Below are 143882 nucleotides of genomic sequence, written 5' to 3'. Positions count from 1 at the left end.
CTTCTAGGAGGAAATAAAGCTGGAACCCTGAGAGGAAGATTAGTAATTAAAGCGGATGTCGTTTCTTGCAAGAACAAGATTACCAGAGTGAAGAACCATATTGTAGAGACTTTCCGCTTCACCATTACCATCATTCAAAAGAGACAAAAAAAAGACATTTGAGATACATTCGCACAGACATGAAGGTTTCACATGCGGATACCAATTCTTGTGGGAAGAAGAGGCCACGTCGTCTCAACGAAGGCCCTTCCTGGCTGTTTTAATATACATAGATAGACTAGAAAATGATTTATTTATGTTATTTAAGATCAGAAATTGAATTTATTTTCCATCATATGTAGGTTATAGAGCCATTGTATTATATCATCTCAAGCTTCTATTGTATAAGTGGTAAATTCTCTTATTTTATATGGTATATATAGATTAAAAATAGGATAATGTCACTTTCCTATATATATTTAGCCTTTTAATATATCTATATTTAATTTTTTGACAAGTTTATAAAAAGAAAAGAAATAATCTTACGACTCACAATTCGATTCGATTCAACTTTCTTTATAATTTATGATACGATTACAATTTTCAAAACATTGCTCCAGGGATTGGAGGTGTCTTCAGGGATGAGAATGGGGTTGTTTCTGACATGTTTTCAGGCCCAGTTGGAGTGGATGACTCTCTCAGAGCTGAGATTCACACAGTTATGGAAGGTGTCCAAAAATCTAGGGAGATGAATATCAGGAAACTCATAATTGAAGGGGACTTGGAGGTGGTGGTTGGTGACTGAACAAAGAAGATAGTGATTTATGGAGTTGTAGTAATTTGAAGAGGAAATTGATATGGCTAGTTCGAGGAATGGAAGTTAAAGTCAATTGGGTAAAAAGATCAGCTAATTTTTTTGCTGATGGGTTAGCTAAACAAGGAGTGGATAGAGATGTCATGTTCTAGGCAAAGATGTAATTTAATTTTCTTCTCTTTTTGTTTTCTCTTTCTCTCTTGTTTCCTCTCTTGGGGCTCATGATGTAGTTGGTAGATAAGAAAGTTTGTCTTCCTCTTTGTAATTTATTATGATAATTAATGAATTGCATTATTGATTAAAAAAACATTGCTCCAGGGATATGTTCACTCAAATAAATTGGATTAGAAGATTGGCCAACAATTTGGCAGATAGTTTAGCCAAACAAGGGGTATAGATACTCTATGTTTTGGGTTCAATTGGAATTTTGGGGTTTTGGGCTCAATTGTAACCTTCACAACTACTTGTTGTGCCTCTTTAATCAATTTATGAAATCCTTTTTCTGAGTATTGATAAAAAAAATTAAAACAAGTTCAAAGGCAATCAAACCAAAATTACTAGAATGCAAATCTCCTAAAAAACACAAAATAAGAAGATTTTCACTACTGAAAATATTTATTTTCAGAGGAGGTAGCTAACCCACTTCTATTGTAGCCTCCGAACCGTGTTTGATGCCATCATTTGTATCGGGTACAAGGATTGCGGTGGCTAGTCACTGATTCATGACAGGTACTTTCCTTCAGACTTTGATTTTCCATCACACATTGGCTAGACATCTGAGCTCAGTCATTGATGCTAGAAGGAAGACGGAGATAGGTTCAACTAACCTAAAGCTAATGGTGAACTGTAACTGTAGAGCAGGGCTAATGATGTCCAACGATAACTAAGACAATGGAGAGTAAAAAAAGGCAAGGGGTGGTGTGAACATCGGATCGAAGTTCAATTCATGGTTGGGATTTTTAGAGTCACCACCCATCAGCCAAGGTTCAAAGTATCGACATGTATCGGCCCATATCGACCGATATGTATCGTTTTGGGAGCTCCCCGATACATCCCCTGACCGACTCAAGGGGTGGAGGAGCCTTAAGCTAGCTCCCCTGAATTGGTTTTGAAAAAAAAAAGTACCAATATGGCTCGATAAGCCCCTACCTACATATCGAGCATATTGATATTTTGAACCTTGCCATCAACATTGAAGAAGGGGAATGATGGGTCTCCTTGATTAAAATTCGAAAAACATTTGAAAATAGTAGTGACTCCAATGCTTGAACAAGCCTATCCAGGTAAATTGGGGAAGAGAGAGTGAAGGGGTTAGGCACCCCTCTATATTGTCAATGTGAATACTAATTCCCGGCCTAAATTTTAAACTAGAAAGAAGTAGAATAATAGAAAAATAGTCGGGGAGTGATGATAGTGGCCTCTCCGAGCTATGAAGATGCTAGGTTGATGCTCTCTCAGGCGGTTCAACCTTTAACCCTCTATTCGTGTGCAGAAACCCTTAAATAGCAAAGCAGTAGACAACTACACGCATTCATCAACGAGTCTTCATCCAAAAAAACTCAAACTCAAACTTCATGAACATCAGAATATCAATGAAGGAACACACAACATGAAATGCAACACCAAAATCGAAATATCAATTGTCAATAGGTATTCAAACAGAGCTACATGTTAAATTGCAAACATAAGAGCCTTGACTAATCTTAGCAGTGTTATTATTCTTCAACTAATCAAGAAAAAAGAAATTATAAACTAGAAACAAATCAAGAAAAAAATATAAAATGGAAACATGGCATGGGTAATCATTCGCCCCTTCTGAGAAGTCAAAGGAATCTCAAAACATAAAAAAAAGAAAAACATTTTATAACAGAAAAAAACTAGAAACAAATAAAAAAAACTAACCACACTAAAAATTACAGAGGAATCCAAAATCACATAAGTCACTATAGAAGCCATAAGAATTATAGATGAATCTATAAGATTAATGGTTGAACCTAAAGGTCCTATACTAAAAATGGACCAAAATCACAAAGTCCCTATGGAAGCCATAAGAAAATCCGAAAGAAGAAGAAGAAGAAGAGGAAGAAGAAGAAGAAGAAGAAGACTTGGAATCGATTTGCAACTTGTCGATTTTTCTAGGGCTTTCGAGTTTGTCGTAGTGATTTGCAAGTTGCAGCGAGCCAACGACCTAGAAGGTTGGAACCAATTTGGCAATTTGCAGGCTTGTCACAGAGTCGTAGACCATAGGTAATCCTCTTCGGTGTCTTCACTTGATGTACACTTGCATTGCTCAGTGCTCAGTTGCTCTCTGTTCATTTGTGAGACTATGACTTTTCTTTTTCTTAGTTTTCTCACTTCTCGAACCAGTTCGGTAGTTCAAGACTTAAAGTTTCAATCAAATGAGGGTTTTTTATTCCCCTCCCATCCCATATTGGCATATTCCCATTTCACAAAGTAACAGAAAATCTAAGATACAATAGGGACCACAATATAAGTGTATAAATCATATAATTATATATGAATATTATATATAAGTATAAAAATTATATATAGGGCTTGAATAGGCTTGCGAGCCGAACGAACCGAATAGCATAGTATTTGAGATCGACTCGATTAGTAAACGAGCTTGGTACTCAAGCTCGAATTTGGTTCAAAGCTCGGTCTAGACCAATCTGAGTCAAGATTTTCACGAGCCAAGCTTGAATAGCTCATGAAAAGCTCGACTCATATCCACCCCTAGTGGTGAGTTGTCTCAGACATGCTCTAGCCTCCCCTATCTATAAATAGAATGGATTTTGGGCTCTAATAGAGAATTCTGGGAGAGGAAAAACCAGAGGAGAGAACTCTCACTCGATTCCCCTAACCATTTTAGCAAGAAACTTGAGAATGAACTCCTATCTCAAGGTATGGTCCAATAAAATGCCCCATTTCTCCTTGTTTAAGTCTCAACCTTCTAGAAAGACAAAGCCATTTTCAAATCTCCAATGCTACACCTTAAGAATTTGTTGCGCGATCTCCCTCACTCAAAAATCTCAAAAGATGTCATTCTCAAGCTTTGAAAATTGCTACTATAAAGTTTAGTCAAGGCTACATCAAATAGGAAAGTTTCTTAACCTTCATTGTGATTTCTCATCATTGTTGGTAACTTGCTTTGCATTAGTCTCCTTCTAGAAATCACATAGTTTAATTTCAGATTGATGGATACTAGAATTGTAAATTTGTGAAAGCTTTCCTGCTACTTTCATGTAATCTTGGAATTAAAGAGAGAGAAGCGAGGGACTTAGGTAAAATTAGCACTTAAATCCCAACAACATCCCCTTAAAACTGAGATTAAAAGATGCTAGAAGGGATTTTGTTTGCAAATTTTAGATTTTTATCTCTATTAATTTAAAATTTACAAAATTCAAAGCCTAAACAACTCTCACATCAGATTGTCATTTACAACTTAGAGAAAGGGATGCCTAATACGTTTCCTCTCTCAAACGTAGCAGATTTAGAGTTCCTTGTAAGTGCCTTTTCAATGGAGGATGGAGCCGCTATTTTCAAAACAAAATCAACTTTTCAGAATTTACAAAGAACATATTTCCTCTTGAATTAAATGGGTGGTGACTCCTTTTGTTTGAGCCAGCCATGAGCTTCCCAAAGCTCACACCATGGTTACTAGGCATGCCGCACCATATTGGTGGGGGCTAAGTTGGGTTATTCTATCACACTCACCCACCATGATGTGTCATGTTGGAATGCTTTATGTGCACAAACATATCTTGGACAAATCCATAGACTATATTTTCTTTTTGCTTGTTTCCCGTTGTTCCATGTGTAATGATGAATTGTTATTGATTAATGAAAACATTCTTGGCAAATGCTTTTGTAGTGATTCATATTTCATAAATCCAAGAATTTCACCACTATGAAATGTGAATGCCCCCGGTTGTCTCTATTAATCATTACTCCAATCTCAAAGGCCAAATGGATGAATTATTCTTATTGGAACAATTACGAGTTGCGAAATTCTTTATGGATTTTGAGGGTAGTGGACTAATGGCTATGGGTGATATTGATCACCTCTTAGTCTCTCTATATATTATCTTCCTTGAGATGACGCTTAAAAACACTCGAGAAAACACAAAAAGAAAAGGAAATCCCATTGTACTTCCTTATTCTTTAAGTTTTCTCTTAGAGACATATATTGGAGGTTCAACATAGCTCTATGAGAGGTGCTACTACAAACACACACACACACACACGCACGCACACACATACACAAAGAAAAGGAAATCCTATTTGTACTTCCTTATTCTTTAAGTTTTCTCTTAGAGACACATATTGGAGGTTCAACATAGCTCTATGAGAGGTGCTAATACAAACACACACACACACTAAAACATGGCAGCCTAGGATTTTTCTCTTTTTTTTGATTTTTTTTAAATTCATGTCAATTTTTTGAAACAACCAATGAGAGACTCCTTTACCCAAAATAGTTTACTTAAAATCTCTCTCTCTCTCTCTCATTCCCAATAAGGCAGTCTAGGATTTTTCTCCTTTTTATTTTTTAAGTTCACGTCATTTTTGAAACAACCAATGAGAGTCTCTCCTTTACCCATAAAAGTCTACCTAAAATCTCTCTCTCTCTCTTAACAAAAACAGTACTTAGATTGCTCTTTTCAATTTTAATTCCCTCTGTAGTGGCTTTTCCCATGCATCACATGGAGCCCTACTAGTTGTCCTATAGTCTTAACACCAACAAAATTGAGTGTTGTAAATATGATCAAAAAGGGGGCAGAATCAAATTTAAGGCCAGCATTGTTACAATGTACTTCAATCTAAAACGAATAAATTTTCTTTTATAGATTTGCATTATCATTTCAAACATTTGAGTTTGCCCTTGTTTATGCTCGGTTACATTTTTATATTGATATAGATTTATTATTATTTCTTTGATATTTCAGATTTATTTTATGTTGGATTTATTGTTTAAACCAAATTATGTCCCCTATATTTTCAACAAGTTTTAATTTGATTTCCTACAATTTTGGTTTAAATAATGGATACTGTGAACAACCCTTTGCTTGACCTGTCCAAGACCAAACTATACTTCCATATTTGTTTTTTTTTATCATTGACGCACCACATCTTGTTACACCTAATGGAGAATTGAAATTTACACATTTAAGACTTCGAAAACTAATGATAATTTATGCAATATACATAGTTTGAATGCTTTTGTTAGAGAATTATATGATGTGTACTATAATGAAACATACTAAAGACATTTTGGATAGAAAATTCAATATTTATCTCAAGATATTTATGGAATTTTGGTTGGACAAAAATTACTCTTTTATTTAATATTTTCTGAAGTATAAATAAAGGCAAAACAAGTATTTCATGTGTTTAATAAAACATATTTAAAGACTGAAATTAAAGATTATAATTTCTCTTCACATGTTAATTTATTAATAGAAAACAAGTTGAAATTGAAAGAATGATACCTAAGGGCACTGTACAATCTAAGGATTTTAAAACAAAGAAGATTTTTGTTGATGGGGTGCCAACAACTGTCACAAAAGACGAGTTCAAAATGTTCTACAAGTATGGGAAGGTGGTGGATCATTAGATTATTCATGATCATGCAACCAATCATTCTCAAGGGCTTTGGATTCATTATATTTAATAGTGAACAAGTTGTAGATGATATGTTAGCCAAGGGTAATATGATTGATATGGCAGGCACCAAGGTGAGTTTAATGAAATAGTTATTTAAGAAGTCGTTATGTACACCGATATGGTTTTACTTCATATTCAACATGCAACTTCTAATTAAAAAAAGGAAAAAACAAGTATTTTATAATGTGCTTGATAAAACCTAATTAAAGACTAAAATTAATGAAGATAATTTCTCAACATGAATGGCACATTATAAAAACAAGTATTTTATAATGTGCTTGATAAAACCTAATTAATGTGCTTGAAAGTGCCCAAAGATCAAAGCATATTTAATATTTCACTCTTCTATCATTATTAGTGGATGATGTATTACAAGTATCTTTCTATTTCATGTACAATTGTGCTAAATTATCATTGAATCCCGTGTTTTCAACTGGTTGTTGCATTGAATGAATAATGAGTTTTTTATTTAAAGTAAATTGCTGAAACCTCCCATGAAAATTTTGACCATTGCCTCCTTTGAAATTTGGTAATTGCAATCACTTCCTTTGAACTTTCTAGCACAGTTGTAAGTAGTAGATCCCCTGTTTGAATCCTTTAGTAATAGACACAAAAATGTTCAAAATACCCATGTAGTTACTATTGAGGATGATTTCTACAATAAAAAAATAATACAAACTTTATGAACAAAAGAAAATAATAATTATAAGGGTATTTTAGACATTTTCACATCTCTTGTTAGGGGATTCTAATAGAGGGGGTCTACTTGCAATTGTGTTAGAAAATTTAAAGGATCTGATTGCAATTACCAAACAACAATTTACCTCTTCTTTTTAATCGTGTCAAGTTAACATTGAATGATGAAATCTTGGTTATAGTTTAATTGGTCTTCCACCTTCTCAATGGGCCAAAAATATATAAGCGATTGTGCCAAATTGGAAAATGGCCTGCACACTTGTAGAATTATTCCAAACATCCATTTTTGTATCTTTTAAAATAAATCATCCATTTTTTGTATAAGATACATTACAACGACCCATTTAAAAGCTTATTTGTTTCTATGAACCGACACTATTCACTCTAATTTTAGTGATATTCTTAGCTTTACAAACATGGGATTAGGGATATTGATGGCTAGGGATGATCTTTTATGATCTAACTCAACCTGACTCGACCAACTTGACCTGCTCGATTTGCAAATTCTTAGGCCTGGGCAATCAAATTTCTCTCAAGCCTAGTCTAGAATGGACTCACATAAGCTACACATAATGTGGTTTGGGCCCAAGCCAAGCAAGCCCTATGTTTAACAAACCCAACCCATCCCAAAAGTTGTATGTATTATAATACATACTAAAATATTGGTAAAATTCCTTATTTATTTGTATAGTATCTTACATATTTTATGCTAATCATATGGAATCTTTCTTATATGGCATAGCATTTTACCATATATATATATATATACATATAAATACCGTATGCATGACATGTATATATATATATATATATATGGTGTAATATATTAACATACACACAATACATTTTCAAAAATATTTTTTCCAATTTTGTAATCTTATTTTCTATAATTTGATTATAAAGTTAAGTTAAAACTATATTTGTTTTAAAATACAAGTCCTATATATCCATATGGGCCAGCTTGAATGCATGGCCCAGGACCAAACTTGGACATGTATTATTAGGCCTAGGCAGGCCTCAAGGCTATTAACTACTTGTAAAACCTGGCCTAACTCATGATCATCACTATTGATGGATTGGGTAGGCATGGGTTTGGTCCAATCCAAACTTGACCCAAAACCCAATTAAGTCGTTTTGCTTGTTTTATTAGCATACTCAACAAATATCAAAGTAACCCTAGAAAGGATCACAAAAGGGCTTTGAAAAAATCTTGACATAATTATAAAGAACTAAAAACTCCATGTTCATTATAATAGATTTGATACCCTTGGGGTAATTATTATGTATGAGGATTTAAAGTCTATTTGGCATGTCCTTTTAGAAAATATTTTGAATTGTTCAAAGATTGGTAGACCACACAACAATCTTTTTCCATTTGACAATGAAAGATGGGAAACCAGAAAGACCCATGTTCCATAAAGCTTAAGGAAGCCCAACATGGCTGAAAATCAAGGAGCTTCAAATTGAAGCTTCGCATCTTTATGCACTTAAAATCTTTCATTTAATAGCTTGGTAGATTATGATTGATTGGGATATTTATTACAAATAGTCTTGATCTTTAAAGACACATATCTCCAATATTATATATTAGTCATAATAAACAAAGATAAGTGTGATAAACACTAATTATTTTTATCAACGATATAAATGAAATAGAAAAATTAAAATTGATCTAAAAATGAAACCATTTTCTTGTCTTGATGGTGAGTCAACAGTCCAACCTTTTAAACCAATTAGGAAACCTTTTAAATATTTAAAATGACAGGAATACAAAAAATATGAAGTATATGAATTTTGTAAAAAAAAAATTGAGCACATCTTTGTTATTTTTTGAAGGAATTAAAGGATAACAATAAGCTATATTAATTAAGAAAAAGGGAGAATGAACAAACGAAAAGCAGAGCCCTTTAAACTCAAGGAAAAAATGCATAGTTAGACAAAAATGTTTTATTAAAAAGACCAAAATTTGCCAATGAGCGAGCTCTTATGTTAAATTCCCCTGGGATCAATCTCTAGGAAGTCAACATATCTACAACTAGGTCCCTAGCCTGGTTGAGTAGATGCTTGCATGGGACATTGGAAGCTAGCCACGTAATTGTATTTGCAAAATCTCCCTCAATCATAAATGAACTTAACCTTAAATGTTTAGCTATTTGAGGACTAGTGAGCAAGTCTAGGATTTCTCCCTTCGTGGAATTTGTAGTCCCAATAGATCCACTGAAAGCCCAAAAGGTTTTACCTCTAACTGGCCAAAAAAACTCTCCCTACACAAGCCAAACTAGAGTTACCCAAGGGTCTATAATCAAATCGGAGAATGATGCCATCAAGTGAGGGTGGTCTACTAAATACTAAGAGTGTGGGGGGAGAAAGGAAATGTATGCAAGCAGATGACAACTAGGTTCCTTTTTATATCTTCCACACTAATTTCCATGAACTTCTTACTACTAGAAGCCCAAAATTACAACGGCTCACTATGTGATCAAGAATCTCCTCAAAAGATTTACTCTTATTCTCAAAAATGTATAGGTTTTAGTCCTCCCAAATGGTCCACATGGTAGCTTGAGGAACAAAATTCCAATATAATTTCCCTCTCTTTTCTAAGCCTCCATGCCTTCATTGGGAAATCAAATTGCAGACATGATTCAAACCAACCCAACTCAAATTGAAAAGAAGAAATAAAAGCTATACCTTTTTGCTCACACTACAATACACTAACAAATGATTTGTCGAAGTGTGAGTATTCCAACTCCAAATCATGTGATCTAACTGATTAGGTGAGATGCAAACATCAAAAACCAAGGGCTTTAAGTTATAAAGGTCCAAATTTTCATGGTCTCTAAAAGTTCAACACCAATTAAAGGTTCAAGAGACAATTGAGTTGGAATTTGACATAAAGCTTAAAATCATGTTTTCAAGGTTGAAGGAAATATGAAAAAGACAAGGGAATTGCAAGGCTAAAGGACTACTACCCCAGCACAGATCTATCCAAATTTAACTTGGGACCCATTACCTACTGAGTATTTGATGTGGTCAAGAAACAATGGGTAGATGTTAGTTATACCTTTCTAGATTGAATAAGCTCAGACTTTACTGGTAAAGAGGTTGCTATTCCCCCCATTGGGATGTAACCTTAGTGCATAGACTATCTTGCTTAATTGAAAATAAAAATATGTGTGAAAAATAAGATTATAAGATTTATTTATACTAATAATGGTAGTGGAATACACTAAAATTGACCCAAAAGTAAATTGGTTTTCCCATCTATGCAAGTGGTGGGACAATGTTCAAACCACTTAGGTCATATAAGTCATTTTATGATGCTATAATTAAATAATAAAAACTAAAAAAGTAGATAGAAATACAATAAAATATAAAAAAATAGAAATTACATAGAAAAATATGGGCACATATCTAATATTATTATTCATCACATCAAGAATATAAATATGATAAATCAAAAAAAATATGTTTATTGATGATGGAAATAGAATGGAAAATCAATGAAAAAGAAAATTAATATTTGATTTGTAACCCCACCAACTAGGCCAAATAGTTTAATGGTTCATATAGTTGGGTCACCATATTATTAACCAAGTTAATAGCCTTTTATGAGCAAGTAATTTGATGATAAATGGACCCAAAATACTAGTGTGATTGGTTAATTGGTTGATTTGACCATGAGTATTAAACATGTCTTTAATCTTATATATTCATTGTATTAAACAATGTCTAAAATGAGAATTATTGCAATTAATGATGGAAATAGGAAGAATACGAAAAAGAAAGAAAAAAAAATAAATGTATCATCCATAGCCCATTGACTTGCTCAAATATATCATTGGTTTCATCAATACACACTATGTTCTGATTATTTACCTTTCTTACATGTGTTTTGGTAAGAACATTGACTATAATTACTGCTCTTGTTTTTCTTCTTTTTTTTTTTATTATTGTATTGTTATTATTGTTGTCATTTGAAACTATCATGTGCAATGCACGTAGACATTTATTAGTATATAAAAAGGAGTTTCATAGACTTCAAGATGTTTCATGACCAAATCCATGAATTTCAATTGATCCTAAATGAACTAGAAATTGAGGACATAAGGCTATGCAACATGTTTCAAGCTAGGGTGTTAATTGAGAAACTACTTTCTTCTTTAAAAGAGTTATTTTGACATGAGTCATGTACCTATGATGAATAGAGATTAAGCTGGTGTTTTGGAAGAATGCAAATTCGATTCAGTGCAAATATGCACTCTCGTTTAGTTTTCTTAGTGTTTGGAAATAATGCATTTGTATATTGACAATGACAGAAAACACAATTTCTAAGGCATGTTTACACCCAAAATGAGAGGGAATTTTGCATTAAAAAAAAGATGTAATCATTTGCACTCAAAGTGATTAATGTTAAAAAGGTATTTTTCAACATCAAGATTCATATTTGCATCCATTACAACTAAAAATCATTTGGCAAGAAAGTAAAATTATCAATGCAAAATTATACCAACTTTGCATTTGTATGGACCAGAATGCACTCAATATATTTGCATTAACACTCTATTTGCACTCTTCCCAAATACAACCTTAACACCTTATTTTGGCTGCTTCTTTCCATTACTAGGATGCCATTGTTGGATTTTAATCTTGTTAGAGATTAAATGCAATGGGTGTTTGATTAATTAATTACATGGAAAGACGCACATTCACATGCACTTTGAAAATGGTTTTAAAGTCCCACGAAGAATTTTTGTTTTAACTTATTTTCTTTCCTTTTTAAAAATTGTCTTATATTGGAAATTTACCTAACTTGTTTTGAGCTTTTAAGTAGGAGTTTGATTGCATTCCTTAGAATTATAGAGATGAGAGTATACAGACTTGCTACCATGCAACACGCACACACACATGTGCGGTGCAATGAGGTGCTTTAAATGTGCACTTTGTTCGCACTTCGCATGAAGTGAATATAACTTTAGTGCGATGACACCTAATGTGATGAGATAATTTGTGATCATAGTATGAAATTATGAAATTGAAAAATTGCAAGTTGTAAGCCATTTCTGAAATTGCAAAATCACATACCGCTATTTTGTAAAATTGCGAATCGCAAGTTGTGACTTGCCATTCGCAAATAGCAACTTAGGAAAATCGCATTTGATATGAATCGTACATAAGGGTGTGTTTGAGTCTTGGAAGTTGAACAATGACTATTGATGCTTTAAGTTAATCCAATAGTCATGGCTTGATTGGGTGTGACCAAGAAACATTATTCAAACATTAAAAACTATTAACTTTTAACTAACTGTACGCGAATAACAGCATAATTTGAATTTGTGACTGTACAAAGAGCCTCTTCAGATGAACACACCCCTCTTCATGATGACTCTCCGGAATCTATTAAAAGGATGTAAACCAAGTCAGTTTTACATAAGTTTTGATCACTTCTCACTGCAAAACACTATTGTTTCTCAATTCAATCAATTACTGACTCATAGAAGGTTTCATTAGAGAATCTTCAACTTTGTTGGTTGCAGTTTTTGATCACCCAAGACTCCGTTATATCATAGGAAAGAATTTTATTGTAACTTAACAGCAAACTCAATGAAATTGAGTGGGGGAAAATAATATTCTAAACATAGTGACTCTTTAGGATCTATAAAAATGATGTAGGTCAATTCAGTTTTACACAAGTTTTGATCACCTCCCTCTGCAAATCACTCATGTCACTCTTAGCCCGATATGCTATTGTCTCACAAAAGGTTTTGTTGGAGAATGTTCAACTTTGTTAGTTGCAATTTCTCACCCAAGGCTATGTTGTATCTTGGGAACAAATTTGCTTGTAACCCAACAACAAACTCAGTGAAATTGAATGGGAGCAAATATCGTTCTAAAAACAATGTCTTTAGCTATGCCTTAGACCTTCTCCTCCAAATTGTATAACCCCACTTCCCAACAGTCATTGTCCATGTCTTTGTTTCTATTAGGAAGGGTTATGTCCAACTATAGAAGAAATTTGTAGTCTGTTGTATATGTTGGTTCCTTCACGCTTATTTCTCTTGGCATTCCATTGTGATCATCAAAGGCTATTGGGTGAGTTTTTGGGAAGTTCCATCGTTGAGGTAGGGTGGCAGTTTGAGCATGCTAGGTGGCCAAGATTTTCTATCAGACGAAGGACAAGTGATTTTTTCATTGGCTGAATGCTTTCATGTTGTTTGCTTGCTCATTTCTTCTTTGAAGTTGGAATACAGGGTTCCTAGCTATCTCTAGCTGATTGACCTAACCGTGTTTGTCTACTCCACTTTTTTGTTCCAACTTCACTTGCCCAGACCTTGGTAGAGCTAGATGCTATGAGAGAGGATTCTACAGTGTCATTGAGTGGTAGCGCATACCTTCTGCAAATTTGGTTACTAGACCCCAACTCCCAAAGTTAAGAGGTTAAATCACCTCTGCTTTTGTCAGTTATATCATCATTGCTTGATTGTTGAGGAGTGGACCAAGTGGATGAATTAGATGGACTAGAGCAAAATCCTGTAGGTGTGCCCTTTGTAGCCATCTTCTTCTAGCATTCTTGGAGGTTGTAAAGGTCTTACAACCTTTTCTTGTCCAATAGATGAAATTGGTATCTTTGAAGCTAAGGTGGCCGTGTGTTTGCTTGCCAATAAATTTTTCGCTACAGTAGATAAGAGAAGCTAAGGTTTTAGAACTTTTGAATTAAGCCCTTAATGTGATTATAATAAGGAATCAAGTTTTCATTTTTGTCCTCCACCTTCCTTGGATCTGGTTGATAATTAGGATGAAATCACCAAAAACATCTAGATCTTCAACCCCTAGTTCTGTAGTTGCCTCAAGGCTGCTGGTTATAACTGCTTCGTACTTGGCCAAATTGTTAATGCAAGGGAATCTCAGCTTGATAGAGATTGGTGTATGTAGTCATTTTGGAGAGACTTAGGCCTGTTCATTTGCTTTGACGTCCGACCTCTAAAAGTACAATAATTACATTAAGAGGTATATTGGTATTGGTGAACGTTTCTTTCCTCTGAACTCTTAAAGTAGAGAATATTGTTTTGAATTCTGAAAAATGTCAAATGTTTAATTTAACCCCATATAAGAGAATTTTTATTTATCTATATAATTCAATAAAGAAATAATATTAAAAATTATTATAATAAATGCTACCTAAAAATAATTATTAATAGTAATTAATTAATAATAAATTAATGATTAATTCATTAATTATTAATCACTAATTAATAATTAATTATTTTTATGATCAATTAATGCTTATTATTAATAATTAATATTTATTACTAACAATTAATTAACTTTTAATAATAATTAATTATTACTTAATTATGAATTATTATTATTAATTAATTAATGAAATATTATTAATAATTAACAATTAACAATTAATACTTAATATTAATAATTAATAATTTATAATCAATTAATAATTAATTCAATAATTATCTATTTTTATGATTAAAAAATACCTATTTTTATTAATAATAATTAATTAATTATTAATAAGTAATAATAATTAATTAATAACTATTATTTTTAATTAATTAACTACTATTAATAATGATTTATTAATTAATTATTACTTAATTATGAAATATTATTATTAATTAATGAAATATTATTAATAATTAATTATTAATGAAAATGTACGATGATAATTAATTTCTATTAGAATATTACAGTAACATATTATAATGAATATTATAATATTAATCATTAATTTTTATTGTTAGTAATATTATATGATTATTTTATAATATTAGTGTTATGAATATTATATTATTATTCATAATTAATAATATTATTTAATATAAATAATTATTGGTTTCATTATAATATTATAATTGATAAACAATATTCTAAATAATTAGTTATAATAGTTAATATAAGTAATTATTAATAGCACTATAAGAGAATAATGAATAATATAGTTAATGAACTATTATTATAATAATAATATAATATGAATATTATAGTATATTATAATAATATTATGGGGAAAATAAAATGTTGGTGGTGGATCCGATGGGTCTTTATATGAGATGTTATAAGTTAATTGAGCATTAGAGGGGCCATATGGGTAAGACCTATTAAAATAAATGGCTTGAGTCACTTGTACTTTTAGCTATAATTAGGCTTCGGTGTTAAGAGCCACGGAACACCGCTTTTAGGAAACCACTTCAGCGTTAAGAGATCAGAGGCACCAAACGGGGCCTTAGAGTGCCCCTACTCTAAAACCTTTATTATAATTGTTTACCGTTCCATTAGATTACAACTTCCAACCTTGGCTTGTCCTCATTTGAGAATAGTGCTTCAACTTCTTTAGTTTTAGAGGAGTGAGTTATAACATGCAATTGTGTTCCTTTTAACCAACTTTTAAGTTACATGGGAGATGTCAAACATAAATAGCATCAAGCCACCTAGTAGCATGCCTTGACAAGACTGGTTTTTCCAAAAGGTACTTTAGTGGGTCCATCCTAGAGATCAAAATGACTCTATATGCTAACAAGTAGCATCTAGATGCTTAGTTGCTCAAACTAAAGCAAGACGAATCTTCTCTAAAGGCGTATATACTTCAGCACACTAATATAATAATTGATAGGTTATTTCTTCTTGTCCTTTATGCGCTAGGTCAACATTCCTCCAAGAGAGCTTTCTAAAACTATTAAGCAAGGTTTTTAAAACCGAATTGGACAATGAACCGGTTAGGGGTCTGGTCCTTGGGTCGAACGGTCTAACCATTCGAATTGAATGGATGGCCTGTTCTGACAAAAAAACCACTGGGCGATTCAAATGGTTCGAACAGTTTGACTGCCTGAGTCAATGGTTTGCTGACTAAATCAACGGTTTTTGGCAAAATAATGGTTTTGGGGTAAAATAGAATCGGTCACCGGTTCCCGGTTTTTCCAGTCCGACCATCTGGTCTGCCCCGGTTTTGAAAACCATGCTATTAAGTACATACTACAAAAGTGGGTCTTCGAGCACTAGTGGCTTTAGTACCAAAGTGCTGGCCATATACTCTTTTATCTTATCAAAAGTTTCTTAACAATGGGGGTTTCAAGTGCCCTTGGCGTCCTTCTTGAGTAGTTAGAAGATGGGGGGCAACGTGTGTGTTAGTTATGAAACAACTGATGTATTGCACCCGAGCTAGGAATTCTCTGACTTGTGCTTTAGTTTTAAGTGGGTTCATCTCTAGGATAGCCTCTACTTTGCTCAAATCAACTTATACCCCCTCTGGCTTACCACAAACCCTAACAAAATTTTCAATGTTACTCTGAAGGCACACTTGTTTGGATTTAGCCTCAAGTTGAACTCACAAATACGGTCAAAGAACCCTCTTAGGACTTGGAAATGGTTGCTTCTTTCTTTAGATTTCACAATCACATGATCCATGTAGACCTCCACATTCTTGTGTATCATGTCATGAAATAAGGCAGCGGCCATCCTTTAATAAGTTGCCTCTATATTCAAGTCAAAAGGGCATTATAATATACTAATAGCTAGGTATTTTCTACAGCTACTTTTTCCTTTTAAGTACTATCTCGTAGGCAACATTGTAGGGCATCTAAGTGATAAATGAGATTTATCATGGGAGATCTAGATGGTCTAGTTCCTTAAATACCTAACATATCCTAACTAAGGGCGAGCTTAAACTACACACTTTAATAGTTAGCACATGGACGGTTTCAATAGGGGTGGAGTGGTATGATCTCAACTATTAAGGTGAGACTTCAAACTATTATGTGGGTGTGATATGAGATAACACTGATATGATCTAGTTTAGAGATTGATTCACAAAAAGGACTTCTCTATCACTATCAGTTGCATGAATCCCTCTTATACAAAGTCTCTTTACTCCTTAAACCTAAGGAGTTCCAAGATTATTGTAAGGTTATGAATCGCCACTTTGATATAATATGAGGACAACTCCTAATAATTTACAACTATGTGACTCCATTTGTTAGGTGTTTACAAATGAATTTATAGTTTTGTGAATGCCCAACAAGAAATCTACATCCTTAAACAAGAGAGTGTTACTTCAAACTAGTTGATCCAAATCAAGGATTTGGTCAAGAATCCTAATTGAGTTAGGACTCTTGCAGAGGAGTCCCAATGACACTAAAATCCATGGATAACATCCGAATGACTATGGGAGAATCATAGTTGAATTGGGATTATTGGGGAGGAATCCTAGTTGCAATAAGACTCAGAACACTTTGTGATGAATATAGGAAGAGTCCTTATAGCACTAAGACTCTTAGGAAAGTTTCTACGGCCTGTCTTGTGGTGTTTGGATTGATATGGGAATCTTTGATATACCCTAGTAGTTAATTTCTATAGACTACCTTGAAATAGTTTCAAAAGTTAAAAAAAAAGACATTTCCTAGTTTAACTATTAGCCAAATACCATATGATGGTGGCTAGTTTAGATAATGACTCTATGTGATTTCCCAACCAGATTCATACATTATTGTGTGGAAGGAATGACTTATCTTTTTTACTTTGCATATAGGGTCAGTGTGATAATTTCCAAGACTTAAGGATTTAACTATAAATGTATAGTTGGACCTCTTTGCAATTTTCGGAAGTCTTTCTAATCTTAAGTACAAATTAGAAAGAATGGATAGAAGATTCCAATCCAAGAGAAAAGAGATTAAGTATCTCCTAGGAAACTCTAACAAGATCTTACACCCCCTTAGAACCCTGTCTTTCTTAATATATAAGAAAGGTTGGTAAATCATAAAGCATAATTCAATCAACCCAATCAAATTGCCCAAATCTGGTGTCTAATTATTCTAGAACTAAGTACTGAAAATCTTTGAAAAAAGAAAGCAGTGTAACTTCCATTAAAGGAATCAAATTCGCCAATTAGATTATAATTGTTTATTGATCTTTCCATTAATGGATTCAGATTTAGGACTTGAATATTGGGCACTTTACATGTATAAAATAATTAAAACTTAAATTGGTATCAAAGCCCACCATGGATCATGCCTAATTATTATATTAGGTGGTGTTCGCTTTCATGGAACAGCCATGAGATATTGCATTTTGGTCTATGCAACGGTTGCATTGGACGTTTGGTTGGCTCATGGAGTGGACCAATCCACGCTATCTCATGGATTGGTCCACACCACGGGCCAATATTTCGTCCATGGGTTTATCTCGTGGATTAAACCACACTACCTTGTTGTATGGGATGAAGAATTATCCCATGCTTTACATCTAATATTTACCCTAAAATAAACCCTCTTTATTTTTACCATTGCAACCTGTCACAGAGCATCGCCGCTACCACTGCTTCTCTGTTTACTCGCCGCTTCTTGCTTCATCACTCGCTGCTGCAACTCTGACCAGCACTGCATCGAACTGTCCGCTATAAGTTCTCCTTATCTATTTACTCTTACAAAATCCTTATTTCATATTTGTTTCACAGTTGATTAATGAATGTTCATTCTACGATTCTTTTGCTTTGTAACTGGTTAGACCCACATGTTTATGTATTGTGAGAAACAAACTTCATCAACCCCATTAACGCCATTAATCTTCTCTTATCCTCTATCTTCATCAACAAACATGACCCTCACAAGAACACTCACCTTGAGTGCCCAATCTCGGTGTTTATATGCACTCGAGACCCAGATCGAAGAAAAACTAGCATCTGTTCAATGAAAACCATCGCCTTTACAAGCAATGAATCTAATCTTGGTGGGGTTGTTGGATAAAACTCCGGTTCCCACGACAACTGTAAAGGAGTGATTCTTACTCGTCCTTTTGCAGAGTTCAAATCAGCCCCCCCATAAGACTACCCTCCACAACGTCCCACAACACATCTCTGTCGTGTATTAGGAACATCTCCAGATGATAAAATCAAGAATGATGATGTCATCATTGGGAGATGTTCCCAATACACGGCGGAGATGTGCTGTGGGACATTGCAGTCTTGTGGGGGGCTGATTCAATTTCCCTTTTGCAATTCTTTGAGCAATCACTTTTCGTCCACCCTTGGTCTCGTTGTTGTTTACACCCAATAAGAACATCGGTTAAAAATAGTAAAGGTTTAATAATTTGTCATTTGTTTGCACCATGATATCATAAATGAGAAGGGATGGACTTACCAAGCAAAGAATAAATGGATTCTCTTATGCTTGATGTGGCTGGGTTGGTATGTTCTTTTGGGAAGCAAGAACATTGTTGCACTGGAAGAGCCTTATCCTAAATAAAAAAAAATTTGCATAAGTTCAAGATATTAACAGGACACACAGAAACTAAGAACCATAAGGTCAAAGGCATCGGAGTATAAACATGATTCAGATGATCATGTCTCTTCCTAATCATATGATATGTAACCGGATTTTAGGATAAAAACTTCAGAACAAAAGAAAATTCAAACGTAAATTCCATCCAAGATTTCCTTGTTTTAACATATGGAACTAGACCTACCAAGCAGGGGCTTACCAAGACATTGTTGGCCTTTATCCTACTTTTTCAGTCTGATGTATAAGTTGATATTTTCACTTCATTTCATTTCATTTATTTTTCTTTGAATGATTTTAAAATAGACATTTTAATTTTTTAAGCACATAAAAAGTAGAAAAGTAACTCCATGTTCACTAATGGATTTAACAAAGGATCACCACTACTTCTTGGCTTGCTTCAAAACATGCGGATGATGATAGTGAACAAATGGACTTTGGAACAACAAATTTTAGAGATAACATGGCTGATAGGACGTGGGAACAATATCAATCATACCGGTTTGATGCTTGACTTTTATTATTTTTTAGCTAGTTGTTATTTCATCCCTTAAACTTGTAAACTCTTTAGAGATGTACTCGAAACCATGTTAAACTCTTAAATTTTATTCATGGTAAAACTACAGACTTAGAAGAAATCAACATGCTTTTGGGATTGCATATATCATGCTATTTGAGCTTGCATGAAAAAAGTAATAACATTTAATTGGATAAATGTATATTTTATTATTTATTATTTTACATAAATAAATAGTAGTAATTCCAATAACTTCATAAAACAATATTAGTAATATTATTAATAATATTTTTATTAATTAATAAGTTTTAAATATTATTTTTTATTAATATTATTAATCATTGTTAATTATTAGTAATCAGTAACAATATTATTAATTATTATCAAATATTATAAATATTGTTAACATTATTTTATTAATAATAAAATATTATTGATATTTTTTTCTTAATTATTAAATTTTGAATATTATTTTTATTAATTGTAGTTGAGATGCATGGAATCAAACACAATGTGTGGACAGAAGTGTGCCACACCTTGCAGAATGCCCATTGAGGTGTGGTGTGGATCAATCGACACATTTTTGTCCATGGTGCAGAACAACTGTCCTGTTAGGGTGTGGTGTGGATGAAAACACACCACCCAATTTCTCATCTACGTTATAGAACACTCCCTTAGTTTTTTATTGTTTTTGAAAGTTGAAGTTGTCATATGCATGAGTATAATTGGCGATCTCAATAAAAACTAAGACTATGGTAGTTTCTATTTTATTTTATGTGTTATTGATGGAAACTCTTGCAATATTTTGTATTAAATTCAATGGCAATTATAAGGGGTAGTTCAATTAAGATCTAGCTTCCCCATGGCTGAATATTATTTGTTTTATTTATTAGAAAAAATTAAGGTTTTTGACAAATTGTCTATGTGACAAACTAAGTAAGCTCACAAAAGTAATTGAAGTCATGGATGATCAACCAAGACATGGATAATGTTGTAAAAAACTTTTATAAAGCTTATAGTGGTCAAGGATCAATGTTAGATGAAATAGAAAAGGAGATCTAGTTGTTTCTCTTTTGATATTTTATCCCCCAAAGTTTATCTTCCTATGGTAGTTTAGGGAAAATAATATTTTCTAGACCTATATACCTGGATGTGGCAATCTCACCTAGGCTCTGGTTTGATGATTTCCAATAGGAATTCTTGGCTGGAGAAATTGATTAGGTTCAATTATCAAATTATTCGTAGAAACCCTAGAAAACATGTTTAGAGAGTGAGAATAATGTGATTATTATGCATAGTTAAGGGTTGTTTTTTGTTCTGATTTTTTGTAGAAAATATACACCATTATAACGATGAGATCAATGGAGTTTAAGAGTTAAGTATGACGAAAATTGGATCATAATGGTGAGACAATTAAATGAGATTTAATTAGATAAATAAAATTAATTAATGTGATTGTTTAAGTAATTTTTGGCCTATTTTCCATATGGCCAATTTTTACTTAATTAATCATGGGATATTCCAAAGATTATTATTAGTACATATGTTGTACATAAAATGATGCGTAAATAGGGAAGAATGACACTTCTATGTTATGTGATTTCTTAGTGAAAGAATGGGAACAATGTTGATTTTTTTTTGGTAGGAAAATTTTAGGTTCATTGATGATATTGATTTAATTAATATCTATGCATGTTGGTTAAATACTCAAAACTTAACCTAATTAAATGGTAATTACCCTAAACCCCATTAAAAGAATGTGTCAAGGGAAGAAACATTAGAAATAGGGGTGGCCACGATACGAGCCTTTCACGAGCTATTCGAGCTTGGCTCATGAAAAGGTTGGCTCGGTTTAAATCGAGTTTCGAGTTGAATTCGAACGTGATATATAAACTTGTATGCTAATCGAGCCAAGCTCGAGCCCAATGAAGTTCGGCTCGTGAGGCTAGTATTAAATAAATAATTATTATTATATACATACATACATACATACATATAAATAGATATATAATAAATAAATTTATAATTAATTTTGTATATATAGTATTAAAGAATTTCATAATTCTTAATTTTTTGTCTAAATAATAAAAAAATAATTTTTTTACATATAATTTTTATTTTTTCAAAAAAACTTGGCTTGTAGTCAAGCTCGAGCCGAGCTTGAGCTCATGTCTCTAGCTCGAGCTCGTGCCTAATACTATTCCTACAAGCCGAACTTGAATAGCCAAGTATTCGACTCAGCTCGGCTCAAATCCACCCCTAATTCGAAATATCAGATGAAAGTGTTTCAAAATATAGTGTATCTTTCTAAAGGAAGGAAAGCATTCAATTGAGAATATGATAGCTAAGAAATTCTAGTGGAAGCCATTTTACTCAATGTTCTAACAAAATTAGATGTCCAAAATGATCCATTAACATGATCCATTAACATTTTAGTTCAAGTTTTAGAGGGGCCAAAGACCCACTTTATTACATTTTTGACCTTTCCTCCACTTTAGTAACTATATATAAATATTGACCTAGCAAAAAGTTTGCAACGACAAATAGAGTTTGAATCTCAAAATTAAGCACTTATTTATCAGCCACCTAAGGTCCATATCCACGGGGAAAAAGATTTATGCCCAAGTTATCCTTTTACTAAGCAGATTTACATAGATCCTAAAACAATCATAAATTACTCTTTACAACAACTTGGATTTAGCTACTTCACTTGATTTGCTTCAATATATTTATGCTTGAACAACAATCTTTCCTTTTCAACATAGAGCCACTTGGCTTTGAGATAATGGATTCCTTGGGACATGGACAATGAGCGATCTCTTTTTCAACTTTTAGCTACTTGAATGTCAGACACTTTGAAATTTGAGTAGCATATCAACTTCTTCTTTGGTTGCTGACTTCTTTGAACTAAATAATGGATTGAAGCTTAAGCCACACAACCTCTTTTTCTTTCTTTTAATCCACTTACAAGCCTCTTTATAAGCATTGTACTTTGAAGAGTAACCTTTGAAATGCTTATAAATTTTTTCCCTAATTAAAATATATTTTTGAGGCTGCAATATTCAACTGTTAGTTATCAACTTGGTGCATTTGTTATTGTCAAAATACATTTGCCTTTTAGCTAAATAGAAACCACATATATCACCACCGATCCAGGATTAAAGCAATTTAACTTGGTCAAAGTCAACTGGTTGGGTCCAATCAAAGTTCAATCTATCCCATTTGACTTGATCAGCCATGATATAGGTCCAATCAAAGGCAAATTTCACTCAATCTGCGGATGAAAACACTTAATGTGCTATGAGTGCACAATGGTTAGTATGGTTTTCAAACTGCCGTTGACTCAAACGGTCGGGCCGTTTGGCTCGAGAACCGTCCAGGCAACAGGTTCCATTCTACCCTAAACCCGGTCCTTGGTCAAAAATCGTTGAATAAGTTAACAACCCATTGATTCGGGTGGTCAAATCATCAACTTGAAAACCAGTGGCCAGAACGATTCCTTTTCTAAGTCATTTTTTTTTTTTAAATCATGATGGTTAGTGCATTAAATAGAACAGTAAGGTGCACGTTAGTGTGTAGTGGGTGTGGTGTAAAGGTGCGTTGGTGTACTTTAATATGCATCTTGTTATACACAATAGTGCACATTTTGAACAAGGATGTGTTTAAACATCTTTTTAAGTATCAACTATCAAGTGCACATTTTGAACTTTGAAGCACCTTGGTGTAACCAAATTAAGCAGAGGAGGTCAGCCTTGTATTAGACTTGTTCAAATCAAGTAAATCAAATGACTTGATTAGCTTATACTATAAGTCGGGTAGCTAAGGCGGTGTTTGGAACTGATACCATTTTTTAAAAGGAGTTTTTTCAAAAAACGATGCTGCATAAGCATGTTATTTTGAGAAAAATAAGGTGTGGTTTGAGAAAGGTGTTTTTTCAAGTGCACATTTTCCAGACCATATTTCCAAGGCGTGGTTTGAGAAAACTTTTTTTTTTTTTTCCAGAAAAACAGTTAACCAAACATCAAATGTTTTCCCAAAAACTAGATTTCTAATGTGGTACTGATATGGCACTGTTTTATAAGAAAACAACATTGATTCCAAACACCTACTAAATAGAGGTTAGTAACACTGGTCTAGTATTTGCACCGCAAACAAGGGTAGCCTTCATCTCAAACTTAACAAAGTTCATGCATCATATGGTTCTCAACTAGTTTACTTACAGGTTCAACTATGATATTGGGAAGACATGATATCCAAAAAACTTCTGACCAATCAACTGGATCATAACCAATCAGGTGTTGATTGCTTATACCAATCAAGTGTACATTTATGCTTGTTAAGATTGTGGAACAAGGACAAATTTGGTAATATTTTCCAATTAGAAGCTAAAATCATGAAACAATTAGGGGAAGTTCAAGCTAATCTTTTGAATGATAATCAAAATACCCCCCTTTTAAATTTAGAATTTGTGCTCCAAAAACACCTCAACTCTATCCTAGTTAAAGAGAAAACATATTGGGCCCAACAAGTCAGAATTAATTGGATCAAACTTGGAGATAGAAATAACAATTTCTTCCATACTATGACCACTATAAGGAAGAACAGGAATAGGATTACAAGGATCATAAATAATGAGGGAGATTGGATATGTGACCAAAATAACATTGCTGAATTCTTTGGCGAGAACTTTGAGAATAGATTTAAAGCTGAAGACCCAATTGATGGTGAGGAGTTTATTGAGGTCATTAGTCCTTCCATATTCTGAGAACAAAATTTGTCCATTATTAGGGAAGCGACTGATGAAGAAATTAAAGACACAATTTTTTCTATGAAGGGCCTCAAGGCTCTGGGCCCTAATGGACTTAATGCTCTATTCTTTAAAAAATATTGGAGTATAGTTGGTAATTCCATTTGTAGTGTGCTGAAAGCTTTCTTCCACTCGGGAAAGATGAATAAAATCATCAACAAAAGCTTTATCACTCTTATTCCTAAAGTTCCCAATCTAGAAATGGCTAATAATTATAGGCCTATTAGCTTGTGCAATGTCATTTATAAAGTTATCTAAAAAATCTTGGTCAATAGAATTAAGCCATTTCTTAATGATATTGTCTCCCCTTTTCAGAGTGCCTTCGTTCCGTCAAGACAAATAACGGATAATGTTCTTATGGCCCATGAAATCATGCATACCATGAGGAAGAAGAAGGACAAGAAAGGGATTATGGCTTGTAAGATTGATATGGAGAAAGCATATGATAGACTTAACTGGAACTTCATAGAAAAGGTTCTTAGAAGATTTTGCTTTCACAATACTTGGGTTAACTGGGACATGGAGTGTATTAGGACGGTAACCTACAAGATTTTAATAAATGGTGTCCTGCTCGGGATATCATACCTTCCAAGGGGATCTGGCAGGGAGACCCTCTTCTCAAAGAACATCCACCCAAAACACAAGAAAATCATGGCTAAAATCCTCAAGATTCCCTTACAGACAAAAAATGAAAAATATTTTGGTGCTCCTATTTTTAATAACAAATATAATGACACCTTCAAATTTCTGGGTGAGAAGATGGAGAGTAAACTGGCAGGTTGGAAGAGGAACCATCCCTCCATTGCTGGTAGAATTACTCTCATTAAGGCTTCTAGTAACATGATTCCTTAATATATTATGAGGTTGTTCAAAGTCCCAAAAAGTGTTATCCAGGATCTCGATAAAAAGCGAAGGGATTTCTTATGGAGAAATAGAAAAGAGAGGAAACCCCTGCATCTCATCAATTGGAACTGGGTTTGCACTTCTAAGCATTGGGGTGGTCTTGGCCTAAAGAATCTAGGTTGGATGAAAAAAGCTTGCCTTGAAAAATTAGGTTGGAAAGTGTTAAATGAAAAAGATAACTTATGGGTTCAAATTGTAAATAACAAATACCTTTGGAGAGAAAATTTTTGGGAAATTAAACAAAAAAAGAACCATTCATGGGCTTGGAAAGGTATCCTTGACTCCCGTGATTTGATTAAGAGATGTATAGGAATGATTATTGGCAAAGGCAACGACACAAAATTCTGGTTAAGTGGTCAGATGAGGCTCCCCTTATCAACTTGGTTAATAAAGCATAAATTAATAATTTAGACCTTCGTGTTAGTGATGCCATCAATCACAAGACTAGAACCTAGAAGGAGGAATTGATTAAGAACTTGGTTCCTATAAGTGCGTGGGAAAAAATTAAACATATTTTCATTCCTTCTGGTGATCATGAGGATAAGCTTGTATGGAGACCTAACCCAAATGAAAACTTCTTAATCAAATTGACATACAATGAGGCCTTTTGGATGCATGGTAACCTTAATAGGGTGACAAAGGAAATCAATAAGGTGTGGAGTCTGAAAATTGCCCCCAAGATTAAAGTATTTTTATACCTTTTTCTCAACAACAAACTTCCCTCCAGGGTAGTGCTTAGGAAAAGAGGATTTGATATTGATGGCTCATGTGGGTTCTATGGGGAAGAAGAGGATTCTGTCCATATTTTCATTAAATGCCATTTTACTAGACAAATATGGCTCATCATGAGAGATACTATTCAGGCTCCTTTGGAAAATAGCAATTCGATGATTGATTGGTGGACTTCTTTGAATGGTAATGCTGATTGTCATAAGAGTCCATTTGTAAAGGAAAAAATTGTTGTTTTGCTATGGCATATTTAGAAGAACAGAAATAACAAGACTTTCAATAATAAAGCAATCTCCCCTCCCATAATCATTGAGAGAGCTAAAAACTCCTTTACGGAATCAATTTCAAGTTTTGAACGGGACTCAATGATTGAACCTAGTAAACAAATCATCCCTATTAAGTGGATAAATCCAAAAGAGGATGCTATCAAAATTAACTTTGATGCTTTGTGCATTAACAATCGAGGCACCATTGCTTGTGTGGCCATAAACCACTTTGGTCAAATTCTGGATTTCAAAGCCTATGGAATAGGTGTTACGACTATTAATCTCGCTGAAGCGTGGGCTGCCTGGGAAGCCCACAATCTTGCTCTCAATTTCAACGGAAAATCCATCATCATTGAGGGTGATTCCAAGTTAGTTATTAATAGTTTGAAGAACCAAGTGGACCCTCCACGGAGACTGAAAAGGACCATTGAAGGCTGGACGACTTTGATCAAGAGGATGACATCATTGAATACGAGCACACTTATCGGGAAGGGAATCGAGTTTCTGATTGGCTTGCAAATTGTGCTCATTCCAACCTTTCTTCTCTTGCTTCTTTTTCTTTCTCTTTAAAATGGTATTTCTTATGCTGACATTTGGGGATGTGCTACCCCTTGCTATGTGTAGCCTCTTCTTCTTTTTGTTATTGATTTCTTGCTACTTATCAAAAAAAAAAATCAGGTGTAAATTTATGAAAATTTATGGGTGGGTTTTGATTGGTCAAAACTTTTCCATACATTGTGTTTCTGGCATCATATCCAATCTCAACCGCCCAAAACACTGCAGAATACCCAACACTTAGATTAGAATTTCTTCTAATCACCTAAAACTAAATTGTTAATACCAAAAATGAGAGGGAGCAAGGTGGGGAATAACGAATACGAAGGGGGGATATTGGCAATTTTTGTTGAGACAAGGTTTTAGGAGGGTTCTTAAATCTTACCAGAAAAATCAGGCATTAGAGGGAAAATTGGAAAATAGGATCTGAACGCCGCAGAGGGAGTTGCAACCACACCATTGAACGCCCATTTATTCCATCTCCTATTTCCAGTTAGTTGGTGTCAAGGCTGTCACTACAGAATCTCTTCCTGGTCGTTGTTCAAGCAAGCCGTATCGGTTCTTCTTGGTTTCCAGCAAAACCCCCACCACCGAACATCATCGTTCTACTCCACCATTTTGATTTGCTCAAGCTACCGAGTGATTCGCAAACATATCCATCAACGATATTGGGCTCCTCTGGGTTTTCTACTCAAACCATCATCGGTTTTTCTCTTTTGAAGGCTACAAAAAGGGAGATCGACTTCTATCAGGGAAAATCTGTGCCCACACCATTCTAACAGCCTTTTGCAACATTGGGAATATCTCCTTTTGAAATAAAGCACACAAGTGCGGAAATATTCTCAATGCAAGGTAGTAAAAGCTGCTCGAGCGGGCTTTGCCCTGACGAAAACCGAACTGACAAAAACAAAAAGGTAGGTTTCCTATCTTCTCTCATCCATTGTTTCATACACTATTAGGATTCTGATTTGCTACAAGTCATTTTTCAATTAGAAAGTTGTCTCCCATAGTGACAAATTAAATTATGACTATCATACTAAACCTGGTCCAAGGTGTAGAAGGTTTGCCACTTTGCTCATTTTGCTAATAAAATGATCACCCTACATAAAACACATGTCATAAATGAGTCGGAATGTCTGAGGCACCCTTACTAAGGACCAAATAGTATATCCCACTAACAATTTAACCTTATCTTCCTGTATATGGCTACCTTTTCTTTTATTTTACTCTTGATTAGGGTTATTTTGCTCTCTCATAAATTGAAGTGAAGAAAATGAATGGTTTTGATAAGAAATTTTGATATTTTTCTATTTTGGTTTCAATATAAAATGTTTATGGAAAACAATCATAATTAGTTTCCCCAAAAGAATTTTTCATAGTTTATAGCCTTTGAATGAATAGGGTTGGGTTGGATTAAAGTAGTACCTCCAAAATTTCTGTAAGAATTAGGTGTGGATTTGGTTTGAAGGAAAAGGGGGGTTGGAATCTGAACTAAAATTGCCCATTCTAATTCTAACCATTTGGTTGGGCTGAATGAGATTTCAATTCCCATTCTTGGTAGAATGGAATTCTCCTATTTGAGGGAATGGTCATTCTAGTCTCCCACTTTGAAAATAAGAATCTCATTTCAACAAACCAAAGAAAAAAGGTCAAGTAACTTAAACAATCCCTAAACCTTTTTTTATACTGAATGCCAAGTTTCTTTAAGAATTATGTTTATCTTATGGAATCCAGTTCCAATTACCATTCCTGTTAGATGTAGCTCTTATCTAAACCCTTTTGATTTGATTTCAAATGCTTTATTATGGAATTTTGAGGAAAGATGTAGCTTATCTATGAAAAAATATTTTGGGTGTTTTAAATTTTTTAGAATGCTGAAATATCCTTAAAAGAATTGAACTCAAAACTTAAATGTCAAGTATATTTATCAAAAAAAGAAACTTATGTGTCAATTAAAAGTTAAAACCGATGTGTTTCTATGCTGTTGGATAACCCATTTTTATCAAAATAGGTTAATTCTTATTAGAGAAAGTTTCATAACAAGGTTTCCTTTTGTGTAGGAATGCCATCATCCCCTATCCATGATCACAACATATTATCAATAGATATTCCCTCTACTTATATGGGACCCTTAATCTCTCATTTTGTGTCTGTTTCTTCCCCTATCAATCTCATAATGGTTGACATTACTGATGACTCTTCTCGAAATGAGGCTAGTCAAACAACAAATAATGCAAGCAATCCCATTACCACACCTACCATAGATGGTACTCAGATTGGATCTCGAAGTCCTGTTGAAGAAGATGGTCCAATACCAAAGTGAAAAAGACAAAAAACATCACCTATGTGGTTGGAATTCACAAAAGTTGAACTTACTGATGGAACAAAGAAGGCCCAATGTGTCTATTGCAAGGCTAAATTGTCTATACAATCTACTGGTGTGACAAATCACTTTAGTCAGCATTTGAAATCATGTATACCAAGAAAAGTGGCTAAGAATGCTGAGAAGTAGGGTAAGCAACAAATGAATTTGAATTTCCAACCAGTAGAATCAAATGTTGATGTGGATATTATGAGTCCTCCTCTTTTAGATCCTAGTGTTGTTGGAAAGTATGATCATTCCAAAATGAGGGAAGTAGTTTCTCATTGGGTGCTTATGCATGAGCATCCATTACTATAGTAGAAGAGGAAGGTTTTAACTTCATGAATCCTGATGAAAATGTGTAATCCTTCTTTTGAGAAAATCTTTGAAAGACCGTAAAAACGATTGCATGCTTGTGTATGAGGACCAAAAGAATAAGTTGAAGAATCTTTTAAAGGGTATTTCCAAAATTAGCATAAGCACTGACCTTTGGAAGTCAAAAAACCAAAGGATAGAATATATGATGCTAACTAGTCACTTTGTAGATGCCAATTGGAAGTTATAAAAACTTGTCCTCTACTTTGTCCATGTTCCTCCTCCTTGTAGTGAGGTTGATATAGCAGATGCAATCTATGAATCTTTGACGGAGTGGGGCCTTGAGAATAAGGTGTTTACAATTTCAGGGGATAATCCATCATATAATGATTCATGCTTGAGGTTTTTAAGAGAGATACTTTCTAGAAATAGAAAGTTTCTTTGTGATGGAAAGTTTTTTCATATCCAATGTTGTATACACATTCTAAATTTGTTTGTTCAAGATGGTCTTGGTGAGATTGGTTACATCATAGAAAATGTGCGTGATAGTGTGAAGTAACATTAATCAATTTGAGGCAAGGAAATAAACTTTTTCTGAAATAACAATTACAAATTGGTGCAAAGAAGTTGGTTATTGTTTGCCCCACCTGTTGGAATTCAACTTGTGTGCTTTGAAATTCAAAGATGTGTTTCCAAGGTTTCAAGAAAGGGAGCCAAACTATGATTACTTGCCAAATCTTGAAGATTGGGAAAAAGTGGAGAAAGTGTGTGAAGTGCTTGAAGTTTTCAGTGTAGTTATTAACATTATTTCTGGTAGTGACTACCCTACTTCTAATTTGTACCTTAGTGAGATCTATAGGGTGAAGGAAATTCTGAATTTGAAGCCAATGGATGAAAATGATTTCATTCGATGAATGGTTTGGAAAATGAAGGAGAAGTTTGATAAGTATTGGGGTGAATGTAATTTATTAATTACAGTAGCTTCCGTCTTTGATCCAAGGTGTAAATCGAGATTGGTTGAAATGTGTTTTTCATAAATATATCCAGAAGATGAAGCTAGAATGAACATTGATCAGGTTCAAAGTGCTTTATACCAACTTTATGATGAGTATGTGGCTGCTTATAATGCTTCTAGTAGTGAGCAATCCTCTGCTAAAGAGAATGGAAGTCACAAATCTTCTGTAAGTTGTAGTTCCAAGTCTTAATCATCAAGTTTTGGATGGTCAAAATTGATGAATTATGTGAAGAGAGTTGAGACCAATCCCTCACCAAAATTAGAATTAGATATGTATCTTGAAGAGGGTGTATATATTTGCGGGGAAGAAAGGTCACATTATGAGTTCAATAGTTTGGTATGGTGGAAGGCTAATAATTTGAAATATCGAGTGTTGTCAAAGATGCCAGCTGAGATTCTTGCCATTCCAATATCTACAGTAGCTTCAGAAGCTACTTTTAGTGCTGATGGTAGGGTAATTGATCCTTATTGTACATCTTTTGCTCCATAAACTGTTCAAGCTTTGATTTGTGGAGGGGGATTTGATTCGTGTCATTCATGGGGCGAAGAAGAAACAAAAGGTATATTACATTTAATTCAAGTTTATTATTGCTTAGTGGTACCTCATTTATACTTTCATTTATTTATAAGTAATTTAATCTATCCTTTTGTAGGTGGACAAAAAACAAACTGAGATAATGAAGGGATGAGAGATCCATCATATGGATGGCCAAACCCTACAAGAAGGTTGGGCGAAATTTCAAAAATTTCTCTCTCTCCCATGTGGGAATCACATTCCCTATTTTAGAAAACTGCATTTTCAAGGATCAATCTTGAACCCAAACCGAAGCAGATCTGAAACCAAAAGGTAGGAGAGAGATATACTTGATACAGAGTAGTAGTAACCCCCAACGAAGGTGTTCACGCCCAAGGAGAATACCAAAAACTACTCCCACTAAAGATGACATAGCGTAGGGTGGAGCAGAATCAGCAGGGTGGTTTTCAACAAGAACCGAATTCTTCAGCAATAATTTGATGGAGGGCAGGTGAACACAATTTCTGATTATCTTTTCTCCCAAAAGATAATATCAAGAACTCTTCTTGATCGCTCCTACAGGTGGAGATCGAACTGGTATGGCAGCAATAGCAGGAGACAACAAGAGCAAAAGATAGAGGCAGTCCAACTGTGTGCTATCTTCTCTCTTGTATCAGTAGACTGAAGGATGAATTGGAGGTTCGCCCTGCTCCTCTATTTATAGCCTTAAAGAGAGCATCTCCTAATCCCATTAGGAGGTTCGCCCTGCTCCTCTATCTTCTCTCTTGTATCAGTAGACTGGGAATTGAAACCTTTTGCAAACATTTTGAAACCATAATATATATATATATATATATATATATATATATATATATATGTATATCTCTATATAAATATATTTTGCAAAACAAATTTCAACAATTGAAATCAATTGCCGATAGTTTAGGTTTCCTCAGAGAGAGTACATCCCCGATCATTCACTTTGTCCGACAAAGGGGCTGATCCTGTCACTATGATCACCCACTCAGATGAATTCTCGGACTGTCCCAACATACCCAGGTTTTGACCCCCCTCTAACGATCTCATTGATTGGCATATCAAAGACAAACCCAATCCGACACCTAGTGTAGTTTCATAATCGAGTCTAGGCGTCAGGTGTAACATTCTAGTTTCGCCCATCTATCTCCAAGGTCCAGGGCAATACTTGAATTCTGGTCCGGTTTAGGGTTTCAAGAAAACCCACACTACATGTACCTCAGTTCTCACCCTGGCAGCTTAGACAAACCACCCCAACCAACTTAGCGGCACATCAGTGTTAGCCTTGGCAGGATAAATCTCCCCAAATCTATCCAACAGCTATGAAGATTCTAAACTAACATGAGTCTCATATGTGTCCAGTTTAAGGGTATTACATAGAAACACACCATAATAATATGAATCAAATATGTATTTTATTTATTAAATGTCATAATGTACATCATTATGATTGGAGCTATGGGCATACACTGTCTAACAACTCCCACTTGCACTTACGTCCAATCGGGTACAAGCCGGAGTCCCAGACTTTCCACGTGTTTCTCAAACACTTTCTGTGTTTATGGCTTAGTCAATGGGTCTGCTACATTCTCTGATGATCCTACCTTTTAACATCAATCTCCCGTAGATCCAGTGTTGTCACACAACAGTGGAATGGGTGATGTGCTGAATTCCAAATTCCAGAATGAACACCTTAATTCATTAGGCAGCCTCACTTTTGGGAATGTGTTCGGCTTGGGTTGTGGACTGTTATTCTTACCACTCAGGACCCCTATTTGCTGCTTTTTCAGCAAACAACACACGATCCTATCGTGAAAACGTATCCAGATGTAGACTTTCTATCATCTAGATCTGAATGAAAGTCGGCATCAGTATACCCCTAGATCTGTAGTGAACTACCATCGAATACTAGACAAAACTCTTTTGTCCTTCGAAAGTATTTTAGTATGTTTTTCATAGCAGTCCAATGCTCCTTCCTTGGGTTTGACTGAAATCTACTTACCACACTCATTGCCTGAGAGATGTCAGGGCGAGTGCACAACATGGCATACATGATGCTCCATACGGCTGAGGCATAGGGAAATTTCTTCATGCCCTTAATCTCCTCGGGAGTCTTGGGAGACATACCCTTGGAGAGAGTGACTCCATGCCTGAAAGGAACATTTCTTTTATTGGAGTTCTCCATGCTGTATCTCTTGACTATCTTGTCAATGTAAGCAGATTGAGATAATCCTATTATCCTCTTCGATCTATCTCTATAGAGCCGAAGACCCAGTATATAGGAGGATTCTCCAAGATCTTTCATGGAGAATTGCTGTGAAAGCCGTACTTTCACCATAGTCAACATTCCTACATCATTCCCAATGAGTAGTTTGTCGTCTACATACAAAGCTAGGAATGTAATCTTATCACTACTGGTTTTCCTATAGACACAAGGCTTATCCAGATTTTGCTTAAAGTCAAAGTTTTTGATGGTAGAGTCAAACCGGATGTTCCAACTCCTAGAAGCTTGCTTAAGTCCATATATAGATCGATTTAATTTACATACGATGTGTTCCTGACCTACAGCTATAAAACCTTGTGGTTGCTGCATATGGATATGTTCACTAAGACCTCTATTCAGGAACACGGTTTTGACATCCATTTGCCAAATCTCGTAATCGTGGTACGCTGCTACAGATAGCAGGATCCTAATGGATTTAAGCATGGCCATCGGCGAAAATGTTTCCTCATAATCGATTCATTCTTTCTGAGTGTACCCTTTCACCACAAGACGAGCCTTGTAGGTCTCAACCTTACCATCGATGCCCTTTTTCCTCTTATAGATCCATTTGCAACCAATTGCTTTTACCCCAGGGGGCGGATCTACCAAAGTCCAGACTCCATTGGTCTCCATTGAGTCTATCTCAGCTCTCATGGCATCTACCCACTTTAAGGAATCTATGTCCAACATAGCTTCCGTATAAGTCGCAGGATCCTCCTCACTGGTCGTGGCTTCCACCAAGTAACTATCCTGGTCATAGTCAAAACGAACTGGAGGCCTAGAAACCCGGGTAGATCTTCTAGGGTGGTCATTAGCTGGAGTTTGTGGGACATCTCCCACTACCCCTGAGCTCTCTTCATCAAGAACTATTTCTTGACGATGATTGTTCAGGATGTAATCATCTTCTAAGAAATGGGCATTTCGATTATAGAACACCTTCTGTTTTCTTTGGTCATAAAATAAGTAACCCACAGAGCCTTTGGGGTAGCCTATGAATAGGCAACGACTGGTCTTGGATTCCAATTTGTCTGCACTCATTCTTTTAACATGTGCCTGACAACCCCAAATATTCAAGTGTCTCACACTTGGTTTCTTACCGGTCCAAAGATCATAGGGAGTCTTTGGAATCGATTTGGTTGGAACCCGGTTCAGCATGTATATCGCAGTCTCTAATGCGTAACCCCTAAAGGATGTGGGTAAATATGAGTGTACGAGAAGTGACCGGACCATATCCAATAAAGTCCGGTTCCTCCTCTCTGATACACCATTTAATTGTGGTGTAGCTGGAGGAGCTAATTGTGATACTACCCCATTGTGGTGTAGCTGGAGGAGCTAATTGTGATACTACCCATACTATTAATCATCGGTAAATGTTATAAAATAAACGTGTTGGTTAGATTTCCTAACACTCATGGGACCACATACATCAGTATGTATAAGGTCAAGCATGCCTGTACATCTTTCAGGTTTACCGTTAAATGGTCGTTTCATCATCTTACCCTGAAGGCAAGGTTCACAGGTTGGAAGACCTTCTACAGTTAGAAAATCCAAAGGACCATCCTTTACCAACCTTGTGATACGATCTATGTTAATGTGGCCAAGTCGGTAATGCCACAGGCACATGGAATTGACTGTATCACGGGTTCTTTTCTTGGGGATATCATCCTATGTAGTTTCGGTTATGTTAGTTTCTAAAGAAGGATGGAGAACATAGAGACCATTGTCAAGTTCTCCGTATGCGAGGAATTTGTTATTTTTTTGATAGTAATCATATTACTAAAGAGAACAGAATATCCATCCGCACACAGTTTTTAAATAGAAATCAAATTTCTTCTCAAATTCTATACCATCATATTCGTGAATGCCAAGGTACCGTGAGAGAGTCTTCCATTTTAGGATAGGCCCCTCCCACATCGGTCTATGACTCCCCTATCATCTTATGAAACATTCCAATAGATCCAGCAGCAAATGGATAGCCCAATTTTATGGTGCGTTTCCTCATTACTGAAGCACCCATCTTCATGCTAGTGATGGAAGGCCTTTAGAAAGTTCATCATATGAATCTCCCTATCAAATGCACTCATATTTCAGCAGAGGGAACGAAATATTACACTCTAGTTTAATTTAGGTCAAACCAAAGTGGCTCCCATTGGTTTTCATAAAGCCAGATTTAGATGGGCCCTAAACGGCTAGGGATCCGCATGGTTCCTCTTGGGGAGGAAGCTAGTGTGGGGCCCACCATGAAGGGAGATCATCCAATGATCTTAAGGACACCATGACAATGATGTGCATTCAGTCATGGTGTGCGTAAGAGCCACTATTGTATCAGCATAGGCCAAGTACTTATGGCCCATGAATGTTGCACATCACACATCCATACATCACATGCATGAAAAACAGAATTGATCCAATCAATTAATATCTGTAAAACCCATAATTAAATCCCATAATCATCCATAATATTACTAATTAATATTATCTAGGTATATGGGCTGAATTGCAAAAAGCAGTTCGACCTATATAGCTTTTATGCAGTTAATGGGCTAAAGCAGTTTTAATACATTAAAACTGGATTTTACAGGAGTGGGCCGAATTGAACTTTGCAATCAACCACCAATTCCTAGACCCATGAGTGAAAAATTAAGGCTGAGAACAACCCCCATCGAACCACAGATTTGGTCCAACCAGTTTGGTCCAATCTGGTTCGAATGGGTCTAGGGTTTGATCTTTAATTCAAGGTTATGATCTGAAATTAAATTACTGATAAAGGAAATTCAAGAATCAGTAGAAGGGCTATTTGTAGATCTGCTACCCTGCAAAACAGAGGTTAGTTCACAGTTTGCAGTTTCTTAAACTGCAAATCCCAGATAACCGAACCCTAATCTGTGAAACTCTTTCCTTCTGCGCGATCTGCTTCGAATTTGAATGTAATAAAATAGAAAACCCTAATTTTCTATTAATATTACATAAAAAAGAATTCCCATACATTCTGTCTAAAAATAAAAAAAAAATTAATTACAAACAAGAATGAATAGAATAGTAGGAGTGCAGACTTGCGCCAATGAAGATTTCGATCTCCACCGTATTAACAACCCATATATCAAGATAAATATAAAGAACAATTCTAAATATAAATCAGATTTAAAAACATTTTATTTCATATCAATTGCCCTTAATCTGGGAACGGATTTCCTAAAAAATCAATAATCTGTGCAAATCGGGTAGAACGCCTTTTGTCCATTTGCGCAGTTTCAGATCTGGCCAATTTCGGTTCAAGATTTGAACCTGGCTCTGATACCACTAAAGGGATGAGAGATCCATCATATGGATGGCCAAACCATGCAGGAAGGTTGGGCAAAATTTCAAAAATCTCTCTTCCATGTGGAAATCACATTCCCTATTTTAGAAAACTGCATTTTAAAAAATCAATCTTGAACCTAAACCGAACCAGATCTGAAACCAAAAGGTAGGAGAGGAATATACCTGATATGGAATAGTAGTAACCCCCAACGAAGGTGTTCACGCCCAAGGAGAATACCAAAGACTGCTCCCACTAAAGATGACACAGCGTAGGGTGGAGCAGAATCAACAGGGTGGTTCTTCAGCAAGAACTGAATTCTTCAGCAAGAATTCGATGGAGGGCAGGTGAGCATGACTTCTGATTATCTTTTCTCCCAAAAGATAATATCAAGAACTCTTCTTGATCGCTCCTACAAGTGGAGATCGAACTGGTATGGCGGAAATAGCAAGAGACAATAAGACCAGAAGATAGAGGCAGTCCAACTATGTGCTATCTTCTCTCTTGTATCAGTAGACTGAAGGATGAACTGGAGGTTCGCCCTGCTCCTCTATTTATAGCCTTAAAGAGAGCATCTCCTAATCCCATTAGGAGTTTCCTAATCCAAATCTTGTATTTGGATCTGAACTCTCTTTAAGAGATAAGGATAATCCCTTATCTTATCTGTAGAGAAAGATCAACCATCCTAATCTAATTAGGAGTTTCCTGATCCAAGCTTTTATTTGGATCTGGACTCTCTGAGTGGATAGGGACAATCCCTTATCCTACCTGCTGATCTAAATCCCAGAATCGTCCCTCTTTAATTAACCTCATTAAGCCAGTTCGAATTGGACTTTAGGCCCATTAAGTCTATGTGCTCACTGAACCTCCAAACTGCTGCCCAGTTGGATATCTTTGTATTGCGTGGGACCCAAACATTGATCTACACATCAGCCACATGGGTTTAGCCCAACCTCTGTTACAAGGCCTGGCTGAATTCATTATAGGAAACGGTGAACCCCTGAGTCCATCACCATGGGCTCTTAATGGACCCAACATTTACACTAAATGGTCCTTGGGTCAAGCCACCTTATAAAAACCCAAGGATTGTGGGTAGATGCAAGATTAGCCCATCAGGTATTACCCTCAATGGTCTTACACTTAACCTCTTAGCCCATAATGATCAAACACTGCTCGACAAGGGAGGACATTTCCCTTGGCTGCAAAGTACAATGCTGCATTCTCTATTCACATGGATCCCGGGAATTAAATCTTTTGCAAACATTTTGAAATCATAATATATATATATATATATATGTATATCTCTATATAAATATATTTTGCAAAACAAATTTTAACGGTTGAAATCAACTGCCAGTAGTTTAGGTTTCATCAGAGAGAGTGCATCCCCAATCATTCACTGTGTCCGACAAAGGGGTTGATCCTGTCACTATGATCACCCACTCAGATGAATTCTCGGACTGTCCCAACATACTCAGGTTTTGACCCCCTCTAAGGATCTCACTGATTGGCATATCAAAGACAACCCAATCCGACACCTAGTGTAGTATCATAATCGAGTCTAGGCGTCAGGTGTAACATTCCAGTTTTGCCCATCTATCTCCAAGGTCCAGGGCAATACTGGAATTCTAGTCCGATTTAGGGTTTCATGAAAACCCACACTGTATGTACCTCAGGTCTCACCCTGGCAGCTGAGACAAGCCACCCCAACCAATTTGGCGACACATCAGTGTCAGTTTTGTCAGGATAAATCTCCCCAGGTCTATCCAACGGCTGTAAAGATTCTAAACTAACACGAGTCTCATATGTGTCCATTTTAAGGGTATTACACAGAAACACTGCATAATAACATGAATCAAATATGTATTTTATTCATTAAATGTCATAATATACATTATTCTGATTGGAGCTAAGGGCATGCACTGTCTAGGAGATAATTCTACCCATTTTTGGATAGTGGTTTGCAAGTTTCAAAGCTGAAAGTGTGCATACAGGTAATCCTTTTTCAATAGAAATGTTGCATTGTTTCTTGGTTAATGGTTACTCATCATCTCAATGAGATAGTTTGGTTTTATTGTAGCTTAATGAATTCTGTTTACCAAAAAGACAACATGCATTAATCAGATTTCCTCTATTTTTCCTTATTCCTTAAACCTGGAATGCAAACTTCCCCTAATCCTAATTGCTTATTTTCTTTACCAACAGTTCCACCTATATTGGACCCTTATAACCAGATGCAAACCCTCCTAATAGAGAAAATGGGACAGATTGCATAACCCACACCAAGGATGAAGGAAATAAAATCTAACACGAACTAACTCAACGCAAGCAATAACAAGATGCCAATAATCTAGTGTAATAATTACAATTGAACTCTACAAGGAGTTGTTTATTGAAATGACCGTAAAAACGCTATATTGAACAAGGTAATTGAACTTTACATCCATAGGTGATTAATGGGATTACTTGTTTCTAGGATGTATACCATTGTTAGTATGATTTTTGTGCAAATTGAAGATTTGCATGTCAAGAAGCACATTTTTTATAGTAAAAAAAAGAACCACATCAAGCATATTTTTCTTTTGTTTTGGTTAAATTTTATCTTGTGTGGATTATTCTTAGTTCTATCTTTTATGGTGTCTAGCTATTAATTAGACAAGATGAACAAAATGAAAGGAAAAGAAAAAGATATAGAAAAGAAAAAGAAAAAAAAGAACCTGAAGACAAGTCCAAATTTGTTTTGATACACAGAATTGAGTAGACGTTGCAAGCTTGCAGCCTTGTGGGCTCATGCAATAGTGCTGAAACTTGTAGCAGAAACTTTCTGTAGGCCATCTAAATTATCTCACCACTTTCTGTACATATGCTTGTTTCATTTTGTTGTCATTTGTCAAGATGGTAGGTTGTCATGGTCTTGTCAAATAGTGCTAAAACTTGTAGCTGTTGGCCATTGACTTTGATTCTCTTTTAAATAGGAAGGATTATCCTAATCCCATTTTTGTTTCTCTTTGATTGACATGCAGAAGGGAAGACAAAGTTGTGAGCTAGATGATGTTTTTGTTGGATAAAGGTGGAAAGTTGTGAGCTAGAGGATCTTTTTGTTTCTCCAGATGCAAAGAATGTTTTGGAAGCTATCCAAGGGAAAGGATTTGTGCATTAGTCTTTTTTTGATTATGTGGATAAAATTTGACAGCTATAATTCTTTTTGTCTCTTTATAAACAAGAACTTTTATTACAATGCTTCAGCCATCTTTTAAGTTTAATCTAAAAAAAATTGTAGGATTTATTTCTGGTAGATGCCTTTCTTGTAGGAGGCCCATAATGTGTTGGGTCTAAACTTAGAGACTTAGAATAGTTAACCACGATTGTAGTAGGTTTAGATTTGTAAGGATTTGTAAATGTTTTTGATAGTCCCAGGTCAATGATTAAGAACAAAGTTAATTGTTAAACAAGTAGGGCAACTAGGCAAGTATTTGGATCTCGGATTCAAGCTCGAGTAGGCTCGGTTCATTATTGAGCACGAGCTGAACCAAGCTCAAATATAAGTGTTTTTTATTCGAGCCGAATTCGAACTGATATTTCTAGTTCGAATTGAGCTCGAGCCCAAATTTGAGCTTGGTATTTTATTGTCGAGCTGAGTTCGAATAGCCAAATATTCGGCTCGGCTCGACTCGTTTCCACCCCTTCTCACCACATGTTCAAGACTTTAGACATTCCTAAACATGTAAAGAAACCCAAAAACTCAATTTACTAGGCTTTTTAGAATATTTTCAGGGGTTTAATCAGTCAATTCGAGGTTCTCATGATTTCCTTTGGTTTTTACGCCCAATGGCATTATTTTCAAATCTACTTATGCCAAGTTCAAACATGACATCTTAGTGGTACAAAATGTAAATTTGAAATGGCCATGATGGTCCTTATGTCAATTTCTAAGGTCCTAAGGGGTTATTTTGGGGGTTTTTAGGTTCTTTTGGTCTACTTGGCTTATCCTAATTGGTCTAATGGGTCAGGGAGGGATTAAGTGAAGGCCTGGCATCAGCCCCTCTCTTTTGTGGTCTTAGGTTGGGACACATGAAAGGGTGATTTAGTTTAGTACGTCGAAACATATTTTTTTTTTGTTTAATGGTCAAACGGGCGAATTGAGTCATGAAAATTGGTGTACTAGGGTTTTTTTGGTCTCTAACCATAGTGGTGAGGTCTAATTGGTCAAATAGGATCAGGATGATTGGGATATATGGCTGATAAGTTTAGATTAACGAGATTTGCCGAACTAGAATCTTTACTCGATGGAGAGTCAAACTTGGGAATTGTTAGATGAAATTTGGCAGGTAGACATATTTGAACATTCCAAATTAGATGTGAGTGATGGATCTTTAATTGAAGGTGCAGATTGGTTCAGATCAAGATTTTGAGCTTGTTCAAAAATGGAATTTTGCTTGTTTTAGAGGGATTTGGAGGAATTTGAGATTGGGATTTGGTGTGACTGGTTGTTAAAAGGTTTTGTTTTATGTGATGGAGTTTGATTGTATGATAGGTGTGGTGAGGTGGCACAGTCGTGATCGTTGAAAGTGAATCTTGTGGATTTGCAGGTATATGAACTGGGGTTTGGTTTCTTTTGGTTTTGACACATTCTAGAAAGAATGGTGGGGTTTGATTGGGTATCCGGAGTGCAAGGGGTGGGTCGGAGAGGGAACCGAGCAAATATTATCCCTACATCCTAACATATTAGCTCTAAGAAAATAAGTTTCGCATCCAAGGTTTTCATTTTAATTAGACAAGATACACTAATTAGGGAAAATAGGTAAACTTTTCATTGAAAATGAAACATAAAAAAAGAGAGCATCTTTTCCATGTATACGAATTCAAAGAAATTTACAATCAATAAAAAGGCAAATTACTAATAAAGAGAAAAGTTGCTTAATACTTTTTAAGACAAGCCACAAGCAAATAAAATTTATTAGATATTTAAATGTAATTAAATTTAATTAAAATACTTAAATTTCTCAACACCTTATCTTTTAAAAAATACAATAATGGAGAAAGTTTTTGGGCAACTTATTGATTCTTTCACCTTTCAAATTTGTCACCGTTTGTTATAGTGATAGGTGGGGGAATTGGATACAATACAAGGGGTGTAGATGGGTAATAGGTGGGTTTTTTTAATAAAATAAAAAGTAAATAAAATTTTGTGTGGTGAATAGACCATAATTTTCCCAAAAATTTTAGGTCATGACAACTGAGGAGTATAGCACATTGCTAATGTAGACTGCTTTTTTTTTTAAACTATCGGAATATATATAATAGTAAAAATTATTTAATATGAAAAATATTTTTTTTTAAATAAAATCAAGAAAAAAATACATTATAAAAAACTCGATTTTTTTCATAACCATAATGTACAAAGATTATTAAAACTTTGAAGAATAATTGATTACGTGATAATTATTCCAATCAATAATTATAAATAATATACAAAAAAAGAATCTAGAGAGTGGATAATTATCAATAATTATTGACAATAGCATGAAAATGTATATCTAAAGTGTGCTCAACAATTGACATTTGTAAAATAAAGAGCTTAAAAGTAATATTTTTTTATAATAATTTTATAAATGTCAATTTTATTATTTGTGCAATTTTTATGCTGAAAGAATTAATAATTGAATGGAGAAAAGCCCAAACATAGGTCCAAGAATCCCAAGCCCAAGTTCCATGACCCAAGTATGAGTGCTGATTTGTTTCCCGCTTTACTCTGAACAAGGTCCGGTGTTTTGGGTATATCTTTCTCTAAAGATGTCAAAATTCAATGATTCTTGAAGATATGGACAGCTAAGAGATAGGGATACAATTCATCTGTTGATAATTTTTTCTAAATCAATCTCTATTAAGACGAAAATTGAGGTATAAGACACGGATCCAGGCTGAGAAGATAGAGGAGCCTGACAGCACAGTAAAAAGGAAAAATCTGACCTAAAAGAGGGGACGACTTGTAGAGGTTATTTTGACATTATTTTCTCAGTCTTTTATCGGGGAGAAGAGGGGAGAATGATGTCCAAGCATGGCTAAAGCTTCAACAAGGCTAGGGAGGATCTTGATCGATGAGTTTTATTTGTTATTTTACTTTGATTCCTTGAGAGATTTCAATGTTTAATTTTGTTCTTGAGAGATTTCTTTTATTATTTTGATAAACCCTGATGTTATATTCTTCAATTTCAATATAAGATTAGTCATGCTCTTTTTACGTGCAATTTGTTAGAAAATAATTGATTGGGTAGATCTATTTTATGAGTTGATCATTGGCTGCAATACTGTCAATCTGATATATTGTCGTTCTTGGGTAGCTTGTAAGAATAGATCATTTTGTTCTTTATCGAAAATTAATTCTCTCAGAACAAATACTTTTGTTCTTGTCATTGGTTTCAAAGTTATATTTTCCGATTGTTTGTTTGGGATGTGAAATTTGCAATTGAGTAATAAATAGGAATCAAAGTCGAGACCAATTAAACAAATCGATCAAGTGAATTTTGAAGCCTTGTTCATCACAAATTACTTTTCATCATTTAATCATTGTTACTTTTATTCAAATATTTTTGCTCTTCTTTTTATTTTTAGCAAATCATTTTTTATAGGTTATTCACTCTTAGCGATATATCATTTTGTTGGTTTAATCAGCTTCTCTGTAGATTCGACACCTAAAGCTACGCTTCAACGACCGCTTAGCCAAGGATAATAATTTTGGGCGAGACACAATTATCAATATATATAATTAGAAAATAAAAACATTATTTCTCTAGGAAATTAACAGTATAGGCTCAGTTTGGAAGGAGTACATAGAAATATGTACAATGCAAAAACAAACAAAATAATGCAAAATACAAGGTTTTGTACTCTACATTTTTGTATTTGTACTCCTTCCAAACTGAGCCATAGCAACTACTATTTGGGATTGCAATTTTCCTTAGGGCCCCTGCGCCCTGCCCCTTGGGGATCTCTACTTGTATATGTATGCAAGCAGAATGATTAACATCATAGGAAATTATAAATTATAAATATTAAATATTTTAATAGGAGATTGTAAATTTTAAATATTGTAAATCTTAACTATTTTATTTTAATTTTTTAAATGAAATAAAAAACAACAACAAAATGATTAACATCAGAGGAAAAGCATGAGGAGTGGGGATCCTAGTGGGGATAGGGATGGGGATAACCTTGTCCCCACCAACAGGAATGGGGATAGGGATTTTTGCAAGGACAAGGATAGGGAGTGGCTCATCGTCCTCGCTCCACCCTATTGCCATTCCTAACAATTATCCGCCACCACCCTATTTGTTTAGGAAATCAGCAAAACATTGTTTTTCTTCTTATAATCATTTAGATTAGAAATTGTCAACATTAATTAATGTCGAGCTTGGCACATATAAATTATGAGACCAAATAATAATTTGTTGACTCGTTGATAGCTCTAAATATTTAGCTCAAAGAGAGAGATAAGGTATTGAAAGAGAGAATTGATCAGGTATAATTTTTGTTAGTAAGTTATTTCTAAATAAATAAATAATTGAGTACATCAAATAAATAAGAGTTTATAGAAGACAGTTCACTTAATTTGAAAAAATAAATGAATAAATAAATAAAACTTTATTAGGACGGGACTGGTATAGGCATTTTCAATCCAGACCAGACCCTTTGATAGTTCTAAATATTGGGCTCAAGGGGGGAGAGAGAGTGAGGATGATAAATAAATAAATAAAGTTTATTTATTATTGGTACGGGATTGGTACAAGTTATCCTGAACCAAACTCGACCCGTTGATAGCTTAAAAATTGGGCTTTGGGAGAGAGAGTATTAATTGGGATGGTTTTGGGTCTGTTAATTACTAGTTGTAATAATTTGTTAATAAGTTATTTCTAAACAAATAAATAAAATAAATAAAGGTATATAGATAATAATTTATTTAATTTAATAAAATAAATAAATAAATAAATAAAGGTTTATTGGGATAGGAATGGTACATGCTTTCTGAACCAAACCCAAAAAATAAATAAATAATTTAGTAAATTAAATAAATAAATATTTATTGGTATGGAAGTGGTACAAGATATACTAAATCAAACCTAACCTATTGACAATCCTAGATATTGGGAGAGAGAGAGATGACTTTCATTGTTTTTGTTTTACATGGTGGCATGACCATAAATAGTAATTACTTCTAAATACATTAAATTAAATAAACAAAGATTTACCTAATTTTATAGATAAAAATAAAATAAATAAATGAAAAAAATAAAGTTGCAAATAAATTAGATCAGATCCGATTTGAATCCAAATCCGATCTGATAAGAGTCAAATTCGGATCTCTCTTGATCCCAACAAATCAGATCAGATCGGGTCAGAAAGTTGATCCGTTTAGTTATGAAATATTATATATTATAATATGTTATTATATTATATTATAATTTTTTTATTACAATTATTATCAAATTAGATATTCGGATTAAAATTCAAATTCAAATCATACTCTTAAAAATCCTATGGATTCTTATTGGAATCAGATCGATTGGATTTCTTAACGAATCAGTTCGGATATACCTTTACCAAATCCGACCTATACCCTTTACTGAATCTGGTCCGATCCGTTTGCAACCCTAAATAAGGAAAGAGAGAAGAAATGATGAATTTCTTTATTTTTGTTTCATATGGTAGCGTGAAAGTAAATAATTTGATATTTCGTGACAAATATAAAAGGGGAAAGAGTCTTATTGATAGCATTTTATAAATTTGCAGGGATAGTTTTAAAAAACAGAAAGTCGAACATGGACGAAACTTAAAGCGTTAAACTGTTCTTTTTAATATAGATATATGGATATTATATGCAGTTTTTTATGTTTTGGTAAAATCTGGTTGCTGATTTTAAACTTTTAACAACTTACTCTTCTTAGTGCTACTGCTTATCAATAAAAAAATTAAAAAAAAAATAATATTAATTGATTATTAAATTTATATTGGCTTTGAAAGTGTAGGCATCATACCTGAAAAAACATGATAACAAATAAACCAATATTATAAGTGGAAACAAATCAACTGGTATTCATTAAAACAAACCAATATCATACTTGTTTGGGCATCATAGATATTGCCATTTCTCATATATTATTTATAGTTATCAAGCTTTGATTTTATTCAATTCCTATATATTTTAGGATTTTGAACCTTGGATACATATCCAAAATGTATCCTAATATGTCTTTTAAAATTGCATTTCTAATATTTTGAACCTTCCATATAACAATATCCAGAGAGAATACTGTTCCCCCTCTTAATCCCATTATTACCAATTTCCCACAAAATAAGAACAACAGTAGAGTTTCTGAAATCCAAAAATTACTACATAAAAACTTGCACAGTTGCATGCAAATCTATTTATATTCTTCTACACAAGAATTAAACAAGGCCCATGCACCAGGCAGAATGCTAGTGTGTACAAACACGAGATTGGAAATGAGAAAGACGTGCACTATACAAAGGTCGGGCAGTTTAATTACCAGGCCGCCATGATGATGGCATAAATATTTCTTCTATACTGGAAATGAGAAGAGAGCCCAGTAATGGCATAATAAGTTGGTGTTCTTCTACTCTGCTACTCAGGTGAGCAGTGGTAGATCTAATCAGTGTGGGCTATGGGCACATAAACTGCATCCTGAAGTGAACTATGGGTCCGGCCATAAAAAATATAAATGATCATTCCGGCCAAAAGCCATATCGAGACACGGAGCCACGTAGAAGCTCTGAGTTCAGAAAGAAATTTGTTAGACAAGTATGGAACCAATGCCCAGCACTTACAGCTTTTACACTACTCCAAGGAGAAGATGGTTCAACAAAATTACCCATAAAAGAAGACTCAAGAAGATTTGCGACGAAAATGAATAATGGAAATTCTTCAGGTACTCACCCAAGATTTATTAGTAAGTAGGTGTTTATGAGGATGCATGCAGTGGGTAGAAGTGGTACAAATGGACAAATGAAACCTGCAGAGATGTCAATGAATCATCCATAAATTTTCCAATCTCTTGCATGTCTATGGAGTTATACACACACAATTACAGAGGAATCTGAAGGTCAATCTATACGAAACGAGTTGCAACTACATACAATTACAGTGGAATATTGAGCAAGTCCAAATAGCTAGGCAGCTCTAAAAGGTCTATTAAGCAAGTGATCAAGCCGATTGGATGAACATACAAGAAAAACTAGCAGAGACACCCAAAGTTTTAATGGATGATTCTCTGCTGGTTGTCTGGCATCTCTGCAGGTGTTTAGTAAGTAGGTGGAAGTGGTACAAATGGACAAATGAAACCTGCAGAGATGTCAATGAACCTCATAGTAAGTAGGTGAATCATATCAAAGTAGTAAGCTAATTATCCAATAATTCTCTGCTGGTTGTTTTAGAAAACTATTTTTAAAAAATTTTGATGATTTAAATGAAATATTGAAATGTTTTTAATAATATTCTAAAATTTTAAACTTTAAATATATAGTTTATCAATGAAATCTCATATGTCTCCAACATATTGGCAAAATATCAGGGATATTTGGAGAAAAAAATTCCTGAAAGATTCTGTATCGCCACCTAGCAAATGGGGATATATCGGGGATATTTTGCCAAATATCGTCAATATTGCAAACCATGCTTCTTACCAAGTGAGTAGTGCATTTAGGACAGAAGGTGGTCTATGTCCAGCCAGACCTCATTAATCTCATTGTGTGATATAATGGAACATACCTCCTGTATGTCCAAAGTTGTGCCTCGACTCATCTTGATCTATCCAAGAGAGAACAATGAGACCACATAAAATAAGTGCACAACCAACCACGAACATTGTGAATTGAGGTATTCTGATACAAGAAAATAAAATCAGAAGCAAAGCAACATAAAAATCATCTACCAAATCATAACATATACTTCTTTCTATTCAGTAACAAGAAATTTCAACCATTAACTACATGATTTCTTTTTATACATGGCAGGAAACTTAAGCTATAGATACACTGCATCCATGCTGTATTTAGAAGAATAGCTTTACTTATTATAGGTAGACCATGATTAGAATCTTCTTTTCTAAGAATGACATCTACATAGGATTGTGTCTGAGAGACCCCTTAAACTAGCATGGTACCCTATCCACCTAAAGAAACATGTTAAACAAGTCTTCCATTGGACCCAAGGACAAAAAGCTTGTTCTCTATTAACCCCCTGCTTTGCTAGCTGATCTGTCAAAGAATTGCCAGACCTTTTTGTCCACAGTTCCACATGTAGAAGATTATGAAGATTATTAACCCCTGTCAACTGTTTTATTTCCCTTTCTCAGAGAACCATTCAACCAAAAAGCTTAAGCTGTTAGGTGATGTTCCTGAATAGGTTGATATTCTCTAACACGCCCCCTCAAACGAAAGCCCATTGGGCTTGAAGTGTGAACAAACACAGGCCCACCCATACCTTGTGCTGAAACTTAATTAATTATAATGGGGGTAATGAGTAGCAGCCTTGAAGCTGTTCAGTTTCCTATCTCTATTATTCCCTTAAAAGGATAAATTATCTTGAGTAGTCCAAGGCTGTTAAGTTTCATAGTATTAAATATGACAAATGGAAACAGGAGAATTATATGATAATGTCTTGGTTAGTGTCATCTATAGACCCATCAATAAGGAAAACTTTCATGTGGGCAGAAACAACAAGGAAATATGGGACCAAGAGAAGTCTACATATGTTGAACAGTGTCATTATGCTGGAGTTTATCAGCTGTAGGTTGAATCTACCTCATGTAAACAAGGGGAGAAGAGTTTATCTAGTTACTATTCCACACAACAAAGTGGAAAGAGCTGGGTCACTATAAAGTAATTGACTGAAAATGTGAGGAAGATGCAGCACCCTATAAAAAGTTGGTGAAACAGCAGCATCTATTTGCGTTTTTAGCTGGTTTAAACTCTACTTATGGACCCATTATAGTTCAGATTATTGGGTGTAAGGAGCTTCCCTCATTACAAGTATATTCCTTGCTTCAATCTAAATAAAATAGAAGAGGGTGCCACCCATTATTCTTTGTGCTCTATATTCTCTCTATTATCTTCTCTTCTAACTCTCATCTATGGAAGATCACATGGTGAACATTAAAATATGTATACAGACAGAAATACCCATACACCTAAAAATAAGAGTAAAATAACAAGTCTTATCAATGAATGCAAAACATAACTGATGAAGATGCTGAAGCAAAGAAAAAATGCATGGAGAAACAAATCAGTTTTTCCATTCCTATACCAACTTCAGAATTTTAGGGCCATAGGATATTGCTATTGTTTTTTTATTTTATTTTCTAGTTATAAGTGTCTTAAGAATAGGGTTTTAAGTTTTCCAGAAATTTACTGTTATTTCAAAATTACACCTTATGTTAACTTTCAAACTTATTATTTATAATAATTATTGTAAATACTTCTATTTATGGTAAACTTGTGTTTTACTATTTTTGGTATGCAAGTGTTATTTGAATGTCCCTATACATTACCCATGGATTTGTCGTAGTTTTAAAGCAATTAGAAGTTAATTTGGGTTAGTATCCTAGTCCAAATTCAAGCCTATAAAGGGACATCCGAGTCTATGAGTTGAATCTATAAATAGAGTCATTGTAATTGCAATTAAGAAAAAGTTGATCTAATGAAATAAAGTTTGGTTTGATGAATCTGGTTGTTGCCAGGAATTTTCATCTATTTTCCTCTCTCACCTATTTCTTCTTCTAGTTATTTTTGATTGTTTGCTCTAACAGCAAGAGTTGTTCTCCCTTTCTTTCTAGTTTCTTACTCATTTTTTTGGTGGACACCAAGCTATTTACTTGTTTTCCATCCCTGTTCTTCGTTCTTAATAATCCCAAACCTCTTCTTCACCCCACAAAGCCCACCACCGAATTTGGAATTTGTACGACCTCTAGCCTGTCCTCATCAATTAAAGGCTGGTTAGCATCAATTTCAGAGTATAATAGGAAGGGCTTCTAAGCACAATCTACCTTGGTAGGTGTTCAGCTGAAGCTGCAGATGTAAGAAGCAGTACACCTACACAAACAAATGCTATGTTCCACACAGCAACCTTTCGCCTCTTTTCTTTCTTTAACTTATCTGCAACAATTAATATATATATATATATATATATATATATATATATAAAGAAATAGAAGTCCCCAGAAGATGAAGGGTAAAGGCAGAAAATAAAAGACACAACAAGAAATTACATGTAAGGAGTGGATATCAAACATAAGGATTACCAGACTGCAGTGCCTGCTGATCATTAACATATCTTTATATGTCAAAATGATGGCTAAGATATCTCCCTTCCCCTCTAAGAGATCAATAATTCTAAATATCAACCCATTTGGGGATGTGAGGCCCTTAAATAGACTCCATTTCTATACCACCCACAAATATCTCTCTGATGATTCAAAAGGAATGGTGATAACATGATTACATATCATCCACTAAAAACATTTCTAGGTGACACTTGACAGTATCACATGGATGCAGATGGAACAAGCATCTTATGTCCAGTCTTAATTCCACAAAATTACAGAACATGGGCTTTCTTTAGAGTCATGCTAATAATTATAGCAATAATGATAATTATAATAATTGAACAAGGAGAATCTAACATTCATTCACCTATAGAAAAGGTCTTAATAAATGCAAAATGTTCATCTTTCCAATTAGGAGTTTTCACAGGGAAGATGGAATTCTGGGTGTATATTTAACAACAAAGGTGACATACAAAGTTGTAATAACTATTGGGCGATTAAACTCATGAGCCACACTGTGAAACTTTGGGAGAGAATAGTTGAACAAAGATTACGACTTGAAACAGGTATTTTAGAGAATCGATATGGCTTTATGTCAGTGATATCAACCATGGAAGCTATATCTCTTTTGAGATGATTGACAGAAAAATTTAGAGATAAGAAGAAAGACCTTTCATATGGTGTTCATTGATCTAGAGAAGGCATATGATAGAGTACCTAGAGAGATAATATGGTGGGTATTGGAAAAGAAAGGGGTTCAAAATAGGTATATAGACCTAATTAAGGATATGTATGAGGAGGCAACAACCAATGTCCGAACACTAGTAGAAGAGACTTCAAATTTTATAGTTATGGTGGGTCTTCACCAAGGTTCAACACTTAGCCCTTACCTATTTGTATAGATCATAGATGAATTCACTAAACATATTCAGGAAGAAATTCCATGGTGCATGTTGTTTGCAGACGATACTGTTTTTAATTGATGAAACTAATGAAGCATTAAATGCAAAATTAAACTTATGGACAAATGCCTTAGAAATAAGATGTTTTAAAATAAGACTAAAATAGAGCATACGACATGTAATTAGTAACAAAAGGAGTGTAAATCAGGATATGCTACAGTACCTTGGTTCAATAATTCATAACAAGGGAGAGATTAAGGAGGATGTCACCCAAAGAATTAGAACAGGTTGGGTAAAAAGGAGGGGTGCATTTGGACTTTTGTGTGATAGGCGAATACAACTTAGATTAAAAGGAAAATTCTATAAAATAGTTGTAAGGCCAGCTATGTTGTATGGAATAGAGTGTTAGGTAGTTAAGAAACAACATGTCTAGAAAATGAGTGTGATAGAACTGTGAATACTAAGATGGATGAGAGAAAAGACTAGAAAGGACAGGATCAAGAATGAAGTCATCCGTAGGAACTTAGGGAGTAGCTCCAATAGGTGATAACATGAGAGAAAGTACACTAAGATGGTTTCATCACATGCATTGAAGACCATCAACAAAACCAGTTACAAGTGAATTGTTATAAGTTGAAGGGGCTAGAAGGGATAGGGGTAGACCAAAAAGGACATGGATAGAAATAGTAAGAAATTTAAGCACTAAATAATTTAATAGTGGATATAGATTTAGATAGAATGGATTAGTAAAACAGGATTCATGTAGCAGACCCCATATAGTTGGGATATGACGACGACGACGATGATGATGATGAATGTTCCTTACGTCAAGTGAACAAAGGAAAAACTAAAAAAAGTAAAGAAATGGCGATGCATTACTTCATTTATGTGATAGTTTGATGTGTGTCAAACAAAAATAGTTCATTTGATAAGTCCATGCAACATTGCAAATAGTTGTAAGTAAACTACTTAGTATGACCCACTGTGCTGTTGATACACAGTTCCATAAATCCTACTCTGCAATGCATGACACCTTATAACTGCATCTCCAATTTACCAATTGCATTGTTGATCCATAATCAACCCAACTCCATGAATACATGACAACTTAATGCAAGTACCTTATATATCAAAGATAACAGATGCTCAATCTAATATTTACTTTGGTCAAATACTTTTGGAATAAGGGGATCAGCAATAGCTACTTCAGTATTATCCTCAAAGTTGTAAGTAGAATCTTTTGGATTTTCCCCATTACAGTACCACTACCATGCGATGATGATACTGAATCAATTGTCTCCTTAAGTGATGATGGAAGTGGCACTTCATCTGGTGGAATGTATCTGAGTATCAAAATAGAAACATCAACAACAGTGAATGCAAGAAGTGTTCCCACACTGACCTGCAAAAAAGAGTAACCTCCAAAAGTTGGCTATTCATAATATAAATAAAATCTGACATGAATGCAACAAGTTAGGTTGTTTTGTAAGTGGTGGTCCAAATGCCTGTTAGGCTATTCATGCAGGTGAGTCCAAGGGTTGTCACAAAGTGGAACCCATCCAAGAGGAAGTATAAAGATCTACCAAATCTTTCATGATGCGTACATCCAAGCAGTTCAAATAGAGATAGGAATGGATCCTGATTGGAAGATTTCCATACAAAAGTGACCCAATCTAATGTTATATCCTAGGGTCCTTTTGGCACACTATGGATCAGGAAGTAGGTCATTATTATTTTTCAACAAATCCATACTGTGTGAATAAATCCTTTGTTATGCTATTACCAAATTAGGTATATGGGATTTCCATTATTATCAAAAATCATTTTTCTTCAATTTCAAACATGACAGTAGATATCTTCCCACACCAAACTTTCTCCACAAGATCAACTTACCATGCCTGCCAACTGTGAAACATCCATAAACAATGCTAGGATTGCAGCAAAAACTCCAGTTGCAATTGTGCTATTGACAGGAACTTGGTTGTGCTTATGTACATCTGAAAAGAAAGCTGGAAGTAATCCATCTCTAGCCATTACCATCAGGATTCGAGGCTGAGAAAATCAAGGGCATTTAATCTCAGTACAAATTTACCAGAATTAACCCTTTTTGTGTGAAAATCTATGATTATTACTAAGAACATGTTTTTGAAAACTGTTAAAGTATTGGAATTGTATTAAGTACCAACAAGAACCCATGTACAACAAGAGACCGTTCATTTGAAATTTAGGGTCTGTTTGGTTTGTGATCAAGACAAGAATTGGAATTCAAATCGGAATCAATCGAAAATTTTCAATTTTGTATTATTTTATTAATATTTTATATCATATTATTACTTTACTAATTTTGTTATATTATTATTTTAGTAATACTTTATTATTGTTTTATTAGCAATTTATTATGAATATTTTATTACAAGTTTATTAATAATTTATTATTTTACTAATAGTTTCTTAGTATTGTCTTATTATTATTCTACTACTACTACTACTATTATTATTATTATTATCATCATCATCACGATCATCTTATTATTATTACTTTAATAATATTTTATTAGTATTTCATTATTTAATTATTAATGCTTCATTATTATTTGTTGAATAGTTTATTCATATTTTTAATTAGTATTTTATTATTAATTTACTTATATTATATTAATATTTTATTTGCACATTATTATTATTATTAATTTATATATGTTTTTGTTATTTTATTATTTGCCCTTTGTTTTTGTTATTTTACTAATAGTTTCTTAATGATTTATTATTTTATTATATTTATTAATATATTATTATCATCATCTTATTATTACTTTAACAATATTTTATTATTTTACTAATATTTATAATATTAGGACTTGGGGTTTTTTGTCAAGAGTTCTTTTCTTCTTGACAAGCTCTGGTATGGGAATCCCATTCCCAAGGAGGGTGATAGGTTACTGCCTATCTCAGGGATCCTTCGAGGGGAACCGACCTCTAGAGAGAGAGGAGAGGAAAAGTCTGTATTCTTCTTATTCTTTTCTTAGTAGAAGGCACAACTTATATAACTGCAGCTAGCCGTTACATTTTAGAGTTAACAACTGAGTTGGTTACGGTCATGGAGTTGGCTGCGATTCCTTCGTTTGTGGTCTGGAGCTGCTTTGGTGCAGGGCGGGTGTTCCTCTTCCATGTATACACCATCGTGACTGGTGGTCGTGGCTCATTAGCATAGCGGGCTGGGCTTGGGCCAGCCACTGGGTTCTTATCATCTCCTCCCTTCTTTAGAATGACCTTGGCCTTGAGGTCCAGATTTGGGAACTAAGTTTGCAACTCCTCGTAAGGTTCCCAAGTGGCATCTGTTGTAGGCAGCCCTTCCATTCTGCTAGAGCCTCCTGGATGAACCGCTTCCCCCTTTTAATCCATCTAAAGTCCGTAATGCTCTTCGGTTCAGTAACTAAGCCTCCGTTGTCAGTGAATGTGGGTAATGTTGGGCTGATGATGGACTGGGGGGTGATGCATTTCTTGAGCAAGGATACATGGAAGACTGGGTGAAGGCAGGAGGAGGGAGGAATCTCCAGTTTGTAGGCAACCGGTCCAATTCTTTCCAAAACCTTGTAAGGGCCGAAGTAACGGGGCCCCAATTTCGGCTAGGCCCTCTTTGTGACCGAGACTTGACGGTAGGGTTGCAGCTTCAGGTAAACATATTCCTCAACCTGATACTCTACCTCCCAACGCTTCTTATCGTAGTAATACTTCATTATTTGTTGGGCCCGGTTCAGGTTGGACTTAAGTTCCTGCAAAACCTTGTCTCTGTTGATCAATTGTGTGTCTCCACGGCGGCCACATTACTGGACCCTAATTCATACGGCATAATGGCAGGAGGATCCCTTCCATACTCGGCTTTGAAGGGAGTCATGGCCGCTAACCCTTGGTATGTAGAGTTGTACTAGTACTCGGCCCAAGGTAACCACTGGGCCCATTGCCGTGGCCTGTCTCCTATAAAACACCTCAAATATGTCTCCAAGCACCTACTTACCACCTCAGTTTGGCCATTAACTGGTGGACCTGTATAGCTTAGTCCCCTAGAGTCGGAAATACTCTCTCCAAAACTGGCTAAGGCAGGCTGGATCCCAATCCGAAACAATCGATTTGGGAGTTCCATGTAACTTGGCGACATCTCTGATGAAAACTTCAGAAACCATTGCAGCAGTATAAGAGTGTGGAAATGCTGAGAAGTGTGCATACTTGCTTAGACGATCAATGACCACCATTATAACTGAATACCGGTTGGACTTGGGCAACCCTGTAATGAACTCCATCGAGATCTCCTCCCATACCTGTGTGGGCATTTTGAGAGGCTGCATCAATCCGGGAGGTGCCTGGGAATCATACTTCTGCTGCTGACAAATAGTACAGGCAGCCACATACTGTTGGACCCTCCTTCTCATACTAGCCCAGTAGTAGTGTGAGGACAATCGTTTATAAGTTCTCAGAACTCCAGAGTAACCCCCTTGAGGTGAGTCGTGAAATAGTTGTAAGAGAGTAGGAATGTGTGGTGAGGAGGAAGGTAACACGTACTGCCCCTTGTATAGCAGATCTGGACCCATCATGGTGTATCCTGGTACGGTGGTGGGGTCTTGTTGATAATGGGCCCGTATTTGGGCCAATTCTGGTGCCTCACGAGCTTCCAACCTGATGGATTCAAATAATGGGTGAATGGGTTGGGAGCTTGTCAACTGATGAAACTCAACTACCCTGGAGAGGGCATCTGCTGCCTTGTTGGTGGGCCCTTGGTTTTCATTCAATAGAACAGTCATACCCAAGAAGCTTTGAGATCCATTTTTGTTGCTCTTCTGTGTGGACCCGTTGCTCCAACAATAACTTGAGACTCCTATGGTCTGTTCGAATGATGAAATGCCGGCCCAATAAATAAGCCCGCCATTTCTAGACGGCCAAAACAACAGTCATAAGTTCCTTTACATAAGCAGAATAATTCTGGGCCTGGGCTGTCAATGTAGAAGAACTACTGAAGGGTAGTTTTGTAATTCTACTGTTCTGTACTTTATTTTTTCTTTCTTGTACTATAATTGGCGTGTACTTTAGTGTACAGACCCTTTTTATTCTCTTTGTAAGGACAATCTTGTCTATTCACATAAGTTTAATATAAATACATCTTTTTTGGGTTGGTTCGATCAGAGTGATCAACCCTAACAGATCTGGACTTTTGTCTTTCTCTCTTCTCTCTCTCTCTTTCTCAAGCTGACATGGTATCAGAACAGGCTACTCTCTGATCTTTTTCTCCTCTCTTTGATCAGTGTGACATCTGTTGTTACTGCCGATTAAATCTGGATTGTTTTGATCTATCCAGAGATTAGTTTTCTCTGTTTTGCACATCTAAGGAGAGCTTTTATTAGATCTCTCTCATACGACTTCAGTTTGCAGTGAGATTTGAAAGGAAGTGTCGTCTAGGCCCTCTCATCATACTCTGAAAATATCATCGAGATCTGAGAAGATTTGAGAGAGATCTATACATCTCTTCTGGGCGGCTGCACCTAGACTTTCCTTTTATGGACCGTGTTTCAAGTTTTTGTCTTCCGCTGAATCTTGGACGATTTCTGGTGACTGTAAGAGGCTTCTATTATCAGTTTATTTGATTCACATACCTTTATTACTTCCTTGCTGCTCGATTAGATCTGTCTTCACTTATTTTCTGTTCAGTATGGCTTTGAAAAAGAGTGAATTCATTTCCGTCAAGTTTGATGGGAGCAACTATGCTCTCTGGAAATTTCATTTTCAGTACTTTGTTGAAGGGAAAGGCATGTGGGGTTACATTAACGGTTCCACTCCCATGCCTGACACAAGTGATGTCAAAGGGTTGAAATAGTGGAGAACCGAAAATGCTCAAGTTACATCATGGATACTTGGGTCTATCTCAATGGATATTAGTATCCCGATGAGAGGTCTCAAATCTGCCCATGACATGTTCGAATACCTAGAAAAGGTATATCAGCAATCGAACATGTCTAGGAAATATCAGATCAAAATCGTTATCTTCTCCTATGTTCAAGGGGAGAAGAGGATTCAAGAATACTATGCAGGATTTATAAACCTTTGGACTGAATATGAACTGGCTCACTTTGGGGATTTTTCTACAGATTGTTGTGTGAAGACTATGAAGAAACATCTCACTAAGAGGAAGACCATGCGTTTCTTGGTGCATCTCAGGCTTGACTATGAAACTCTATGCTCCAGCATTCTTAGTAGAGAACTAGTCCCTGAACTAGATGCAATTCTTGGAGAGTTGTTACGGGAGGAAACACGTCTTCTTACTTTATCTGCACTTGAACAAAAGAAGGAACATGGGATTGATACTGTGTTCTTAGCCACCAAGCAGAAGGGTAAGAAAGACTTCTCGAAGTTGTAGTGTTATGAATGCAAAGAATTTGGTCATGTGGCATCCCATTGCAGGAAGAATAACTTTTGTACTTACTGCAAACAACAAGGACATATCATTGTGGAATGTTTGACTAGGCCTCCTAAGAAAGGACAACATAAGGCTTATCAGGCCTCAACCGAATATGCTACCACTGATGCTGCCACCTCATCATCAGCCCGCAAATCGGATGCCCAGGGAAATCTGATTGAAGAAAGGAGCCGTGAGCTTATGTCTTCAGCTATTTCTTTTGCTTTTTATGCTTTTGGTCTGGTTGGCAAGTCTGCTTTTATGTGTTCATCTCCGTGTCACATGTGGATAATTGATTCAGGGGCCTCAAATCACATGACTGGGGCCTCCTTTGGTTAGTCTCCTAAACCTAGATCCTTTGACAATCATATTATTACTGCCAATGGTGATTCTTTACTTGTATATGGTTGTAATGATTTGTTCTTATCCACCTCTAAGACCAAACCCTTTAATCTTCCCAAAACTTTTTTTGTCCCTAAATTGACTACTAGTTTAATATTTGTTGGGCAACTTGTTGATGATGGTAACAATGTTTTATTTACTCGGGATGATTGTTTCATTCAGGACCAGCACACTAGGGAGCTGAAGGGGAAGGGGCATAGGCTTGGGAGGCTGTTTCCTTTGGAATTCGAGACTAAGAGATCTTCGCCGGATTCTTATTTGCTATTTATTTCTCCTTGTTCTTCTATTTCTTCATGTAATAATGTGTGGCATTTATGGCATAGACGTTTGGGCCACATTCATGCTAAGAATTTGGATTATTTGTTTTCTTCTGGCTATTTACCTTTGAATACTACTTGAGTCAAGAATATTGATAAATCTTGTTAACTTGCTGATATAGTAAAAGTCATGTTTTACCTTTTCCATCTTCTACTGAACATGCATCTACACCTTTTTATCTCATTCATAATGATGTGTGGTCGTCTCTAGTCATATCACACTTGGGTTATAAGTACTTTGTATTATTCATTGATGACTGTACTCGTTACACATGGGTTTACTTTCTTCGAAAGAAATCAGAAGTCTTCTCCATGTTTTAAAACTTTCATGCTATGGTAATGACCCAGTTTAAAAGAACCATAAATATTTTGAGGTCAGATTCAGGGGGAGAGTATTATGATGGTGAGTTTCAAACCTATCTTAAACAACATGGCGTTCAGTCCCAGAGATCTTGTCCTGGTACTCCTCAACAGAATGGAGTATCAGAGCGCAAGAACCGTCATATTGCTAGTACGGTCAGGTCCTTGATACAAGATTCACATGCTCCCCTTACCTTTTGGGTGGAGGCGACCCGCACTACTGTTCAACTCATCAATAGTCTTCCTACACCTGTCCTTGAAAATTCTTCTCCCCATCAGTCCTTATTTCATGTTTCATCGTCCACCAAACCTATCCATCATTCGTGTCTTCGGATGTGTTTGCTTTGTCCATCTCCCTCCCCATGAACACACAAAGATAACAACTCAGTTAGCTATGTGTGCTTTCATGGGATACAGTACGGAACACAAGGGATTTCTCTGTTATGATCCCAAAGTCCGTCGGTTGCGCATTTCTCGTAATGTCATATTTCTTGAGAATCTCTCATTCTTTGAACATATTTGTAAATTACCTACACAATCCATCTTTGTTTTGCATGATTTTGGATTTACAGGTGATTCTCCTTCTCTTCAGCCTCTTCAGACGTACTTCAGGAAGCATCCAGTTCACCCATTGCCTATGCCTCCTCCATCTCAAGCAACAGTGTCTGGTCATTCCTCTCCATCCACCATTACTATAAGTGCAGATTCTCCTCCTGAGGATTTACCTTCATCTATTCCTTTGCGTCGGTCATCTCGTATTTCTCATCCACCTGATCACTATGGATTCTTTTCCGAGTCATAGCTCTTTCTTAGCTGTTTTTTCATCCACAGATATTCCTAAGTCTTACAGCCAGGCCGTACCAGTTAAGCATTGGAAAGAAGCTATGGATTCAGAGGTTCAGGCACTATTGGAACATGACACATGGGATCTTGTCTCTCCTCCTCCAGATGCCTCCATAATTGGTAGTCGGTGGGTTTACACTGTAAAACTCAAATCTGATGGTACTCTGGACAGATATAAGGCCCGTCTGGTTGCTCAAGGCTACAAGCATGAGTATGGAATTGACTATCATATGGCACACTATCATATGGCCTATTTTTCTCATCCTCTTCATCCACACAGCTCCAAGCTTATGCAGATGCTGACTGGGCCGGTTGTCCTGACACTCGTCACTCTACTACTGGTTGGTGTATATTCCTTGGTGATTCTCTAATTTCTTGGAAATGCAAGAAACAACAAACGGTTTCCAAGTCATCTACTAAAGCCGAGTACAGAGCCATGTCTTTAATCTGCAGTGAAATAATCTAGCTTAAGGCACTCCTTCATGACATGAATATTGATCACTCATCTGCTATTCCTCTGTTTGCAGACAACATGAGTGCAAACAAGATTGCAACCAATTCTGTATTTCATGAGAGAAATAAACATATTGAGGTGGATTGTCACTTCATTCGTGACCTTCTTCATGTGGGTCACATCTCTCTCCCACATGTTTCATCGGGTCTATAGCTTACGAATCTCTTCACCAAAGCCATGACCTAAGCCCGACATAATTTCCTTGTTGACAAATTGATGCTTCTACCACAGCATCAGTTTGAGGGTGAGTGTAGAAGAACTACTGAAGGGTAGTTTTATAATTCTACTGTTTTGTACTTTATTTTTTCTTTCTTGTACTATAATCGGCGTGTACTTTAGTGTACAGACCCTTTTTATTCTCTTTGTAAGGAGTCTTGTCTATTCACATAAGTTTAATATAAATACATCTTTTCTGGGTTGGTTCAATCAGACTGATCAACCCTAACAGATTTGGACTTTTCCCTTTCTCTCTACTCTCTCTCTCTTTCTCAAGCTGACAGTCAAGGCCTTACTGTTGTAAGCAAGGGGTTTTCCCTTTTGCATCAAAATTGTGCCTAAGCCAGTACTCGAGGCATCGCACTCTAGCACAAAGGTATCATTGAAATCTGGTAGGGTCAGAATGGGCGGTGTGGATATGGCCCTCTTCAAGTTTTCAAAGGCCTGATGGGCTTCGAGTCCCCATATAAAGGAGTCCTGCTTTAACAACTGAGTTAATGGTGCTGCTATCAACCCGTATCTAGGAATAAAACGTCTGTAATAGCCTGTGAGACCGAGGAAACCTCTGAGAGCCTTCGCTGTAATGGGGGTGGGCCAGGCCTGAATAGAAGAGATCTTCTCTAGGTTGGCCATAACCTACCCTACTGTGACTATATGGCCCAAATAATGGACCTTGGTCTGGCCGAATGTGCATTTGCACAATTTGGCATAGAACCCATTCTCTCGCAATACCTCTAGAGTTCTTTCAAGATGTTGCAAGTGTGTGGGCCAATCACGACTGTAAACCAGAATATCATCAAAGAACACCAGTATGAAACACCTTAGGAAAGGCCTAAATATGTCATTCATAATGGACTGAAAAGTAGAAGGCATGTTAGTTAGCCCAAATGGCTAACCCAGAATTCATTATGGCCATCGTGGGTGCGAAAGGCCGTCTTGGGTATGTCTTCCAGGTGGACCCTTATCTGGTGGTATCCTGATCGCAAGTCCATTTTGGAAAAGAACTGGGCTCCTCCCAATTCATCTAGAAGCTCCTCTACAATTGGAATCAGGAACCGATCCTTAATGGTAATTTTATTTAGGGCCCTATAATCCACACAGAATCTCCAGGATCCATCTTTCTTTTTTACCAATAACACGGGAGAAGAAAATGGGCTGGTGCTCGGCTGTATGTGTCTCTTCTCTATCATTTCCTTCACAATTTTTTCTATTTCTAACTTCTGATAGTAAGGGTAATGGTAGGGGCGTACATTAGTGGGTACTGCCCCTGACAGTAAGGGTATCCGATAGTCTTGTGCTCGGGCAGGGGGTAGATGATCAGGTTCCCCAAACACATCCTCATATTGGTTTAGAAGGGCTTGCGGGTTGGCCATATCTTGATCATTGAGTTTCCGAGTTGGGCCTAGGGATTCATGACCCATATGCATGAGTACAGGATATCCGTTTCCGTGGCCCAATTTTAATAGGGTTCAGCCATCACTTGATTTAAGGGTTGGGGGTGCAAGGCATTGTATGTGGAAGGGAGTTCCCCCTAAACACATCCGCATATTGGTTTAGAAGGGCTTGCGGGTTGGCCATATCTTGATCATTGAGTTGCCGAGTTGGGCCTAGGGATTCATGACCCATATGCATGAGTACAGGATATCCGTTTCCGTGGCCCAATTTTAATAGGGTTCGACCATCACTTGATTTAAGGGTTGGGGGTCCAAGGCATTGTATGTGGTAGGGAGTTCCCCCCAACTCGAAATCCATTGAACCCCTAATTGGCACAGCCATTGAACCCCTGGCACAACATCTGCCCCACTAAATTCTAGGGGGTGGAGGTCCACTGTAAATTTATGGCCTTGAATGAACAGCTTCTCATCTCTACAAATACCATCACAAACAATTTTGTTTCCATCTTCCACATGTACGGGAAAGGAAGGATAATTGTGAACAACCATACCTAGTTGTTGGGCCAAAATCTGAGCCACAAAGTTGAGAGTTCTGCCACTGTTTATCAGAACAGCCACCGGGCAGCCCCAAAGTTGTCCAGTAAGTAACCTTCATAGCCCCTGAGGATGCTGAACCATTTAAGGCATTGAGAGATATCTCCGGATCAATTTCAGGGATCACGGGCTCATCTTCACTAGGGGTGGGAACCTCCATTTCTCCTTCGGAATCTTCCGTTTGCAAGAGGAACACCTGTTGGACTTTGCATTTATGGCCTGGGCCAAATTTCCTCTCACAATTATAACACAAACCTTTCTCCCGCTAGGCCTGCATTTCGACCTAGGATAGGCGTCGAAAAGGCATTTTGGGCTTCTGGGAGGTGGTTGTGTCTGGTCTGATTTTGGGTCGGGGCAAGAGCCCATCTGATTTGGGGGGGTGGAGGCTTAAAAATCAGTCTGGTGGCCCAATTTACTCACCTTGACTAGTCCGGGCATTCTTCCTAAAGACGGGCTAACCCCACAACTGCAAGTAAGGTGGAAGGCCTCCATGCTTTCACTTCCACCCTGATGTCTTCTCTTAGTCCTCCGGCGAAACTCTCGACTAGCACCTTCTCCGTCCAGTCGTTGACATGGGTCGCGAGTCTCTCAAATTCGACCTGGTATTCCTAAACCTCCCTATTTGTTTCAGTTTCGAAAGAACCTCATCCCAGTCTTCATAAGCCATCATCCCGAAGCGAACACAGAGTGTCGGTGAAGTCCTGCCACGAGAGTTGTAGGCGTGATCTCTAGAACCACTGGAACCAGAGGATGGCATCGCCGCCAAGGTGGAAGGAGGTGACAGTCACCCGTTGATGACCCGGTGTTTCATGATATTCGAAGTACTGCTCCGCCTTGAAGATCCACGGATTGGGATCTCCTCCAGAAAACGTCGGGAAATCGAGCTTGGCATATCGTCCCCCATAGGTTCCTAGTCTTCTTCCGTCACTGCTGCTGGGCTCCTCCAGTTCATTGTCCCTGCTCGCCGCTGCTGACTTCTCTCGTTGCTGGGAAGCTACTACGGACAACACCTCCTTCAATTCCTTCAGTTCCGACGTCACCTGGTGCATGTCGACTTCTAGGCGATCCATCCGATCGTTTAAAGAGGCTGGTCGAGTGTTAGGCATGACGATTCGAAGGGGCTCTGATAGCAGATGATAGGTTACTGCCTATCTTAGGGATCCTTCGAGGGGAACCGACCTCCAAAGAGAGAGAGAGAGAGAGAGAGAGGAGAGAGAGGAGAGGAAAAGTCTATATTCTTCTTATTTTTTTCTTAGTAGAAGGCACAACTTATATAGCTGCAGCTAGTCGTTACATTGCAGAATTAACAACTGAGTTGGTTGCGATCATGGAGTTGGTTGCGATTCCTTCTTTCGTGGTCTGGAGCTGCTCTGGTGCAGGGCGGGTGTTCCTCTTCCGTGTATCGTGGCTGGTGGTCGTGGCCCATTAGCATAGCGGGCTAGGCTTGGGCCAGCCACTGGGTTCTCATCAGAGGGAGCCTAGAGTGGCCATTCCCCATATAGGGGAATCCCATTTTGCCAAGATTGTGAATCAGAATCCCATTCCGACCAAACAAACAGTTGGAACCGGAATGGCTCATTCTGATTCCAATTCCATGCACCTATTCCTAGGAGCCAAACAATCCCTTACAAAAAATTACTGTTTTTATTTTTATCACTTACGGAACCAATTCATTAGATTAATAAAGAGAAGGCAGTAAAAGGAAAAGATGAGGGAGAGATTAACTTTGCCAAAACAGAAAAAAAAATTTACAATGTTGCCCAAAGAAACTGATTTCTCCCCACCTCCATGCCTTGTAGAAAGCTTCTAATTCTCCTCTTCTCAAAGATGTAGCCCCACCAATCAACATCCACCTCTTTAGTAGCCAATTAATAACCAACTTGGAGTCCCCTTCAATCACCAACTTGGGATAAGTAATCCCTTGGCTTTTTTTACTCCTTCCAACACAACCATCATTTAAGCCCTCAAAGAGTCACCTCCATGATTGAACCCAAAAAAAGATCAAGGACTCTACCTTCCTCATCCCTAAATACTCCACCCATACCTGAGGGACCTAGATTTCCTTTACTACTTCCACCAAAATTCAGAGTTATGAATCCTTCATTAGGTGGGAACCAAGAAGGCCTAACCACAACTTTAGAGGAAGAGGAATAAGCAATCTCAAACTACTTCCTCATCAAGTCATTACCAGAAAATCTTCAAAGAGTTTCAAAGACTTCACCCATTGGACCACTCTAATAGTAATGATTTCAATTAAAGCACCCTTGCTTCTCTAAATTCCTAAACCAATTCTTTTATTCCTTACTTCCCAAATCATCCAACACAGCCTCCCTTGTGCACCTCCAAAGGGTTTTCGCCCTCTTCTTTAGCCAGCTGAGAAAGTTAAGAGACTAATAGGTTTTGTGCAAAAGGTGGGGGGGGGGGGGGGGGGGTCCACCTCCGCCCAAACAAAGAGAAAAACCATTCCCAAATTGAAGATGATAAAGGGAAAGAGATTAATTAATAAGTGAAAGCTATCAATCTTCCAATTTGTGAGAACACCAAAGGTTTTAGGGTGTCTAATAGAATGAATCAACCCCCACCCCCAAAGAGTCTAAATATATATTAATTATAAGTACAACAAGGACCATAGGACTATAGTACATCAAGTGTCTCCATACTCCCCCTCAAACTGATGCTGAGACATAAGCATCAGTTTCCCCACAAGATATAGATGTCTAGATCTTGTCATAGGCTTTGTAAGTATATCAGAAATCTGCAAGTTGGAAGTTATATGTGGAAGAGAAATAGAACCAACAAGAAATAGATCCCTAATAAAGTGACAGTCCACCTCAATGTGCTTGGTTCTCTCATGGAACATTGGATTAGATGCAATCTTGATAGTGCTGGTGTTATCGACATAGAGAGGAATAGGCGTAGGGAGGTGAGCACCAAGATCAACAAGGAGAGATTGAAGCTAAACAATCTCATTGCTTACTAATGACATAGCCTTGTATTCGGCTTTTGTAGATGACTTAGAAACTGCTTGTTGTTTCTTGCATTTCTAAGAGATAAGGGAGTGATGCAAGAGCTGAAGATTCAAATTTGGAATTATATGAAATTTTGTATTTTTATATTTTTGGATAGTAGGGGTATTTTTGTCATTTTGCAATTTGTTTGTGAGGACCATTGATAGGTTTAATTTTTGTAGTTATAGTTTGTTTATATTTAAAATTTCAAAGTCATTGCGTAAGTAGGATTAGAGTTATTGAGTCTTCTTTGAATTGAAGTAGGATATGACAACTTAGTTTGAGTTCTACTAGGACCATTGACTCTAACAGTGTGACTCCTAAGACTATTATGAGTCTAATAGTTTGACTCCTAGGATTATTATGAATTTAGAGTCTATAAATATGTATGGACGTTTTACACAAACAGCAATGGAGTTTGTTGAGTTTTCTTCAGCTTATGCTAGCCATGGTGACTGTTTCCCATGCCCTAGAGTGATTCTAGGCACCCTATGAGTGATTCCAGGTATTTTCTCTCTTCTTTCTCTCTCTATTTTCTCTCTTATTCCTTCAAGAAGCCATTACAGTCATCAACAACCATAAAATTCTGATCAAAGAAGACCATTCAACATTCTCTAAGGACTTGAGCTGATCCAACATCAAGGAGTCGCCCAAAAAGACACACCACCCTGTAGTAAATCGTCTGGTGTTAGGGCAACTTTCCCAATCTGCATCAGCATAAGCTCTTAACTGAATAGGAAAGGAAGAATAAAAGAATAGTCCCTGAGATAAAATGCCATGAACATAACAGATAATCTAGTGGACATTAGTCATGTGGGGTTGACATGGGGCTGAAACAAACTAACTACCTGAACCGCATGAGAAATGTCCGGATGAGTCATGGTGAGATAGATGAGGGACCCGACCAGTTGTCGATATAGATTAGCATAAGGAAGCAAGGTCCCATCAGATTTAGACAACTTGATATTGAGTTCCAAAGGTGTATCAACCTGTCTGGTGTCTGTAAGACCAAGAAATAAGTGAGAGAACCCAAGTCTTTCATATGAAAGGAATTGTGGAGAAGAGACTTGAGTTCCTGAATTCCATCCTCATCATCTCCTATCAACAACATATCATCTACATACAACAACAAGGTTGTAATGCCTTAAGATCTTTGACGGATGAAGAGAGGCACTTTGATGATAGCTAGCAACAACAACATCTTGGACTTTCTCAATCCAAGCCTGGAGAGCTTGTTTGAGACCATATAAGGATTTCTTTAACTGACAAACAAGGGAGGGATCGCCACTATATCCAAGAGGAGGCTTCATGTATAGTGTTTCTTTTAGATCAGCATGAAGAAAAACATTCTTCACATCCAATTGATAAATGGCCCATGAATGCACAACATATAAAGCTAGGAGGATACGGATTGTAGTAATCTTGGCAACAGGAGCAAGTGTCTCCTCATAGTCAATTCCATACTTGTCAGAGTCAAATCGAAAGTTCAGGGAGAGAGAAAGAGAGACAAAAGATTGGTGGGTGTGACACCTTGTGTTAGTCGATACCCTTATGGATATATTTATTTCGGGCTCAATTAGATAAGTATCTTGTCTTCTAAGAAGCCAGCTTCTTGTCTAATCTTTCAACCATGGGGTCCCAAATGCTATTTGAGTTACACCTAGCACCAAGAGGTAAACCCAAATATTTAGTAAACAATACACAAATACTACAGCCAAGGATCTCTATGAAATCTACTACCTCTAAGGAGGTCTACCCAACTGTAAAATCATCATCACCCAAATCTTACCGCAACTATATGAGATTGGCTAAATAAATCATGCTTAGCCATTCTGTTCTGTTTTTAGGATCCATGATCATGAGAGTTTGGCAAAGTTTTAGTTCTAGCTTCCAAGCTGACACAACCCTACTTCTTTATCCCAGCGTGGGACTGGTGGTGTAAGACAAGCTCACACTGACAGAGTTCAACTGTAAACCTTCCACTCTTTTGTAAATTTACTTCAAACTTAAAGCTACTTTAAACCAAATAAGGATGGGTTTTAGAGCTTCTACGTTCTCCCTTTAGCATCCCCCCCAAAAGAACAAAAAATAAATAAAAAAGGTGCCATTAACAAGTAGAAAAGGCACATCCACCATACCATTTCCAACCTAGGGTCCCCTTAGAGTACCTCCCAATGCTCTCTAAGCCATTCTACTCAGTGTTTCAGCAACAAAATTAAAGAGAAAAAGAGATAAAGGGCCCCTTGCTTGAGGCATTTAGAGCTTTTGAAACTCCCACAAGAAAATCCATTAATAAGAACAGAGAAGAGAAGGTTATACATACCTTCATCCAATTCCTCCATTTCTGCACAAAATTCATTTGTGTCTAGATATAATCCAAGAGTTCTCAATTCACATTGTTATACGACTTCCCTATGTCCACCTTACATAATACCCCCCCCCCCTTTCCACTTCTCAATTGGGAATCAATCAGCTCATTTGCAATTAGAACTAGGGGTATACATTATATGGTCCAGACAGTCAACCAAACCAAACCAAATTGAAATCAGTGGTTTGGACATAGGAACAGTCTGGTTTAGTTAGGGATTGAAGAAAACTGAAGAGAGGAGAGCTTGAGAGTTCGGCAATGAGGGTTTGAGAATGAGAGTTTCGAACCTAACTCTCTCCCAGCATCCTAACACTATTTTATTAAGATAGATTTGAATAATTACAAGGAGGCCCTTAGTTGGGCAAGAATTTACAAAAAACATAATATAGACAGGATGGGCCCAGAATAAGGCCCATTACAGAAAAACATAAATAACAAGAAAGAATAAACAGCCTATGGGCCATTCGGCCCATCTTCTCTACACTCCCCCTCAAGTTGAGCATAGATGTCAATCATGCCAAGCTTGTTGGTATCATGCTGAAGTTTTGCCTTGGGAATGCCTTTGGTGAGAAAATCTGCCAACTATCCTTCAAATGTGATGAAAGGAAGACACATTTCACCCGAAGAGACCCTTTCCCTAATGAAGTGTCGATCAACTTCAATATGTTTAGTTCTATCATGTTGCACTGGGTTGTGAGCAATGTTGATGGCAGCTTGATTATCATAGTACAACATCATTGGCTTGTCATATTCAACCCCAAGTTCTTCCATCAATGATTTTAGCCATAATAATTCATAAACTCCATGTGCCACGGCCCTGTATTCTGCTTCAGTGGAAGATCGAGCAACAACCGATTGTTTCTTGCTTCTCCAAGAAACAACATTACCAGCCACCAAGCTGCAATACCCAGAAGTAGATCTTCTGTCATCACTGTTTCCGGCCCAGTCAACATCGATGTAGGCTTCAAGTTTCATATGACCATGCTTGGAAAACAGAATACCCTTTCCTGGGGAGCCCTTTAAATAACATAGGATTCTCTCTGCTGCTGCCATATGAGTGTCTCGGGGAGCATGCATGAATTGGCTAATGCAACTGACTGCATATGCAATATCTGACCGAGTCATGCATAGGTACAAAAGTTTCCCAAGAAGTCTCTGAAAGATTCCTTTGTCTTCTAACAATGTTCCATCTGAGGCTGAGAGTTTATGACTCATATCAATAGGAGTAGCAACTAGTCTAGCACCAATCTTTCCAGTTTCAGAGAGCAAGTCAAGAACATACTTCCTTTGGGAGATAAGAATCCCATCCTTGGATCGAGCCACTTCTATGCCAAGAAAGTATCTCAATTCCCCCAAATCTTTAATCTCAAACTCTGTATGGAGAAAATATTTTAGATCATGAATTCCTGAAACATCATTACCAGTCACTACAATATCATCTACATACACAATGAGGTATACTGCCAGAGGTCCACTCCTCTTCACAAAAAGAGTATGATCGGACTGTGTCTGCACATAACCAAAGTTAACGAGTGCTGTTCTAAATCTCTCAAACTATGCTCTAGAGGACTGTTTTAGTCCATAAAGAAATTTCTTCAGCCTTCATACCTTCCCTTTCATATCAGTTCCATACATCCCTAGAGGAAGAGACATATAAACCACCTCATGTAATTCACCATTTAGAAATGCATTCTTCACATCCAATTGATAAAGGGGCCAGTCAAAGTGAGCAGCTAAAGATAGAAGAACCCTCACAGATGTCATCTTGGCAACAGGTGCAAAGGTCTCCAAATAATCAATCCCATATGTCTATGTATAACCTTTTGCAACCAGCCTGGCCTTGTACCTTTCAATGGTGCCATCAGCTCGGTATTTGATAGTAAAGACCCACTTGCAACCGACTGGATCCTTCCCTTCAGGCAAATCCACCACTTCCCATGTGTCATTCTTGTGTAGGGCATCGATTTCAGATCTCATAGCATCCCTCCATTCTGGAATCTTAAGAGCTTCTGACACAGACCTGGGAATAGGGTTAGAAGCAACAGAAGAGAGATAGGCAAAGTATGAAGGTGAAAGCAATCTGTAAGAAAGGTGCTTGGAAATGCAGTGTGCAGTGCACTTCCGTTTTCCTTTCCTAACAGCAATGGGAATATCAAAGTCAGGGAAGGATGACTCCAAAGGTGTTGAAACAATACCTGTTGTCTCTTCTGTGACTGGAAGTGTATGAGGCTCATGTATTGTAGGAGAAACAACCTGTACATTTCTGGATCTTTGCCTTTGATACACCTTGGGATTGAGGATAGGACGAGGAGGTAGATTACTGGGACAGGGAGAATGGAACGACTGATCCACCCTTGATACATTTGAAGGAGAAGCAAACACATCAAGAGACTCAACAGGGACAGGAAGAGGAAGAACAAACACCTGTGACAAATCCTCCCCCTGTAGACAATGTCCTTCTAGAGAGGAACCATAAAAGGGGGAAAGCTCATCAAAGGTGACATCCATTGAGACATACCGAGTGCTAATCTTTGGATCAAAACAACAATAACCCTTCTGTGTGGGGGAATAACCAAGGAAGATACACTTTTGAGCTTTGGGTTCAAATTTATGCCTTCGGACACTTAGAACATGTATATAACAGGTGCAGACAAAGACACATATAGGAACAGGAAAAAGGTCCTTGTCCGAATGAATGAGATTGAAGGGAGACTTAAACCCCAAAACCCTGGATGGCATACGGTTTATAAGGTAGGTAGCAGTAAGAACAACATCACCCCAAAACCTTGTAGGAACATGTGAGACAAATAACATACTTCTTGCAACTTCAACAATATACCTATTTTTCCTCTCAAAGAGATAGTAGGGTTGGTTCTTCTCAAAGTATTCTTTTGCATTGTCAGATTTGAAGATTTTAATCTTGGTATCAAATTGGGTTAGAACAAATTCATGGAATTGTCTTACAAGTCTTGGAACTTCATCATGGGATTTCATCAGGAATATCCAAGTGAACCGAGAAAAGTCATCAATAAACAGGATAAAATATTTGTAGCCACCCATGGGGGGTAAGTGGTAAGGCCCCACACATCAGAGTGCACAATATTAAAAGGAAAAGAAGATCTTTTATTACTCAAAGGATAAATGTTTCTACAATGCTTTGATAACTCACAAGACTCACAATGAAGACTGGACAAACTAATTCCCTTAAACAGTTCAAGGAATAGATGACTCAAGGTAGAAAAAAACAGATCACCGAAACGACGATGACACAACATAATCCGACTAACAGACTCTGAAGAAACAGATCCGAGAGCAACATTCCCAAGATGATCAGTGCATTGTCCCGGAGTATCAAGCAGGTATATTCCGTTCGCCTCATGGCCACTCCCAATCACCTTCTGAGACTCCAGATCCTGAAAAACACAGTAGGAACGAAAAAAGGTTACACAACAGTTTAGTGACTTGGTTAAACTACTTACAGACAACAGATTTGTATTTAGTTTAGGTACATGAAGGGCAGAAGGTAGGAACAAGGAATCCGTAGCCTTGATGGTTCCCTTACCTGAGATAGGGGCAAGTGAACCATCAGCTAAAGTGATTTTATCATGTCCAGGAAGCAAGTCATATGAAACAAACAAGGTAGAAAGATTGGTCATATGGTCAGAAGCACCTGAGTCAATAATCCAAGGGATCTTGAGATTACCTGAAGTGGTAGCATGATTAGCAGAAGCCCTTATACCTGAATGAGCAAATGCAGAAGAAGCAGATTTTCCTGAAGGGTTGGAAGGAGAAGTCACATCACCCAGCTGACTGATCATCTTCCCAAACTTTTCATATTCTGCTCTCATGGCCGCCAACTGTGCAAAAGCGGACATCTCTTCAGTATAGTACTTGTCACTATCTGGCCCAACAGCTATATTTGCACTTCCTGATCTTTTACTATCATGGTTTTTTTTGAAACCAAATGGGAACAATATTAGGATGTAATTTCCAGCACTTGTCTTTGGTGTGCTTCGGCTTCTTGCAGTACTCACATATAACTTCTTTCTTTCCTGTGCCACCAGAAGTTCCAGCATTCCCTTTAGGTTTAACCCCCATATTCGCAAAGTGATCACTAATAGGGCTGGAAGCTTAGGCTCGTGTTGCCTGATTCTTGGAGGTCATTGAAAGTGCTCAAGACTAGAATCTCTTGGAGAAGTGGTTCGGTGGCTAGGAAGAATCAGAGAAAAAAAAAGGAAGGGGAACAACTCGGTTTCTGGTTTGAAGCTCGAAACTGTAAGTTGTGCTCAGATTTCTGGGATATTTTTCTGATGTGTTTGGATTGTTGAAGTGTTCGAAATTTCTGGTTGTTCTGTACTACTTTTGGCTGCCATTTAATCTGGTTTAACCCAGAAATTTCTGGGCTGTTTTCACTCCCCCTCTTGGACTGTCAAAACTGCCGAAACATCCTTGTAACAAGGCTGTGGATTGTTACTTATTTTTGGCTGTTTTTGGGGGCTGTACGGACTGTTCTTGTGGCCTTTTTTTCTTTTTTGACAGTGGGGTTGTCTCTATTGCCCACATTGTGTTTGTAAAAAGGCCTTTTTTTCAGCAATACCAATTGGTATTTACTCTTCTTGGCTATTTCCTTGGTGATTACCTTGAAGTCCAGATTTGAAAAGGAACTTCGGTTGAGTGCACAGTGCCTAGAAGTTTCTGATTACTTCTTGAAGGCTGAACCAAGCTGTTTTTGGTGACTCGTGTAGAAGTTTCTGCTTGGGTCTTGGTTCTCACAACTTTCGGGTGTAGTTTGACCTTGTGTATTGCCTTCTTGTGGTCGGCTGAACTCAGTGTATTGCCTTCTTGTGGTCGGCTGAACTTAGTTCTTGCTCGTCCTCATTCAGTATACTTGTAGAAGTCATCTGAAATCATATTTGAAGTGTTTACATGATGTACTCCTCAGAGTTTGAAAACAAGAGTAGGGCTGAATATGGACTGGTTCAGGGGACCCCAAGTGATTCCTTATTGACTGTGACCACATTTAAACTAGATGGAACTAATTATCTGGCATGGTCACAATCAGTAAAGATTTATGTATGTAGTAGAGGAAAGTGGGGGTTCATTTCCGGGAGTAAGAAGGCTCCCCCAGAAGATGATCCATCCTACGAGAAGTGGATGCAAGAAAATTACACTGTCATTGGGTGGCTTGTGAACTCAATGCAGCCACAAATTAGCCAACACTACCTATGGTTGAATTCAGCAAAGGAAATTTGGGACAGTGTTGCAGAAACCTATTCCCAAAAACTCAATGTGGCCTGGGCATATAAATTGAGAAGTGATGTAAAGAATTTAAGGCAAGGGGAGAAACCTCTAGCTGTATATTTCTCAACACTGAAGTCTCTATGGCAAGAGATTGACCTAATAGAAGCTGTAACTTGGGACACCACCAATGATGCAGAGACCTACAGAAAATTGGTTGAAAGGAACAGGGTGTTTGAGTTCTTAACTGGACTAAACCCAGAATATGATATCACAAAACAGAATATTCTTTCCAAGGAGTATGTCTCATTGTCACAAGCTTATGCATTGGTGAGTAGTGAAGAGAGCAGAAGGGCTGTCCAGCCCTAGAATATTGAAGTTCAGGCCTGCTCTGATACCATGAAGAAAACTGAAGAGAGGAGAGCTTGAGAGTTCGGCAATGAGGGTTTGAGAATGAGAGTTTCGAACCTAACTCTCTCTCAGCACCCTAACACTATTTTATTAAGATAGATTTGAATAATTACAATGAGGCCCTTAGTTGGGCAAGAATTTACAAAGAACATAATATAAATAGGAAGGGTCCAGAATAAGGCCCATTACAAAAAAACATAAATAACAAGAAAGAATAAACAACCTATGGGCCATTCGGCCCATCTTCTCTATAGGGATAATTTAAAACTTTGGTTTATGTTTTAAATTAAAGCAATATCAAAATAATAATAATAATAATAATAATAATAATAATAACTTTGTAAAGTCCACCCCAATAGAATGGTCCAAACCATAATAAAATGGTTTGTTTCTCAGATTGTTAATCCCCTTGAATTAGGAATATGATATGTGCCCCTAACCATCTTCATTCTATGAGACAACACCTTGGCAATTACCTTGTATACACTTCCAATGAGACTAATGGGGCAGAAATCTTTAACATTAATAGAATTTCACTTCTTAGGAATGATGGTTGTTAGAACTATTAATATTTAGTTTTCTTGTATATGTAGTGCCACAGGGGTACAATTGTCATTTTTTCTTATTTTATAAGTCGCCCTATATAACAATTAGAACTGGTGCTGCCAGTAAGTTTTGGATCTGAAATCGATCTCTTCTCTTCTTCTTCTCTCTTTTTCTCTTCTCTCATCTTTTTCTATTGTTCTTTACTAGTAATATGATATCAGAGTTCATGTACTCAGCCTGAGAACAGATCAATCAGACGATCATCTTTTTTTTTTCTTCTCCTCTTCTTACTGGTTTCTCTAGATCGAGTTCAAGAGACATACCTGGATTGATTCTGTTAGTGTTGACTGTATAGGAGTAGTTCAGTCCTTCTATTTATATTTAAGCTGATGTGTAATGTTTATGTTAAGTGATGTGTCCCATACTTAAGTAGGGATGTAATAGTCTTTTTGTTTTATTCCAATAGAAACATATATATATATATATATATATATATATATATATATATATATATATATATATATATATATATATGGCCGACTAGAGAGAGTGATTTTTCTCTCTTGTTCGAACCAGTTTTCTTCTTTAACTTTCTTCTCTTCTCTTCTTCTCTTCTTCTCTCCTTTATCTCCTCTAATCTTCCTCTAATTTTAACAGAATTCTAGTGCAATTCTGAACTTTATCATGGTATCAAAGCCATTGTGAAAAAGAAAAAAAAAATCAGATCTGTCCAGAATTCTGTTCTCTGACCATTCAGCCTAGGGTTTCAGTTTTCCTTATTATCAGTTGGAGATGGGGAAAAGGGCTGAAAAGGAGTGATCACCCTTTCCTTTTGGAGGTTTTCATGCCTCCTATCAGTGGTTTAGTGGGAGTTTGTGGTGGTTCGTAGGAAGCCCTCTAATCGATGGTACGAAGGGGGCTGTTTCAGGTGGTGCAATGAACAGTTGAGTGTTAGGCTGTTTTTTGGTGATCAAATAGGTGGGACATATGTGTGTTTCAGTGTGGACCGAGTGGATGGTGAGTTGCTAGTGCTATGTGGTAGTTTTTGTGGTGCTGAAAGTAAAGAAATCAGTGATGAGTATTGCTAAAAAAAAATATTGTGACTGTAGGTGGTTCCACTAGTGTGGAGTGTGGTGAAAAGTGATTTAGAAGCTTGATATATGAAAAAAAAAGGGAGGAATTCAGATATGGGAGTTCAGCCCAGTCATAGTGGTAGCAGTGGATTCATGTAAATCGTAGTGGTGGTGGTGGACCCATGTATAGTCGTAAAGGTGGACGTGTTGGAGGCCAAGATTCAGGGGGAGCTCGTGGTAGAGGACCTAGTAATGGTCCAAGGAGGTGTACTTATTGTGGTATGGAAGGGCACACCATTAACTTTTGTTATGATTTGCATGGGCACCTTCAACTTGGGCAAATCATGTAGTGTCCAGTGATGGTAGTTCAAGATAGGATATCCAACAAGCTAACCAGATGCCATTTACATCTATGGATGTCTCTGGGAAGGAGATGATAAGTATCCTACATGATGAGTATGAGCGGTTTATTCAGGTCATCTCTCAACAGAATACAGCTACTCTTGCACATTCAGGTATGGCTTGTCTGCCATCCAAACCCACCTCTTGGATTATCGACTCTGGAGCTTCCGATCATATGACTAGGACTCTAGGTGTGTTTTCCTCCCTTTCACAGTGCTCCACATCACAGTCTGTTACCCTTCCTAATGGTTCCACATCCTCCATTTGTGGTGTTGGTAATGTTGACATAGACCCTTTTTCTCTCTCCTCAGTTTTGTATGTTCCCAAGTTCCCTTTTAATCTTATGTTTGTTAGTAAGCTAACCAAGTCCCTTAATTGCTCTATCACCTTTTACCCATCTTCTTGTGTCTTTCAGGATCTCAAGATGGGGAAGAAGATTGGTGGAGGGCATGAAGCTAGTGGACTGTATTATCTTGATGGTGGTGGTGGTTTGATAACAACCCTTCAGACATCCCTTTCTCCTCTTCAGTGGCACTGTAGACTTGGTCATCCATCACTTAAGCACTGAAGTCACTTATTTCGTCGTTGAGTCATCTTTCTATTTTGGATTGTGAGTCATGCTAGTTGGGGAAACATCATTGTGTTCCCTTTAGTCCTAGGGTTGATAATCGTATGTCAAGCCCTTTTTCTTTAGTGCATTCAGATATTTGGGGTCCAAATAGAATAGTGTCATACAATGGCTACAAATACTTTGTTATTTTTGTTGATGATTATTCAAGGATGACGTGGATTTATCAAATGAAAGAAAAGAGTGAATTGTTTTCCATCTTCCAAAAATTTTATGTTGAAATTTGCAACCAATTTGGTGTACACATTAAGATCATTCGTTCTGATAATGGTTGAGAGTACTTTTATACACCGTTTCAGGAGTATTTGGAACAACATGGCATTATCCATCAGACTTCATGTACCTACACCCCACAACAGAACGAGGTAGCTGAGAGAAAGAACCGTCATCTTTGGGAAACTACCAATCCCTTATGCACCATATGAATGTACCCAAAAATTTTTGGAGTGATGTTGTGCTTACACCTTGCTTCTTAATTAACCGAATGCCCATGCTCATCCTTGAAGGTCATTATCCTTTCACCACTTTGTTCCCTACCTTGTCTCCATTTTCTCTTACTCTCAGGGTTTTCGGGTGTGTATGTTTTGTTCATAATCTTGGACCCGGAATGGAAAAATTAGATGCACGATCCAAGTGTATCTTCTTTGGTTATTCCTGGACCCAGGAAGGGTATAAGTGTTATAACCCTAGTTCTCAGCATTCTTTTGTCTGTCTTGATATTACTTTCTTTGAGTCTACTCCATTTTTCTCTGGGTTAGGTGATGTCTCTTCTTCTTCTTCACCTCCTCCTCTAGAGTTCCTGTTGAGGACCCCATTCCACTTGTTCCAATTGTGACCAAGTCCTTGCCTCCGGTGTAAATTCCTGTTGAACGGACACCCATCCATCAAGTGTATACGCATCAAAAACATGTACCAGCTCCTCCTCCAACTTCATCACCGTCAACATATCCAATAGTTGTTACCACACCAGCCCCACCTCCTGTTTCTGATCTTGACCTTCCTATCGCCTTGTGGAAAGGTAAATGCAGTTGCACACTTTCATCCCATTTCTAATTATGCTTCTATCTCTCACCTTTCTGCTTCCCATCACCAGTTTGCTTCTCTATTGTCTTCTATTTCTGTCCTTACGAATGTCCAAGAAGCCCTTGCCTCTCCAGGGTGGCACCATGCAATGAAAAAGAATTCTCTGCTTTAGCTCATAATCATATGTGGGATCTCACCATGCTTCCTCCTGGTAAGCATGTTATAGGTTGTAAGTGGGTATACACTGTTAAGTACTTACCTGATGGTAGTGTAGAGCAGTTGAAAGCTTGACTGGTCGCCAAAGGATACTCTCAAACATATGGTATTGACTATACAAAGACCTTCTCTCCTGTTGCTAAAATTGGTTCAATTCGTGTTATGATATCTCTAGCTTCTATGTATAATTGGCCTCTACTTTAGCTTGACATCAAGAATACCTTTTTACATGGTGATATTCTTGAGGAGGTCTATATGGAGCAACCACCGGGGTTTGTTGCTTATGGGGAGGATGGTAAGGTATGCAGACTAAAGAGGGCCATTTATGGACTTAAACAGTCCTCCCGTGTGTGATTTGGTAGATTCAGTGAAGTGATAACAAAGTTTTGTATGAAACAGTGTCAGACTGATCACTCAGTATTCAACCATGATTCACATGCTAGGAAGATCTTACTGGTGGTATATGTAGATGATATTGTCATTACTGGCAGTGATAGATTGAGAATTGATAGGCTGAAGACCTTTCTGTAGGAGCACTTTCAAACAAAAGAGCTTGGTAAATTAAAATACTTCTTGGGGATAGAAGTAGCAAGGTCTAAGCATGGTATTAACTTGTGTTAGAGGAAGTATGCTCTTGATTTGTTGGAGGAGATGAGATTGTTAGGAGCCAAACCAGTTGAAACACCTATGGAACCAAATACCAAGTTGAGCAGTGATATGGGTGAAGAGTTTGAAGACCCTGGAAGGTATTTCATTTGTAGTGAGTGTGGTGAGTCAGTTTATGCAGAAACCCCGGGTTCCACATTGGGATGTAGTTCTAAGGATTGTAAGGTATTTGAAGGGAGCTCCTAGTCGTGGCTTGATATACAAGGGTAGAGGAAATCTTGAAATTGAGGGATACACCGATGCTGATTGGCCTGGTTTTGTATCTGACAGAAGGTCTACTACAGGTTATTGTACCTTCCTTGGGGGTAATTTGGTGACATGGAAAAGTAAGAAACAGACAGTTGTTGCAAGAAGTAGTGCAAAAGCTAAATACAAAGCCATGGCTCATACCACTTGAAAACTAGTGTGGTTGAATAATCTTCTACAGGAGATGGGATATTCCACTGGCAGTCCAATGAAGCTTTATTGTGACAACCAAGCTGCAGCCCACATCTCTTCTAATCCAATGTTTCATGAGAGAACAAAGCATATAGAATTTAATTGTCACTTTGTGAGAGAGAAGGTGCTTGGTAGAGTGATAAATACTGCATATGTTCACAGGAAGTCAATGGGCAGACTTATTCACCAAAGGGTTAAGTCAGGGAAGAGTGGACCACATATGTAACAAGCTGGGACTATATAATATATACTCACCAGCTTGAGGGGGAGTGTTAGTGTCGATTGTATAGGGGTAGTTTAGTCCTTCTATTTATATTTAAGCTGATGTGTAATGTTTATGTTAAGTGATGTGTCCCATACTTAACTAGGGACGTAATAGTCTTTTTGTTTTATTCTAATAGAAATATATAAAATAACTTGGCCGACTAGAGAGTCATTTTTCTCTCTTGTTCGAACCAGTTTTCTTCTTCACCTTTCTTCTCTTCTATTCTTCTCTTCTTCTATCCTCTATCTCCTCTAATCTTCCTCTAATTTTAACAGAGTTCTAGTGCAGGTCTGAACTTTATCAGATTCGAACAAGATTTCCTTTAGTTCTCTCTTCTCTTGGTCGTGTGCCAAGAAAATCTAAAAAACCCGAAGTGGCTGAATCCTGTGAGAGGGTTTAGTGGTGCTTTAACCCCTGTTTTGTGGATCATGTGATCCTTGGTGGCTGAGTATGAGGTTTTTGTAGGTCACATATGACCTACTTTTGGTATAACAGCACGAGTTGTTTTGTCTCCTCTGGTTCTGGTGATTAGGTGCCCTGGAATTGTGGTATACTGTGGCTGCTGGATTAATTTTGACCTGAAAACTGTCATAAAACCTGATTTTTTGGGGGGCATGTGGTGCTGTTTGTGGTCTTACTGTAGAGAAGTAGACTAGGTGGACTGCAGTTCTGGTATTAGTCTAGGGCTGGCTTGTGTCAGAAGTGGTTCCTGTGTGATTCCATTGGCTGTATTTAGGAAGCAGATGGGTTTTAAACAATGTCACTCAGATCATATGTTGTTTGTAGAGAAAGGTGAATGAAAAATTGCAGCCCTGGTAGTGTATGTGGATAACATAGTGGTCACAAGTGATTGGAAGACTGAAATACAGAAATTGAAGGAATTCTTATCCACTCAATTCTAAGTGAAAGATCTGGTTCCCTTATGCTATTTCCTTGGGATTGAAGTTTCCTGCTCACAAAAGGGAATATTTATTTCTCAAAGGAAATATGTCCTAGATATATTAGAAGACATATGAAAGCTAGGGGTGAAGCCTTCTGATTCACTCATTGACCTTAATCATCTATTGGAGTATAGTCAGGAAGAGGCTATAAAGGATGTGAAGCAGTAGTAGAGACTCCTAGGGAGACCTTTATATTTGTCCACGACTAAGGGTGTCAATGGACCAATTTTGGATTGGACCCTGTCCAGTCCAAAATCAATTTGGATGGATTGGACGGACCAACAAGACATATTGGATTGGACCAATCTGGTCCAAAATATTTATTAGATTAGATTGGACCTGGTCCATCCGTAATAAATTTATATTGGATTGGGTTGGATTAAGCCAATATTTGATCCATTGATAAAAGATAAGAATATAGGTGTCAATGGACTAGGTTTGGGTTGAAACCAATCTAAATCAAAACGAATTTGAACAGATTGGATGGTCCAGACATTGAATTGGACCGGTCCAAAATGGTCCAAAATATTCATTGGACTGGATTGGGCCTGGTCCATTTATAATTGACTCACATTGGACTGGATTGGATTGGACCAAATCCAGTCCAATTGACACCCCTATCCATGACTAGACCTAGTATTGCCTATACTACATGCGTCCTCAATCAATTTATGCATAATGCCAAAGACTACACATTTTGAGGCTGCTAAGAGGATTTTGAGATATCTCAAGAAGTTTCCAGGGGCTGGTTTGTTATTCCAAAAGCTTGGGCATTTGAAAGTTGGAAGTGTACAAAGATGCTGACTAGGCAAGAGCAGTTGATGATAGAAAATCTACTAGCGAATATTGCACTTTTGTGGGAGGAAACTTAGTGACATGGAGAAGCAGAAAAAAAAAGTGTGGTGGCAAGGCCTAGTGCATAAGATGAATACAGAGCTATGTCCCATGGAGTTGCTGAAATCATATGGATAAAGAACCTACTAAGTGATCTGAGTTTTACAGTTAATAGTCCCATGTCACTTTATTGTGACAAGGTTGCCATCAATATTGTAGCTAACCCAGTCCTCCACGACAAGACAAAACATATTGAAGTGGACAAGGACTTTATCAGAGAGAAACTTGAAGTGGAGAAGTATGTAGTCCCTATGTCAGCTTAGAGGATCAATTTGCAGATATCTTTACTAAGGGCCTTCATCACTTGCAGCACAATGACTTGTGTGACAAGTTGGGCATGATTGACAATTGACATTTATGTCCCAACTTGAGGGGGGGTCTTGGAACTGTTAATATTTAGTTTTCTCGTATATGTAGTGCTTCAGGGACACGATTGCCATTTTGTCTTAGTTTATAAGTCACCCTATATATAACAATTAGAATCGGCACGCCAGTGAGTTTTGGATCTGAAATCAATTTCTCTCTTCTTATCTTCTCCTCTCTTCTCTCATCCTTTTTTGTTGTCCTTTACTGGTAATATTGATGGTTAAAAAGGTAGAATTCAGAAATTTCAATTTGTGATGTAAACTAAAGAAACATGTGATTGGACCACTTTCAGTGGGATGAAGATTGTTGAAGATTAATTAGTTTTATGATGTTTTTCTGAGTAGATGTTTTATGTTAGTTGTTAGATAGGAGGTGGGGACCACAGTAGTTATGTGAGTCCTAATTTTATTATGTTTTTGAGTGTTATATATGTTGTTTTATGTTTCGCCGCCCTATAAGGGCATAGTTGTCTTTGTACTATTCTATTATTTTAGTATAAATAATAAGTGAAGGGGGTGGCCAGATTATTGCTCTCTTTTCTTTTCAACTTCTCTTCTTCTCCTTCTCTCTTCCTTCTCTCTTCAAGAAACTACTTTTCTTTCATATTTTTTAATTCAACATATTTCTACTTGGAATCAGAGCATCGACTAGGGTTTCTTGAAGCATTCTCATGCAGCCCTAGATCAGCCGACTGCATGAAGTAGTAAAGGGCTGAACGATCTACTATAGATTGCCCAGTTCTTGGAGTTTTTGGTGGGATCTAGACATCAAGAAGGTGATCTACTGTTCGGCATCAAAATCAGGAAGAACTAGAGTACGGGGTAGAGTCCTAGAAAAGTTGGACTCTTTGTTTTTGATTTGATCTTGGGCGCCCAGGTATTGTTAGTTTTCTTTTGATTTTCTGAAGAGGACGATTTGATTTCTGGAATTTTTTAGGCCTCCCGGAGTGATCGATTCACTTTTCTCTCTGTTAGGAGGCATGGGGAGGAGAGAGATTTCCCTCTAGCTAGGGTTTTCTTCTTCCGGAAGGGTTGGTTTCTGTGTGTGTGATATTAAATTATTTTTTGCAGGTCTTCAATCTATTTTTTTTCTTACTATTGAACTGTTTGAAGTAAGATGGAGAGTTGGAATACCGAGATGAAATCTATCGGTACTGTGGGATTGGGTGTTGGAGGTAGTAGTGATATTTTTGGGTATGGGAGCATTACTACAGTAAAACTTGATGGTACAAATTATTTGGAGTGGGCACAATCAGCTAAGATGGCTATTAGTGCCCGTGGAAAATTAGGGTATCTCACTGGGGAGGAGAAGAAACCTAATACAAACTCTTCCCGATGGGTGCAAGAGAATTACATGGTAATGTCTTGGCTGTGTAATTCTATGTTACCTCATATTGCAAAAAATTTCCTATGGGCTAATACTGCTAAGGAGATTTGGGATGGAGTGACTGAAACCTACTCTCAGAAGCAAAATGAAGTCAGAGCCTATCAGTTAAGAAATCAAGTGATAAGTATGAAACAGGGAGAAAAACCTCTTGCTGTGTATTTCTCCATGCTGAAAACCCTATGGCAGGAAATAGTTCACTTAGAAACTGTGGTATGGGAAAGTGTAAATGATGCAACAACTTATCACAGACTGGTAGAGGAATAGGGTTTTTGAGTTCTTGGTAGGGCTGAACCCTGAATTTGACATTGCTAGGCAACATATTCTTTCTAGGGAGGGTGTGACACTCTCTTAGGCCTATGCTTTTGTCTCTGGAGAGGAGAGTAGGAGGAACGTAATGTTGAGACAGCCTAGGATTGATCAGTCGGCTATGGTTGGTACAACAAAACCTAAGCCGAATGGAGACAGGGGCAGTAGTGAGACTAGAAGGGAGGATAAGAAAGCCTTGGTGTGTGATTATTGCAAGAAGCCTAAGCATACCAGGGACACTTGTTTGAAGTTTCGTCCAAATCTTATGCTTACTCGGATAAGAAACAAGAAGGAAAATGCAAATGTAGCCACTACAGGAGACTCTTCAGCCCCTCTCTCCCAAACTGATTGGGAGTCCATTGCAGTAGCAGCAGTGAGAACAGAATTGGAGAGGTTTGTACAACTTATGAGTAAGAAAGATTCACCCAGCTCTAGCCTTCTAGATGGATAGCAGAATGCAGGAACCAACTATATCACTTCCTTTGCACATACAAGTAGTTCATATGCAACTGCAAATCTTGCATCCACTTCAGGTAAGGAGGGACCTCCTTGGATTGTAGACTCAGGAGCATCTGAGCATATGACTAATGCCCCTACCATTTTCAGTTCCTATCAGTTGTGTTCTGGTCTCTACAGCAGATGGTTCACATATGCCCATTGCTGGGAAGGGGACAGTTAGAGTGACCAATGATATAACTTTGTCTTCTGTTTTACATGTCCTTGTACTTCATACCAACCTGTTATCTGTTAGTTCTTTGACAAAAAATTTGAATTGTTCCGTGACCTTTATTCCCGGTAATTGTGTTTTGTAGGATCTGGAGTCAAAGAAAATGATTGGGAGTGGTCGTGAGATGAATGGAGTCTACCTTCTGGATGAGAATCCGAGGCATTAGGGCCATCATGTTAGCAGCAGCAGTAGTGGTGGGTCAGAGTCAGTGAACCAAATTATGCTTTGGGACAATCGCTTGGGACATCTTTCTTTTAGTTCTTTGAAATGTCTTTTCCCAAAGTTGTTTGAGTCTGTTCAATCATCTACTTTGGAGTATGAGAGTTGTCAGTTAGGAAAGCATTGTAGACAATCTTTTAAACCAAGTAATAAAAGAAGTACTTTTGCTTTTAATATTGTTCACACTGATGTATGGAGGCCATATCAAATCCCTTCTATGGGAGGATTTCGTTACTTTCTCTTGTTTGTGGATGATTATACACGATATTCTTGGATATATTTGATGAGATCACGTGATGAGGTTCCTAACTTAGTACGACAATTCCACCAGATGGTTCTCACACAATTTGGAGTGAGAACTAAGGCTTTTAGATCAGATAATGCCAGAGAGTACTTTGAGAAGGACCTGACCACGTATCTCTTAGAACATGGTGTAGTTCATCAGAGCAGTTGTGCATATACACCGCAATAGAATGAAGTTGCTGAGAGGAAAAGCAGACACATTGTGGTGGCAAGGAGTCTTATGGTGTGTGCTTCAGTTCCTGTACAGTTCTGGGGAGATGCAGCTCTTATAGCCATGCATTTTCACGGACTTTGGGGTTTAAGGTGCCATTTAGCCTTCTTTTTCCAGATGGAGAGATATTTCATATACCTCTGAGGGTTTTTGGTTGTGTTTCTTTTGTTCACATTCTTGGTCCTCATCGCAAGAAATTGGATCTTAAGGCCAAGAAATGTGCTTTTCTTGGGTATGCTCAGAACTAAAAGGGGTATTGCTGTTATGACCCAGTGTTGAGGAGCAGATTTGTCACTATGGATGTTACCTTTTTTGAATCCACATTCTTCTTCTTGAGTGGTTCTCCTCAAGGGGAGAGTTTTGGGGAGAATAACTCACAATCTGTTCCTCTTCCTGTTTCGGTGGTGCCTCCATCAGTTCAGCCAGCATCTACATCAGTTCAACCAACACTTGCACCTCCAGTTTCATTACCTGAGCCACTACGGGCAGCCTCACAGAAATATCAGCGCCGACAGATGATGGTTGACTCCACACATCCTCAACCCACACCACTCTCTGCGAGTCCTTCTGAAACTCCAGATTTGGCAGATAAAGTTCCAGGTAATCCTCTTGAGCTTGAGCCTGTTATGTTTTCTGATGATAATGTTTCTGTCCCTAACACCATTGTTGCAGCTGATCCCACTGACCTTGATCTTCCCATCGCACTTCATAAGGGGAAGAAAAAGTGTACAGCCCACTGCATTTCACACCATCTTTCCTATAGTGCCTTATCACCCTCCTACCGTGCTTTTCTTTCTTCCCTGGATTCAGTGTCTATACCCAAGAATGTTACTAAGGCTCTCTCCAAACCTGAATGGAAAACAACTGTGCAAGATGAGATGGATGCTTTGGTCAAAAACCAAACTTAGGAAATAGTTGATCTTCCTCCAGACAAGGAGATAGTCAGATGTAGATGGGTATTCACAGTGAAGTATAAAGTTGATGGCAAGATAGAGAGGTACAAGGCAAGGTTGGTAGCAAAGGGTATACTCAGACCTATGGTGTTGATTATCTGGAAACCTTTGCACTAGTAGCTAAGATGAGTTTAGTTCGCATCGTTTTATCTCTAGCAGCCACCTATTCATGGCCCTTGTTCCAACTTGATGTCAAAAATGCTTTCCTCAATGGTGATTTATAGGAGGAGGTATATATGGACATTCCAACAGGCTTTTATGAAAATGTTGGTAAATGAAAGGTGTGCAGACTCGGAAAATCTATGTATGGATAGAAATAATCACCTAGGGCTTGGTTTGACAGGTTCAGAGGGGCACTCATCTGTTTTAGATACACACAAACACAGTTTGATCACACCCTCTTTATGAAGAGGAGAGATGCTCTGGTGTCAATTCTGATTGTGTATGTGGATGATATAGTGGTGACAGAAAATGATCTGGAGGAGATTGATGATCTCAAAAATCATTGTAGCAAGAATTTGAGATCAAAGATCTTGGTGAGCTCAAATACTTCTTAGGGATTGAAGTTGCAAGATCCAAGCATGGGATTTTCATTTTACAGAGAAAGTATGTATTTGACCTACTGTGAGAGATTGGGAAGCTGGGGACCAAACCAACAGACACTCCTATTGATCCAAATCACAAAATTAATGGTGTGGATGGTGAGTTGGTAAAAGATGTGGGGAGATATCAAAGAATGGCGGGCCGACTGTTGTATTTGTGTATGACATGACCAGATATTTCTTATGCTGTCAGTGTTGTGAGCCAGTACATAAATGCACATCGGGTTCAGCACTGGGAAGCTATTGAAAGAATACTTGCATACTAAAAAAGCACCCTGGCAAAGGCATTCTTTTCTCAAATCATGAGAATCTGAAGCTAGAATCCTATACAGATGCAGACTGAGCATGATGCTTAGATGACAGGAAGTCTACATCAGGAGTGTGTACCTTTGTAGGTGGAAACTTGATCTCTTGAAAGAGTAAGAAGCAAGTGGTTGTGGCAAGGTCAAGTGCAGAGGCTGAGTATAGATCCATGGCTCATGGTGTCTCAGAACTTCTTTGGGTTAGATCTCTTTTGAGTGAGATTGGGGTGAAAGCAGAAGAACCTATGATGTTATAAGAGAAAGGGTAACAACCGGAGAAGTTTGTTTGCCTTATGTCTCTTTAGAGTTGCAGCTGGCTGATGTTCTCACTAAAGGGGTGGCAAAGAATAAGCTTGAACATGATCTACGCAAGTTGGAAATGTGTGACATTTACTCCCAACTTGAGGGGGAGTGTTGAAGATTAATTAGTTTTATGATGTTTTTCTGAGTAGATGTTTTATGTTAGTTGTTAGTTAGGAGGTGGGGACCACAGTAGTTATGTGAGTCCAAATTTTATTATGTTTTTTGAGTGTTATATATGCTGTTTTATGTTTTGCCGCCCTATAAGGGCATAGTTGTCTTTGTACCGTTCTATTATTTTAGTATAAATAATAAGTGAAGGGGGTGGCCAGATTATTGGTCTCTTTTCTTTCAACTTCTCTTCTTCTCTTCTTCTCCTTCTCTTCTCCTTCTCTTTTCTTTCTACTAAGATATCCATAATGGCTTCTTGCAGAGTTGGAGAAAAATAAAAATAGAAAGGGTGAAAATCCAGAACCACTTAACAAAGGACCTAGAACCAACTATAGGATTTATGGGAACTGCTCGCATAAGCATAATATGAAGAAAAAATCATTCAAATAGTGTTTACAACATTTTTGCGATTTTACACATAAACATGGAACATGATTGAAACTATCATAAGAAACCTACTAACTCCTCAACTACTTAATCAATGGCTCTAAAATTTTAAAAGTATAAACCAATCATAATAGACAAATCAAAATTCAAGGGTACATCCTATAGATGGAAAATAAAATGACCAAAACAAATATGCTATCTAAAAGTGTAGAAATGCATAAAACTTTTGGAAAATTCTATACACGACCACTTGGCTTCGAACTTATTATCCTATCTATAGTAATGATATCATACTAAATTTGAAGTTTTTAAGATTATCTACTTTTTATGAAAAATGCCAAAATAAACTAAACTTCTAATATGAGTAAGGTTTAGGGAAAGATATGACAATATACTATTTATTTATGTTATCAAAAAAATAATAAAAAATGAACTAAGGAAATAACTTCAGTAAAATAGGTAATATGAAAAACATATTGTACTGGACTAACCAATGGAGTATCCAGTATTAATATTAATGTGATATCTTGATGAAGTTTTGTTGAATGGAAGGTATCTGGAAATTGCAGGTTGTCATCATCATATAGACTATTTTGTCAATAAATTAAGGTAAATTTCCAGTCCCCTACACCCCCCCCCCCCAAAAAAAAAAAGAAAAAAAAAAAAACAGTAAACAAAATCTTGTTTTGGAGTTCTTATAGATAAAGGTAGAAATGATGCACAGCTTGGATAATGAATAGGGTGGGTAACAACAAAACATATAATATTGCATCATTGGCAAGTACCAATTCCATTTTATTTGAGTGTCAAAACATTGTCACTAGGGCCCAACATATATTGGAGAATTATACCATGAATATATAGGCATTTAACAACAGCAGTTTACATTACCATTTACAACAAAAAATAAATAAAAACAAAATTCAAGCATGCACTAACTAGATAAATGAAAGAATCATTACAAAACAGTAATGTAATATCCATTTTGCTTTTTATAGCAATTACTTACCTGAGGAAGTAATGAACCCATAAGGGTTGAGCAAAGTGCAGTAATTGCTCCAGTTGTGATTATGTATCTACAATTAAAACCAACAAATGAAAAACTGAAACCAATAAGCTTTACCCAAAAATTTTCTCAATTTTGCATCCAAACTGCAATAATGATTAAAGATAAAAATAATGCTTTTTTGAACCTACACTGCCCACTGCATCCCATGGCTAGAAAAGGCAGAAGATACCGGGATGTCTGGATCCAGGGCAAAGAATGGTACCAGGCCAATAATAACAGTGGATACCAGCATATACAAGACACAACATATAGACAGTGAAAGCCCAATACCCAATGGCAAATCTCGTTAAGGATTCTTCACCTGTCATGAATATGTAATGATCTAAGAACAATAGTTGATTGGACGTTCAAGAAACATTTGCTTATTTATCTTTGTGATTATGAGAGAAATTTGTACATGATGTAAAGCATTGCCAAGTTGTGAATTATAAAATAGACTAGGTTTTGGATGCCTAAACCTAGATGACCAACTTCTTTTCAGTGGAGGAAATAAGTAGTAGAAGTTGCTGAAAGTTGTTTTAGTGTGACCTTTGTGAAGAAAAGAAGTTGAAGAGTTTAAGCAAGAGAAAGAAGAGAAGAAGAAGAGAAAATAATGGGGTGTCGCCAGAATTGAATAGATCTGGTCACCCCCCTTTTGATTTATATACTTTATAAAAAGAATAGAAAAGTACAATGATACCCTTAGTAGGTCGACTACTTGAAGTAGCTGAATAGTCACAACTTAACATAAACTAATGGGCCTAAGGCCCAATAACTTCCTAGCTGAATTAAGTAAATAAAAATAAAACAAAGCTGGGCCAAATAACATAAATTCGGCCCAATCTCAACACTCCCCCTCAAGTTGGGAGTAGATGCCACACATTCACAACTTGCGTAGATCATGCTCCAGCTTGCTTCTTGCAACACCTTTTATAAGAATATTAGCAAACTGCAAATCAGAAGCAATGTACGGAAGACAAACATCCCTTGGAGTCATCCTTTCTCTTATAAAATGTTTGTCCACTTCATTATGCTTTATCCTATCATGCTGAACTGGGTTGTGAGCAATGTTAATTGCTGCTTGATTATCACAGTACATCATCATAGGTTCTTCTGCCTCAATACCAATTTCTCCTAACAAGGACTGGATCCAGAGAAGCTCTGAAACTCCATGTGCCATGGCTCTGTATTCAGCTTCTGCACTTGATCTTGCCACAACTATTTGTTTCTTACCTTTCCACGAAACCAGATTGCCTCCAACAAGAGTGCAGACTCTTGATGTAGATCTCCTGTCATCTAGGCATCCAACCCAATCAGCATCTGTGTAAGCCTCTAGATTCAACTGTCCACGGTTAACAAATAGTATACCTCTACCTGGGTGTCCCTTCAGATAAGCAAGAATCCTATCAATAGCCCCAATGCTGAACTCGAGGGGCATGCATGTATTGACTCACCACACTCACTGCATAAGAGATGTCTGGTCTTGTCATACATAAATATAACAATCGCCCCAGATGTCTGGTCTGGTCTGATGCATTAATTTTGTGATTCTAATCAATAAGAGTACTAGCTGCCTTTGTCCCAAGTTTCCCTACCTCTTGTAAAAGGTCCAGAACATACTTCCTCTGTGAGATAAAGATGCCATACTTTGATCTCGCTACCTCAATGCCCAAGAAATACTTCAGCTCCCCAAGATCCTTAATTTCAAATTCTCTATGTAGATTCTTCTTCAAACTATCAATCTCACTTAGGTCATTTCCTGTAACTACAACATCATCCACATAAACTATCAGAATTGACACAAGGGACCCCCTCCGCTTCACAAACAAAGTATGGTATGATTGAGTCTGAGTATAGCCAAAAGCAATCAAGGCCTTTTTGAACCCGTCAAACCATGCTTTGGTGACTATTTCAAACCATAAAGAGACTTCTTCAATCTGCATACCTTTTCCTTTTCAGCACCACTGTAGAAACCAGCAGGAAGATCTATATATACTTCTTGCAGATCCCCATTAAGAAAGGCATTTTTCACATCAAGTTGGAAAAGGAGCCAAGAGTATGTAGCAGCAAGAGAGAGAAGGATCCGAACAAAGTTCATTTTTGCAACTGGTGTAGAAGTCTCTAAGTAGTCAATGCCATAGGTTTGACTGTACCCTTTTGCAACCAATCTTGCCTTATACCTTTCTATACTTCCATCTACCTTGTATTTGACTGTATAAACCCATTTGCTGAAGGGATGAGGGATCCATCATATGGATGGCTGAACCCTGTAGGAAGGTTGGGCGAAATTTCAAAAATTTCTCTCGCTCCCATGTGGGAATCACATTCCCTATTTTAGAAAACTGCATTTTCAATGATCAATCTTGAAACCAAACCGGACCAGAACTGAAACCAAAAGGGAGGAGAGGGTATACCTGATACGGAGTAACAGTAACTCTCAATGAAGGTGTTCACGCCCAAGGGGAGAACCAAAGACTGCTTCCACTGAAGATGACACGGTGTGTGGTGAAATAGAATCAGCAGAATGATTCTTCAGCAAGAACCGAATTCTTCAGCAAGAATGTGATGGAGGGCAGGTGAGCACGACTTCAGATTGCCTTTTCTACCAAAAGGCAATATCAAGAACTGTTCTTGATCACTCCCACTGGTGGAGATCGAACTGATAGGGCAGCAAGAGCATGAGAGAAGAAGACAGTGCAGTCAAATTGTGTTGTCTCTTTTTGTAATTTAGCAGTCTGTAAGATGATTTGGAGGTTCACCCTGCTCTTCTATTTATAGCCTTAAAGAGAGGTTCTCCTAATCCCATTAGGAATTACCTAATCCAAATCTTTTATTTGGATCTGGACTCTCTTTAAGAGATAAGGATAATCCCTTATCTTATCTGCAGATAAAGATCGGCCTTCCTAATCAAATTAGGAGTTTCCTGATCCAAATCTTTATTTGGATCTAGACTCTTTGAGTGGATAGGGATAATCCCTTATTCTATCTGTTGATCTAAATCCTAGAACCGCCCTCTTTTAATTAATCTTATTAAGCCAGTTCGAATTGGGCTTTAGGCCCATTAAGTCTAATGTGCTCACTAGCCCCTCAATCAGATGCCCAGTTAGTTATCCTTGTATGGCGTGGGACCCAAACATTGATCTACACATCAACCACATGGGTTCAGCCCAACCTCTGTTACAAGGCCTTGCCGAATTCACTATAGGAGACAGTGAACCCCTGAGTCCATCACCATGGGCTCTTAATGGGCCCAACATTTACACTAAACGGTCATTGGGTCAAGCTATCTTATAAAAACCCAATGACTGTGGGCAGATGCAAGATTAGCCCATCAGGTATTACCCTCAATGGTTTTACACTTAACCTCTCAGCCCATAATGATCAAATACTGCCCGACAAGAGAGGACCTCTCCCTCGGCTGTGTTAGTAAACTCTAGCAGATTCTAGGTTGAAGTAGAGAAGAAGAAAGAAAAGAGAAAGAAGAAGAAGAAGAAGAAGAAGAAGAAGAAGAAGAAGAAGAAGAAGAAGAAGAAGAAGAAGAAAGAAAGGTTCGGCCAGACTAGAAGAGAGTCAAAATCACTCTCCCCTAGCTGACCCACTTGTATTTATTCAAAAACATAGAGTTACAGGAAAGACCATTTTGTCCTTCATAGAAGATGGGACACATAACTTAAACTCAGATACAATAGACCTTTCACTCTCAAGCAGATAATCCAAAATGACCAAAATACCCCTGACTCGAGCATTCTAACACTCCTCCTCAAGCTGGAGAGTATATATCATATAGTCCCAGCTTGTTACAAATGTAATCTATTCTTCCCCGAGACAATCCCTTTGTGAGGAGATCTGCCCACTGATTTCCTGAGCTCACATGAGATGTTTATCACCCCACTTATTACTTTATCTCTTACAAAGTGACAATCAACCTCGATATGCTTAGTTCTCTCATGAAAGATGGGATTGGAAGAGATGTGAACGGCAGCTTGGTTATCACAATATAATTTCATGGGTTTGTCAATTGAGAATCCCATCTCTTGAAGCAAGTTCTTCAGTCATACTAGCTCACATGTGGTATGGGCCATAGCCTTGTACTCTGCTTCTGCACTACTTCTTGCCACCACTGTTTGTTTCTTGCTCTTCCAAGTTACAAGATTGCCACCAAGGAAGGTACAATACCCTGTAGTTGATCTCCTGTCTGATATATAACCAGCCCAGTCAGCATCTGTGTACCCTACTATCTCAAGAGTTCCTCCACTTTGGTATAACAAACCACGACCTAGAGCACCTTTTAGGTACCTAACAATTCTCAGAACAGCTTCCCAGTGAGGAACCCGAGGATGTTGCATAAACTGGCTCACCACACTCACAGCAAATGATATATCTGGTCGGATAATGGTCAAGTAGTTCAATTTACCCACCAACCTTCTGTATCTTCCAAGATCATCAAACTCTTTACCTGCATCAACATTCAGCTTGGCATTGAGTTCCATAGGAGTCCCTACTGGTTTAGCACCTAACAACCCTATTTCTTCAAGTAGATCAAGAACATATTTTCTCTGACATAGGTTGATCCCATGTTTTGACCTCGCAACCTCTATTCCTAGGAATTATTTCAGCTTCCCCAGATCTTTCGTATTGAAGTGATCCTGTAAGAATTTCTTCAACCTGTTGATTCCATTGCTATCACTCCCAGTTATGACTATCATCCACGTACACGACTAGCAGGATTTTCCCATCCTTTGAGTTATAGCTGAACACATAATGATCAACCTGACATTGTTTCATCCCAAAGGCTTTCATCACTTCACTGAACTTGCCAAACCAAGCACGTGGAGATTTTTTCAATCCATAAATTGCCTTTTTGAGCCTACACACTTTGCCAGACTCCCCCTAAGCAACAAACCCTGGTGGTTGCTCCATATACACCTCCTCAACTAGATCACCATGCAGGAAGACATTTTTTATGTCAAGTTGTACAAGAGGCCAATCATACATAGTAGTTAATGAAATCAGCACCCGAACTGAACCAATCTTAGCCACAGGAGAAAATGTCTCCATATAGTCCACACCATACATCTGAGAATAACCCTTGGCCACCAACCTCGCTTTTAATCGCTCCACACTGCCATCAGGAAGATACTTCACTGTGTAGACCCATTTACACCCAACTGTGTGCTTACTGGAAGGAAGCGCGGTGAATTCCCATGTGTGATTATGTTGTAGAGCAAAGAGTTCTTCCATGGCTTGCCGCCACCCTGGGGAGGCAAGAGCTTCCTGGACAGTCTTGGGAATGGGAACAGATGAGAGTAATGATATAAATTTGCAATGAGAAGCAGAAATGTGAGTAGTAGAAACAGTGTGAAATGGGGTGAGAAGTACAAGTACGTTTACCTTTTCGCAAAGCAATAGGAAGATCAGAATCTGAAGGAGAAGGAGCAGTAGCAGGATCTGTCGACAGGGGCGGAGGGCCCGATGCACTTCTGCGGGTATACACTTGAGTGATTGGTGGCTTCTCAGTAGTAACAGGCATAGGATGTGCATCTGCAGTAGAAACAGGAGCTACTGGAAGGATGTCCACAATAGGTACAGGAAGGGGAACCATAGAGGGAGAGGAAGAGACCCCAACATCTGAGAAGAACGGAACTGACTCAAGAAAGGTGACATCAGAGCACACAAACGATTTATGGGATTTTGGGTTATAACACTTATACCCTTTCTGAGTCCTTGAGTAGCCAAGAAAGATAAACTTAGTAGCTCGAGCATCTAGCTTGTCTAACCTAGGCCCCAAGTGTTGAACAAAACAAACACAGCCAAAGATTCTTGGGGTAAGAGGAAATGGAGATAAAGTGGGAAACAACACGGAGAAAGGGGATTGACTTCCAAGGATTGACATGGGCATCCGATTGATCAGAAAACAGGATGTAAGAACAGCATCACTCCAAAAATGTTTTGGGACATTCATATTAATCATCAAGGATCGAGCAGTTTCCAGAAGATGTCGATTTTTTCGTTCAGCTACACCGTTCTGTTGCGCGGTGTAGGCACAAGAAGTTTGATGAATGATCCCATGATGTTCTAGGTATTGCTGAAATGGTGAGGAGTTGTATTCTTTGGCATTATCGGAGCGAAGAATTTTAATATGAACACCAAATTGAGTGCGTATTTCAGCATAAAATTTTTGAAAAATAGGGAACAACTCACTACGATCTTTCATAAGATAAATCCATGTCATCCTTGAAAAGTCATCAACAAAGATTACAAAATACTTATACCCATTGTATGACACCACTTTAATTGGACCCCATACATCAGAATGAACTAAAATGAAAGGACTTGAGACACGATTATCAACTCTTGGACTAAATGAGACTCTATGATGTTTACCCAATTGACATGACTCACAATCTAATGATGAGAGATGACTCAAGGAAGGAACCAGTAACTTCAAGGCCTTGAGAGAAGGATGACCAAGTCTGCAGTGCCACTGAAGAGGAGTAAGAGATGACTGAAAAGCTACTGAAGGACCACCACCATCAAGGTAATATAATCCACCTGCTTCATGCCCTCCACCAATCTTCCTCCCCGTCTTGAGATCCTGAAACACACAAGAAGAAGGGTAGAAGGTTACAGAACAATTAAGAGACTTGGTTAATCTACTGACAGACATAAGGTTAAAAGGAAACTTAGGAACATATAAAACAGATGATAAAGGCAAGGAGGAGAGATTAACATCACCAACACCACAGATAGAAGATGTAGAACCATTAGCAAGTGTAACTGTTTGAGGTGTGGAGGAGTGGGAAAGGGAAGAAAATACATCATGAGTCTCAGACATATGGTCCGAGGCCCCGGAGTCAATGATCCAGTGTGAGTCTTTGGAAGCTAAGCAAGCCATACCTGAATGGGCAAGTGTAGCGGTGTTCTGCTGAGATGTTTGAATGAACTGCTCATATACTGCACGTGGTACACTCACCATTTCCTTCTCAGAAGCACAAGTAGATGTGGAGGGGATTGGGTCAGTTTGCTGACTTTCAGTAATTGTGTCACCACCCTTAGTCCTATATGGTTAGCCCAAGTGTTGCGTGTACCACGCAAATCATAGCAGAAATTAATTGTGTGCCCCTCTAAACCACAATGTGTACACTTTCTCTGAGTATAACTCCTTCCTCTTCCCCGACCTCCCCCTGAGTCTCGACCTCCAGTCCGACCACTAGCCCTGCTAAACATGTGACCACCACGGTTGCTTGGGAGTCCACTCCTGACACCACCACTTCTATTTCCACGACCACCCCCTTTAGTCACTACCAAACCAAATCTATCAAAGAGAGAAGAATGTTCTACCGACTCAATGGATGTTCTCTTAAGACGAGCAAAAACTTCTTCAAGTGAGGGAATAGCAGATCCTCCCAATATTTGTGCTCTGGCAGGCTCATACTCAGTCTTCAACCCCACAAGAAACCTTGTCACATCAAGCTGCTCACGTTGCTGTTGTTGGATCTGAACATCTGATGTTAGAGGATGATACACATTAAGCTCATTACGAATGTTCCTCAAACTTGCATAGTACTCTTCTAAGCTTTGACTTCCTTGCTTCAAATTGAAATACTCTTGGTACAACTGATACACCCTAGTTGTATTGTCTTGTCCAGAGTACAACTTCTTAGCATGATCCCAGATTTCCTTAGTTGTATCTAGGAACATGAAGTTCATACTAATCTTTGGTTCCATGCTGTTCCAGAGCCATGTCATTATCTGTGCATCTACTTGTTCTCAGTCACTGAACCCAGGGGAATCAGAGGGAGGTTTCTCCTCTCTTACATGTTTTACCTTTCTCTTGGCCTTCAAGAACACCTCCACAGATTTTGCCCATGGTACATAATTCTCACCCTTCAACTTGATGGATGTCATTTGAACACTTAGATAGTCTGGAGAAAGCATGACACTTGTTTTGTTATCATTCCCATTTTCAAATGAAGCCATCTTAATTATTTTACCTTCAAATATACAACACAACCTCACACTCTTTCACAAGACTTTTCTCACTTATAACACCACCAATTCCAGCTTCTTTAAATACACATTACACACCACACACTAAGGCTGAAATCACTACACTGTAGAACCATTCACCATCAACACACTAAGACTGAAATCACTCAGTCCTCACATCAAACACTTGGGCTGCACACTGCAGAACTGATTACACACAAGGTATAGGAAATCACTTTTAAATATTTTGAAACATAGATACACCAATCACCACGACACAACCACCACCAATCTACTGCTGTTGTGAACTTCAGCAGTTGACAATTCTTCTTTCAACATACATACGAAGAGAAATGCAGAGGAACACGACTGAGATGCATATCAGTCACACTGAACTCCACCACCACAACCAACTTTTGAAACAAAAAAAAGAAACATTCACAGTCCCTTGGACAAACAACAGTAGTGTTCATACCTGTCCACATTCAGCCCTCTTCGATACTGAATAGAGGGTTTAGTATACCACTCCAACGACCACCATAGCAACGACCGGAGGCATCCTCACCTCCAGGCCCACAAAACGACAGCTCCTTTTCAGCCCCTTATCGAACCTCCACTCAGGTCAGTCAAAAAGGAAGAAGATGACTGTAAAAGTTGGCGGCGAACCCAGAAAGAGACCAGCAGCAAGAAAGAAATGAGGATATGACCTTACAGCTCTGATACCATGTTAGTAAACTCTAGCAGATTCTAGGTTGAAGTAGAGAAGAAGAAAGAAAAGAGAAAGAAGAAGAAGAAGAAGAAAGAAAGGTTCGGCCAGACTAGAAGAGAGTCAAAATCACTCTCCCCTAGCTGACCCACTTGTATTTATTCAAAAACATAGAGTTACAGGAAAGACCATTTTGTCCCTCATAGAAGATGGGACACATAACTTAAACTCAGATACAATAGACCTTTCACTCTCAAGCAGATAATCCAGAATGACCAAAATACCCCTGACTCGAGCATTCTAACAGGCTGCAAGGTATAGTGCTGCACTCTCTACTCACATGGATCCCGAGAATTAAAACCTTTTGCAAGCATTTTGAAACCATAATATATAATTATATATAATTATATATATATATATGTATATCTCTATATAATTATATTTTGCAAAACAAATTTCAACGGTTGAAATCAACTGCCAGCAGTTTTGGTTTCCATCAAAGAGAGTGCATCCCCGATCATTCACTTTGTCCGATAAAGGGGTAGATCCTGTCACTATGATCACCCACTCAGATGAATTCTCGGACTGTCCCAACATACCCAGGTTTTGACCCCCTCTAAGGATCTCACTGATTGGCATATCAAAGACAGCCCAATCCCCCTAAGAAGAACCCTTCTTAAAGTAGGTGACATAGGAGAGTTAGACACAGGAGTGGACTTAGGGCCTGGAATCGGAAGAGGAATAGACTGCTCACCTCCTTCCCCAAAACACTCTCCCTAAGAAGAACCCTTCTGGAAGAAAGGTGTGGGCTCAAAAAAGGTGACATCCATAGTAACATACCGACTCCCAGAGGCTGGATCATAGCAACAATATCTTTTCTAATTTTCTGCATACCCAAGGAAAACATACTTCTTTGCCTTCGGATCAAGCTTAGAGCGATGAGGACCAAGAACATGTGCAAAGCAAACACAACCAAAAACCTTGAGAGGAATGTAGAACATCTCCTCAGGAAAAAGGAGGCTGAATGGGGTGCTATATCCAAGAACACAAGAAGGCACTCTATTAATCAAAAAGACTGTTGTGAGAACTACATCACCCCAAAATCGAACTGGAATAGTAGATGTTATCATCATGCTCCTCACAATCTCAACAATATGTCCGTTCTTCCTTTCTACTACACCATTTTGCTGTGGAGTGTAAGAACAATTGCTCTGATGAATTACTCCATACTCTAATAGATACAAAGCAAGAATCTTCTCAAAATACTCCTTGGCATCGCTTGACCTGAACACTTTCACTCATACCCCAAATTGTGTTAGCACCTTCTTATGAAACTGTCAAACCAAGGATGGCACCTCATCACGGGATCTCATCAAGTAAATACAAAAATACCGAGAAAATTATTCACAAATAAAAGAAAGTATCTGTAGCCACCCATAGAAGGAACACGGTATGGTCCCCACACATCAGTATGAATAACATTAAAAGCAAATGGACATCTTTTATTACTAGCTTTAAAGGAATGTCTACAATGTTTTCCAAGCTAACAACCTTCACAGACATATTAACAAACTCAAATAACTTTGGAAATAAGAAATGCAAAGAAGAAGACAAATGTCCCCACCGATTATGCTTTGGCATAATCTGACCCATAGACTCTGACTCAAAATCCCTGCTAACATGATGAATCTGATGACTGGGAAGTGCATCCAGAAAGTAGATTCCATTCACCTCACGATCACTCCCAATAGTCCTCTTTGAAATCAGATCTTGCAAAACACAATGGCCAAGAGAAAAAATCACTGAGCAATTCAAATTCTTGGTCAAACTACTAAACGATAACAAGTTAGTACTTAATCTGGGTACATGAAGGACAGAGGGTAGGGAAATAGAATTGGTTATCTTGACAAACTCCTTCCCAGCAATGGGAACATGAGATCCATCAGTTGTGGAAACTCTATCTCTGCCATAGCAGAGTTGGTAAGAAGAGAAAATGGTGGAAATATGGGTCATATGCTTTGAGGCTCCAGAAACCCAAGGAGGTCCCTCCTTACCTGTAGTAGAAACATAGTTTGCAGAGGCATGTGAACTACCTGTATGGGCAAAAGAAGTAGAATGCCCACCACTAGAACCACCTGTACCTAGCTGTCCACCTGATAACGGATTAGGGCTAGCTGTATCTCGTTGACTAAGTAACTGCCTATATCTTTCTAGATTGGTCCTCACTGCATCAGCTGCAACAGACTCTAAAGTAGCTGTAGTAGGAGGTCCAGGAAGGTCACCAGTTACTGCCGCGTTCACATTTCCCTTCTTGTTTTTGAGTCTATTCGGCGCAAGGTGAGGGTGAAGCTTCCAGTAGGTATCTCCTCGTGTGTTTAGGCTTCTTACAGTAGTCACAGCTCAGGTCCTTCATATCTTCCTTCTTGATTTCATTTCCACCCCTGTCTCCACCCTGTTTAGGTTTCAAAGTACTAACCGTAGCCGATTGCTCAAGGCCCAAGTGCTTTTTTTTTATATCAAGGCCCGAATGCTTCATCATCACATTCGTCCTACTCTCTTCTCCTAATACAAAGGCATATGCCTGAGAGAGAGTAACACTATCTCTGGAAAAGGATATGTTGCCTTGCAATGTCATACTCGGGTTTAAGGCCAGCAAGAAATTCAAAGACTCTATTCTTCTCTAAGAGCTTCTGGTAGGTTGCTGCATCCTTACTACTTTCCCAAACCATAGTCTCCAAGTGGTCAATCTCCTGCCTTAGGGTTTTAAGGGTCGAAAAATAAACAACAATAGGTTTATCTCCCTGTCTAGTAGCAATAACCTGGTTTCTCAACTGGTAGGCCCTAGCAACGTTCTCACTCTATTAATAGGTTTCTGCAACCCCATCCCAAATTTCTTAGTTGTATTATCTCACAAAAAAATTTTACTTGTATGGGGCAGCATAGAATTGCATAACTAAGTCATTACCATATAATTTTCCTGTACCCATCGGGAGTAGTTAGTCTCGAGTTTCACTTCCTCACCAGTCATATACCCTAACTTCCCATGAACACCAATGGCCATCTTTGTAGATTGTGACCATTCTAAAAAGTTTGTAGCATCTAACTTAACTGTAGTGATGGTCCTAGCCCCGAAAAGGTCTCCGACACCTCCTCCCCCTTTGTCCCATTTCACTCCCCGGTTTGTTTTCAGCTTTGTGACCCTCCATTTTCCCAAAAAAGGGTTAGAAAATCACTTTAAGATGAAAAAATATGAAATAATCTTCTTCAGGCACCACAAACACCCTTCTGGTACCCTATATACTCCTCACACAAAAGATTCCTTTTCTGTGAGAGCGGGAGAAGAGAGAGAAGCAGTCGCTCCTTCCAGAGGCCTCCAAAACAGGTGGAACTTGAACCACCCCCTTCAGAAAACTCCAAGAAACCCAACAAAACTAGGGTGCCACTTCCTAGGTCAAAATTGAAGAGTCCTACAAAAACAGGACTCTCCCCTTTTCTCCAGTTCTTCCTGAATTTGGTGGGAAACCCTACCAGCTACAAGACAAAGCAGATCCACCAAAAAAATCCAAAAACTGGGCTTACCTAAGGTCTTCGATCAGCCTCTCACCTCACCATGCAGTTGGCTGGTCTAGGGCTGCATGATGGAGCAGCTCAAGAAACCTTCAGCTTGCTTTGATACCAAGTAGAAGTTGATGAAAATTGTTTTAGCGTGATCTTTGTGAAGAAAAGAAGAAGTTGAAGAGTTTCTTTTTTATTTTTTTGATCAATAACACTTTCATTAAATCATCAATAGAAGATTTACAAGAGAAAGACAAGCACGCTTATCTTCCAAGAGCAACAAAGAACCTCAAGAAAAGGAAAAAAAGGAAAAAACACTAAAGTTATAGCTTAGCCCAAAACAGTGAATCCCTTTCTACCCTTTGTTTAGCTAAACCGTCAACTAGGGAATTAGCCGATCTTTTAACCCAACATATTTTAACTTCCATCTCCCGCACCAGCCACTTGAATTTCCTCCTCTCATTGTTGTACTTCCATAAGCCATTGTTATCTTTAATCAACCACCCTATCACCACCTCTGAATCCCCTTCAATTATAAGCCATTGTTAGCTTTCCGGACTCCTTCCATAACTGCAAAGATCTCAGCTCTAAGGGAGTCACCCACTCCAATTGGTCTTGAGAACATGGCAGAAATGACCCCATTTTCATCCCTAAAAACACCCCCAATCCCCGATTGTCCCAGATTTCCCCTACTACACCCATCAAAGTTTAATTTCAAGAATCCACCAGGTGGAGGCGTCCAAGCCACACTCATTACTGACTTGGTCTGTGTGCAATTTGCAATTTCACCCCACTTTCTCAACATGTCATCCACAGTGTAACTGTGAATAGCTCCAAAGATTTTAGCCACTGTACAACCCTAATATGTATGATAGCCCTCAGATCTGTTGCTCCTCTCTCAGCTTCTGAGAATATCCTGGAGTTTCTTTCTTCCCAAAGTGTCCAACATACTGCAGCCCTTAGTCCTCTCCACATAGTCCTTCCCCTTTTTATTCGCCACCTGAAAAAAGAAGGGGAAAAAAGGCCCTGCAAGTCTGATGGAGGATTCCAGCTACATCCAAATAGGGAGAAAGGCCAATCCCAAATTGACCTCGCAAAATGGCAAGACACCAGTAAGTGAAAACCAGTCTCCCCATCCACTTTACAAAGAACACTCCAATGAGGTGACAAGCAAGTATTGGGTCTCTTCTTTTGGAGTAGATCACCAGTGTTGATTCTTTCCAGATAGGCTTCCCAACAAAAACTACCAACCCTAGGAGGTATTGCTCTGCACCAAACCTCATCAACAGAGAAAGGGGGGAAAGTAGGACTGGTGGACTGACTTAAGACTTTGAAGAAAGAAGCACAAGAAAAGATGCCATTGGGGGTAGGTTTCCAAATTCTAGAATCCGCCCTAGTGGGGTCTAAGACAACATTATCAGAAGTTGAAGAGTTTCAGCAAGAGAAAGAAGAGAAAAGAATGGGATGTCGCCAGAATTGAATAGATCTGGCCACCCCCCTTTTGATTTATATACTTTATAAAAAGAATAGAAAAGTATAATGATACCCTTAGTAGGTCGGCTACTTGAAGTAGCTGAACAGTCACAACTTAACTTAACATAAACTAATGGGCCTAAGGCCCAATAACTTCCTAACTGCATTAAGTAAATAAAAATAAAACAAAGCTGGGCCAAATAACATAAATTCGGCCCAATCTCAACATATTAGAGTCTTCATTATAAATATCTGTGAAAAGTTTTGGGTTGATGCAGGTATACATAGACAATAGACATGAAAATTAATGTCTTAAATGCTTGTTTTTGTGCCTAGAACTCTAGACCAAGTAATTCAAGAATTTATGTTTCTTTTCTTGAAAATCAGGTGACTGCCTTAACAATATTAACCCATGATCGATAAAATGTATAATGTATCACTTCAAAACTGTAACTAGAAAAATCAGCATTCAACTCTAATTAGGTGAAAAAAATATTAAAACATAGATATACGTAGTCAAGAGATCATTTTTCTTATAACTCACACACAGATACACACACACATATACATATATTTGTTGTCTAGGCGATGCCTGGCCACCAATAACTAAACTGACTAACCCATGTTAGGTTGGATAAGATGCATCATTTCAAAACTATCTCTGAAATTTAGCAATGGACTACAAATAGGATTTTAGTAAATCTGGAAGCAGTTAGGTAATACCTCAAGGAACAATCCCAAAATAATGAAGTTTTCAAGGAAAGTGGAAGTCTGAATGTGAGAAACCACAGTCAAAAAAAGATATATGTAAAAAGAAAGGTAAATTATTTATTCCTCCCTTTGAGTTTTATTCAAATACCAAGACCTCCCTCTGGGTTTTCCTATAAAAACATTAAATGCATTTTTGCTGTCTCAAATTTTTATTTTATATTTCTGAGCCCATTTTCAATTTTTCATTCTCACCTTAACATTATGGCAAAGAAATTTGTCCCTTCAAGAAGTATAATAAGGGTGTTTTCATCCATATAAGATATAAGAAGGTTCCATAAAAAGGGTAAAATAGGCTTTTGAAAAGTTTTGAATGTCATCTGAACACTTTCCATCTTCACTAAGATTGTATTTGATAGTAGAGAACCAATTGCCAAATGCTGAAAAGTTGCTGTTTTAGCAGTCATGGTCGTTCACTTGCACCTCCAAACCAAACCTCTGAACACCTAAAAAACCCTAGACTTGTTAGCATTCAAGCTAACCCACTAACACATTTGGAGGTATCAGATGAAATTCACTTTCCAATCATGCCCCTTTATGAAAATAAAAACCCCAACTCTGCCCGCATGTCTTAAACCCTTCCTCCCCAAACCCTAAATCCTTTTTTCCTCTTCACCATTCTCTCTTGCACAACAGTGCCAACTGGTGATTCTCATTGGACCATATTGGTGGTCAGGAATGAAAAATATTCGATGATGACTACACCTTCACCAGTAATCGTCTTCCATTTTTTTTTTTCATTTTTCATCATTTCCCCCATTTTTGTTCTAAAAATATGTCTTCATTGCGGATTAATCAAGGAGATGTCTCCATTGATCTTCCTCTACAAAAGGTGTGTCTCTCCCTCTCTCATTGTGGTTACTATTTTGTGTTTTCAAATTGTCTGAATATGTTCTTGTGATTTGTGAGGAACCATTGTTTGGAGTCATTCTTGAGATGGATCTGGTGATAAAGTTGCTTTGTTCAAATCGTTCTTGTGCATATGTGTTGCTGTGTTTAATGTATGATTTATTTAATTATACTTGATTTTATTTTTTATTTTATTATTATACCATTTTATTGATGTCAATTATTTAATTTACTTATTCATATCATAATCTTCAGTGTTAAAAACATTCACAAGTATCAAACAGATTCATTATGAGGGGTAAAATTGTGAAGTACACATTTCCCAGAAGTCACAGCATTTGGATCACTGAACAACTTCATTGCATTCAGAGTTCTGCAAAAGCAGAAAAGCAAATTTTCTTGGGATTGAGATCAGAGCTTTTCCATAGGTTTTCTTGCTTTCCAGATTTCAGAGCTTAGATTTATTGAACGCCACCTAAAGCCATCAGTCCATTAATAGAGGGGTGGTATAAGTGACTTAACCCCAAACCACAAGGGATCAATAAATGAATATAACAAGGAATAAGGCTGCAAGCAGCCCACGATTTGAATTCTCTCTCAATTCTCTTGTGTCTTCTTTTCTTCTTCCACCATCTGAACTGTTCACACTCACTTTTCTTCTCTAAATCTTAGATTAATCTCAGCTTTTTTTCCTGTCTTTGATTTCCAACTGGGTACCAGAGCAGGTTTTCTCTCTTTCATCCTCTTAAAAGGACCCATACTCCTCTAGGACCATCAAGGTGTATAGGGATCAAATAGGCTGATTATTCTTTTCTTGTTTTCACCTGGTTGGTAGAGGTTCTTGGAGAGATTTGGTTGCTGTTTTCAAGGCCAGATCTTATTACAGGAGTCATTGCCTAAGATCTTATTACAAGAGAGGTAAGACCCAGTTAGGATGAACACCAAGGAGACAGATTGGGGCTGGCGCTCAGAAAGTTTTGGCATCTTCTGGACTGATTTAGAGATTGACCTGCATTGGAAGACCTAGTGTAGAGGCTGGTTGGAGCGATTAGCAGTTTTCAAGTTTCTCCTGGGTTGTAGGGTTGGTGAAACTCTAGTCCTATTCTGAGTTCATGACTGTAGATAAAGAGATTGGAGGTTGGTATATCTTTTTATTGTTTACCAATTAGTAGAGAACTGGACCAGGCATAGAACCGGAAAGGGAAAGGTTCACAGGTCAGACGTTCAACTGAGGTCAGACCGTGATGGCATAAGATGCCTACATACATACTATGGATCACATAAATAATATATAATATATTTTACAAATGACAACATGCTTGAATGTGGTAAATAGATGACTAGTTCCTTAAGTTTTAAAGCAAATGATGAGGGTTCGAGCCTCTCAACTCACATTTTCTTGCCCTTAGCATTTGAAATTTCCATTCATTTAGTGACCCAGGTGGTTTTGTGAAACCCGGACCAGTTCTCCGGTTAAACCATCCAGTTAGTCAGTTCTTTATGAGTTATAGTTTTAAGGCATGACTGAACTGGCTAAGGGGCTCAGGTCATAGTCTCACCAATCCAACCAGCCGGTCCAGTTCGGTTTTCTAAACACTATTGTTTACAGTAAATTTTTATCTGATATTTTGATCAATGGAGAAGTTTGGAACTAATTCCAAGCATTACTAGAGTCCAAGATGTTTCCAATGGGATTTGGATGGGAGAAATTATTTGGAGTAGGCAGTCTATTCAGATCTATGTTGGTAGTTGTGGTAAATTGGGATATTTAATTGGCAGTACTAAACAACTAGACAAGTCTGAGGCCTCCTATGAGAAGTGGTGATAGGAAAACTATCTAGTGATCTATTGGCTGGTGAATTTCATGCATCCACATATCAATAAAAGCTATTTATGGATGAATACAGCCAAGGAGATATAGGTGTGGAGAATCTAAGAATGATGTGTAATCTTATAATAGTCCCTTTTGTACACTTTTTTTGTAATCTATAGCCTTTGTATTTGTTCCTTTTCTCTTTTAGCCCTTTATGGGCATCTTTATAATTTTACATATCTTCTTATTTAATAGAGCCTCTTCAGGGTGGTGGTCAACCATTCGATCGACATCCTGAAACTGTTTGTCTTCCTCTTGTTCAATCTCTCTAGTTGTCATGATATCAGAGCATAGCTTTCATTCTTGGTTGTTACGACTGTGATTAGGGTGTTCAAATCAACCTGTTAGAGCTGCTAAAGGTTTCTCTTTGTGACTGTTTCGATCAGTACAAGGTGAGCTACGTTTTCTGGGAAAAACACCCTTTGAATCATCTTGTTCTCTCTCTTGATTGGCTTATCTTTTGGGGCTGATATTTTGCGTCATGGGTATCCCTAACCTCATTGTTACACCTGTAAAATCTCGTGGAAATTGGATTTTTCCTGAGGGAGTTATGGTCTGAACAAGAGGGGTCACTTTTTCTGAAAAAGATGCATACCAGGTGAGTTTGTGTCGCCATGACCTACTTTAGATGTTCCACTGATTGGCTTGAAGATTTTCTAAAGGTTTTTGATCCCTTCTTTAGTTCAGCAGGCCTGTAACCTTCCATTTTGTTGGACTGTCAGACCTAAAATCTTGTTGTTTGGATTATTATTTTCGAGAATCACATTTTATTTGGCTATTGGTCATTTTTTCTAGTGTTTAGAAGACTTTCTAATCAATATTACCTGAAGAACTGCTTCCTGTTGGTCCTTCTCAGACTTGGACTCGTTCCTGTTATCATTCTAGACTGGAAACTGTCAACCTAGATGACTGATAAGGGTGATGTCATACCTGTGAAGTTTGATGGAACTAACTACAGGGAAAGAAAAGGGAGGGGGGGATAAGGAGAGCCTTATGTGGAAGTTCCATTTTGTTTTCTTTATTGGGGGAAAAGGTCTGGAAGGTTATCCAAATGGTACAATTACTAGGCCAGATGAAGCTAAAGAAAAAAGCTTTTCAACAATGGAAAATTGGTGTCTTGGATTCTATGTTCCATTGAAACTCGTATTGCTATACCCATGAGAAGAATTATAACTTCTTTTGACGTGTATGCTTATCTGAAATCTTTGCATATTGTCAAGGAGATAGGAAAATAAAAAAATATTATGCCGGATTTTTGGACTTGTGGGCTGAATACGAGTTACTAAACATTGACTCTTCTGATCCTCCTGAATGTGTTGAGTATCTTCAGAAACACTTTGAGAAACGAAAGGTGAATCAGTTTCTAATGAGGCTTAGACCTGAATAGTGAATATGAGATAATTAGGGTTGTATTTGGTACCATTGCCACTTCTACTTGCAATGTTTTAAGTTCATCAATACAAATTTTATGAGAATATATATTTTTTTTTCTACCACAAATGCTTTGAGTTATCAATACAGCATTGGGTACCATTGTCATTTCTTCAGGAAACATCAAATTTGGTGTTACTACTATAAATACCAACACCTAATCTAATGCCTATATTTTTTAGTGGAAGTGGTTATCTGATTTGATGTGACAAGACAATTTCTCAAAAATTTATGTTAACCAAACAAACTTTGCAAGTAGAAGTGGCAAAGGTACCAAACACAACCTAGGTCACATTCTAAGCTAAGGTACCCTTCTAGACTTGGACTCAGTGATGGGGAAACTCCTGAGAGAGGAGACTCAACTTTTGATTTGCCAACCAGAAAAGAAAAGGGTGAAGAGAGAAGAGAGGAGAAAAGAAGTTTGAGAACCAAAAGGTCAAGTTGGCAGCACCAGATCTTGTATTTATATTAGGGCAACCATAAAATAATAGAAAATTACAACAATACCCTTGTGGTACTAACATTGAACGTAAAACAACATTTTAACACTAGACCAACACCTAAAAATTTCTTAAGATATCTGAGAATTCTTTCAATTGCTTCAAGGTGGGTGGTCTTAGGGGCATGCACGAATTGACTAAGAACACCCACAACATAAGCAATGTTTGGCCAAGTCATAAACAGATATAATAGCCTTCCTATAAGCCACTAAAATTGCTTAACATCCTTGACAAGCTCACCCTAGCAATCACCTAATTTGTGATTAGGACCAATAGGGGAATTAGTTGGTTTCACTCCCAATTTTCTTGTATCCTATAACAAATCTAGAACATATTTTCTCTAGGAAATGAAGATCCCCTTTTGTAGCGGGCAACTTCAATTACGAGAAAACATCTTAAAGGACCTAGATCTTTTACCTCAAATTGTGTAGCAAGGAACTCTTTTAACTTTGGAATTTCATCTTTCCAATCACTAGTGGTAACTATATCATCAACATATACTATTAGGGCTGCAATTTTACCTTCCCCTGTCTTCACAAACAGTGTATGGTCAGATTGGCACTACTTATAGCCTCTCTACTATATAATAACATGAAACTTGTTGAACTAGGCCCTTGGTGATTGTTTTAGGCCATATAAAGACTTCTTCAACCTGCACACTTTTTGTTCATTGCCTTGATCCTGGAAACCAGGAGGTTGCACTATGTACACTTCTTTTTCAAGATCACCATTTAGGAATGCATTCTTGATATCTAACTAATGAAGGTCCCAATCAAGATTTGGCTAAGAAAAAAGGACTCTGATAGATTTCATCTTAACAATTGGTGCAAAAGTCTCTACATAATCTACTCCATACACTTGAGTAAACCCTTTTTCCACTAATCAAGCTTTATACCTGTTGAGCTGGGCCCAGTTGTTTTTATTCTTATTTTTAAGTTATTTACTTAGGAAGTTGTTGGGCTTTAGGCCCATTAGTTTATGTTTTTAAGTTGTGACTGTTCAGCTACATTAGTAGCCACCTTACTAAGGGCATCCTTGTAATATCTCATCCTTTAAGTTAAGTATAAATTATAATGAGGGGTTGGCGGCTAGGGTTTATCTAAGAATCCTGGTTGACTTCCAATTCTTTTCTCCTCCTCTTTTCTTCTCTACTGCTGAAATCTTCATCTTCCTTCTCTCTCCCTTCACAAGGAATTCAATTAAATATGCAATCAGTGATTTCTACTTGGTATCAGAGTAGGCCAAAGGTTCCTTGAGTTGTTTTCTCATGCAGCCCTATATCAGCCGACTGCATGGTGGTTTAAGAGGCTGATCGAAGATCTCAGGTAAGCCCAGTTTTTGGATTTTTTGGTGGATCTGTTTGCCCTGTAGCTGGTCTAGGGTTTCTCATCAAAATCAGGAAAAACTAGAGAAAGGGGAAGAGTCTTGTTTCTGTTAGACTCTTCAATTTTGACCTAGGAAGTGGTGCCCTGATTTTTTAGGGTTCCTTGGAGTTTTTTGTAAGGGGCGGTTCAAGTCCTGCCTGATTTGGAGGCTTCTAGAGAGAGCGGTTGCCTCTTCTCTCTCTTCTCCCGTCTCGCAGAAAAGGATTTTTTTGTGGGAAGACAGTCTAGGACACCGAAAAGGTGTTGTTGGTTCCAGAAATGTTTCGTTTGATCTTCTTGCATATTTCAGTTATTTTCTTTACACTTTTTGAGAAGCATGGAGGGTTACGGAGTTGAAAATAAGCCTGGGAGTGAAATGAGACCAGTGGGAAGAGGTGCTAGAAACCTTTTTGGGATTGGGACCATTACTACAGTTAGGTTGGATGGTGCAAATTATTTGGAATGGTCACAATATGCAAAGATGGCCATTGGTGCTCGTGGGAAATTAGAGTATATCACTGGTGAAGAAGTGAAACCCGAAACTAGCAACTCCCGGTGGGTACAGGAGAATTATATGGTGATGACTTGGTTGTGTAATTCCATGTTGCCCCATATAAGTAAAAATTTGTTATGGGCAAATACATCTAAGGAAATATGGGATGGGGTTACAGAAACCTATTCACAGAGGGAGAATGTTGCTAGGGCTTATTAGTTGAGAAATCAAATTATTTCTTTAAGGCAGGTTGATAGACCTGTTGCAACTTATTTTTCAACCCTTAAAACCCTGTGGCAGGAGATTGACCATTTAGAGACGTTTGCTTGGGAAACCACTAAGGATGCAGCTACCTATCAGAAACATCTAGAGAAGTATAGGGTGTTTGAATTTCTTGTTGGCCTTAATCCTGAGTATTATATTGCAAGACGGCATCTTCTTTCTAGGGACAATATTACTCTCTCCCAGGCATATGCCTTTGTGTCAGGGGAGGAGAGTAGGAGAGATGTAATGATGAAAAATCCTGTTTCTGATCAATTTGTCATGATGAGTACTGTGAAACCTAAACAAAGTGGAGATCAGGGTGGCAGTGAAATCAAGAAGAAAGATAAAAGAGATTTGATCTGTGACTACTGTAAGAAGCCTAAACACACAAAAGATACTTGCTGGAAGCTTCACCCACATATTGTGCTGACTAGACTGAAAAATAAGAAGGGAAATGATCACATGGCAATTACTAGTGACATTCTGGCCCCTCCTACTACAACTGCTTTGGAGTCTGTTGCAGCTGCTGCAGTAAGGGCCGAACTTGAGAGGTATGGGCAACTTTTGAACCAGCGGGATACAGCCAGTTCCAGTTCAGCAGCAAGCGGACTGCAAGGTACAAGTGGTACTGGTGGAGTCCACTCTACTTCCTTTGCTCACACAGGTAGTTCACACGTCACTGCAAATTATGTTTCTACTTCAGGTAAGGAGGGACCTCCTTGGATTATAGATTCTGGAGCCTCATAGCACATGACCCATAGCTCTACTATTTTTTCCTCTTACCAGCTCTGTTCTGGCAGAGATAGGGTCTCCACAGTTGATGGATCCCATGTTCCCATTGTTGTGAAGGGATCTGTCAAGATTAGTGATTATATTTCTCTTCCCTTTGTCCTTCATGTTCCTAGATTGAGCACTAATTTGTTATCTGTTAGTTGTTTGATTAAGAACCTGAACTGCTCAGTAATTTTCTCTCTTGGTCATTGTATTTTGTAGGATTTGGATTCAAAGAGGACGATTGGGAGTGGTCATGAAGTGAATGGGATCTACCTCCTGGATGTGCTTCCTCCTCATTAGAGTCATCATGTCAGTAAGGTTAGTGAGTCAGGGTCTTTGGGTCAAATTATGCTTTGGCATAATCATTTGCGCCATTTACCTTTTTCTTCTTTAAGTCTTTTATTTCCAAAACTTTTTGAGTTTGTTAGTTTGTCAAGTCTGGAGTGTGAAGGTTGTCAACTTGGATAGCATTGTAGACATTCATTTAAACCTAGTAATAAAAGGTGTTCTTCTTTTGATGTTATTCATTCTGATGTGTGGGGACCTTACCATGTTCTTTCTATGGGAGGCTATCGATATTTTCTCTTATTTGTGGATGATTTCTCACGACACTCTTGGATTTACCTGATGAGATCCCGCGATGAAGTACCATCCTTGGTGAGGCAATTTCATCAGATGGTGCTAACATAGTTTGGAACAAGAATAAGTGTGTTTAGATCAGACAATGCCAGAGAATATTTTGAAAAACACCTTGTCTCATATCTGTTAGAATATGGTGTTGTCCATCAAAGCAGTTGTCCCTACAGTCCACAGCAGAATGGTGTTACAGAAAGGAAGAACAGACACATTGTTGAGATTGCAAGAAGCATGATGATCACATCTATAGTTCCAGTTCGGTTTTGGGGTGATGTAGTTCTCACAACAGTATATCTGATTAACAGGGTGCCCTCTCGTATACTTGGATTCAGCACCCCATTTAGTCTCCTTTTTCCTGAGGGGGAGATGTTTCATATTCCTCTCAGGGTGTTTGGGTGCGTCTGGTTTGCACATACCCTTGGTCCTCACCACTCGAAGCTTGATCCCAAGGCAAAGAAGTGTGTCTTCCTTAGATATGCAGAAAATCAGAAAGGGTACAACTGCTATGATCTAGTCTCTAGGAGCCGGTATGTTACCATGGATGTCACCTTTTTTGAATCCACAGACTTCTCAAAGAATCCTTCTCAGGGGAAGTGTTTTGGGGAAGTGAGTCAGTAGTCTATTCCTCTCCCAATTCCAGTCCCTGTGTCCCTGTGTCTATTCCTCTCTTGAATCTATGTCTATACCCAAGGGTGTTAGTGAGGCTCTCTCCAAACCTGAGTGGAAGACAACTATGCAGGAAGAGATGGAAGCTTTGATTAAGAATCAGACATGGGACATTGTGGATCTACCAGAGGGAAAAGAGACAGCTGGATGCAGATGGGTTTATACAGTAAAATATAAGGCAGATGGAAGTATAGAAAGGTACAAGGCAAGACTTGTTGCAAAAGGGTACACACAGACCTATGGCATTGATTACTTAGAGACCTTTGCACCAGTTGCAAAGATGACCTCTGTTCGGATACTTCTTTCTCTTGCTGCCTCATACTCTTGGCCCTTGTTTCAACTTGATGTGAAGAATGCTTTCCTAAATGGGGATCTACAAGAGGAAGTGTATATGGATCTTCCTGCTGGCTTCTACAGTGATGCTGAAAAGGGAAAGGTATGCAGGCTTAAGAAGTCACTTTATGGCTTGAAACAATCTCCCATGGTTTGACAGATTCAAAAAGGCCTTGATTGCTTTTGGCTACACTCAAACTCAATCCAATCATACCTTGTTTGTGAAGCGAAGGGGATCTTTGGTGTCAGTCCTAATTGTTTATGTGGATGATATTGTTGTCACGGGGAATGACCTAAGTGAGATTGATTGTCTGAAAAGGAATCTACATAAATAATTTGAAATTAAGGATCTTGGAGAACTGAGATATTTCTTAGGCATTGAAGTTGCAAGATCAAAACATGGAATTTTTATCTCTCAAAGGAAGTATGTCTTGGATCTTCTTCAAGAGACAGGGAAGCTTGGAACGAAGGCAATCAGTACACCTATTGATCAGAACCATAGAATCAATGCATCAAAAGGTGAGCCAGTAAAGGACATTGGGAGATATCAGAGACTTGTGGGTCGGCTGCTATACTTGTGTATGACAAGACCAGACATTTCCTATGCAATAAGTGTGGTAAGTCAATGCATGCATGCTCCACAAGTTCAGCATTGGGAGGCAGTTGACAGGATTCTTGCTTATCTGAAGGGACACCCGAGCAGAGGCATATTGTTTACTGATCATGGACAGTTGAAACTAGAGGTTTGTATAGATGCAGATTGGGCAGGATGCCTTGATGACAGGAGATCAACTTCAGGAGTGTGCACCCTTGTTGGGGATAACCTTGTCTCGCGGAAGAGTAAGAAACAAACAGTGGTGGCAAGATCAAGTGTTGAAGCTGAATACAAGGCCATGGCACATGGAGTTTCAGAACTTCTCTGGATCCGTTCCCTATTAGAAGAAATTGGTGTACAGGCAGAAGAACCTATGATGTTGTATTGTGATAACCAGGCAGCAATTAACATTGCCCATAACCCAGTCCAACATGACCAAACTAAGCACATTGAAGTGGATAGACATTTTATCAGAGAAAGAGTGACTTCTGGAGAAGTTTGTCTTCCATACATTGCTTCTGATCTACAACTCATTGATGTTCTCACAAAAGGTGTTGTAAAGAACAAGCTGGAGCATGATCTACGCAAGTTGGGAATGTGTGACATTTACTCCCAACTTGAGAGGGAGTGTTGAGTTGGGCCTAGTTGTTTTTATTCTTATTTTAAGTTATTTAGTTAGGAAGTTGTTGGGATTTAGGCCCATTAGTTTATGCTTTTAAGTTGTGACTGTTCAGCTACATTAGTAGCCGCCCTACTAAGGGCATCCTTGTAATATCTCATCCTTTAAGTTAAGTATAAATTATAATGAGGGGTTGGCGGCTAGGGTTTATTTAAGAATCCTGGTTGACTTCCTACTCTTTTCTCCTCCTCTTTTCTTCTCTACTACTGAAATCTTCATCTTCCTCCTCTCTCCCTTCACAAGGAATTCAACTAAATCTGCAATCAGTGATTTCTACTATACCGTTCCATTGTGCCATCAGCCCTACATTTTACTGTAGAAACCCACTTACATCCAATTGGTTGCTTTCATTCAAGAAGATCCACAAATTCCCACGTACCATTTTTATGTAATGCATTGATTTCTTCTTTCGTTGCATTTGTCCATTTAGGCACTAAGAGAGCTTCTGCCACATTCTTAGGAATAGAAGCACTATCAAAGGAAGAAAGAAAAGCATGAAAAGAAGGTGAAATGTTTTCATAAGAAACACAATGGGAAATGGGATGCTTAGTGGTGCAAGACCTAACTCCCTTCCTTTGAGCAATAGGAAGATCTAGGTCATTAGAAAAAAAGGTATCAATAGCAATAGGATTAAATGCATTAATGGGAACAAGGGTACCTAGTTGGGTATGATCCACGCCAAGGGAATTCGATGGCATTGGCAGTATAACTTCCAGATGCTCCACAACTCTTGAACTTAGCTGGCCTTTGTGGCGGCAAAAGAAAACATGGAAGGGAGGAGGATCAGAAAGAGGAGGGAGCTGAACTTGTTTCTCCTCATTTCTACACTCCCCCGGAGGAGAAACAGGAAAGTAAGGCTTATCTTCAAAGGAAAGTAAGGAGGGAGTTGAACCTGTATTGCTTCATGCCTTCGTTCTTCAACTATAACTAAAGAAAAGTGGGGTGGAAGTTTTTACCATCTTTATTTATTTATTCTTGTCATAATAACTGTAGAGAACACTGATGTGGGCCCCACAGCTATGGTCCCGTAGGGTAGAATGTGTTCTAGTCATCCTAGGGTTAGCCGGTGGTCAGTTGGTTATTTCAGTTGTTATTTATTTCAGTTTTATTTTGTTCTATTTGTTATGTAAATACTAAGGGCAGATCTGTCCTTTCCATGTAATGAGCATAACCTATAAATACTAAATAGAAGTGGTGGTGGCAGAACATTAAGATTTTGTCCCTCCTTTCAACCCTTATGTTCTACTACTCTCTCTTCTCTTTTTCCTCTCTTCTCTATACTTTTTCTTCTATTTTCGAACCTAAAATCTATTAGGGTTCAAGGCTGATAGCAGTCTTAAACGTCTACTTGGTATCAGAGCTAGGGTTTCTCATGTGAGTCTAGTCCAGCCGACCACATGAGAACCATCTAGGGCTGGAAGCTGAGAAAGTAGAGTTCATTGACTGATTCTTGGAGATCGCCAGAGGGTTTAGCAGCTGTTGAAGACTTGCCATAGTTACAGAGTGTTGGTGATCAGGAAGAATCAAAGAAGGCTAGGGTTCGGGTAACCTTGGAAGGCAGCGAACAACATTCTCTTGTAAGTTATTTTATTTTCTGAGATAAGTACTATCAGAGAAGATAGGTTGGACCTATCTAGAAAGGGCGGTCGAACCACTCTAGAGTTTTCTTCTTTCTATTCTCTAGGGTTTTGTCTTAACCCTGCAGCAAACCCTAATGCTGGGTCGAGCCTTGTGATCTACCTGTGAAGCTCTTCTTAAGTTTTCTCCTCAACATTGATCAGTTTTAGGGTTTCATATTAACCCTACTACAAGTCTTATCTGTACGTTACTACCTGGAATGTGCGGCTGAGAATTTTTTTTAAGGACTGATTAAAACCCTAATTCTGCTTCAGCATATCAGATTATTCTCCAAGCTGTTTTCAGATTTTTTTTGGGGTTTCGAACTCTTTTAAAGGGTGAAAACTGTACAGACTGTTGCTGTTGTGTTTGCTAATTGGTTTTAGATCAGACTTATACTTGTTTTATGCACATATACCATGAATACATATTGGTTCTATACTGATTTTTGATTGTGATTGATAGTCCAAGTGCTGTTCTTTGACTATAGTAACCCTAATTTTTGAGACTACTGGTTCTTGACCGAAATGGAGTTTAAGAATCAGGCAGAAGGCAGTTTTGGGAACAGCAGTTATGGTGGTGTTACTGAGACAGGTTTTCAGATTACAACCGTAAGATTTGATGGATCAAACTATTTGGAATGGGCCCAATCAGCCATGATGGCTATTGGGGGAAGGGGTAAAGTAGGGTATCTCTTGGGAGATGTGAAAGAACCCTCCAAGGGAGACCCCATGTATACCAAGTGGATCCAAGAAAACTACTTGGTTATGACATGGCTATGTAATTCTATGCAGCCTCATATCAGTCGAAATTACTTGTGGGCAAAGATAGCCAAGGAGATATGGGATGTTATGAAAGAAACTTATTCCCAACCCCTTAATGTTGCCAGAGCATATGAATTGAAATGTGAAGTGAATACTCTTAAACAAGGAGAGAAACCGGTTTCGGTCTACTTCTCTACCTTGAAGTCCCTATGGCATGAGATTGATCACTTAGAGACTCTTGAGTGGGAGAGTCCCAAAGATGCACTGACCCATAGAAAGCAAGTCGAGACAAACAGGGTGTTTGAGTTTATGGCAGGTCTGAATTCAGAGTATGATATTGTGCGGTAACAGATTTTGACCAGAGATAGTGTGACCCTCTCCCAGGCATACTCCTTAGTGCATAGTGAAGAGACCAGGAGGAAAGTCATGATGCAACGTCAGCCTCTTACACCGACCCTTGTAGCTGTTAAACCCAAATCAGGGGGTGATTCAGAAAGGGACAGGAAGAAGGAAGATAAAAGGGATGTGGTATGTGAGCATTGTAAGAAACCCAAACACACAAAAGAAACATGTTGGAAGTTGCATCCTCATTTGGTCCCGGCAAAGTTGAGAAGCAAGAAGGGTAATGCTCATGTGGCCGTGACTACTGATTCAGCATCCTCGTCTAGCACAAGAGGCACACCCTTAGAGACCTTAGCTGCAGTTCAGGCTGCTCTAATACAGTTGGAAAAGGAAGTTGGGAACTCAGCTCAGCCACCGCAGTCACCATCAGCCCCTGCCACATCTGCTTTTGCACATTCAGGTACTCGAGCCTCAGCCTACCATGCCTCAGCTCTAGGTACTACTGAACCCTGTTGGGTAATAGATTCAAGTGCATCCGACCATATGACTAGCTTGCCTTCATTGTTTACCACTTACATTTATCTTCTAGTAGGGATAAAGTATCTATTGCTGATGGCTCTCTTGTCCCCATTTCTGGCAAAGGTGACATCAAGCTATCGGATACTATCTCCTTGTCTTCTGTCTTGCATGTTCCTAAGCTTGATACTAACCTTCTTTCAGTTAGTAGTATTACCAAACATATGAACTGCTCAGTAACTTTCTTCCCTGACCGATGTATTTTTTAGGACCTGGAGACGAAGAAGGTGATTGGGACTGGCCGTGAGACGAATGGGATTTATCTGCTCGGGGAGAGTTCTCGTCGGGAAGAGTCAATGGATAAGAAGTCACTTGTTTCTCAGATTGTGAGTCCAGTTATGCTTTGGCATAACTGATTGGGTCATTTGTCTTTTCAATCCTTAAAGAGTCTGTTTCCTATTTTGTTTGAATCTGTTGAGTTGTCCCAGTTGAAATGTGAAAGTTGTGAGTTTGCTAAACATTGTAGAAACTCTTATTCATTGAGTAATAAAAGGAGTAATAGTTCTTTTGATATTGTGCATACTGATGTTTGGGGGCCATATCACATCCCTTCTATGGGTGGGTACATATATTTTTTGTTATTTGTTGAAGACCATACTCGGTTTTCTTGGGTTTATCTTATGCGTTCACGAGATGAGGTTCCCGCCCTGACCCAAAACTTCCACCAAATGATCCTAACCCAGTTTGATGCCAAGGTCAAAGTTCTTAGATCTGATAATGCAATGGAATACTTTGCTAAGCCATTGGCATCTTACCTTCTTAATCATGGGGTTATCCACCAGAGCACTTGCCCTCATACACCTCAGCAGAATGGGGTTGCAGAAAGGAAGAATAGGCACATCTTAGAGGTGGCTAGAAGTATTATGTTTACCTCCAATGTCCCTATTCGCTTCTGGGGTGATGCCATCCTCACGGCGATATATCTTATTAATCGGATTCCTTCCCGGATTCTTGATATGAAACCTCCTTTTTCCTTTCTATACCCAAATGAGGAGTTGTTTATTGTTCCCCTTAAAACATTTGGTTGTACCTGTTTTGTTCAGCTTCTTGGACCCCATCACTCCAAGTTCGAACCAAAGGCCTCCAAATGCATCTTTCTTGGTTATGCACAAACTCAAAAGGGTTATTGCTGCTATGATCCTATCTCAGGGAAGAAGTTTGTCTCTATGGATGCCACTATCTTTGAGGAGACACCCTATTATTCTTGGGTTTCTCCTCCGGGGGAGAGCAGTGAGAGTGGGGATTTGGGTCCTTTTCTTCAGGGGGAGCGCAGTGAGGGTAGGGTAAATACTTTTGGGGCTGTTCCTTTACCTATTCCATTGGGTGATGAGGGCTGCAGTAGTGAGGGTGGTAAGAGGGATCAGGAGTTGAGACTATCACAGGCGATGTAAGCAGGTTGATCCCAATCATCAGCAGTCCAGACCAGCTCCAACCTCTTCTGCGGCTCCAAGTCCAGGTATTACAGTCCTAGGGCCCACAGAGACTCCTTCCACTGTTGCCACTTCACCTCCTGCAGACGACCTTGACCTTCCCATTGTCGTTCGTAAAGGGAAACGACATTACACCACATCTACAGCCCACTGCATTTCCCAGTTTTTATCCTATGATCGCCTATCTCCCTCCTACAAGTCCTATCTTACTTCCGTTGCCAATGTCCCTATTCCAAGAACAGTGCAAGAAGCCCTATCAGTCCCGGAGTGGAGAGGTGCAATGCAAGTTGAAATGGATGCCCTGTTGAAAAATAATACCTGGGAGCTAGTTGATTTGCCCAAAGGAAAGAAACCAGTTGGATGCAAATGGGTATTTACTGTGAAGCACAATGCGGATGGCTCCATTGAGAGGTACAAAGCTCAGCTAGTTGCAAAAGGGTTCACCTAGACTTATGGTATAGATTACTTGGAGACCTTTGCCCCAGTAGCCAAGATGACCACCATTCAAGTTCTATTATCTCTTGCAGCAAGCCACACTTGGCCTTTGTACCAAATGGACGTTAAAAATGCTTTTTTGAATGGAGACCTACAGGAAGAGGTTTACATGCAGTTACCTCCTGGATTCTATGATACAGAGACAGGTAAGAAGGTCTGCCGGCTCAATAAGGCATTGTATGGTTTGAAGCAATCACCTAGAGCTTGGTTTGATAGATTCAGACTAGCCCTTGGGAAGTTCGGTTATGTACAGGCCCAGTCAGATCATACACTGTTCATTAAGAGGGTAGAGTCCTCTCTGACACTACTTGCAGTATATGTTGATGATATTGTGGTGATAGGAAATGATAGCCATGAGATCGAGTTCCTCAAACAGCTCCTTCATCAAGAGTTTGAGGTGAAAGATCTTGGTGCACTACGGTATTTTTTGGGTATTGAGGTTGCTAGATCTAAACAGGGGATCTTTGTCTCTCAGAGGAAATATGTTCTAGATTTGTTGGCGGAAACTGGAAAGTTAGGTGTCAAGCCTGCAGATACACCCATTGAATAGAACCACAGGATTAGTGCAGAGAGTGGGGAGCCTCTTGAAGACAAAGTTATGTTCCAGCGATTAGTGGGAAAGCTCCTATATCTCTGCTTCACTCGGCCAGATATCAGTTATGCAGTTAGTGTTGTCAGCCAGTACATGCATTCTCCTAGAACCACGCATCTTCTTGCAGCAGAAAGAATATTAGCATACTTGAAGAGATGCCCGGGTAGAGGTATACTGTTCAAAAACAATGACCACATGAAGGTGGAGGTCTATACGAATGCCGATTGGGCTGGGAGTGTTGATGACAGAAGGTCTAGTCGGTGGAGGTCTACACTGATGTGGGCCCCACAGCTATGGTCCCGTAGGGTAGAATGTGTTCTAGTCATCCTAGGGTTAGCTGGTGGTCAGTTGGTTATTTCAGTTTTATTTTGTTCTATTTGTTATGTAAATACTAAGGGCAGATCTGTCCTTTCCATGTAAATGAGCATAACCTATAAATACTAAATAGAAGTGGCGGCGGCAGAACATTAAGATTCTGTCCCTCCTTTCAACCCTTGTGTTCTACTGCTCTCCCTTCTCTTTCTGCTCTCTTCTCTATACTTTTTCTTCTATTTTCGAACCTGAAATCTATTAGGGTTCAAGGCTGATAGCAGTCTTGAACATCTACTATAACAACTTACTCTAAGAGAGATAGAGAAGAGGCTGAAGGTGGAAGATCATGCTTCTTCCTTTGATATACAAAAAGATGCCATGCATCAGTATTAGTGGAAGGATAAAGAACAAAGTCAGCAACGTCAAAATCATCCAAAACAGCAATAGTGGTAGAGGATTTTCCAATTGATGCAAAATAATAGATGTTCTAAAGAAACATTACATTCCAAGAGACACAAATATGATTGGTCACTAGTGTCATAACTCATAACACATAAAATCCTTGTGGTTAGAACTATAACCAACAAACACATATAGTCCTGATTGAGAAGATAATTTAGTGCATTAAAGATGAGGAAAATAAACAAAAAAGACAGCAAAGACAAGAGAAATCTGGCAAGCTATTATCTAGTAACTAAAATGGAGAGGAATTATCAAGATGAGGAAAAATAAGGCAATTGATGAGATGCACAGAAATTAAGGTAGCCTCCACCCAAAAGGTAAGGGGTATCTGGGATTATTGTAGGAGAGTTCAAACCGTAACACTCCAAGATGTCTATTTTTCCTCTCTTCCACCTCATTTTATTGTGGTGCTCCCGGACACAATTTTTGCAACTAAATACCTTGGATCGTCATATATGATTGAAATTTCTCATCACAATATTCTCCCCCTAAATCTAGATGAAAGATATTGATTCTTGCACTAAATTGGGTGGTAACCATAGCATGAAATATTTTAAAATATGGAAACACCTTAGATTTCATTCTTAAAAAAATACACTCATGTATATCTAGTGTAATCATATATCCTACATGTGACAAAACAGGTGAAGGTCCCCAATCATCAATACATGATTTATCAACAACTTTAAAGGAACTTTATTAATCAAAGAATACCACAGAAAAAAACTGGAAAATTTTCTGGATCTAAAATATAATTTTCTTGACTAAACAAAAGCATAAAGCAATGGTTGAGGCAAGTCCTGATACCCAATATGATTGATAATCCATTTCAAGAACTTCTGACTATTGACTGATGTCTTCTTCAACTTCCTAGACACAGCAACCCTCTTTCCTTGATTAGATTACTCCTTAGTAACCCTGCTCTTATACTATGAAAGTTATAGCCTAGCTTTAGAGATCAGAATTAGCGTGATAGTGGAACAAAGGAAGAAGGAAACCTAGACTTCAATATACAGGGTGTATCTCATGATCAGCCCCCCCCCCCCCCCCCCCCCCTTCCCACCCAAAAAGGAATCAAGTATCATAAGTTAAAATGTTTACTATTACAAGTAAGTCCCTAAGATGGACCAAGAAGCAAACATATAAAGTAAAGATAAAAACAAAATAAAGGAAACACATGATATGATACATTGGGACCACACTAATATGACACACCACTACTTAGAAAATCATCTTCCCTACAGGTAAAAGTAACTTAACCCCAAACTACAAGGGGTGAGTTAATTAATAGGTAAATCCAAGGAAAGGTCTCTAAGTATTTGACTAAAACCCTAGGGGACGTATAAGTAATTTACCCTAAAAGGAAATGCAGTTTTAAGCCCTACCAACAAAAACAAATCCAACAAGGTTGCAAGAAGAAAACTAAAGCAAGATCATGATCTTGCAATGCAGAGTCAAGAAAGGAAGTAAAATGTCTTGTAAATTCTTTCATTGTGAAGAGAAAAGACATTTAACCAATGAACATCCACATAACGGTAAAAAACTAAAAAAGGTCATATAGAAGACATCTATAAGTGTCCATCAGTCTCCATCTGCTGTTGTATCCAGGTTGATTCAAATACCTCCTCAGCTGTGCTGGCAACTGTATCAAACCCAATATATGCAAAGAAGACCGTTGCAGACCCAGCAAGCATCCCCTTGACTCCAAAAGGAAAATAGCTGAGTAATTCAAAAGCATAAGAAAAATCAAGCTTCCATCAAAGAAAGACTTCATCCATCAAAATAAAGTATATGAAAATGGCTTTCTGTTACCCGCTAGGAAGTTTATATCCAGGCCATCCGGTCTTGAAACCCAGATATCCACCAACTATTATGACAAAAACCATGACACAGACATTTGCTAATGTAGCAATGGATTGAACAAGTATACTCTGCAAGAACAAGTGTTAAATAGGAAGCAGATAAACATTCTTTTTTGACATGTAGAGGACATTTTGTTAAGAAGATACCTCCTTGATTCCTACACATAAGAGCCCAGTAACTATAAGAATTAATACTGCAGCACATGGATCAACCACTAAATCAAGCCTAGAAATGTATACACGAGCTAAATAAGCTGGAAGATGATCCTCCCCTCCAAAAAACAATGCCTGGAGAGAAAAGGGAGAAAGTATTCTCTTCATAATGAGTAAAGTTTCTCCAAAACCTTTTGCAACATAAGTTAAACATGCAGAAGTGTAGGCAACAAATTTCAAACGAAACCTAATGCATTACTTCGGGTCTTTTTCTATTTTAAAATAGTGAAATTGTAAAAGCATAGAACTGCTCAACTAAACCTCATCTTCCGACATTTTTTCACCATGGCATGTGCCTAAGTAGGTTTATACTACAATTCAAATATAAAAAAAAAAATACTAAGAATCTAATCCAACATCCTACTGAAATTATTCTGCTTAAGGTATTTGATCTCAGGAACCTCCACTTAAGACTCCTGCTTTATTGTGCAAATGATTTGTTAACACTTCCAAAGGGATAGAACAGTACTATTTGTGACAATTCTGGAATAAATCCTAATAATGACAGATTTGTTGGGGCTTCTGGTGAGAAATCAATACAACCCTCAACCATAGATGCATCTCCTGCCAGAGATAATGACGCCATTGGTCCTGAAACATGCTACTAATTTTATATGCAAAAACTAGGACCAATTGGAAGGATGACTTTCTTAAATTCATACAACAGAATGGCATCACCAACATTTTCAATTTTTCTAGAAAAAGTTCTTAGGACTGTATAAAAAGATACCATCTCATAAGCAACATAAAACCATCTTCTATAATAGGCACAGCAGTAACAAATAAACAGATGTGCACAACTTTAGAGAGAAAGGACAATAATTAGGGGGAGAGAGAGAGAGAGAGGAAGAGAGAGAGAACAGATCCTTTAGTAAACAGACATCATGAGCAAACAAATTATTTAAATGGAGAAAAAGCAGCAAATACCTAAAAAAGATTTATAAAAATCATTAAGAAAATAATTGTAAAGAGAGAGTTTGTAGAAGGAAGACATAATTCACCAGATTTGGAGATATGCCTCGAGCAACAGCTGAGCCACTTATAGTGTATTCCAGTATGAGAGCCCAACCAATCAACCAAGCAACACTGAAACCATTTAGAAAACTAAAATAAAATAAAATAAAAAACTGAAAACAAATTGAAGTCCCCTAGGTCATTGGTTTTGCCATTTTAACCCAAAACCTCTCTTGGCATGAAATGCTTATGTAAGCAATTATATAGAGGTTAGAAGACTGAAATGATCTAGGAATTTCTATATTTACCCTTCCCCAATACATATGTATGAATAATGATAGGCACTTCCAGCTGATGGACAACGACTTGCAAGTTCTGCATAGCAAAAAGCTGAAAGAGCAGCTGCTTTTCCACCTATTAGAAAGGAAATAGTAAGGGAAGGTCCTGTTTGCTCTCTAGCAACTGTTCCAACGAGAACATACACTCCAGCACCAACCGTTGATCCAACACCTAATAATAAAGTGAAAGTTCAACAGTAAGAAAATATATGAATACCCAACTCAGACGGATAAATGCAGGCAAGTCAGTGGCAATGTGGTATGATTAGAACTTTGTCGTACTATTTGAGAATTATAACTTTCAAGTCTGACTACACCACAACTCAAACCATTCCTACTCTGTACAATATTTCTAATACATTGGTTGTTCCATCTGTATCTGTTACACAAGAAAAACTAGCCACAGAGTACCAAACTACCCACCAACAAAGCAATATGCTTCACCATGAAAAAAGGAGGAACTCAATAAAGAGAAGAAAGGAAAAACAAACTCCAAAACTGCATAATGGCAAACAAAAGCTTCACATCAATCTAAAACAACAAATCCACCCATCTTTGGGGCAGGAAAAAAACAAATTCAACAATGATGCAGAGAACAAAATCCAGAAAGAAAATTCGAAACAACCACCCAAATGTGTTGAAGTCAAAGGCAATCCAGAAAAATAATAACAATAATAATTCGGGTATACAATCCCAACAAGACGAGTAAAAGAGAAGAAACCCATTAATATAACCATCGAAGTCATAGCAAAGAAACAACATATAAGTGGAGAAAAACAATGACACACTCACCAATGGCATTTTAACAAAAGAAATCAGATAAAAGCAATGAAATAAATCAAGTAAAGCTGATAGTTCAGCTCCCCGATCCACTTTCAATGACTAAATAAAAAATGATTACCAATTACAATAAGCTGAAGAATAGTTAATTCCTTAGCCAACTGTTGACCCTCTGTCCTCACATGAACCGAATCAACCTGCTTTCTCCTCAAAACACATCGAATTCCCCATGAAGAACCTCCTCCATCTCCACTACGACAACCCATTTCAGAATCAACCACACGCCCCATCAATTCACCAGCTTCTCCTCCCCGTCCACTCCTCACACAATCACCAAAACAGGGTTGATTTGGGTACAACCCAACACCCAACCACCCGCCCACTTGTCCTGAAATCCTACAAAATTCAAACCTCTTTCAAGGAAAGCGGCGAAATTAAGTAAAATAAAAGGCATAAAAAATCTCACCCGAACCCGGAAACAGGGGAGGGAGAAATAGGAGAAGCTGAAGCAGAGGGTCGTCCGTGCATGAAAGCTCCTAACTATTTCACCCTGCCCGTTGCCCGCATACTCCAGACGCAATATATGGAGAAGAAGGCAAGAACCCGAGATGCTGCCCGATCTGACCGGGATTCTCCAAGAGAGACTATCTATAAGCAAAAGAGATGTTCAAAGAAGTGTAAAAGATCCCTAGTGGAGTTCGGATATCCTCTCACATAATTATTGGTCCTCATACAAGTGTCCAATGTAGGAGTTTGACTGATTCATAAGCAATGATCACAACCAAGTTTAGGAATGTCTATGTTGAGTTAAAATAAAAAATCGCTAACGGGGATTAATGCATAGGGTTTGTTAAGCGAAAGTAGAAGCATATAAGAGTAGGCAATTATTTTATATTTTAATTTTTTAAATAATTAATAATTAGCTATATTTTATATACTATTTTTAATAATTTTTACAATACAAAAATAATAATAATTAATTTTTGCTAGAAATGTTCATCAAACCGATGAAATTGATCAAACTGACCAACCCAACCCAACTTGGCCTGAGTTATTCGGTTTTCTAGTATTTTTGGTGGGCTTCAATTCAACAATTTTTCAACCTAACCAAGTCGGGTCAATTTCGGCTTAGCCATTTGTAAATCGACCAAAATCAAACCGACCTAACCATAGATATATATTATGCCAGGTGTTGTGAAACCTTAGCTTTTGGCTATAGAGAAGCAAGTTTGGCTTCGGGCTGGTTTTTTTACTAGTAGTACCTTATTTTTATTTTCATTTACTTCTATTTAATCAATGGAGAAAACTAGAGTTCAGACAAAATGTCCTACAAACTCCAGATGAAACTTGGGGATCTATGGAGACTCTACTTAAGGCAGTGACTATTGTCAAGCTAAATGGGACAAACTATTTGGCTTGGTCTCAATCAATAAAAATCTATATCTATAGTATAGGAAAATGGGGGTACATCACTAGGATTAAGGTAAAAATCTAAGGAAGATGACCCTACCTATGAGAAGTGGATGTAGGAAATTAAATTACACTGTTGTAGGTTAGTTAGTGAATTATATGCAGCCTCATAGCAGTCAACATTACTTGTGGATAGATACTACTAAGGAGGTATGGGACAATGTTAAAGAGACCTAATCATAATGTTTGAATGTTGTTAGGGCTTCTAAATTAAAGAATGATGTGAATAATTTGAGATAGCGGAGAAGCCCTTAGTTGTGCATTTCTCAATACTTTGATGCAGATAGTTTAATGGGAGTGCACAAAAAATGTTGTAACTCATAGCAAACTGGTGGAGAGGAATTGGGTTTTTTGAGTTTTTTACTAGACTCAACCCTGAATATGATATAGTTAGATAGAATATCTTGGTTAAAGAGGATGTGACCCTTTCTTAGGCTTATGCTATGGTCGATAGTGAGGAAAGTAGGAGATTAGTTTAGATTGTAAAAATCTCAATAGATCATTTTGCTAATGCTAGGACGAAGAAGAAAGTGATCACTAAAAGGAATGAGGTTGTACGTGAATACTACAAGAAACCAAAGCACACAAAAAACACCTATTGAAAGTTGTCTCTAGAGCTTTTACCTCCTAGATTTAAATAATAATAATAATAATGATAGAAAGAGTAAGAATGGAAAAGGGGGCAAGGCTAATGTAGCCACCTCCTTTGATTGTGAAAAGGGGCATTGTGAGGAGAAGTTTGTAAAGGAGCAACTTGTAGTAGCCAGGGCTAAATATGAGAAGTATGGTTGTATCATTAGTCATTTTGTATTTACCTCCCCAGCTTCTACTCCACCTAGTAACAATTCCATTCTGTCAATTTTCAATTTGGTATTCATGCTATTGCATATTTATCAACTTTTATCTAGCCATGGCAAAATATCCTTTGTTGATGGATCTTGCCCCCATCTCAAGCAAGGGAGACATTAGAACCTCAGATTGCCTTAATTTGACCTTTGTATTTCATGTACCAAAAGTTAATACTAATATGATTTCAATTAATAATTTGACTAAATCTTTGAATTGTAGTGTTACACTTCCTTTCTTATTGTGATTTTTAGGACATTACATCTCAAAATGTGATTGGGAGTGGCCATAAGGTGAATGAGTTATATTTGTTTGATACGCTTGAGTAGAACTAAGTATATAAGCTTCTCCAACCAGCGAAAATATGTGATAGATCTTCTCATTGAGACTAGGAAGCTTAGTGCCTTAGTGATAAACCTGCTTCTACTCCTATTGACATGAACCATAAGCTCTTGGCTAATAATGGAGAGCTCTTGACCAATAAGGGAGTGTTTCAAAAATTGTTGAGGAAGCTTCTATATATTTTTATAACACACAACTAGACATTTCCTACATTGTGAGTGTGATTAGCTAGTTTATGCATGCTTGTAGAGACACATATATAGCTGTTGCAGAAAGGGTGTTGTGTTATCTTAAGGAACTCTTGAGAAAGGTATACCTTTTTATAAGTTGGATCATATGAAGTTAGAGGCCTATACAATTGCTAATTGAGTAGGTAGTATAGGTGATAGAAGATCCACATCGGATTACTATGCCATAGTAGCTAGAAGTATTGTCTCCTGGAGGAGTAAGAAGTAGTTTGTGGTTGCTTGATCTTCAATTGAAGTAAAGTATAGAGCTATGATTCATGGTGTTTTGGAGTTTTTATAGTTCAGATCTCTTTTACAAGAAATGAGAATTTCTTATGGTAGGTTGTTGATGTTGTATTGTGATAATCAAGTTATCATTAACATTTCTCATAACCTAGTTCAACTTGATAGAACTAAACACATTGAGGTAAACAAGTACTTTATACGAGAAAGAGTGGCAAGGGAAAGTGTATTTTCCTTTCAACTCTTTAGAAAAATAGCTAGCAGATATCTTGACCAAGGGAATTCCTAAGGCAAAGCTCCAACACTATATAAGCAAGCTAGGCATGATTGGCATTTACTTGAGGGGGAGTGTAGAGAGATTGGGCCGAGTGGGCCTTAGTTTTGTTTATTTATTTAGTTACTTTATTTCTATTGTAATGGGATTTCTTTATAGGCCTTAAAACATTTAATTTCTTATGTGCCTTGGGTTAGTTGCCTAACTAGGGGCACCCATGTAATTTCCTTGTTTTATTTCATCATATACAAATTGATTAAGGGATAAGAGAGGGGTTCAATTTAGCTCTCTTCTCCTCCCTTTTCTTCCCTTTCCTTCTTTCTCTTGAACAACCTCTTCTTTCTTATTCCTTTCTCCTTTTTTTTCTACTTTACAATTAGGATTATTGTTTTATTATATTTCTTCTAGTAAAATCAAGAAAAGCCTAATACCTAGGCGATCCAAGCTTAACCACACACTTAGTATCATGCCCTTGGTCAAGTATTGCCTAACCCAAGCCTTCATGGATGTTAAATTCACCACCATCACCTTTTCATTGGAGGAAATGATCAATGATCAATCTCGAGAGGGAAAACTCCCCTACTTTACTCTTACAAAAGCATCCCTGCTCGTAAGAGATAAAGAAGAATCTCTTCTTCCAGTCATGGATGGAAGAAGGAGCCTTGAAGAGAACCTTTCTATGGAGCCGAGCAAAGAAGTACCCCTAGCCACTATTTATTGGGTGGACCTTCAAAGCAAAAATGTCTTGATGGCTTGAAATAAGGTCAAGTCCAAAGAGATGATGTTGTGGTAAGTTATAAAGATCAACTTGATTAAAAACCTATAAGAATTTGAGACGAGCTACATCAAGGCTAAGCCATAGTAAAATAGAATCTTGCCAACTTATGGACAAATCAGGAACCTAAGCCCAGGCTGAAGGCTATTGTCATACATTTAAAGCTCGTTGGCATTAACCAGAACAAACTCTTCACGATGTTTAGAGATCAGAGTCTCAAACCCCAACCTTGATTGAGAACTACTAGGGAAACTACTAACATTGTCAAGGCCAAATGGAAGGCTTAACCTTGAGTTAAAACTCAGAGGCGAAAGACATTACAACAATAGAATAGAAAGAAAAGAGGAAAGAACATAGTGAATTGAAAGAAGGGAGTAAAGAGCTTGGAAAGGCTGAAGAGTCCAAAAAACAACTTAAGGAACCAACCTAATTGCACACAAGATGGGAAGACAAATGATAGGAGAATGGGTTTTCTATACCTCCCCTTTTATAGTATGATCAATGTCTTGGATTGTGACTCTTCGTTTCCCTCACTTTAGTATCACCATGTGTCATGTTGAGCTAACCCCTCTGACAGTGCATCAAAAGGGAAAAAAATGACCCTTAAAACTCAAAGGCCTTCTAAAAGATTTTGAATCCATTAAGTGATGTTGTTGTTAAAGGTGAAAATCTCGAATCGACCAGAGTAACCATTTCTCCACAATTGTAATGACCCACTTTATAAATAGTGCATCTTTTTTAAGGTATGACTCTCCCCCAGGTTTATTCTCTACCCTCATTGTTCCTTACATACCTCAACATACCTTATCAACTAATCAAGCTCCTTAGCTCACACTTATTGAACTTGATGGCCTTACCTAAGAAGGGAGGATTGTATTGGGTATGACATCAAACACTTGCTTAAAAAATTAGATATAGGTCTTCTTCAATATATTGAAACTAAATGCAAAAGAATGAAAGGTTTAGTGTATGTGTGTGTGTGTGCAATATATGATTAAAATAGTTATACAAGAAGATTTAACAAGTAAGCTAAATAATAAATTCAAATATTTTGTAGTTAAACAAAGAGTGTAAATAAGTGAATCAAATATCTACAACAATGAAAATTTAAATACTAATGTAAAGCAGGTAGAAAATGTAAACAGAAAACAAAGTAAAATAACTGCTTTTAAGATATTCAGTGTGCTTGTTAAAGTAGTTAGTGAGATGTTAGTTAGAAAATAGACAATGCATATAAGATTTTTATAAACCCCAGTCTATGTCCTTTCCTCAAGAAAACTCTTAAGAGTTTCCACTAAAGCTAATTGGTCTTCCTGGATTCCAACAAGCCTTTACAACCCATAAGATTTACCAGGCTCTAACAAACAATGGATAAACTTTAGAGTGCTATCCCAACTTGGTAGAACTTGTGAGTGCCCACCCAACCTGAATTGGTAGATCTTGCAGGTCTTTACCAAACCTTGATTGGTCTTGTAAGTCATAATCAAAACCTCTACTTGTGTTCTAACCTTGAACACCACCTATTTACAAATGCTATTACAATAAAGTGAAAATACAACAAATGCCTAGGTAGATAGAATAGATACAATACAAACCATTCAAATGCAAAAGATAGCTCAACTCATAAATTAAGCTAGTGAAGAGATTCATAATAGCTTAGTGAGAAACAAATAAACTTAAGGGCTATTATGCTTTTCTCACTTTTAGAACTAGTGAAGCACAAAACTCTCTTATAGAATACAATAACTCTTATAGAACTTTCTCTTTAATAGTTATATAGCATATATAATATAAGCTCTTGTTCTTATTGTTTGATTTCAAACCAAAACTTCTTTATAGAGATTGAGAGTAAGTACCGATTTTTTAGCCATTGGGAAGACTTGAATCTATAATAGGAAAAGTTTAGACTTATTCTCAACAAGATAGGCATACTAAATATGGAACTAGCCATTATGCCCTACAATAGTCAAAATTTAGTTGAAGTAGCTGACTATAATGAGTTAATAGCCAACTACAAGTTAAAAGGAGGAATCTTTTTTCTCCTCTAATTGACTACTTCCTCTTGGTAGTTGATTGATTCAATTTCATTGTTTTGGTTGTGAAGGGTAGTCAATTTCTGAATGGTGTCTATGCATTTAATGTCTCGGCTATCAAGGGTAGTTGACTATGCCAAAATAGGTACTTGACTATAAGTTGGTACTCCCTCAACTGTCAAGGGTAGTCGGTTAGTGATAGATTCAATACTTAGAAATTGCAAAAACTTTAGTTCAAATGTTTAGGGAATTTTTTCCTTGGCTTTTAAAATTGATTTTCAACATTTTAATTCCAATTTAAAGTATAGGAAAGCCTAGGAATCAAACCCATTCCAACCATTGGTGTTTAAGATTGGTTCAACCAAGTTTGATTTTGTTGAGCTTAATGTTTTGTGCATCTCTACATCAAGAACCTAAAAATAGAACACTTAAACTCATGGACTTGATGCTTTCTTTCTCCTTATTGAGTTGATGTTAAAGTCTTTGTAGGTTGCTCCTTTCCTTCTTGTTTTTCTTTTTGTAGTTCTTTATCTTCCTTAGAGCTTTCTTCTTCTTTTTGGAAAGTTATGGTGATGATATTATTAAGATACTCACAAGCAAATCTTCCACTTTCTTCATCATGATATATTTAATGAGATTATGGCTAAGAGAAGTTTACTTGGATTTATTGCAGTCTTAGCACAACATTAGTACTTTCAATGAGTTTTATCGAAGCACATAAGTTCAATAGTACTTACTTCCAGCTCTGTGTTGACTTGGTTGTACACACATACACACTAAAACAAGGAAGTCTTACTTCTTTCACTTTTTTTTTGAAGTTTTGATCTTTTTTTTTTTTTGTTCCATGTCATTTTTGAAACAACCAATTAGAAATTCTCCTTTCCCCTTAAAAATCTTCCTAAAATCTCTCTCTCTCTCCCCAAAATTTCTCCTAAACTATCTCTCCCACCTAAAACTTCTTCCTAAAACATCTGTTAATCTACCTCACAATAAACCATCTAATTCTAATGCCTCTTTCCCACCCCTATCTCTCTCTTTATACCTTCTAAATACATGCATTTAATTTTTTATCAATGTATTAAAATATTAATGATTAAGTTATTTTTTTAAAAGCAACTTAAGTTAAAACATAAACATTGAAATACGATGGGTAAAAAATATCTAAAACACTAATAAGAAGAAAATAAATAATATAATAAGATAAACAATAAAAATAAATTAATAATATTTAATAATTAATTAAAATATTATTTCATACTGTCATTATAAATTTTGATAATTAATTATAATAATTTTGTTATAAAAATATTAATTATGTGATATTTAAATACTAATTTTATTATTATTATATGAAATTAATTATATTTGTATTATTTAAAATTGATAATTTTTACCTAAAAGATTCAATAATTATTTGTTTTTAAAATTCCAAAAAAATATTTTTCAATGATTTTTAGTTAATTTTTGAAAATGATTGATTTTAAAAATTAATTTTGGTAATAAAAATTATTTATTGATATTTTCATTTACATTGGTTTTTGGTAACTATTAAATTAGAAAGTTATTGGAGAAGTTTAATATTTAATATTTATATTTTCCATAATTATTGATTATTTACATTGGTTTTTGGTATTTAATGGGAAGTTTTGGTGGTGATTTCCATAAACTAACTTACATGTTTTTGGCAATTTAATTGAGTGAATATTAATGTATTACTATCAATAAATTTTGAAAAATTATTCATATCAATTCATAAATTTTTGAAAAGTAATTTATTCATATCAATATTTTTACTAAGGATTTTTAAGATATTCAAGCTTTTCTTTCTATTTTTTATTTTTCTGTTGTGCAAACAACAATAAGCAAAGATTTTTTTTTATTAATTTAATTTTAAACATCCCATAAAAGTATCAACTAGTTGATCGGTAAGGTCTCTTATTGGTTGTAGCGGAGACTTATGATTAAATCGAGCTAGCATTAGAGTTGGGGGGCTTTATGAGTTTGGAGGATGATTCACCAATTGTGTAGCACCATGGAGTAACAATATAAACCGTTCCCATATTTTTGACATCTGCAAAAAAATAACAATAATAAATATATCCTTGACATCTTTCAGATTATCAATTAATCAAATTAGTCAACTTTCTGATTTTCCATGCATATATTACATAGAACCCTACTACTATATACAATATGGATGACCTTTGTAGATTATTAGGTTAAGTCCCAATTTTTTTAATTGCTTTTACCATTTATTAGGAGCTCTGTATATAATGAGATATGTGACCAAACATAAGAGAAATAACAAACCAGTACTCCACACCATGGTTTTTAAAACCGACCTGGAGACCAAATCGGTCAGGGGTCTGATTATTGGGTCAAACGGTCTAATTGTTTGAACCGAATGGTCGGCCCGTTCTAACAAAAAATTAAAAAAAATAAAAAATGGTTCAAATGGTTCGAACAGTTCGAACGGTTAACTGGTCGGGTCAATAATTTATTAACCAAAATCAATAGTTTTTGGAGAAAATCCGATTTTGAGAGAAAACAGAACTGGTCACTTAACCGATTCCTGGTTTTTTCGGTCCGACCATCCGATCTGGTCTGATTTTGAAAACCATGCTCCACACACATGGTGCCCACATGGGTATGCAACTAACAGATTCGGGCTCCCCAAAGAACCCAAATACAACTTGCAAATTGAAATCCTCTCCACAAGTGCAAAGCACACTAATATTTTATACAATAAAGTGACTGGATGGATATTATGTTTAATACTCTCGAACATCCAACAAGGAATGGTAGGAAACTCCACCTGAAATGGCCTTTGACTACTGGGAACCACACAATTTAGCAAAGAAACAGTGAATGCTGAATGACCCAATCAGTGGTCTATCTTATATGGTGTTTGGAAGCGTGGGCACTTTTTGGGACCGATTTTTAAGAAAAAATGTCCATACTTTTAAGACCCGTTTTTCATAAAAAAATGCTTCTGCCACGTAGGCAATGAGCAACACTATGCTATTTGATAAGGTGATTTTCATCATCATTTTTCATGTATGTGCTGACAGGTAAATACCACATAGGATACACATAAGTCAACCATTGGAGGAAACGGTTCACCGATACATTTCATGCATCGGTGGGGTCCCGATTTTCGAGGCATGCCCATTTTTTTAATAATCGGCTGAACCAAACAATGAGATACATACACGTTTGTTGAAACGCCTATGTGGATCCAACATGACACCATTTTTTTTGAAAAAATGGCCACGGTTCCAAACATCCTCTTAATTACAATAAAAAACAATGTTCCCACTTCCACAATGTATCAAATTCTTGGAAAGAATAGATATGCCTGCAGCTTTCTATATATTAATTTATTAAAAACAATCCACCGTATGGAGCAAGAACCAACAGACAGAACAGTTTTTAGAGTGTCCCACATCTTAAAAATATTTACTTGGTGATGAAAGGTATAAAGTGCATGTGTTGTTTGCAATAATATCTATCCAGCTTATTTTGATGCAAAATAATTTTCAGCCATTCAATTCATGACCTAGTGGTCAAATCGGTTTTATGTCTGGCTTGAGTCTGTTGACAAATCATTAAAAATTTAAAACATGGTTTTTGAATCGCCATTGACCTGGATGGTCGGACTGTTCGGCCCAAGAGCCGAACAGGCAACCAGTTTCGTTTTACCCCAAATCTACTCCTTAGTCAAAAACCATTGATCGATTAATAATCTGTTGATTTGAGTGGTCAAACCGTCAACCTGTTCAATAGTTTTTAACTATTTTTTATTTTTAATTTTTTTTATTTTAAAATTTTTGTTGTCAGAATGAACGGTCTATTCGAACCGTATGGTTGAACCATTGACCCGGAAACTGGTGGCCAAAATGGTTCTGTTTCCGGGTCATTTTTTAAAACCATGATTTAGAATACATTTTCTAAACAAAATCCTTTGCTGTTTCATGCATAGTTTACTCTTAAAAGTGAACAACAAGCGCAAGTTTGTAATGTTTGGGATTGGCTTAGCATCTGATCAATTACCTTAGGGGTGTAAATGGATCGATCCAAATTCAATCCTATTTTTGTCAGGTTCGGATAATCCTATTTTGAATTTTTGGATTCCATTTGATTGGATATTAATGGGATTCGATTAAAAAATCACCTTGAATTTGAATCACCCTTTATCCAATCTAAAACGGTTTGGTCCGATTTTTTGTTTTTCTTTACATAAACTGTTATGTTTTTTCTTTTATTAATTTATTAAAATTTTTAGAATTTAAATCGAATCCATTCAGATTCAGATATCTTACATTCTGAATGAATTTGAATTCAAATAATCATTTGTGAAATCCGATCAGGTCTAAGAAATGTACTATCAGATTAAATTTGAATATACCCTAATTCGAATTGATTCCAATTCATTTGCATTCCTAAATTACCTATGCTAACAGAGTCCTCTTGAGTTTAGTTATCTTCTTGTGCTTAGTGGCCTCATTTTCTAGTTCAACAGTTTTGGTCTGTTTCTAGGTGAAATGTTTTCTCTCTATTGTCTTATTCAGCATTACTGATTGAGTTTTGCTTTATCAAGCTTAAAAAAAAAGTAGTCCCCCATGAAAAAGGAAGCCCAAAGATTAATGATTTGGAATTTACATAAAATATGGTGGAAAGAATTCCCCTTTTGCATTATTTAATAATAAAAAACAAACAATGGCTCAGTTGGTAGGACAGTCTTATATGTTAATTAATCCAAACAGGACTTAAAATTTTGCACTTGTCTTTACCTGCTAAATTATGGCCACTGACCAACTTGTCTTTTTTTAATAAAAATAATAAGAAAAAAATAAAAGGATAGTTTTAGCTTGCATATTCTATGACCACTCAACATTGGTTCATTGAAGAGGGCTCGTTGTGGGGACGAAGGATTGAGTTGGACCAATTTTGAAAACCCTTATTATATTGTCATCTAAAGAAAAAAAATTAAAGCCTCCGATCCGTTTGAGATTGTTTCTTTTTAAGTGCATCTAAGCACTAAAAAGATTCCAGAGCACCCAAATAAGGCGAACTTTGTGGGTGTTTATTTTAAAAATAAGTGATTAAAAATAAGTGTTTATTTGAATAAGAACTTGTTCAAGTTTGACACTTAGCTTTTTCAAGTGCTTATTTTAATAAGCACTTATTTCATAATAAGCGTTTGGTGGTCTATTTTTCAATAAGAAAATAAGTGTTTATTTGAATAAGAACTTGTTCAAGTTTGACACTTAGCTTTTTCAAGTGCTTATTTTAATAAGCACTTATTTCATAATAAGCGTTTGGTGGTCTATTTTTCAATAAGAACTTATTCATTAAAAAAAACCAATAAATGTTTTCTTTACAAAAAATGCCTATTTCAAAGAAGCAAAAAATTATGTGTTTTTTTTTTTTTTGTTTTCCAACCTATTTTTGAAAGAAGGGTTTGCTTCATTTTCTGGCCCATTTTGGCCTACCAACTAATTATCAAAGTACCTGTAATACCCCGTTTGAAAAAGTGCTTTCTCACCAAGTACTCATAAGCTGCTTATTTAATCCAAAATACCTCTAATCCAAAAAGCCACTTTAAAAATAATAGGTACTCACAAACATCACCTAAAAGAAGAAAAAAAAAACAAGAGAAATTAATTGTTATTTTTAAAATAATTTTATGAAAATTAGCAAATACATTTTTTGAATTTAGTCTCTATTTATTTACAAAATCCGAATCCGATTGCATAAACACCTCATATTGGGTTGTAAAGTTTTAGGTATCATTGTTAGGCCTACCTACTTGGTTGGACTTTTCTTTTTGTAATGTTTTATCTTTTTAGTGTATCTTTTTTTGTTCATTTATAAAAAAAGTAAGATTTAAATAGAATGAATTGAATGAGGTGAAAGTTCCACAATATTATTCATATTTTTAAAAGTGGTGCAAATATAGAATTATAGATGTGTTCAAAATTTTCTCTGTTTTTTTTTATTTCTCTGTGTGCAAAAATAATGTTGATATGTCACACTTATTTTTTTGTTTAATATGATATTCTACATGTGCCCAAATGTTTTTTTTTTTTAAATTTGTGTATTTTTTTCATTTTTGTGTTTTTATATTTTATTTATTTATTATTATTTAATTATGACATTAAAGGTTGATAGATTTGACCCCAAAGTTGAAATATTGATCTCGCCAAAGAGGAAAATAATTTCATTTTTGGTCAAATTTTTATTATATATTTCATTTTCGTCATCAATAAAAAAATTATTGTTTATTATACTTACTTTTTTTTAATTTGATTAATGAAAATATCATAAATATGTCTAACTTTTTTACATTTTTGTAATTTTCTATGTTTCTTTCTATTTTAAAAAGTTTATTATATGATAGTGACTTCATGGGTTGACCAATTTGATTCAAATGGTTGAATTGCTTAAATCACCACTTGGATAAAGAATGGTTTTGTTTTTTAATATGTTTTAAAGCATATGGGTTTACATTATTAAATGTATTGAACATAAATCTAATTAGTAGCATTTCTTAGTGAAAAAATAACTTAAATATAAGATTTAATAGAGAGAATGAGAGTTAATACCTTCAATATAGGACTTGATGTAAGGAGATTAAATGAGGTGAAAAATAATAATTGAAATTACATTTTCAACCCTCAATTAGGGATGGACTAAATGCACAAGTATGAAACTGGCTTTAGTGCTCACAAGCCCATACTCACACATTCGCACAACCTCTTGCAGCCTTGTATTGGAAATATCTCCCCATGAAAAAAAAAAGAACACAAGTACGGAGATATTCCCAATGCATGGCTGTAAAGGTTATACGAACGGTGTGAGCATAGGCTTGTGAGCACTAAAGCCAATCTCCACAAATATGGACATTTTAGTCAAGAAAAGTTACACCTACTTTTTATAATAGTATATATAGTATTCAATGTCAAAATGATCTAACTTATTATTAGCAGTTCCTTCCACTGCAATGGCCATTATTTTAAGCAGATAATAGTATTTAGTACCCATTTGGGAAGGCTTTTGAGACACGGCTTCTTCTGTTCTAAGCTAGGCCCCACACGAATATGATATTGGCATTCCAAACACAATAAATACGACTATAAAGCAAAGCTACTACAAGTAGCTTGTCCGGAACGCAAGTGATTAGCAACCATATGTGGCTCAATCACCATACAACAAGGTTTTATGGTTTTATCTTTTCATTTGGAGACGAAGGACCATACAACAAGGTTTCTAAAACCGATTCGGACAATGTACCAGTCAGGGATCCGGTTTTCGGGTTGAATAGTCTGACCGTTTGAATCGAATAGACGGCCCATTTTGACAAAAAAATAGAAAACGGTCAAAACCGTTGAACGGCTTGAATGGTTCAACCGCCCGAGTCAGCAGTTTGCTGACCAAATCAACATTTTTTTGGCAAAAATCCGGTTTTGAGGAAAATCGGAACTGGTAACCTGACCGGTTCCCATTTTCCAATCCGACCATCCGGTCTGGTCCGGTTTTGAAAACCATGCCATACAGGGATCTAAGGTCTTCATAACTTACCACATGTTGAATTTTTCAAGAATCAAGACTTACCACTGAATGAGCCTCAACTAAGATTCTGGTTTAATTTTACAACAATTTGGTCCTATCAATGTCTTGGGTTTGGTCCTATCAATGTCCTATCAATGTATACTATTGGATCTGTTTTAATAAGACCTGATTATAATTGACAACTATAGTTTTAACATGTAATTTGAAAATAAACTTATTTGTATAATTAGTTTGGGTCTTAATCGATTTAGAATAACTAGAACTGATTCCGACCCAATATGAGGACATGTAATACAGACCCAAATCTTATATAATCGGGTCGATCGGTTCAGTTCGGTGAAACTAAATTTTAGTTCATCTGATTTTCTAGGATTGATTGATAATGGCTTTAAGTGGCTGAACTGAATGATTTATTGTTCTACTTAAGCTATTAGCAAACGGCCTTAGCAAAATCCTCATGAATGTGGCTTTCGAAGCTTCAACATGGACTTGGTAAAATCCATTTGCATAATCTTTGAGCGGCATTGATAAATGAGTCTTGACGGGTGAGTGTTGCTCGGTTAAAACCGAAAACCAAATCGAAATTTTTGGTTTCGGTTTATTTGGTTTTTTTGGTTTGGTTAATTTGGTTTTAAAAAATTTCAGTAATAGCTTTAAATAAATAAAATGCAAATAACAAAAAAATTAAATATTTTATAGATTATTTAAATATTTAAATAACTAAATATTTCTCATAACTAGATTTTAAATAGTTAAATAACGAATTTATGTAATAAATTAAAAAAATCTTAGAAGAAAAAAATAGTTTTAACATAATAATGAAATTAATAATAATTTAATATATTACAAAATTAATAACAAAATTATGTAATAATAGTATAGATTATGATTTTATGGATAATTAAATTCAATAAATAATTAATTTTTTTTAAATTTAAATATTTTACATATTATTTAAGTATTTAAATAACTAAACATTTTAAATAGCAAAATATTTAACATAACTAGATTTTAAATAGTTAAAATAAATAAATTATGTAATAAATTAAAAAAAAAATCTGAAAAGTAGAAAAATAATTATAACATAATATTGAAATTAATAATAATTTAATATTTTTACATAATATTGTAAATAAATAATTTCACTTATATCAAATACTAATACAAGAAAATAACTTTCAAAAAAATTAATAGTTATTAATAATAATTTTAAACTCTTAATCTGTATTTATTATATAATTATATATACTAAAATTAATATTTATGGTATTTCAGTAATTATTTATTGTTTTTTGTGATAGATGTATTTTCAATGATTATGTATAAATTTATTTTGTTTTGTTATTTAACAGAAAATTTTCAATAATAATTGGAGATTAAGCTACTATTATTGAAATTTTTAAATTTAATATGTTGTATTTATTGTATTTTTGTTATAACTTATTGATTAATATTTATTAGAGATTAAACTATTATTTGAGATTATACTATTTATTGAATAAGTTAATATATTTTTAGTACTTATTGTATTTTTTCATTATCATTATATTTTCAATATTTGTGTATTTTCTCTATAAATTTTCAATAATTATTGGAGTTTAAACTATTGTTATTTATTAGAGATGAGACTATTAATTTAGCTGAAATTATGTGTTCATTAGTTGGTTCGGTTAAGTCGTATGCTATTTGGCCAACCAAATTGACTTGGTCAGGTTGGGGAGTTGGTCAGCTAAAACCGACTGACCTTATGTGAAAACCGACCCACTCAAGTTGTATCGGTTTGTGTCAATTTTTTTGTTTGGTTAGCCAGTTCAAAAGATTTAAACTTAAAAATTTAATTTAGTTTTAAAAATTACAGTGCAATTATTAAAAAATAAATTTAAAAATTAGATTTCTGATATAAAACATTTTAGACTAAGAAATATGGGAAATTTCCCACTTTTCCATATTAAAAATTATATTTAAAATATAAAATATTATATATCCATGGTTAGGTCGCTCGATTTTGATCGATTTACAAATGGCCAAAGTGAAACTGATCTAACTTGGTCAAATTGGGAAATTTTTAATCAAAGCCGACCTAAAATACTAGAAAACCGACCAACTCAGGTCGAGTTGATCGGGTTGGTCAGTTTCATCAGTTTGATGAATAAACCTAACTGAAATTAATTATTGTTATTTTTTATTATAAAAAAATTATTAAAAGTAATATATAAAATATGAATAATTATAAATTATTTAAAAAGTTGAAAATATAAAACAATTGTATACTCTTGTGTGTTTCTATTAGGGTCATTTACTAAAACACACCTTATAGTTTTACATATTTACTTAAACCTACCTTATGGTTTTCATTTTACTAAAACATCCCATATATTTTACAACTTATTACTTAATCAACTTTTCATTAAGGAGTGCTTGTTTTGCCGTTAGGCCCATGATTTTTTTTATTCAAAAAATACCCTTGACACTTTTTTTTGCACAAAAAACAAAATTGACAAAATATGGCCAATAGAATGGTTGCCCGTGTCTTATTAAGGGCAAAAATGATATTTTTATTTTTATTTTCTTTTGATTAAATTTATTTAAATGAACATTAGGGTCAACATTGTCATTTTCCACTGTCATTTAATGGAAGATTGATTAAATCCATTGCAAATTATAAGTGGTGTTTTAGTAAAATGCTAATTATTGGGTAAATTTTAGTAAATCCATGAAACTATAAGAGGTATTTTAGTAAATTACCCTTTCTATTATTTAGCTTTCGTTTAATGATGCATGGATCCCTACTAGTATACATAATATAATATATATTATTAATATGTAAAACATAATATATTATAATATATATTATATATAATATTAAAATATATAAAATACATTAACATATACATATATTATAATGTACATAAATATATAAATATATAATATATAATATGTATTATTATAATATTAATAAAATTCGGTTTTAACCGAAATAACCGAAAAATTCAGTTTTGATTTTTATGGTTTTTTAATAAATCAATTTTGGTTCAGTTTTATATTTTATAAGTTCGGTTTTTAAAAAATCAATTTATTCAGTTAGGTTTTTAACTGAATAAACCGAATGCTCAACCCTAGATAGAGCTGCGCCTTTTTTACACCATGTACAAATGAACTGTTGGAATATTGAAAGTAGTTAATGAATCTGGTATGCCTCTAGATCTGGCCTAAGAGGGTTTTATTTTAGGCAAGGATCAAAACTGTACAATGTATTGGGCTGTCAATGGGTCGGGTGTGACCTGATGGATTCGATGGAGCCGAATCAATTGGGTCGGTTCTGATTTTAGGAACTGGAATTGATGTATTGGTTCTGGGTGTTGATATGGTGTACTGATTATTTTTCGGAACTGATTCTACTCAGTTCCGAGCCGATTCATACCTAACCCGAGCTACATGCATAATATATATTTATCTATTATTTATTATAATTGGGTCGTCGGGTCAGACCTGATTATCCAGAGAACCAATTGGTTTGATTCTGAGTCTAAAATAATAACCCTAACGGGTCCAGCTCAGTTCCGGATCCTCAATATTTTATTTCGGGTCGGTTCCTGTTCTAACTGGTCCTGACCTAGACCCGACCTGTTGATAGTCCTAACAATGTATTGGCCATATTGTATCGGTGACCTATTGATAGACCTGACCACAACATATTGCTGGCCAAATTCTTCCGACCACACATTGGGAACATCTCCTGTAATATATATAGCCGATGTTCCTATTATGCAGCTGGATGAATGTGACCAGCAATATATTATAGCCAGTAGATCCAGACTCGCATCGAGATATGCTATTGCAAGAACGGTTTTGAGGTTTGACCTCTTTCTAGGGTGGACAGGCCTTATACCGAATTACCGACCACCTGAACATGTTTGATAAAAGGGAAAATCTATGATGCCAAAAAAAATCCAACCCTATAAATTCTAGGGAGAATGAATATTCATCCCACCTCAGAATTCCTATCCCCACTGTACAGGTGGGGTGAATCCTGACTGTGGATTGATGCCAACTTCACGGGTAGGGTGCAGTTTATAGGGGGGCTACTAATAGACTATGGGAGGCTGTAATTTCAGAATTCTTTAGTGGGCTGCAATGTATTTCTCCATGAATTTTAATTAAAACTCAATTGATTGATTATCAATTTTGGCGGTTTTTGGAACCGATGCCATTACTCCAAAAAATAGTGACAAATCAGCACCACATTGGAAAAATTAATGCTCCAGAAAACGGTAATATGTTTGGAACCATTTTTTCATATAAAATGGTGCTCCAAGCCACACCTTGGAAGTCAAGAAGGCGTGGTTTGGAGCAACGCCGAATTCAACGTTTTCTCAATTTGGAGTTCGTTGCTGTCAATGAGGACATGATGCGACAGTAATGTAGACTTCCTATAATGGATACTAATGATGAAAATAGATATAGAGCACTGATACCAAACAGAAAGTGTTACTATTATTCCCCAAAAAAAAACACTTTCAACCCATATATATACATCACCATTTTCTGACTGCAACATCGATGCCAAATATATACTTTATGATAACAACAGTTGATTGGTTCCAAGTAATTTTGCTTAACAAGATTGATGATATAAAATCAATCATGTCGGCAATAATTTTCTTGAGAATTTAATGTGCATGTGTTGCAATTACCCCACAGTTTGTCGGTGTATGTATTAATGAGCAGAAGATAATATCATTTATCAGTGAGAATGAAGAAATATGATGGCGGATCGACAGGACAAAGACTGCTTGGCCCTTTGTCTGAGATAGAGTTCTTGTCCTCCTTCCCTTTTGCAATTTTTTTTGGTAAAGAGATCAAGTTTGGGCCAGAGTATATGTGACTGCAAAATAAAGCTCCAATATTTAATTATTGATACCATTGACTTGATCAAGGACCCACTATTTAATGATGATTGGCTTATTGCAATTATACCATTCATTCTACATAGGGTCTGTTTGGGAGTGCTTCAGTTTTGATTGAATTTTATTGATCGGTGTGCTTTTCAGAAGCAAGTAGGAATGGCAACGAGGCAGGTGTGGCTGGGTTTTGTATATTTCATCTCTGACCCCAAACTCAATTGCTTTGCCTCATCTTCACCCTAACTATATCCTGGTCCCAGTGGAAAATAGGGATCCACAAATTTGCCCTACCCCATCTCAATGGGCCAGGATTAGGGTAGAGTGGACAAATACCATCCTTCCCCTATCCCCAATCTCCAAAGTTTCAAGTTTCCCTGCAACCTGCCCCAAACCCTGATTAGTGATCAGAAAACCCACCTCAACTGGGGTGGGGTGAGGAGTCTCATGAGGACGGATCAAATTGCCATCTCTTTCAGAAAGTTGATTTCTAATTTTTTGCTCTTTGATTTTTTTTTTCACGTTAAATACTGCTTGACAGCTTTCCGTGCAAGGCCTATCTTTACAATGCCAAGTCAATGCATGAAAGGGCATTTAGAATCTTTGATGATGCAAAGATATTCTAAAAGCTTAAGCTTAGTTAGAAAGAGTACAAATACAAATATGTACAATACAAATTCATACAAAATAATACAAAATATAAGGCTTTGCGCTTTACATATTTGTATTTGTACTTCTTCCAAATGGAGCCTTAGGCTTAGTTTGGTAAGAATACAAATACAAATAAAATATATACGGTGCAAATACATACAAAATAATACAAAATATAAGGTTTTGCACTCTATATATTTGTATTTATACTCCTACCAAATTGAGCCTTAAGAAAATTGCAAAAAATAAGAAGTAGATGACTAAAGTGAAGGAATGAGTGGCCATAGTCTCTCTATAAGTAGAAACCGGTGGCCTTGAGTAACGTCCAATTGCCACAAGTATACAAATTTACCAATATAGTTAGATAATCTCTATATATACATAAATCAGATACACATTTTATCTTTAATAAAATACTAGTGGGGCTCGTGCAATGCACAAGAAAATAACCAACAAAAAGAATTAATCAATCCAAATTAAAACTACAGGGAAAACCTAGAAAACATGATGATGAGATTGGAGTAGAACAGCTATAGTGTAAAGTTAGAGAATGACCCTCCATACTAAGTACATGGCAGCTATATATTCTGACTTTCTTTATTTGGCATCCATTATCAATTTATATTAGATTTTTTTATTTGATTTAAGGGATTTAATAAGCTTTTATTTGTCAATAATTACCCACTTTTTTTTGTATTCACTATTTATATGATATATCTAATTTAATTTTAAATATTAAAATAGATTTGTAATTGATAACCTAAAAGGATTTAAAATTAATGTAGTGGGTTAAGTTGTTTTTTTACTATTTAAACAGATAATAAAATAGCCTTAGATGAGAGGAGTGTTGTCGATCAGAATTAGTCATCACCTTCTTAATATAGAGTGCAAAAATTTGTAATGGGTGTTCTCTATTCGATTAAGATCAATGGAAGATGCTTCTTCTAAGCCATGTGAATGTTGACCGTATTAACTGCTCAAATTGAAATCAGAGTATAGAGATTCATCCAGGAATTTAGGGGGACTTGGCCATATAATAAATGAGGTAAAAAGAGGGCATGATGCACAATTAAGTGACACCAGTCTTGACTTGCCTTTTTTTTTTTTGCAAAAAAAAGGAAAAC

At 37.0% G+C, this 143882-nt stretch overlaps 1 protein-coding gene across 5 annotated transcripts; it reads right to left on the bottom strand.

The window, feature by feature from the left end:
- Positions 1–46789: 46789 nt before the first annotated feature.
- LOC104604152 (cationic amino acid transporter 2, vacuolar-like) lies at positions 46790–124126 on the bottom strand. 5 transcript variants are annotated; one of them, XR_016082883.1, is made up of 14 exons: positions 123888–124097; positions 123543–123817; positions 122612–122813; positions 122351–122453; positions 121284–121424; positions 121087–121205; positions 120897–120993; positions 87698–87764; positions 53150–53308; positions 52419–52599; positions 47716–47913; positions 47170–47374; positions 46970–47045; positions 46790–46805 (listed from the first exon to the last, which is right to left on the bottom strand). XR_016082883.1 is itself a non-coding variant. In XM_088898966.1 (9 exons), exons 1-9 carry the CDS (start codon positions 123947–123949, stop codon positions 71090–71092), a joined length of 1104 nt encoding a protein of 367 aa, XP_088755092.1. In that variant the 5' UTR covers positions 123950–124097; the 3' UTR covers positions 71075–71089. The 5 variants fall into 5 exon arrangements, 4 of the variants coding, with proteins under 4 accessions (XP_088755092.1, XP_088755089.1, XP_088755091.1 ...); XM_088898966.1 differs by lacking the exons at positions 46790–46805; positions 46970–47045; positions 47170–47374; ... (1 more) ...; positions 52419–52599; positions 53150–53308 and adding an exon at positions 71075–71127; XM_088898963.1 differs by lacking the exons at positions 46790–46805; positions 46970–47045; positions 47170–47374; ... (2 more) ...; positions 53150–53308; positions 87698–87764 and adding an exon at positions 92934–94331 and having other exon boundaries at positions 123888–124126.
- Between the last annotated feature and the right edge of the window lie 19756 nt (positions 124127–143882).

The sequence above is a fragment of the Nelumbo nucifera genome, chromosome 2 (genome assembly GCF_055504915.1).
Source record: "Nelumbo nucifera cultivar China Antique chromosome 2, China Antique-T2T, whole genome shotgun sequence".
Classification (NCBI taxonomy): Eukaryota; Viridiplantae; Streptophyta; class Magnoliopsida; order Proteales; family Nelumbonaceae; genus Nelumbo; species Nelumbo nucifera.
The sequence above is the reverse complement of the archived record's forward strand: the minus strand, read 5'-3'. Positions and strand labels throughout refer to the sequence as shown.

Excerpts from the sequence above, each read along its gene's own strand:
- LOC104604152 (XM_088898963.1), bottom strand. The coding sequence starts at position 123,949 with ATGCACGGACGACCCTCTGCTTCAGCTTCTCCTATTTCTCCCTCCCCT. Across the intron at positions 123,818-123,887 it reads TCCCCTGTTTCCGGGTTCGG|GATTTCAGGACAAGTGGGCG; the intron begins GTGAGATTTTTT and ends TGAATTTTGTAG. Across the intron at positions 122,454-122,611 it reads TACATATGTATTGGGGAAGG|TTTTCTAAATGGTTTCAGTG; the intron begins GTAAATATAGAA and ends ATTTTATTTTAG.